The 144,179-nt window shown below is 41.6% G+C and overlaps 1 protein-coding gene and 1 pseudogene across 1 annotated transcript; both read right to left on the reverse strand.

Moving 5' to 3' along the window:
* Window positions 1-58,249: 58,249 nt before the first annotated feature.
* LOC139460228 (glycoprotein-N-acetylgalactosamine 3-beta-galactosyltransferase 1-like) lies at window positions 58,250-90,953 on the reverse strand. The gene is made up of 5 exons (XM_071241737.1): window positions 90,921-90,953; window positions 90,523-90,634; window positions 85,617-85,676; window positions 82,881-83,362; window positions 58,250-58,429 (listed from the first exon to the last, which is right to left on the reverse strand). Exons 1-5 carry the CDS (start codon window positions 90,951-90,953, stop codon window positions 58,250-58,252), a joined length of 867 nt encoding a protein of 288 aa, XP_071097838.1.
* Window positions 90,954-100,673: 9,720 nt separating this feature from the next.
* Window positions 100,674-120,046, reverse strand: LOC139460229 (glycoprotein-N-acetylgalactosamine 3-beta-galactosyltransferase 1-like; annotated as a pseudogene).
* Between the last annotated feature and the right edge of the window lie 24,133 nt (window positions 120,047-144,179).

Consider the following 144,179-nt stretch of genomic DNA (forward strand, 5'->3'; position numbering starts at 1 on the left):
TGGTTACTGTCCGTATGATATCATCTTGACAAACCGAGTGAAAATCTACTTCATTATGTTTCTAGGATGTAGAACCCGATCACATTGTGTGTACTATGTTTGACCAGGTTATATGATATCACCGAAGACTTTGTGTGTACTATGTTTGACCAGGGTATATGACATCACCGAAGACTTTGTGTGTACTATGTTTGACCAGGGTATATGACATCACTGAGCACTGTGTGTGCACTATGTTTGACGAGAGTATATGATATCACCTAACACTTTGTGTGTGCTATGTTTGACCAGGGCACATGATATCACCGAACACTTAGTGTGTACTATTTCCGACCCTAATCATGAAAAAAACATTATCCATGGTTCAAAGAAATATTGAGCAAATACAAAATTATCAACAGCCAAAGACAACCCAAAAATCTTAGAAAGATTTTGACAAGTTCTTAATTTGATTCTGTTGTCATCACTCCACAGGTTTCTAAGTGCGGTGACAAACGTTGCCTAACTTGCAGCAATATAATTGAAGGATGTTCAGTCCAAATTACAATTTACTGTAAAAGAACATATGACTTGTGATACTATAAATTTTAAAAAGAGCAACATTTCATTCATAAATACGCGCCTAAGTTAATGTAAAGGCGTAAGTTATTTGTCCATTGTCACCTTGGTATTGTGACGTCATAGTTTCCTAAATATTATGACGTCACGTAACTATATGTTACTACTTCATGTCCGTTATTCAGTTATGGCCTGATGAGACTCGTAGGTGGTACGAGTTGAAAGCGCTAATCTAAAACTGTGTTCAATCTTACTCCACTTATTTAATTATTACTATGTATATATATAGAGGTTACCACGCGAGTGTGTTTGGGGATGGTAAATATCCTGCATTAGGAATAAACATTGTATTTAGCGAGCCTTGGCGAGCTAAATACATAGTGTTTACCATAGATATTTACCATCCCCAAACACACAAGCGTGATAACCTCTTTATCATATAATGTCATGCTTTAATTCTGTGCTTTAAAATCGCTATCCCTCTCTCACAAACATTACCGAAACATTGCGAGTTTTCCTTGAATGCGCGCATTAATATTTATTACGTCACAGGGTAAGTGATGTGTCAGTCGGACAGTGACAGTAGCCAATATAGTTCCAACTGAAATCTGTTTCTTATACAGTGGCGAAGCAACATATACGCAAAACAACAATTGTTTTTAATTGCCCTTCGCGGCAATCCATCGGTCTGTCCGCTAGTGTAACTGCCCTTTGTCAAAGGGAAGCTACTCTAACCCTAGTCTATGAGACGTCACGACCACGGTCAGACGTTGTTGACAGTCGGTCTGTCCTGTCATAACGTTAAGAAGTGTAGTCAGATGTACACACTGCGACAAAACGAAACAAGGTAACAATTCAAACATATTTCGGCCAAATCCAACTATTTTAATTTGTGGAGAAGGTTTCAAGTCGCAGAGGTCTACAAGCACAGATATTGCTACTGATCCCGCTTGGCTAGGCCTCGCGCCCTCGCAAAATTGTTTCGAAATTTATACCTCCAAAGTAGCCAAAACTTATAAAATGCCTTAGCTACGTCACAGTTAGACACTGATTTTCAGCATATTAGACTGTTCTTTTGATAATGATAGCAATTATCCCTGTTGTTTATCCAGATTCCCGATGGTTAATTTTGACTCGATCACCGAATGACAAACAGTGAAAGTAGTCCTACTTGACCTTTGATATTTGCATCTCTATCCGCATATGACCCCAACGGATATCGTTTTTATCCGGTGGCTTTATCCTGCCGAAAAACCAGCCTTTTATATGATAAATATATATATCAAGTTATATCAGAACATATTTGTTTCTATAACATGTCATCAAGGGTTTGCTTTTTCTGGTCAAATAGCTCATCCAAAATTGCGAGGCGGTAACGACGTTTATCAAACGACAATATTGTAATTGTTTTCCAAAGGATATTGACAGAAAATGACAAAACCAAGGCGCGGATTAAACTTCAAAGCCGCGGGGAATAAAAAGAGAGACATTTCATTCGAAATATTCATATTTGTCTCCATAAGATTGCATTGAAAGTTCATCGAAGATGGTGTTGATACTCGCATTTCTGAAACAATTTATTACACTACATATACAATAATTTTCAATCTCGACAGATATTAACATAATTATTATCAATGGACGCCCATGTTCTTCAAGTTGAACATGTTCGGATCATAGTTGACACAGGCTGCATACGAATCACAATTGATGCCCTGGAAACGTCCGCAATATTGATCTCAAGAAATGTTATTAAGTTCTTTGTCAAGTCTTATTGTTAACAGTAATAGGTTATGTTCTTTCGCAAATACCCCTGTGGCTTTAGCAAAGGCAGGATTAATTGCCTGTCGCGACAAGAGGGCAAATACAATTCTTCAACACAAACGTATATCACAACAGACCAGTGGAATAGAAATGGAATAGAAAGCGCCTTTATATATTGGAGCAGTTGCAAGTTAAATAAATAGTTAAGTATGCTGGGTACAAATGAAGTTGGTGATATATGTGTAGAACACGTTAAAGTAAAACAGTAATAATTCTCAACAGCGTTCAGTGCATGCCTACATTTGTTAAATAAACCAACATTGTCCATGTGTTAGGTATTGTTATACCGGTTGGGATACACTTATTCCCTTTGTAGGGGGCATGGGTGGCCCAGTCGTCTTAAGCGCCGCGATTCGCTGTGCAGAGTTGCGTCCCTTAGGCACGCCAGAAACCTATGATTGTGGGTTCGAATCCCGTTTCGCCCCGATTATATTTATACCATACCCGTGCTTGTGGGTTTCACCGAAATGGTAAACATCTGAGACCTGCATCACTTCGGGCTTTCCCCCCACGTTATATAACTGGAATATTATTCCCTTTGTGGTAACCGGCCACTGTTGGCCATCGTGTTCTGAAGCTGAAGTCACAGAACATGTTGGTTCATTAGAACAGTAAACACGTTCTCTTTGAAAGATTATTTTTGGTGGAATAAGTGACCTTTGGTATCCAACGAAAAATGTCCCTTAATGCAGAAACGTCTGAGTCGGATTCTAGTCTTTTATTACGAAGCCATGCCAGCAGAGACAGACATTTAATAAAACATTTAAATCACGATTTTCGACACGTGTATTTGATGTCTATTTTCAAAATCATCTCTTAAACTCTCTACGTTAAATTCAATATGGTGATAGAAAATGGAGTAAATATGTATATACTCGCATATTCATGCCATGGTACTACTGTATCCTGCAAACTGGACATGAGTCAATACGATCTAATTTGGAATCCTGTGTGGACATCGGCATATACTAAGGGCATATCACAAACCATGTAAAAGTGCTGACGCCTTCATTTCCACTCGAGAAGAAGTGTGTTATGCCGAAAAAATGTTTGTTGTCGTTGGCATTTTCTACTCAGAGCAGGGGGTTGAGCATGTATTTGTGTGGCGGGGGGTTGAGGGGTGAGGGTTGGGGAAAAAGGGGGATTAAGCATGTCCATTCTCATACCTCATTACCTCCAGCCAGCAATGGCCTTGCTTCAAAATATTCACGAAAGACGAAAGGCATATTATTGAATCTAAAGCTCTACTGCCTTCCTAAAGAAAGTATACTCTTCAAGTTAGATCAAACCAAACAAACTACAAACGTCATCAAATCGTTACTAGGCTTAAACAGTCGCCCAAAACACTGCTATCAGTTCTCTTAATGAGGGATTTGCTATCTATAGAATCATAAAAGATCTATCAGGTTTAAAGGGTCGATATATTAGGCCTACTTTATAATACTCCAAAATAGTGTTAAAACATATTTATATTTTCTAAATAGTTTATTGAGAGATAGATTCCGGAGAGAGGAAGGTCCGGGGTTCGAATCGTGCCGCGTCATACAAAAAGACGTTAAAATATTGCAATTGTTGTTACTCTGCGCTCGGCATTCAGTCCTTAAGCAAGGACTGGTCGGCTCAGGGTCAGTAAACTGTGTCTGAGTAGGGTATATATGTTAAACTGCGTGCACGGCGCGATATATGTGCAATCTTCTAACCTCTTTGCAATATACCGTCCCTGAACATGGACATGATTAACATCATGTATGCATGGTGTGCCATCAGAAAGACATTTGGTTAGCTATGGTCCTGATATATTCCATGTGTGCCACCTCGTGGTTAGAGGGATTCCTGAAGAGAAGCGGACATGCAAGACGTCACAGTGGCCTAAACCAAGTGCTGTCAGGAGTAAGATCTTCGTGTTTTATGTCTCAATATCTCATTTGATAAATAAGCACAAACATAGATTTGGAATTGTGAATCATTAGATTTGAGACAAAGAATGAGAACAAAAGATGAGGCAAATATTGAACAAATAAAACTGAAACTACAGAGGGGTTTCAAGTTCAGCTTCATTGTATACTGCGAGCGCCCCTTGCCATGCCATCAGAATGCATGAACACGCCGACTTTTGGGTACATTTGAGTTGTGTCTCCTATGAATTCCTAATATGGTTATAAAGATATTAATAACAATTAGAGTGTAGTTGTTTCGGGGCAGATGTTATTAGCATCTCGTTTTACATAATTCGTGTATGATAGAACACGAATCAATGGATGAAATTCAAAGTACAATACGCGAGCCGGTAACTCTATCGCGTCAGCTTAAGTTTCGTATATTTGATTCAAATAATAGAAAAACCTGACCTTGCTACAATGGACAATTAAAACTGTGTTTTAAAATGTGTTTTACTTTCCTTATGTCAGCACATGAAGAACTCTGCATCCACACTAACACACGTTTGAATATGCAGGAAGAAGTCTTGCTGTCGCTAAAATTAGCCCCAATGTAATAAGTGTAATTTTACAATGCCTTTCCCATAAAATTCCTCTTCGTCTTTTTCTCTTTCAGCAAAATGGATAATATGTGTACGATCGCAGTTGGGTGCCAACCAAAATTAGAGGCTACACAGCAAAGACTGTGACAATGACAGATTGTATGTTGTGCATTGCGGTCGTAAAACTACGCTTTAACATTTTCTTTATTGACATTGTGTGATAAATGGGATAGCATTGCTTTCATTTCGGCTATTTTAACACACTAAATCATTTTCGAGGAGCCGCTCTTCGTTCATGACATTAATACAAACAGCCAACCTTGTACAGGATGCCTATGAGTGATTACAATATGTATTTATTTGTTTTATCTTTCGAGGCATATGTTGAACTGAATGGCAACACAGCAATGTTATTAATACACGAGGATTCCACTCAAACAGTTTATCATGAAATATATTGACCAATTTGTAGCATCTGAATATAGCCTGACTGAATAGCAATTGGTTCATAAACACTGAGTAATGTTTTCTACAGCCCTTTGCCGCTGACTTTTCAAGTTACACAACATTGTATGTGGTGAAAGTATGTGAGTGATAAATACGCCAACTCATCGTATGTGCGGCAAATGTGTGTTTGTGTTTTGCTTAACACAACACTAAGCAACAGTCCAGGTATTTAAAGGCGGTCTATTAACAATACGAACCAGTCACTGATATTAGACGCAAAAACTATTCTGAGGGAGCATGATCAACCGAACCAATGAGTCACTTCGGTAAACAGTGTTTGCAATGAATGCATATTAGTACAAACAAATACAAATAATTGAATCATATCGTCGTAAACATTCCACTGATTCAGGTGAACAATTGGCATGCCTTTGCATGTATTTATGACGTGTACCATCGGTGGGGTAGAATACGCTTACGTTGCCGTGAACACCTGGTATCATCACTTATTGATAGTGATAAACACATGCTGGTGATATAGTCAGAATCGTACATTGGACTCTGCTTTTAGCAGAGATGTCTTATGACAACGGAAATGGTTTTGTCACTTTTATTTAAATTTTGTTTAACACATCGAAGTGCGGAACGTTGACCATTCAAAAGTGGTCCCCCCTGCCTATATTCTGTCCCGGTATCAAAGATGGTCAAATGTAACATAGAGAGCAAGAACGTGAGATTCATTATAATAAAATCGTACTGTCAGTACCTGCCAGTCATCAGTTTCATGCGTTGTTAAGAGCTGTGTGATTTTTACGAGCTGAACTTTCATGTAAAGCTCGCAACCGAAGGAGACTCTTTTTGTACTGTGACATTATTCTCAACTTTTTTTTGTTTCTTTGTTATTTGCAATATTCCAGCTATATGGCGGCGGCCTGTAAAACAATCGAGTCTGGACCAGACAAGCCAGTGATTGATGTCATGAGCATAGATCCACGCAATTGGGTAACGGCGACATGTAGGAATCAAGTCAGCGAGTCTGACCACTCGATCCCGTTTGTCGCCTCTTACGACAAGCATTGGTTGTTGAAGACAGATTCTAACCCGAATCTTCTCAATTGCGGATCGAATTTGCCAGTGTTCTATATTTAATATCACCTTTCTTTCCAAAATGGGTAAGTGATATCATAATGGAAAAAAAAGTATTTTTAAAATTTATTAGTACCAAAACGGAAAATATCTTAAAAGGGAAAACATAGCTTTTTGATATGAATATATCATTTGATACACGATAACTTTATTCATAGTTTTGTCCACCAAATAAAGATATTGTTGTTCAGATTTCATTCTATCCATTACATATGATGATTCAAATCTATCAAAGACTAATTTCATACCTTGAGGAGTATTAATATGTTACTATATTTATCTAAATCTATTGAACGATTTTAGGACAAATTTCTAATCTCCGTATGTTACAAAAAGAGTCATTAACCATATTATAAATTTTGTCAAATAAGATTTTGTATAATAAAGGGTTGTCAGAGTTGTGGCGAAACACAAGGGTGACGGGGCACCTGGTTTCTGAAATAAAATAGCTATCATATTCAATGTAAGTTTTATGTACTTGAGATTCAATCTACTCCATGATCACGTTTCATTATTATCATGTTTCACCAGAAATACAAAAGTAAATGATTATTTTATTGGTATGACAACGACAGAAAAGATGAATATAAACAAATACGTATCCCAAGTTAACCTGAGATTGCGAAGGCAAATTATGTTCTAATGGATTAGTTGTATAATAGCTGTGATAATAAATGCATTTACCCATATACACAAGTACCTATATTAACTAAAACGATTATACTTTAAAACGTTACTGGTACATACTTCATACATGGCTATTAATGCAAGCCCAAATTCATACACATTTAGCTGTATTCAACATGTCAAAAAACTAAAGAAGATATAGTGTAATACATGTCATTTATACGGATGAATATCAGTCAACACAAAATAATGTAGTCATAGTAACACAACTGCAAGAGTACCTCACCTGAACACGTTTTAGCACGCATTGACTTGGAAAAACCCGTAGGTTAACGGGTGTAACTCAAACACTATAAATTATACAACATTTGGCCTCTTAGTAGAACTGATGTAAGTCGGTTTATTCTTAAGAGTCTGGTGAAAGCTCTCTAAAGCTACCAGAGATTCAGGATGATATGCACTAGATATGATCTGAGTTATACCGAACTGGCGCAAAGCCTGTTGGAAAACACCTGACATTAAAGCCCTGATCTGACTGAAGAGTCCATGCAAACCAACCATGGTGACGAACTTTGCCAAAGCCTTGATGATAACCTGACCCATTCCATGAAGGAATAGCCTCTGGAGACCTTGTGGAAGCACACATGATAGTAAGCATGTACTGGTTTCCTGACATAGTTTTAGGCAAAGGAGCAACACTATCAATGACCATTCTGCTGAAAGGTTCTTCAATAGCTGGAATGGGCTTCAAAGGTGAGGCGGGGATTTTCTGATTTGGTTTGACAACCATGTTTTACACAATTTAGAAAATACACCTTACATTCATCCGGGGGTCCTCATTTCCTCATTAAAACGCTATCTTTGACATAATAGCAAAGTGGAGTGTCCTATTGGCAAATTCTTTGTGTTCTGGTAAAACCACATAAACCCTCTAACAAAACCTCAGAGTTCACTGATGACTCCTCAGAAAGTGGCAAAGTTCCATCCACAACCAGAGTTTGAAGAGTCCCAGTGTCCCTCAAAGGGGTTAACATTAGAACAGCCACCTTCCGCTTACACAAAACCTTTACTAGAACGTCAGCCTTAAGAACCTAATAATGAGACCTCCTATGAATAGGTGAGGCCAAATAACCTTGCAGAGCTTTTCCCCTGAACACAGTTTGCAAAAACATGGTCCACTTATTTTGAGGTCATTTCAAACATTTTCAAAATGGAAGAACAACTTCACGTTCTGAGAAGGGTGGAACGAGTCTAATCTGCTTGGTAAGATCACACAAACACACGGTTTATTGAGCAGCAATTGTAACAAATATATAGTAATGTCATTCAAAGAATAGCAATTATGCAATGGGCTTCCGGTGAGTTATAACTGCTTGGGTCAATAGTTCTACCTCTCGTGTCAAGCTTGTTGACAGGATACCATCAGTGAACTGTTATTGGTTCAATTATTTTATTGCCTTGAACTTCCTTGATGACAGTCAGCAGAGTAAACATATAAACAGTGTGATGTTTTAGGAAAACACTGTTTATTGTTTTTACGGAAGTAATAAGCTGTGCTATGTGCCGCTTGATTGGATTAAGGTAAGGGTATGCATCATTCCACTTGGGATGGGGTGGGGGAGTTATATTAATATTGAGTCGCATTTTGGGCTAGGGTTCAGCCGTCGTATTAATTTGGAGACGAATTAATTTCCAGATTTACAGCAAGCATTGTCCAAATGCAATGAGCTTCGATCGGATCTCAACGAAAATGAGTAACAATGAAATACACTACCATACAACAATAGAGATTTCTCTTAAGCAGTGAAGTAAATGAGCAAACAATCTATGTTATCTACTCTCAGAGGGAAACATTATCAACAGTATGTCAACTGTCAACACAGAATCCCACTCTGTTGACGGTTCATTAATGTCGGGGATTAACGTCTTCTGGTCAACCCTGCGCGCGGAGGAATCTGGATCCCTGGCGTCTTTGATCTCCACGAATACCTCAGTTGAAACCACTCTGATCGTTGTCCAGATCTTGTTGTCAGAGTTGCGAATTGATGTAGCTTTCCTACTCAGAGTTTCACGTATTTTCTTTAGCATGGCTTGCAGATCAGATTTCCCTAACAGTTTCCTGGCCCGATAGACAGCTTCCCGATCCGGCATATACATGTAGATGAATGGGGCTACGGGTGAAGAAGGGCGCTTGTGAAAGCAATGTGAAAAACTATTCAACAATTATTGAACACGTTATACCTTAAATTGATTTCACCTCACACTGTTAAATTCAGCTGAAAGTAAAGACCAGAGAAAAACGTGATTTAATTCGGTAAAGGTCGCTCCTCTTCAGCCTGTCGGCATTCGGAGCACAAAAACTACAATATACGCACGGTTCGTTATTCTGAACATTTGTTAATTCAGACAGTTTCAGTGGGAACGATATCGCCTGGATTCACGCGCTTTCACTGTATGTTAAAAATACTTTGCAAAAAGAAAAACAGAAGTGTCTATTTATGTCGAACTTATACAAGGTAGATACATTTTAAATACAAACAACAAATGAGATTAAATACATTTATGACCAAAATATATACATGACTAACAACTAAATGTACATCATGGTCAACTAATCGCAAAGTGATTTTTGATAGACAATGACAAATTTAATAAATACATAACAAATATTTTCATTAAAATAGGTACACATACACAAACTACATAAAGTATTCTAATTAATGATATGCATAGGCATGCATAAAATCTGTCCTCTCGTTGTTGAAATGGCATGGCAACGCAAAACATACCATCTGTGTTTGCTACAATAGGATATTATAACTAACTAACTAAATTAATAATGAATTTGTTTGGAGAAGAATTTGGTTAAAATAAGGTAGAGTAAAGCTACGTAAGAAGGTTGACAAGATGTATACTACTCAAAAGAAGTTAGGGAACACTGATATGTTTGCACTTAAAATAAAAAAGGAACAGAAGACGAAGACTTGTGTAGTAAGTTCTATAATGATCGAGTATACACTAACAAAGAATCATGAACAACCCACTACATTTCATAACGTGAACAAGGGTTGATGTCAATAATGTCACTGGGGTCAAAATTGGAAATCCTCCCGTAGCAGCCACACATGCAACACAACGACGCCTTATGGATGTCACTAATGTCTGTAGTGTGTTCTTTGGGATAGCAGGCCACTCAGCCATTGAGCAAGCTGGCGCAGATCTTGAGGTGGAGGATGGTTCTCCCTAACACGTCTCGTTAACAGATCCCATACGTGTTCAATGGGTGCCATATCAGGAGACTATGCTGGCCATTCCATGCGAGTAACATTGTTTTGTCCCAGAAAGTCAGTGACTTTGCGTGCACGATGAGGTCTAGTATTGTCATCCTGGAAAACCGCCTGTGGGTCTATTCGATGAAGACAAGGAATCACCATTGGTCTCAGAATCTCATCCCTGTAGCGAACAGCATTCAAATTCCCGTTGATGACGTACAGATTGGTTCTGTGATTAAATGAGAAGGCGGCCCACACCATGACACTACCACCACCAAAACGATTGTGCCCACGGACGTTGACGTCAGCAAAATGTTCGCCACGCCGTCTGTAGACAAGAACACGACCGTCATTATGCTGCAGTGAGAACCGATATTCGTCAGAAAAAAGAACTGTTGACCACTGTTGTCTTGTCCACTGTAGGCGTTGGTGGCCCATGTGCCTCTGGCTGCTCTGTGACGCGGAAGAACAAGCGGTCTAACGGCTTGACGTCGGGGCCTGATGTTTCTTTCCCTCATACCCTTTCTTACGGTTTGGTTACTGACATTTGTTCCTGTAGCAGCCCTCAATTGCCTTCGAAGATGGTTTGCTGTGACTGTTCTCTTCCTCAATGCTTCAACAACGACGTACCGGTCTTTTCTTCTTGTTGTCACACGAGGGCGTCCTGACCTTGGTCTATCACGTACTGTCTGTGTTTGTTGGAATCGCTGACGTAATCTGCAAATGACGGATGGACTAACATTTAACCTTCGAGCAGCTTCCTGCTGTGAAACATTCTCATTTAGCCACCCAATAGCTCTGGCTCGTTCTTCAATCGTGAGGTGTCGACATTGTTGTATGTTGAACACAGTGATGCAGTTTCATGGCGACCTGCCTTTATCAACCCAAATTCCGCACAAATATTCCTTGTGGCTCGTGCTTTATGAGAATAAGTGGGCAAATGCACTATCTCCATTTTGACGGCAGCAGTGAGGAGGATATTACAACAAAAATGTTCATGAAAATGAGTGCTGGTCAAAATGAACGTTTACGAGTCCAGTATGATTCAAATTCTTTGTTCTGGTCATGAAGTCACTTGAGTAAGGGTAGTCTCCAATATCAGTACGTTAGCCGCCGATCAGGAGGCCATTTACCAAATGTAATAGGAATCGAATGAACAGTGCTACAAAATATCAGTGTTCCCTAAATTGTTTTGAATATTATATAAGGACATACAAGGAAAACATGTCCTTCATCCACGAAACAATCTGTCTGTGCAATAAACACAATATTTTTTTTTCAAAGGGCACATTCTCGTAGCGACCAGCCTCTACTCTTAAAGGTGCCTCTCCACGTCTAAGTTTGGCTTGAGATTGAAGAAATGTTTTACATCCGGTGCAATGGCATAATTATCTTAGAACAACTTTTATGTCCTAAGTATATTTCCTTCTTCTTTTGTTATCTGCCCATTCCACATAATGATATTATATATCATCTTGTCCTACTGCAGTTACAAACATAAGCTTTTTATTTGTATTTCTAAGTTTGCCAAGTGTCCAAAAGCTGATTTCCGTTGAAAACGTTTTACTCTGAAGATCCGATGTTTCTTCTTGGAGTTATATGCCCATATGCAAATCATAATTGTTCATTCTACTGTTACTCGAGTTAGGTATTCTTGCACAGTACACAGCCACAGACGACCACTTTCCTGTAGAAGGATGTAGCCATTCCACATCTCCATTTATTACTGCTTTTGGGGCATATTATCCGAATCTAGGGACGAAACATTGCTCCATGTTATATTAAACGGCGTTTACAGTTGCAAATTCAACAGTTCCTTAATCTAACAATGGCCAAACCATGGTGTGATGTAGCTTGGTATATACCAATGAATGGCATTCCACCGAGCGCCTTGAATTAGTGTTTAGACACATTTGCAAACCATCTCGTCATTACTTATGTAAATATTATATCACAGTCACTGAACCCCAATAGCCGTCTAAAACAGATAAATTGTCGACTGAGCAGCAGTTTATGAACAACTGTAATAGGATAAGTTGGACATCAGTCTCGCATTTAGTGATGCGAGTAATAAATAAGATGTCAATGCATTAGTCCTAACATGGTTTCTGGTTGTAAGGATAGAAGATCCCCCAACGTTTGTATTTGTAGACTATGATCATTTCTGCGCGCCGAGAAAGGAGAATAGCAGCTGTTAAACATTTTATACTAGTTTGTGCGATCTGTAGCTATAGCTGCGTCCTCGGCACCCTGTTACAGAAGAGAACACCGTCTCATAAAGAATGTAACCAATTCAAGATAACATCACATCCATGTTATTATTACCCTGTCTGTTGATGACGCTGCCAGGTTGACAATAGAAGTACATGGACGTCGAATAGAACATGACGACACTTTTATTTATGATTCAGATATTTAGGAGCATTGGTGGACAAATATGCTACTGTGTCATTTGCAGTATCTGTTTCATAATGTACTGTCAGTACATTTAGACGACTTCACAGATGGTAGGGACTTACGTTTTATATGAAACAGTAGTGTATTTAACTCTACCAATTAGCATGTATCATCACCAAGAAGACAGGCGTACCCAGGCGTATTTAAATCATAAGTTTCGACAATCACATAAACACATTTTGAGAAACTGATATCAAACATACTTTTAAAAGAAGCAGGGGATACTCGAAAATAACTTAAAATGTCCAAAATTGTAAGATATATTAGTTTCTGGAGCTATTTGTATGATAACAATGAACGAATAGGGAGCACATTACAAAGAGTAGTGAAGTATGATAGTAGATTGTATGACTGCCAACGATCTTGAAGGTCGATAGGGGTATTAAAGCTGGATTTTTTTTTAAAAGTCAGTACTGTGTTGGAACGGGGTTGATCGTCATATTTTGGTTTTGTTCGTACATTTTCTCCATAGTCTGCGCCTCACATACTGTGAGATATTGAACCTATTGGCCACTGCACGCTGACTTCTGCCAATAAGCACGGAGACGCCCCGCGCGTTGTAGACGCCATGTTTCTAGTTTAAACACAAACAATGAACGACATCAAGTAAAACGCAACTCAATAAGAGTGAGGGAAATAATGGTCCACAGAGACAACCGACCCTCTTCGAAAGTGTCAAAATCAGCAATGACGCGACTGTGGCGCTACTGCATGCGGCACGTAAGAACTATTGGATGTGTTTTGGTGTTCATAACATGTTTGTCGTCAACACTTATCTTTGTTCTAGTACTTGATATTAACATCTATATTTTCATGATCCCTACTTATTAAATAGTATAAATGAATGCCCACGCTCTTCACGTTTATCAGGTCAGTATTAAACTCGGGAGAGACTGCATATCAATATCCATTGGTGCCCAGGTTACGTCCGCACTATTGATCTCAAGAAATGTTATTACGTTCTTTGGCAAGTCTTACTGCGAACAGTAATTGGTTATTTTTTATCAAATCTCTCCATTTATTTAGTAAAGTCAGGCTGTATTACCTGTCGCACGACAAAAGGGCAAATAAAATTGACACACAACCAAATCATATATCACAACAGATCATTGTAATGGACAGGAGAAAGGAGGCGCCATTTTCTATAAGAGTGATATATAAGTTATGAAGTTATGGAAACAGTGATTGATGTGTGTACACATGTAGTAGCAGGTAGCTGTGTGGAGCATACTGCACTAGTGTAAAACAGCAATTATCAACATTTTCACTGGAAGCCTGTATGTGTTAAAAATAACGTTGGATCATAGCCTCTTTCTCAAACTATTCTAGCTTTACGTGGACACTGCACATGTTTTAGACATTTTGTACACTGAAATACATTTTTTCTCCTTGAGGCAACGCGCAAAAGTTGATACAAATGTAAATCATTTGGGTGTATATAAACTCTCATAAATACATGATTGACCATTATGTGTCAGCTTCATGGAGCCCACAAGTCTGCAGTGGTAGAAGTGGCAAAAACATACACTTGACTAGACTCGACTCGAACATGGATAACATAAACAACATATTATTTTCAGCCCCCAACACTGAAACCATGCTCTCGAAATCGGCGACATATGGTGTGACGAGTGATGATACGTCCAAGCGCACGGAGATGAATGTGTTACGTAGGTGCAAGGTGCGGAGACAGCCGTCATCAGTGGAGGATGTGTTCCACTCTGTGGCCTGTCTGCCATCCTGACAGCCATCCCGTAACGCTGCATCCACTTGGTGATCGTCGTTTTCTTTCAGTGCATGATTCTTGTGACGTGAGCGTAGCTTTCCCGACTGTACCGATCCAATTGCTCTCACTCGATATTCAGTAGTTACTCTTGGCATGCCCTTGGGTATTCCACTGTTGGTTGATAACGTTCATTTGTCATGCTACAGTTTTTATATCCTCATGTGCACGGATATCATGCTTCACGTGCATTAGTTTTCTTCACAACGTCCCTTTACACGTGCAGCATCGTCCAAACGCAGCAACATGTAAAATCCTGGCGAACAAACGTATCAGTATCTGATCATCAATGAATGCAAAGTTAACTAAACTGGTGGCCAAAATAAATGTTATCATTGTTTTATATCAATCTAGTTTTATGTCGGCATGAGAGTTACCGAATTGAGGTGGGGTAGTAAAAACAAGTTGCCAACCTAATGGACAAAGGTGAGGTGAGGTGAGGTGAAATTGGGTTTAACGTCGCATCCAAGATATATGCCGATTTTTTGTGCTAGCTCACTGAGATACCATGCCGCAGTTTAACATGAATACCACAGAATACTGACTCCGAGCCGACCAGTCCTTGGTTTAGCCCCTTAATACCCAGCGTCAGATAGGGTAACAACAAGTACCATCTATTAACGTCTTTTGGTATGACGAGGCCGGGGATCGAACCCCGGACCTTCCGCTCTCCGGGTGGAGGCTCTACCACTAGACCACGGGGGGCGGTAAATTGACAAAGGACACAAACATCTTAAATCGCTCAAACTCAATGACACGTAACTTTAATATGATCACTTCTTGTCGGTTGGCTGGAGGATGTGGACGCTATCCAACACGACGATCCGTGACATCCCAGAGGTGTTCTATGGGGGATATGCACTGCAAAAAAAATCCATCTATACAAGCTTGTATATGCTTTGGAATGATGATATTTCCAAAGCATATACAAGATTGGAATGATGATATATACAAAAATAGACAAGTTTGTATATACGACATATACACAAATATACAAATTTGTATATATGGTGTATCCAAATTTGTTTTCTTTGTATATACTGGTAAAGGGAGATAATTGTTATGTATTTGTGTATACGTATTATATATGTGCAAATTGAAGTGTTTTAAGTTGAACACTGTGACTGTGTTCCTTTGTATATGTTGGTAAAGGAGGATAATTGCTATGTATTGTTCAATAATTGTTTTGTATGTGCAAAATAGTATCAGCAAGTTACAAAAAAATGATATAGTGGCGGGTAAAATTACTGGAATGTTTAATTAGTACTCCACACTGTTAGCGGGAGTACATACTCTCCTTGCAATGATATTGACGGGTAATATGCGATTGAGGCGTCTGGTACTTTTCCTGGCGCGGTGCTTGGTATGTGAGTAGACTTTATGGTCAAATGCACAGAGAGGATAAGCTGTCGGGGGTGATCATATGTCTTGGGAGCCGGCTGACCACAGCCACACGTTGACGTTGTTCGTATGCAAGGAAATTGTGAACGCTTCGGGCTGCGTGGGATCTGATATGCCGCTCGTATCATTTATATACCCTCATTACACATATAGTTCGGCTGCCCACGCGGCACGTTTTTTTCACTTTTCCGCATCACTTTCTGAAAAGCGCATTTGTTGTGTTTGAAACAGGATGTGTTTGAAGTTCTTTTGGACGTTAGTTTATTTATATTTAAAACACATTTAAATTATTTTTAGATTTATATTTAACAGTTTTATATCAATATTTTTTTTTAGAATAATCTATTAGTGGAGTAAACAACGAGATACACATTCACTTAAAAACACATCGTCATTACTTCACCGATCCTCCATTACCCGTTCCTACAAATGGTAGCTTCGTGGTTGTAGTCGCTATTGATAACAAAGCACGATAGCACACGTGGTATCTCCTTTGGCAGGTGACTTTGTTCGAAACATGCATCTGTTCACCTTGCAGTGTACGGATACCCGGTAGGTAGAGAAATAATGTGAGTATTAACCTTACAGGCAGCTTGGGTTGTATATTCCCCAGGGAGATGATACTGAAAATCGAATTTACACTGAACTATTGACCGGAATAATCACTAATGTAGCTCCGTGAACATTCACTGTACGTAATTGGAACATGGCCCTTTTAATGGACTTCTTGTGAGAGGAAAATCAGCGAGTACTCTGAATTATACGGCCTCATTGTCAATTACCATAACCATACTTAACCAATAAAGCAACTTAAGCAATCACTTCAAGGGTCAATAGTGTTGTATCTAATCTTGTACAAAACAAACAAACTTTTTTAATCCATTTATCTCCAGGTATTTCTTGATCACGACATTCAATGTAACTTAATGCGGAGTCGAGTATTAAGACCAGCACACACCAGTACATGCACCTCGATGGGGATATCAAACCACGTCAATGTAATAGTGTTGACGCCTCAATTTCCGTCCCTGCTACATGGGAATAATGATGTAGCCACTCAACACCACAATGAAAGTTGCCGTTTTAAGATGTTGAAACATCGGCATATCAAAATTCTTAATTGCTTTCTTATCATGTACTTAAATATTTACATTTGAGAATCATTTTTGTTCAAATGAAGGACATGGACATAATGCTGGTCACTTTTTCAATTATTTGAACCGGAAGTATGCATATATTATAGCCAATTTCCATATTGCATATGAGGTTGTGATCTCGGTAAGCAGAGTATGTGTTCACAGGCGTGTAAGCTGCTTGTGTCAGATCATGTCCAGAATCTAGCAAGTCAGCCAGTATCCAATAAGATACACTGACTATCACAGCTCACTGTGTCATCTGTGCGACCAGACTCATTTTATCCTTGGAAGGTGGTCATGAGCAATGCTAATAAGATTTGAGTCTCTGTGGGACGAGAACATCCCGCAACCGTACGTAACTACAAGTCACAGAACTGACAGAGCTGGACACTTCATTGGGATCATTGAATACACCAATGGTCATTTTACATTGTTAAAATCTACGTCTTTATAAGATAACGAATGTTATATTTGGGCCTTGTGTTTTCATAGCTTTCGGCCATGGGAGCTGTGTCAATTTACACTTATCAGAGGGATACACAAAAGTACATGATCTAGACTACCATTTATTGGCTGTTCATTTGGAGAAACGTTGGTGGTTGAGTGGGTTAGATCGCTGATTTCGTGTGCTGGCGATTTGGTGCCTCAATCTGAGAGTGTAGGTTCGGATCCCGGAAGAGACTCATCCGAACAAGTAGTAAAATTTGTACGTTAATAAGGAAGTGTTATCATGGGTTTCCTCACTCATACAGTTAACACAACACCGGTATACTTTGAATGAGCAGTTTACACAAACTCACTCTCCTACACACCCACGGATAACTTCTGTATGCAGTTGCCATGTGTTCAAATTCTGCTATGCAGTTAACGCCAGATATAGAACAGACTGCACTGCTCCGTGTAGTGTTTGCAATATTGATCCCAGAAAACTTTCGATGATTCTGCAATGACCTCTGGTATAAGGCAATATTTACGTTTGCCCTTTTCTATCCTCAACAGGCGCCATCACCACTAATCAAGTAAATCAAACCGACATTAAACTCTTAAGTAAGCTACAGAAAAATATTATTCTTATTTAAAGATATTCCATCTTTCAGAGCAGAATATATGAATACTCCCCCGACTCGAGCGTATAATTGAGTTTTGTTTTCTGCATGAATCTTCTTCATTTGAATAGTTTTAATGTTTTTACAAATATATTTATACAATTATGGTGCAATGCATCATATTGTTTCGAAAAGAAACTATTTCCATCTCGTTTTACATAATTCATTATTCAAAGAACTAGAATCAAAGGAGGGAATTTAAAGTAAATTAGTCGAGTCGAGTTTTACTTTTGTGACGGTCTATTTATCGTCGATTTGATGAAGACGATAGGAAATGCTCTGTAGCGAACAGTTGAAGCGACCAATGTGTTACCATTTCTTGGGTCATCACCGAATGTTTTGTATCATTCATATTGAAAGTTAATAGTTGCTATTGCTGAAACTAGATGCAATCAATGGCATTTCAATGGTGTTATTGTTAATGTTTTCAAATGTCATACAATTACTCCTGTTATCTTTCTTCTTTTTAAGCAAGCAGAAGTGATAATTACAGATTATATGTTGAGCATTGAAGTGCTGACACTACCTTTTAACTTTTTCTTAACTGACATTGTAAGACAGACGGATGTCACTGCCTCCATAATACACTTCATCAATTCAAATGATCCTCTCTTCGCCCGTGACACAATTACAAACCGCTTCTCGTTTGGACCGAATATTCTCACAAATCTAGGAAAAGAAAAAAAGAGCGGTCGATGAAGGTTGTATGTCTGTGGACTACATTGAATATTGCTTCACATGAAATAACCGTTTCTTGAATAAGACCCTTGAAGCTGTTTTCCCGAGACAGTGCGCCATATTCACAAGAAAACCAGCAAAGAGAACAGTCAACTCTACAGCGCGATAACAATACTAAGCTGTTTCGATAACATGATTTACTGACATACTTATCAAGTGATAAACGTCTTTCGTATGCACAATTGTGGTTTCAATACACGGACATAGCACCATCGGCGCCGAAATGGATGTAAAATGTATTGTTGAGCAAGTCTTAAAAGATAACAAGAGATTTTAGTGCATGTTTGCGGACTATCAAAAGTTTCTCTGAAAATATTTCTTTGCGAATACAGAAATTGAAATTGTCAAAACTTGATGAATCTTCGTATTGTTGGTACATTTCTTAAGATATGCTGCTCTGTGTATGAGGTTAATTATTGTGTCGTATTGATAAGTAGGTTCGGTCCAATGTTCATCTGTATTACAGGACACAGACAAGAAACCATAGTATAGCAACTTATGTCTTCAGTCGTTATTTAAGACGGTGACAATGTGGTGAACTGGTGCTGTTTTGTTCACCGACTAAAATGTTATGATGAGTGACACCCGAGATGGTTTACAAGGAAGCATGTAACAAGAATCTGCCAATTGTTAATGGTCGGTCAAATGGTTAACGTCGACAAAACGAAGTTTACAAATAAAAATAGTTCAGCCGTTTCGTGAAGAACTGTGCACTTTGTGATAAAAGTTGGAAACTTGGCACAGTTGTATGTAATGACATTCCAAATATTTCAAGATGTGGGGCCAGCGAAAAAAATCTAATATGACCGCCATGGAGGAATGATATTCTGGTATACGTTTGAACATGATCACCTGAAGATATTACGAAAAATGAACATTTTGGAATGTATTCACCGAACACTACATATATAAAGTAAGATTATTTGCATAGATTTAGGTAATCTAAAGTAGTGTAGTCCACAAAGAACAATAGCATATAACTACTGATATTACCCATCCCTACCCAGTTGGTGTTGGAAGGTCTCTTTCGGCCTCCAGACTTCATCGTCCAGATTATAGTCGGTGTTGGTACAAAGCCGCTGATGTAGGAGGAATGGAATCCATTGCTCTGCCTTTCACAGTGAAGTGTCTTTGGGCGCCTCATCAACTCTAGTTCAGATACTGTGCCGGTCATGCATTCAGACCACAAAATGCTTTAATGACTCGCGTCATGTTCATCCACCCTGTTTGGTTGTTACATTACCAATGACATTAAGAGCCTCTGTTGTTTCATCATACAAAACTATTTTTCCCTTTCCCGGGAGAAAGATGTCTTGTCAGTAATTGCAAGAAAGGCTCGAAGTGAACAGGCTTTCTCTGGTCCAAGGTGTCCCACTAGGACATGAACAGCCAAATATCTGAATTGACAGTTCTAAAAACTATCCAGAGTTGAGACACATCCATTCTGTCAAACAAGGCAAAGGTCAGGCCAATGACATCAGTATCAACTGTTAGAATCAAAATCCTATCATGACCCTGTCTGGCAGCAATAGACATGTGCAAAAGAGTCTTGTGACATGCAGATCATTGACAACATCTGACCCTTTGTTACACAAAACCTGTTCGTCGTAAGTGCTCATACTTCATACATTCTAATGAAATTACTTGTTCAGCCAAGAACTTAAACAGTTCTGTTTAGTTCTCGTCAATTCTCAGTAAAGCTTCCCATTTGTGAAGAGTTTTGCTGTTTGTTGAACGAGTGACTCCTTCTCCTGCTTCTTGCTGTTGATTCGAGACTGTACTCAAACTATGTCAAATCTGGACACATAGATATATCTTTTGGAATGACTTGATGTGCAGCTTGTTATATTAATGCAAGAAATGTATAACCATAGCAACTGATTTGAATCTTCTAGAAAACATCCTTTTTCGAAAGGGGAATTCAGGAAAGGCAATTGTGTTGTGAACAAAACACATCAATTCCAATCGATCAAGCACATGAACAACACATATGTTGGATTAACAGAGAATTCCTCCCGGATGGTGGCAGGGCCAAAAATTGCACATGTGGTGTTTGATGTTTTACAAGATTAAGTAAGAAAGAATTATAACTAGATGTGAAGCATCGTGAGCAGAGGAGAAGTGTTCAACAAACATTCAAAAGACAGGTCCAGTCACCTCGTGATGTATTTGAGGAAAGGAGCAACCCTTCTCTGGAGGAAAGCTGTAAGTTATTGGTGTTAGAAGACAAAATTCCAAAGGTAGAGTAATGTTCAACAACTTTGGAGAGAAATATCTCCATCAGAAGACAAGTAGCCTTTCTGAACCAATCTTACAGAACAAAATGTCTCTGTTTTCATGCCAACATCCAAGAGTCACTGCTAAAGCCAAACAGGAAATTGTCCGTCAAGCACGCAGTGGCAAGCTTGAGGACTTTGAACTCATGAAAATTAAACCTGTCCACCATTAACCAACGTTTGGCAAACCACACTCTGGCAATAGATGTGATCTCACAATATGTTTAGAAACACTCTCTACAAATGCAAATACTCGCCCAGAGATTATCCAGTACTCTTAGATGAGGCGGCACAAAAATAGCTTGAGGGTGTGTCCAGATTTAACCTTGTGTGGGATGAGCTCAGACTCAAATCAACAGCAAGAAGTAAACAGGGAAAAGGCGTCTCTCGCCATGTCCTGGGTATCGCATTGTTTGTAGACTAAAAGTGTCTCTCCTCTGAATAGCTGGAACTGGCAAACAATTAAGATATTTGGCTGTTCATGTCCTTGCCACATTCCATGGACCAGGGAAAGCCAGTTCGCTTCGAGCCTTAATGGTTACGGGAAATGGCAAAACAAAATAGAAACCATCGAATACGTATGGTAACAGGTTTCAATCTCATTGGTGATGTACCAACCAAACAGGATGCGATGAACATGACGCCAGTCATTCAGCATTGTGTGGCCTTAATGTATGATTGGACCAGTATCTGTACAATTGGTATGGGACACTTATTCTGAGAAAGGTAGAGCAATTGATTCCATTCCTCCTACATAAGCTGCTTTGTACCATCATGCTGGCCACTGTTGGTGACGTAGTCTGGAGGCCGAAACATACCTTCCCACACCAACTGATAGAGGATGGGTAATAACGGTGGCACAGGGATTTTTTGCTTTATAAATATAGGAATTTCATTCCTTTTGGGGGGAATTTTTTGGGGTGGCCACATATCTGAAAATATGTGGAATATCATTACCTACAACTGTGCCTAGTTTCATACTTTTATCAGAAATTGCACAATTGACCTTATGCCTGTCACGAAACTGCTGAGGGGGCACCAGGGGGCTACAATTCTCTGACAATACATAACTGGATATTACATTTAAAGACACAGTTGAACCAATCAACTCAACTCGAAAGGGTGTACGGGAATCACGCACGTTGAGACGCCCAACGCTAACACCGTATTCGTGCGTGCATTCCCGTGCACCCTTTCGAGTTGAGTTGATTGGTTCAACTGTGTCATATGGCCCTGTGGCACAGGGGTAGCATTATGCAGATGGCTGTTTCAATGAATGCTCGTTCCACCCGTGACGAACAGGTCTGGTTGTTGATGAAATATAGTGATAGCTTAATAGACATATTTTTTATTCATGCACCGATTGTCTTTAAATGTAATATCCAGTTATGTATGACTGTTTAATAATCTCATACCAACTTTGACTGGGGTAGGTCCGATAATTTTTTCAGATATTGTAGTAAACGACGGTACGTTAAATTACCTTCCAGACTATAGTGCAAGATTTTTTTGTAATTCCACCTACCGTAATGACTATGACTCTACATTGTTTCAACCAATAACATAATATGTTTGCCTGTCCCATATGTACAAGGACTCGGTGTTGCGTAACGGAATAACCATAATGTTGTCATAACTTGCCATTTCTCACATATTCTCAACGGATCGATGCCCGAACAAGACCAACAGCAAGGGATGGCCGAAATGTTTTGAAGTTGCACAAAGCATGTCCAGATCTGGTACACCTTTATCAGTCTGCATGCTATATACATGCTGCAGTTGAACCAACTACACAAGCAGGCAGCATAGCTCTGCAGACTTTAAAGTGACCAGGTATTCTATGTTGATGATAATTGAAAATGTTGTGGATCTTAAAGGAATGATGCTCCTTCCTTTGTTACTGGCAACGGAGTTAAAGAGGGGAAGAGGGACAATCGAAGATGACACAAGATAAGTAAGACCTTCATCTGCCACTATTTTCTGTGAATCAAGAGGATTCCTACTTTGACTTTTAATGGCCAAAATGATTCAAATCTACTTAGGCAGCTGCGTGAGAATAATAGGGCTAAACTCATTGGAAATCCTCCGTGTTTACCAGATTTGGTACCATCAGATTTACAACAATTCCCAAACATTCTTGCAAGGGTTGTGCAAATAAAGATGACGTCATTTGTGCTGTGGAGGACGTTTAACACCAACAAGAGCAATCCAGTGACATTCAAATCTCCAGCATCTTTGACAGAAGTGTGTGGACTTAGCAACCAACCCCACCAACGCTGTCCTTCATAGCTTATCAGCCACCCGTCGTTGGCAGCAGTGTGTGGACCTTGCGGGGATCATGTTAACTAATGATTCGCAACCAACACCACCAACGAAGTCCATCCTAGATAGGCTTAGAACTTTTCAGCCACCCCTCGCATGTAACCGACGATTCTGATTACAGTTGAAAATAAATTGAGTTTAAACGACCTACTGTGAAATGGCCGATGTACGTTCAGTAGATCAGAAAACCATTGTAGCGTAATTTATCAAACTTACTTGTCACACTGAGTCGAATACAATCAGCACTGTAAATCACAATGACTGAACAGTCCAACTGAAATTAATTGTAGATTCAGATAGTATTGGAGAGTGAGTGAATGTCGATTTACATTGTAGAGATGGATGTGTGGCTTCTGACTCGGTCTATTTGTCGGAAATCAACAACTGTTACAGTTTCTCTCAATACTGTCCATAATTCCTGTCATTTATTGGTTTGATATTGACAAAGAAAAGAATCGCTGTTGTGGCCTCAAGCAATAATCACTCACTCATTCCCTACAGAGCAACAGACACTTAAATACAGTTATACATTATGATGAAAAGCTCAGAATGATCGTATTAAACCGTACCAGAAATAGTAAGATCCGTGAAGATCCCGGTTAGAACTGGTCTTCAGCAACCCATGCTTCCCGTAAGAGGCGACTAACGGGATCGAGTAGTCAGGCTCGCTGACTTGCTTGATGCATGTCATCGTATCCCAATTGCGTGGATTGATGCTCATGATGTCAATCACTGGATTGTCTGGTCCAGACTCGATTATTTACAGACCACTGTCATATAGTTGTGATATTGCTGTGCATGGCGTTAAAGAAGAAATGAACAGAAATTGTAATTATCATAAGACTGCATCATTTCAACTTAGAATACCTGAAAGTCATGTGAGCTTTTCTCATTCCTGCAGCTGTTTGAACGTCGTGGACGTCAGTAAATTTATTTGTGCCCCTGAAACCACTCATATTGACGAACACATGTCATGTCCAGCACTGGTCATTTTCCTCTTTGCAGGAATGAATGTTCGAATGCGTGAGTCGTTAAAAATGAGGTTCAACATGTACATGTATGTTCCTTTTTGCGGACACATTTTACATTGGAATGACCTTAGCAATTAGATTGGTCATTAAATTCTCGAGGACTGGATCTACGTCCTGAAATATTTTACTCAGGATGACCTATTTGTTTGTTTTTCTGTTGCCATTCAAAACAATATCTATTTATTTATCTATTTTGTGAAAAATTTCCTAATTATAAGATATGTCCTGAGATGCTTTATGTGGATGTTATAAAGACGGCATTTACCGACGAGAAACTGCATCGCAATACAATGACGTCAAAAGCCTTTGATTGATGATGGAATGCATGCTTAAGCCTGCATTTCGAAAACAATTTTCTAAACTATTTCTGCGTCTTTGAAAATAAACAGACATAGCGTAACCTGTATGTGTAACCCCATGGGGATTCAGGTTTAAACAAGATATCGCTCATGATCCGGAATTACCGACTTTCAAAAATTCGTTTCATATGTGGTATTAGTTTGTATGTACTACCATCCTGTGTCGCTGAAAACCTACATTTACATAGCAAGTCGTAAGTCTTCCTTATAGGTCATTTCGACGGCGTCTGTGTCAACACACTTGTCTAGCCTGTGTATCTGCAGTACCGGCGTTAATAGAGAATACAATGACCTCAATGACTGTCCAAATACACGAAAGAGAAAAAATAATATACTAAACATATCGTCATTTTCTACAATCGTAAATCGGTTCCATGGTCAATTTATTGAAAGTCTGCCTGGAGAGCGTAAGACCGCAGGTTCGATCAACGAAAGACGTAAAAACATGGTACTTGTTGGTGGACCGTCTGAGGCTCGGCATGCAAGAGATCTAAGAATACTGTATGAGTGGGGTACCTATATTACACTGTGGCAGGGTATCTCAGTTGCCTAGCACTATAAAACGGACATGAGCTGGAGGTCTCTCTCACACACACACACGCACGCACGCACGCACGCACGCACGCACGTACGCACGCACGCACACACAGAGGCACACACACACACATGAATGCAATGTATCTTTTAACGAGTGTATGGAATGCTCTTTTTTAATACCATGAGACAAGTGTCCACAAAACAAAGAGCTAATATTCTCACAACGTGGTCCCCGAGCTGCAAAACATCTTGCATTATTCAGAACCACTGATTGCCAGCCCTTTTATGCAACCGTCAATATCCATACATTAGACATTTTGACGAAGCCCAGATCTACATGCCACACGTGGTTAACATGTTGAAGAATATCCATATCCGCCATACTCATCTACTCCATATGTATGGGTGGCTAGCAGTGCATTCTCATTACACAGCTCCTGGACGAAAACCTGTGGTATATTGGAAGCATCAACATTAACACAATAGGAATGCTGATGTTAAGTTTCCGACTTTTCTCATCAGTTGCATTACTTGGCAGTTAATCGGCTTCACTGGATAAACCAACACCCTAAGAGCGACGAACTGCTACAACCATGTGTAAGTGAGTTTGGTATAACGGCAGTTGCATCAGTCGGTGTCAGCTTGGTGAGGGAGAATGCCCATAGGGTCACCTATCAACGAGGTTTAGCACTTTTGTCAGACCATGAACATTGGTTGCTGAGAAGCTAAGAATCGTGATCAGGGTCAATCTGGGATTCGAACCCACGGTCATTGGATTCGGACTGAGATATGCGAACCTTGAAAGGACTTGACCTCTCGTGTATCCCTTGCACCATGACGGTTTTAAGATTTAGATTATATGACGTTCTAGATTGTGCAATTTTCATACCAAACGGGATAGAATGAGTCTGGGGTTCAAAAAGAATATATCAAGTGGAAGTGTGTTTTCTGAAAGACCACTTTGACAAATTCATTATTGTTCAATAAAACACCTGTACGCCTTCGTTTTCCAATAAAAAGATAATATCGTTGAGTTTCAATTATAAAAAATATTATAAACAAAACGACGTGATCATGATCACAGTTATTTCTGCTGTGAAGTACATAGCGTTTACTATACTGTTCTTTCTTTACCAATTCAACATCAATTTCCAATCATGGTTTTCAAAGCTCAGAAAAAGGCAAATGCATTTTGAGTGTCTGAGCTGCCAAGGCGGTGATGTTCTTTTTCTTATAAGCTAAGATGGACAACAGTAGACAATTAAATTGACGCTAACATAAACACTGTTTCCACATCAATGTCATAGTACATCAGCAAATCGCTAGAGGATAGCAACGCTGAATGGAATGGCAACAATGTAATTACTACTTTGTGTGGAATAAGACCCTATAATGAATGTGTTGTGTGGAATGGCAACAAATAAAATTAGTGTATTGTGTGGAATATCAACACTGCAATTACTATATTGTGTTGATTGGCAACAATGTAGTTACAATATTGTTTGGAATAGTGTATTGTGTGGAATGGCAACAGTGTAATTAGTGTATTGTGTGGAATGGCAACATTGTAATTAGTGTATTGTGTGAAAAGGCAACAGTTTAATCAGTGTATTGTGTTGAATGGTAACAGTGTAATATGTGTATTGTCTGGAATTGCAACAAAGTAATTAGTGTGATGTGTTGGATGGTAAATCTATGTTACGTGTATTGCGTGGAATGACAACAGTGTAATTACTGTATTGTGTGGAATGGTAACACAGTAATACGTGTATTGTGTGGTATGGCAACAGTGTAATTAGTATATTGTGTGGTATGGCAACAGTGTAATTAGTGTATTGTGTGGTATGGCAATAGTGTGATTAGTGTATTGTGTGGTATGGCAAAATTGTAATTAGTGTATTGTGTGGAATGGCAACAGTATAATTAGTGTATTGTTTGAATGGTGACAGTAGTTTAATCAGTGCATTGTCTGGAATAGCAACAATGTAATACTTGTATTTTGTGGAATGGCAACAGCGTAATTAGTGGATTGTGTAGAATGGTAACACTGTAATTTGTGTATTGTGTAGAATGGTAACACTGTAATACTTGTATTGTGTGGAATGGTAACACTGTAATACTTGTATTGTGTAGAATGGTAACACTGTAATACTTGTATTGTGTGGAATGGCAACAGTGTAATTAGTGCATTGTGTAGAATGGTAACACTGTAATATGTGTATCGTGTAGAATGGTGACACTGTAATACTTGTATTCTGTGGAATGGTAACAGTGTAATTAGTATATTGTGTGGTATGGCAACAGTGCAATTAGTGTAGTATGTGATATGGCAACAGTGTAATTGGTGTATTGTGTGGTATGGCAACAGTGTATTAGTGTATTGTGTGGAATGGTAAAAGTGTAATATGTGTATCGCATGGAATGGCAAAACTGTAATTAGTGTATTGTGTGGTATGGCAACAGCGTAATTAGTGTATTGTGTGGAATGGTAAAAGTGTAATATATGTATTGTCTGGAATGGCAACAAAGTAACTAGTGCAATTAGTGTATCGCATGGAATGGCAACACTGTAATTAGTGTATTGTGTGGTATGGCAACACTGTAATATGTGTATTGTGTGGTATGGCAACAGCGTAATTAGTGTATTGTGTGGTATGGCAACAGTGTAATTAGTGTATTGTGTGGTATTGCAACAGTGTAATTATTGTATTGTGTGGTATGGCAACAGTGTAATTAGTGTATTGTGTGGTATGGCAACATTGTAATTAGTGTATTGTGTGGTATGGCAACAGTGTAATTAGTGTATTGTGTGGTATGGCAACACTGTAATTAGTGTATTGTGTGGTATGGCAACAGCGTAATTAGTGTATTGTGTGGAATGGTAAAAGTGTAATATATGTATTGTCTGGAATGGCAACAAAGTAACTAGTGCAATTAGTGTATCGCATGGAATGGCAACATTGTAATTAGTGTATCGCATGCAATGGCAACACTGTAGTTAGTGTATTGTGTGGTATTGCAATAGTGTGATTAGTGTATTGTGTGGTATGGCAACAGCGTAATTAGTGTATTGTGTGGAATGGCAACAGTGTAATTAGTGTATAGTGTGGTATGGCAACACTGTAATATGTGTATTGTGTGGTATGGCAACAGTGTAATTAGTGTATTGTGTGGTATGGCAACAGTGTAATTAGTGTATTGTGTGGTATGGCAACAGCGTAATTAGTGTATTGTGTGGTATGGCAATAGTGTGATTAGTGTATTGTGTGGTATGGCAACAGTGTAATTATTGTATTGTGTGGAATGGCAACAGTGTAATTAGTGCATTGTGTAGAATGGTAACACTGTAATATGTGTATTGTCTGGAATGGCAACAGTGTAATTAGTGTATTGTCTGGAATGGCAGTCATGCCGTTAGTGCATTGTGTTAAATGACATCACAATATGTAGTGCACTCCGCTCTCCTAGTAGTCTCACAACACCACTGAGGCGGTTTGTCTCGTATAAAATGAAAACGTAATAAGAATGTTGTGTGAAATGACAACAAATTATATAATATCGTGTCATGCGTGAAATGGGAAAAGTGTTTTTCTTGTATTGTGTAAAATTGTAACAGTGTGTCTCTTGTATGTAGTGCTGGGCAACATATTGCTATTTAATATCGAGATACTAACTATTATGAAATAACAGTACATAACATGATCCAAATCAAATAACGATGACGAAATCTGAGACGTTGTCAAGCTTGAACCAGTAACATGAGACCATGCAGTATCAAAACAACGTGGGAACTATTGGGGGGTAAAATCGCGTGCTAACGTCTTGGTTCCAAATATACTTTGCTGCCTTCTGTGTCTTTTGTATGTGCAAGTGATTCAGAGTGATAGAGTTATTAAGCCACACAACCATGAACTGTATTTCGGTTTTGATGTGGCGTGTCAGCTTAATATCGATAAACAACAAAGTAACTGTGACCACAAACACATACAAATTTCATGAGACCCACTGTAACTGACATGGTGCTCACAGACAAAGGATCCTAGTCTGAATAATGCTTACAGACCAAGGATCCTAGTCTGAATAATGCTTACAGACAAAGGATCCTAGTCTGAATAATGCTGACAGACAAAGTATCATAGTCTGAATAATGCTTACAGACCAAGGATCCTAGTCTGAATAATGCTTACAGACAAAGAATCCTAGTCTGAATAATGTTTACAGACCAAGGATCCTAGTCTGATAAATGCTGACAGACAAAGGATCCAAGTCTGAATAATGCTTACAGACCAAGGATCCAAGTCTGAAAAATGCTGACAGACAAAGGATCCTAGTCTGAAAAATGCTGACAGACAAAGGATCCTAGTCTGTATAATGCTGCCAGACAAAGGATCATAATCTGAATAATGCTGCCAGACAAAGGATCCTAGTCTGAATAATGCTGACAGACAAAGGATCCTAGTTTGTATAATGCTGACAGACAAAGGATCATAATCTGCATAATGCTGACAGACAAAGGAGCCTTGTCTGAATAATGCTGGCAGACAAAGGATCCTAGTCTGTATAATGCTGACAGACAAAGGATCTTAGTCTGAATAATGCTGGCAGACAAAGGATCCTAGTCTGCATAATGCTGACAGACAAAGGATCCTAGTCTGAATAATGCTGACAAACTAGGATCCTTTGTCTGTATAATGCTGACAGACAAAGGATCATAATCTGAATAATGCTGACAGACAAAGGATCATAGTCTGTATAATGCTGACAGACAAAGGATCCTAGTCTGAATAATGCTGACAGACCAAGGATCCTAGTCTGTATAATGCTGACAAACAAAGGATCATAATCTGCATAATGCTGATAGACAAAGGATCCTAGTCTGAATAATGCTTACAGACAAAGGATCCTAGTCTGTATAATGCTGACAGACAAAGGATCCTAATCTGAATATTGATGATAAACAAAGGATCCTAGTCTGAATAATGCTTACAGACAAGGGATCCTAGTCTGTATAATGCTGACATACAAAGGATCATAATCTGAATAATGCTGACAGACTTAGGGTCCTAGTATGAATAATGCTGACAGACAAAGGATCATAATCTGAATAATGCTGATAGACAAACGATCATAATCTGAATAATGCTGACACACAAAGGATCTTAGTCTGAATAATGCTAACAGACAAAGGATCCTAATATGTATAATGCTGACAGACAAAGGATCATAATCTGAATACTGCTGACAGACAAAGGATCCTAGTCTGAATAATGCTGACAGACAAAGGATCCTAGTCTGAATATCTAAAGAATATCTATAAAGAATATCAAAGGATCCTAACCTGAGTGAATCAGGGATTCAAATTCAGTCCCGATGTTCCTGGGTCTGGAACATAACACTGCATTGCATGTCCGACACATACAATCACAGGTTAAATCCCTTGTAATGCTAAAGTGGATTTAACTAATGGCACCACTGATATACGAAGTGGTGTTTACCTCAGGCGACGTGACTGTAAGTACATTGATCAAACATATCCTATAGATCAATCAGGTCTACAGCCGAGAGTCAGAACACCATCTACGAGAGAAGGAGTAGTCCAGGGTTTCTATAGAACATGGACACGGGATCAATAGAGGCATAACATATCAGGAATGTCCTCCCACTCCAACTGCAGGATCTGCACTGCACATGTGGTATGTGTTTAGTGATTTGGATGCTGAATGTGATGGTTCTCGTGTTTGTGTTTGTGTCTGTTCATAACCAGCGACAACTGTAGTCAAGTTAATTAAATATGAACCGAATAGAACAGTTTACAGTGAAGAAAGTAAGAATAGCCTTATATCCTTTTTGGGGAATGTTTGTCAGCATTTTCATCGATCGGTCGTATATTCTTATAAATGCCGGCTTCAGTCGTGATACAAGATAGAACATGTTTCGACAGTTACTTTGATCATTACATACTTTACATTACATGGTATAATCGTAGTTTTAGAGATGCTTGAATCCCGTTACTTAAGTAGGTCCAGATGTGCAGGTGATATACACTACTCAATAGTGTTTGAGTGAGTGAGTTGGGTTTGACGCCGCTTTTAACAGTATTCCAGTTATATCACGGCGTGTCAGCTTAATGTGGGAGGAAAGCCCGAAGTGATACAGGTCAAAGACGTTTACCACTTCGGTGAAAACCATGAGCACGGGTATGGTGCTGACAAACCTAGAAACATAATCGTGGCTAACAGGGATTCGAACCCACAATCATAGGTTTCTGGCGTTCCCAAGGGACGCAACTCTGCACAGCGAATCGCTGCGCCTTAGACTACAGGGCCACCCGTACGCGTGCACCCACTACTTAATAGAACACCATATGTTACATATGACTACAGTTAAATCTGTCATGTCATATTATTTGTTTGTTGTTTGACGCCGCACTCAGAAATATTCAAGCAATATGACGGCCGTCATAATCGATCAGACAATACAGGTATTGACATAATGCACATCGATCTACACAATTGGGATACGATGACATGCATCAAAAATCATATGACAAGACAGGGTGTTCGTAAAAGTCTTTTGAGTAATATACTAAATTTAGGATCGGTTATAAAATGTGTGACCTGGCTGATTGTGTACCATCGTCCCTCTGGTCCATTCATGCTGCCCACCACTGCTTTGCCATTCAGATTATTTACAGGCCGTTAATGGGCTTGAATATTTCTGGCGTCGGCGATAAACAATATTCGCTCACAAACTCCTGCGTTACATGGAATTTCTCATTATATCACATGAGTCAGTAAAGTCAACATAATTACATGTGTACGGAAATTACCAATTACTCGCAACTCTCTCAAAATAACATAAGCACATCATCTGAGTGATATCCGTTGTCATTATGACCAATTGAAGAGCTCGTGGCCTCCAACAATAACCATCTTAACAAAAACCTTTGTTCAGTCATTTATACTTCAGAGAACCAATAATAAAGTCGAATAAAGCATGTTAGTTTTTGGTCTTTTTTCTCTAATTAGCTCCTGTTTACATTAATTATGATATCAAAGGACAGCCAGTAATCAGTTTCTTAATGTCAACCGGCCATTGCAGTTCTGCATGTTTTGATGACATTTCCTAAAACGTGCATGTAAAGCTCTGGGGCTTCTTGTGAAAGGATAGGCTTGTGGTCATAATCAATGTCTTCCAATAATATGATCCCATCTTTGGAAGTAAATCAGACACGGTGCTAAGATTGTGCTATCTGTAATATCCGGAATGGCAAAGGCAAGAGATAGATTCAGTTGTTTATGAAGGTGTCATTCGGTCCTTATTTATCATTATATATGTTTGTCTTTATTTACTTTCTTAGACCTCCTTGATTGGACCGTGTTGGTATAATATTTCTGATTGCGGAAACGTTGTCTTTCTAACTTTATAAATTACAATAGCAAATCCTTCATGTATCATTGGACAATATTTTCGAAGCAAGGAACCAATCCGATAAACTTGGTATCATGATGCGATCACTAAATGAGGCTCTCAAACAGCAACGACTTTGAAGTTCATACATCGATTCAATGTTAGCTCAGAAAACTACTGACTAACATCCCCAATTTGTTTAGAAAGGGATTTTCCAATGTGTGGGTGGTTATGTAGGCAAACATGGGGCGTGGGATCGTGTATGTTGTTATTTGAAAGGAATTGATTATTATTTATTTGTGTTATTTAGAAATTATTAACTATTACGGGGAGTTATTGTATAAACTGAGGAAACGTATTGGATTAGATTGGGTATAAAATAGTCATTAAATCATTTCCGATTGAGAATAATATATTTCCATAAATATTTGCAGAGATGTTTCAACTTCGTCTGGTGTTGTCTCAAATATCGCATTATGTTAATTTTCCCAAAGTTACTATCTTTGTAAATGTTAGAACATATATAAATACCCTGTCATATTAATATGGGTTGAAACATGTCATCGATCCCAATTACATGGATCGATGCTCATGCTCTCAATCACTGGATTATCTGGTCCAGACTCGATTATTTTACAGACCGCCGTCATATAGCTGGAATATTGCTGAGTGCGGCGTTAATCAACAAACAAACAAAAAAACTTATATGGAAAATATTAATGTTATTTTTTTAAATTAAATTGTATCTATAATCACGATTTTAATTAAATCTCCCATAGTGTTAACACTTCTATTACTAAGTGGAAGATCAATTCATAATCATATTCAACATTCATGCTTGCAACATGGGAACTATTTATTTTTTTTGGCAATATATATTTTTCATTTATTTGTTTATTTTTTACATCAGATTTTAGAAACTTTGCAAATTTATGCTATTTTGCATTTACATTGCAGAAAGGCAAAGTTACTGCTTTTGAATAATTACAGTTGATTTCTGTTGGCTGATAAAACTGTTTGCCAAAACTAACACCACTCACATCATACTGGTTTATTTGAGAATGTGATGCTTTGAGGTTTCTATTTTTCTTTCAGGTGGAGTTTACAGTATTGTGGAAGCATATTTGTTTAAAGTACATGTACATCATAGACAGAAAGGTATGCATAATGCAATGATATATACAAACATCTTCAATAATAAAAAATAGACGATTCTTATTTAATTATATGCCCCAAACTAAAAGGGCGGGTTGATAAAGTTTATCCGTCCGTCCTTCCTTTCCAAAGACATTTGTTGTGTGAGTGCAGTGCAAAGTTGATATGTATATTTTCTGAAAAGAATTATGATTCTTTAAATGTTTTTTAACTTCGAATTATTTCTTTTCACTTAAATACTACTTCATGGATACTTTTTCAATTAGGGGTACAGTTTATATACCCATATTAGAGGTGCACTGCCAAGTTTGGTTTTGATGAGTGTATTTTCTAAGAAAATATAGCTTTTTTCTTGTTTTGAACTTTGAATATTTTTTCTTCAACATTTGTGCTACCTATAACTTGAGAACTACAACATGGATTCTATCCAAATTTAAGGAACACTTTTTATATTAATTGGAGATATGCACGGCAAAGGATGATTTTGATATGGGTAGTTTATGAAACAATATGACTTTTTACATCTTTTGAACTTAGAATCATTTTCTTCAACATTTGTGTGACCTATAACTTGAAAACAAATACATGGATTCTTTTCCAATTTGGAGTAGTTTCTATACCAATAGGAGAAGTGCAGTGCAAAGTTGGATTTTGATAATTATGTGTTTTCCATGTTTTGAACTTTGAAAAATGAATGAGTCATTACCCTTGTTCATTTCAGTGTTTATAGCTTTTCTGCCTATATACGATCCAAGAGCATTATGGTGTTACTGTCTATGCTACCATGCCAGTTTTAGCAGTTTTTAACAGTTTTATGACTTGGAGGGGTGGAGGTAGAACTGCTGAAACTTTTTTTCAGACGTCAAATTATTATTTGGGGGAAGGCAAACATTTTTTTTATGTCAAAAATATGTCCCTTGCCTTGTCATTTTTATTATATTTGTGTCAAGCTGAATAACAGTTAGCAAGGCACAAGGTAGGCTCCTCAACCACTCAGCCCAAGTTCTGACCGAAACCAGAATTCTATTCTCATTTTATTGCTGTATCATATTTCGTAATGGATCAAGGATATGGATCATGGGACATCCGATGCATGGACTATTTTGCTTGTCTCAGCGTTGCTCCTCAATGCTGAATGTATGGGGTAAGGCAAAGAAATATTAAATGTTTTAATTTGTGCCAGGCTTATTGTCTGATGTTTGTAATTTGCAAACTCTTGGAAAAATGATATATTTTTAATAGTGTTGAAACATTTGTGAACAATGTTTTGGAAAGTAAATATTATATCACCAAATTGTACATGTAATTTAAAACTTTTTGAATTTTTTCTTGGTCGTATTTCAAACTATGCATGCCGAGGTACCCTGCCAGAAGAGAGCGCATTTCATTGGCATGCTCTTTCATGGAAAGTGTTCAGAAGGAATTTAGCTTGCAGAATGTATTGCTTGTTACCTGATGTCTTAACAAGATTGGTACACACATTTCAGGCTGCCTGGGAGATAGTGAGGAATAAAGCAGGCGTAATCTGGTAAAGAAACGTTGCGCCAACGATGTTCAGCCAACGTTGGGCTGCCGGTCAAAATGACTTTGGCCCAACGTCTGACTGCTATCTGTGTATGTTCAAATTGTGACTGTTTCAGACACAGCATAAAATTAGGATTTATTAATAAAGTATATCTAAACACCATCCTTGACCGGTTCAATGTTTCAATGTTTCTTAAGTGATCTTCTGTGAAATACTTCTTGAATTAACCCCCCGTGCAAGCAGAGGTACAAGCAGAGAAAGAGATTGAGATACGAATAGGAATCTCCTTAATTTTAATATGTTTTGTCTTCATGAGTGATTTGTTAGGCTAAAATATTGTTAGTAGACGGTCGAACTAAAGCGCCGCGAAACACGCAGCAGTTTATAGCTGCTGTAGTGTGAACATATAATGAGAGTGCTTTAAACATGACGGCGTGAGTTTATTCCACGCATTAAGAATTATTCAGTTCGGTAAACACCTCGGAGAGATTTCTTGTGATTATGGAATACTTATGACTCTTAAATTCGTTTGGCATGCAAGAGAGTGTTTTATTTCAGTAACAAACCAGTGCGTCCACAACGACTGCCATACATGTTTCATACTAAAACAAAATGTTTCCCACGCGTATCAAGGGATTTTATAGGGATGAATTGCATCCTCATCTTTGGACCATTTACCCGTTACTGCGGCCACAGGGGCCTCTTCCGGATCCGTACAATGTGTGCCTGGGGATGACATGTACTGAAGGCGTCGTCACACCATGTTGACTCACATGATCTGATCACAGACGATGCAAACAGATGATGTCGTACAAAACAGATCACGCAAACTACATGTATTTTCTGTAAAAAAGGAAATAATTTTTCAACATTCACACAGGATACCATAACATCTATCACTTCCCCTCGCTATTAATATCACACAGCTGGTTTAGCCCTAGGGTGGCGAGCCTAACAACCGTAATGAATTGATTGCGAATCACTGGCGCACATGATCTCCCACACAGCCATTGATTCACACGAGGTCACCCCGTGGATGCAACTTAATCATTTCTCCAAACCCCTAACACGACTCGGATGTGGCTTGACTATAAAACCATCAAGAGCCAAATTTGATCATTTCTGAGATAAGCTGAGTTGGTACGATTTCATTGTAACTGAAAATATGGTGGGTATGTGATAAATCATTACAGCTAATGCCTATACTCTAGCGTTGTGTCCCTTCAGACAAAGCTGCAGGGGAAGCTCTGTATTAATCCTGACAGGACTAAGCGGGCATGTTGTGCACTCATCTTCTTGGCCCTAAATCCAACAGAAAAAAATAATTATCAAATTTGCGTATAACAAAGTCTTTATTGTTGTGATATGTACAGGGTTCTTTTCAGTTGAATTGTTATCATAATTACGATTATTTTCCGTAACAGATGTAGTAGTAGTGGTACCAGTAGGTGTGTTTGCTTGTTTGTTTGTTTAACGCCGCACTCAGCAATCTTCTAGCTATATGACGGTAATCTGTAATTAATCGAGTCTGGACCAGACAATCCAGTGATTGACATGATGAGCATCGACCTATGAGCTTGGGATACGATTACATGCATCAACCAAGTCAGCGAGCCTGACCACCCGTTTGTCGCCTCTTACGTTAAGCAAAGTCGCCTTTTAGGGCATTAGCTGCTGAAGACATATTCTATCTTAAAATATCTTAAACATGTATTATCTCTTTAATGGAGCGTATTCTGCTCACGTCAAAAGTAGAAAAGTTGTCATTCAGACATAGAAATATAATATCGGAATTAAGACTTGCCCCTAAACATCTAATGGTTATTTACTGATTGCCCAGGGCATTTATACTTGACCTGCCAATAATACGTCGCCCCTTTATGTGCTCAGGTTGAGTGGGACTAATCTGAATACACGACATTGCCCCCAGCCACGGACAGCGAGCCGCCCCGAGCCTTCCATCGAGCTGCTTATTAAACACTTCCCCTTAACACTGTCGATGCTGTCTCCTTGCAGTGACAAGGGAAGAATGAGAGGAAGCACGACATCTTTTATCCGTAATAGCTAGCATGGTCCGATCATAGAGCCATCACCATAGAATTCCCTAACAGGCACCATGGTACTGATGTAGTGGACACGGCACCAATTGATCTCAGTCATATACATGCATTAACCGTTACACTTAATGATCTTGATAAGCCTATGCATATTTAACTGATAGGGAGGAGCGATGTACGACATATATATGGGCATGTGCTCCCACATGTTTCAATATTTGTTGTGTTTCAATTATGGTAGATGGTGTCGCTAAATTCTATTTTGTTTCATCCATTGATTTATTGTGATAGAGAAAGGCGCGTGACTAATACAGCATTTTTTATTCCATAAACTATTTTAGGAGAGATTCATATATGTTCAGTAATATAACTTTTTATTACAATAGTTTCGTAAAAGACTGCAATGACAATAGAATATTAAAACCATTGAATGATCAATAAGTATCGGACCAGGAACCATTGAGTAAACGATGGCGGTATTTGGATGAAACACTTCATTTAGGAAATCACGTTGGTTCTCAGAATCTCCAAATCAGTCTGTACTTCGCTGCCTTAATTCCACCAGGAAATCAACTTGCATATAAACAAATAATCACAAATTGGGCTAGCGGTCTGCTGTAGCGCAGTAATACGTCTAAAGATTGATTCCAATAGTATATCCTTATCCTTGCTCGCTGACTTGGTTGATACATGTCATCAATCCCAATTGCGTGGATCGATGCTCATGATGTCAATCACTGGACTGTCTGGTCAAGACTCGATTACTTACAGACCTCCGTCATGTAGCTGGAATATTGCTGAGTGTGGCGTTAAACAACAAATAATCAACAATCAAACGACGTATTTTCATAGATGACTAAACCCCAAAAGGGATGCTTTTGAAACCTTTACAATTCTCTGATATCCAATGCTGGTAGTATATAAAGGTTTCATTGATTCTCATCAACTAAAGCACGCACATTTTGCATTTGGACGTTGAAACAAAGGGCGAACGTATAATGATTGACAGTATTTGAACATACAGAGCTCTGGAATCAAATGGAACACCAGTTGCAATTCGCAGATACTTCGTAGCAAAAACACCAGTATCCAGTATCATGATCATATTTCTGTGTACATTTCGTACTAACGTAAGCTTTTTGGCTTCCCGGCCTTCATCCGGCACAGTCTTTTGTTTTAGCACTACATTACTAGAGATGCTTGTTCCTCTTGTGCTGTAAAAGAGTTAAGCTATGGCGTCATTGCTAAATATGACGCCATAGACTTTGTCCAGTGTGACGTCATGAATAGTATGACGTCTACGTGCAAATACAGATCATGTAGGAACACTGATTTATGTTGTTTATTGAACACAACAAGACTGTGTGTCTCCATGTCCCGATAACCTGGCGTTGATCGTGCCAACACTAACGTTCACGCCACATTCACACTCATACCACACTGACTCTCCCTCCCAGTCCCAAACTCACGCTACAAGTCATGTTAATCAAGGGTGGCAGATGTTCTATTACAGCATTTGAATATAAGGAAGTTCATTGAATCCATGTCTAAATGTGCAACAGGTCCTTCAAAGTACGTAGAGAATATAACAACGCTGCTCGACCAAGAAGCCAGACAAAGATAGTACAGATAGAACGTCGCAACGCGTCATCTGTAGACGTTCTTCTGTCAGAATCTCTAACTCTACATATTATCGGATGTCACTTACACGTTCTGAGAAAGGTAGGATTACTTCAAGAAAGGTCAGGCAATTGTGCACCAGTCATGTGATACACCTAACACAGGTAATAGGAATTGAACGTCTGTGTTAGATTAGTCTTTAACACAATTCCTATGCCAATTTGACATTTCCAGAATAATAGGTCAACAGAAGATGTCTGGTATCTGCGAAAAGAAAGTCTATCTGAGAAAGTTCATTTTCTTTCATTTAAGTATCACGCAGTTCAGCAGACCAAATAAAGTATAGCCATAAGATGAAGACTGGCGTATCGACCATTTAATCATCCTTTCAACTATTTCCTCGAACATAGCACTGTGAATTCAGATCATATTAAAAAAATAGAGGTGTGAATGATTTAAATATTATTTTATTGTTTTTTTATTGTTGTTGATAGGTCCCAACAAATGCAGGTGACTATGCTTGTCGTAACAGGCGACTAAAGGGATCGGGTGGTCAGGCAACTTGGTTGTTGCATGTCATCATATCCCAATTTCATGGATCGATGCTTATGATGTAAATCACTGGATTGTCTGGTCCAGACTAGATTATTTACACACGGCCGCCATATAGCTAGAATATTGCTGAGCGCGCCGTTAAACAACAAACAAACACAAGTCTAGCAAATGCATACCTTCGTCCAGATTTCTGTAATTTGCGGAAATGTGAGTAAGTGAGTGAGTGTGGTTTTACGCCGCTTTTAGCAATATTCCAGCAATATCTCGGCGGAGGACACCAGAAATGGGCTTCACACATTGTACCCATGTCCGGAATCGAACCCGGGTCTTCGGTGTGACGAGCGAACGCTTTAAACCATTAGGCTACCCTACCGCCCCTGCGGAAATGAGATATGTTTAAAAACATAAGTCGATTTCGATAGGTTTATGAGTAAGTAAATGAGTGATTTGGTTACCTTCCACTCATGAAAATATGAAAGGTCCTCGAGTGACACCCACAGCCAGAAGCAAAAGTAACATGAAATCTTAGTAAGTCACCTTTTCTGGAAAAGACACAAGTTTTATAAAAAACAGTCTTGTACCGCCATCCAGTGACGCTGCTAGTAATGTATATCAATGTCGCGCCACATCTATAACCTACATGTAGTATGTTAAAAGCGCTAAAATGGAACGACAAAACACAATCAAATGTCTACCAGTGCAATGAGCTTGCCTTACAATAATGATGTCACTCATCTTCAGACTGCATGAACCCCTTCGAGAAGAGGTATATTTTCCGTTTCGTGGGAAATATGTATATAGATCCTTTTTAAAGTAAAGTGTGCAGTAATATAGATCCGGGTTCAATTTGTCATGGGTACAACGCATGGCATGAAATCCATTCTCTGTGTCCACTTACGTGAAGTGGACGAGACAGTTATTTGTTTTTCGAGTTATTTTGTTTTTTTCATCAACGAACTTCTACTCTATTATGTTTCTGCAAAACAATCTGGACCGTTATGTAATACTGTATAGGTATAATTCTATTTTCAATCAGGATAACAGTGTCAATAATGTATCTACTTGGTACACAAAGAGAGTATGTAAGTACGTCTCTGCCAGATACGGATAATATACAGCACTGTCTGAACATCGCAGCTAATTTCCTTCAAGCCTGCAACTGATGTTTGCATTGACGGGCCTGTCGGAAACTGTTAGCGACACATTTCCCTTGCTGACACACTGTCATTTCCCAGAGCACACACAGACTCTCGTCTACTGCACTCACGCGTTTGGCAGCAATCCACTTTGCTAATCCAGTCACACTTCTTATTCAGGATTTAGTGGAGATAAAACATTCTCCTTGAAGCCCTGTCTTGGTGTTCGCTGCCCCGTTAAGGATGGACGTGCTATTGCTATATGTGGATTACAACACAACTCACTACTGCTTTCTCAAAATATTTATTTTGAGACCAAGATTTAACTCGTAACAAAAAATATCAAGCTTTTTTCTTTTATCAATATTAAGTGAAACCTCGTGAAACCGAAATCCACCGTACCACGGAATTTATGTTGAATTGTCGTTTTGACGAGATTGACGATTTTAGACAACAGTGCCTATCAAAAGTGTGCCGGTGTTATTGAAGCCAAAGCCCTTTCTGTCACTGTATCCTAAAATGACTATTCCATGACAATGTCCGCCTTTACATCATAGTCCTAGTCGCAGTATAGCAGATGTCCCGAGTAGGACATTATTAGTCAGGGACAACTTGTCCTCCGGACTGCAGGTACACCTACATCAAACTTGCCCTACTATCATGATTCCCAGACGTGCCCCCTTCTTTAAAACTGCTGCAAGTTTGAGGGGAGCGGGAGCAGCGATGTTGCAAGGAGTCATGGCCTGACCTGTTAGGCCTGAGCGGGCGTAGTGATGCTGTTGCTAGAAGTCAGGGCCTGATCTGATGATCGTTAGGCTTAACTTGTTCTGCGAAGACGTCATGGAGGATGCCATCTTGGAAAATAATCTCTTCAATTTGATCAAACGAGTGGAAAGATCGTGTTTTGCGATAGATTTACTTTGCCAATTCAAATATCTTTGAAGTCTGCATGGAATCAGTTAGTCGATGACTTACTTCAAACATAAGGAGTATACACATACCACGTCTAGTTGTTACTCGGCGATGCAAATGCTTGATAAATGGAATCAATCGTGATATATTTAAAGGTATGCTATGCAGTGTCCAATTACTTGAGGTTTTTTTAGCGAATGGGTGAATAACTGAGTGACTGAATTTGGTTTATCGCCATTTTCAACATTATTCCAGTTATAACGCGAGGTGTCAACTTGTGGGAGGAAATCCCGAAGATATGCACGTCCCAGATGTTTACTACTTACGTGAAATACACGCGCAAGGGTATGGTACTGATCCATAATCGGGCGAACCGGGATTCGAACTCACAATCATAAGTGTCTGGTGTACCCAAGGGACGCAACTCTGCACATCAAATTTGGGAAGTCTGGGCCACCCGTGTCTCCTGATTCAACAAATGAATGCTAATATTGATAGATTTGTTCAGTGTCGATTTCACTTATGGAAACATGATGTGTTCAATAGGTGTGTTGTGAATTGATAAGTAGAAAAAAAGATCGTATTGGCTTAGAAAACGTACAAGTTCTATGCCCATATCACATTGGGGAAATGAACGTGAAAGTTTGAGGGCTGTAGTCGCATGGAGCGCCATACAAATATGCATTTCCCGTGAAGAGACAGAATATTCCATGTGTCGAGCGAGTGAAATATCATGTTCCTCTCCTCGAGTGACGGGGGGAAAGGAGATATTTTCACGAGACACATGCCAATAACCTATTTATTATATATTTTTTGTGTAGTTGTCTTCCGGAAAATTGAATTAGTTTATAACAAATGTAAAACCGTGAAACGTAAATTATCTCTACCTGACACACCGGGACGTTTCACCACCATTTCTAAGTGCGAGTTAAAAAGTAGATCCATGTTTTTAATAAAAATATTCTTGAAATATATGAGATCGTCGTTTGGAGCAACAAAATATTCGCCGTCAAGTCACAAAACAGGTGCTTTGCGAAATGAACAGTCTCGATTGACGAGTTTACTATAAATGAAAAAGTTGACAGTTTATAACGAAACATTTTCATGAGAATAACAAACGGCAATTTAATAAGCGATATCAAATCCATAAAAGACGAAGCTGTCATTATTTTACCATTTCAATGTGGAACTAACGTAAAGAGGCAGTCAACAGTTTGTGTACTGGCTAGACACTAACGATAAAGGGAGTTGATTGGCGGAGAGGTAATTCTGTGAAAGACAATAGTTCTGTCAAAGGTGTTATGTTCACCGCACTGAAATATCAAGCGTTATGGTCACTGCAGTAAAATACCAAGTATTATGTTCGCTGCTTTGAAACTATCACCTTCAATTTCTACAATTCATAAAAATAAGTCTTTCACACTAAAATATAATCAAACATCCTTACTAAAAGTAACAACCCTAATATGCTCGGATATGTAATTGAAGGAAGATGAAAGCATGTTTTATAAAGGATGTCATTAATAACTGCTGGCTCAATTATCTTTTAAGAAGTTTTCTTACGGATGCCCCAGTGGCTCTAGTGCATATTGAACGGTTATCAAAAATTATATTCTTTGCCGTGTGACGTGTGACGTGTGACGTGGAGCGATTTTGTCCGGAAGCCATACTTCGATGTTTGTCTGACGTTACAACACAATTGTGACGTCACACTGTTGTTTAAATATGCCGATATTGTTCACGAATGGAAAATTTGGTTGTCAGTTCTTTATACTCACACTATCTTGAACCCAAATTTCACGTAATTAGAGATATGATTGTTCAGGGCTCTAGATCTTAATTTCCTGAGAATGTTCTCCAAACGTGCAGGTGATTGATGAAACACCTGTTTAGAAGACTAATGAAGATCTGGGTAGCGAATAGATCTCCGGCCAACCAAGCGTTGGGTGGGAAGGCTCGCTAACATGGTTGATGTATGCGATGTGTCCAAACTACGTAGATCGATGATCATGATATCAATCACTTGATTTCTTGTCCAGACTCGAGTATTTACAGACATATGCCATATAGCTGGAATATTACTGAGTGTGGAGTTAAACAACAAATAAACAAACCTGTTTAGGACTCCACGAAATTGTAAAGATCTTTGTTCAATGTATTGTGAATGAAGATCAACCAGCGACGGAGCTTGGCTCACGTGCATTAGCGGCAGAGTACCTGTTCCACTGGCATCAGGTAAAGACGACACACAGAGTATAAATCCCGGCTACAAAATGTTATGGCTCATTTTTCAAATATATTCCACAAAATAATTATTTGTCTGTGTTAAGCAAACAAACAAGCAAACAAAAACATGGCATATGGAAATAAAAAGTCCAATATTTGTTATCGTTACATCACTGACTTGTCCGCGTGTTGGTTTGCGCGTCGGGCAGATGACTTTTCAATAATTTCAGGCCCGTGAAGACCGGGGTAGAATAGGTCTTCAGCAACCCATGTTTGTCGTAAAAGGCGACTATGCTTGTCGTAAGAGGCGACTAACGGGATCGCGTGGTCAGGCTCGCTGACTTGGTTGGTGCATGTCATCGATCCCAATTACGTGGATCGATGTTCATGTTCTCATTCACTTGATCGTCTGGTACAGGCTCGATTATGGACAGACCGCCGTCATATAGCTGGAATATTGCTAAGTGTGGCGTAAAACAACAAACAAACAAACAAACAATAATTTCAAAGTGCATAATCCATATTTGGACGACCGCAGTCCGCTTAATTCCAGCTATGTTATACATACTGACAACCTGTTGATGAAAACGTGTTGCCGCTTGTCCAATTTTAGTTACTACGAATAACATATGCAGGAGATGTATTCTAACCTAGGTCGCAAAGGGAATTTCTTTAGCCAACACATGTTGCTTTTCACGATGGTCATAGAAGTACTCCCTTATATAAGGTGCAAGGGAATGGTTTAACTGTTGACAGTATTTGACTAGTTGACTAGATTATAGTCGTCCTCTGAACCTAATGCACCCTTAATTTAATATTTCTCAGTTGGTGTTTCACACATATTTCTTCCAAAAGACAATACGTATCAGAGCCGTTCAGCGTTTGTTAACTGCCAGACAGCTCACCATTATATGGTTTTCTTGAAACAGTTGTCAGTTGTCAGTTAACACAATTAGTTTATCTACTTAGGGTAATGGTAGAACCAAGGACATCTTTCAGTAAATGCCAGATGTTGCCTGTCTTTCTTAACTCGCTTCTGTACTTCAAATCGATCTGTAATGGTCAATTTTTCTATTAAATATAGATACGGTCATTGCTTTAAGAAGGAGAAATATAGATTAGTGAGTTTGATTTCTTCTTTCATCCCTTAAACTCACGATGTAGGTGTTGCAGTAGGAGTTGAATATGAAGCTTTTATGGAAACATTTGATTCCAACGTCTGGTGATAACGTTTGAACGTAATGTTTCATCCTCACGTTTGTCCTTCATGTTTGGTAGCAATATAAATTCCTTGAGTCGCAGAAAGGAGCCCCACATCTTGCCTGAGGGGTCCACGTGCTCCAAGAATCGAACCGGAGGCCAGACCACACACAGGGGACGTATCAAGAGGACAAGAGGAAAATGCTGACTGTTTGGAACTGATACAAGAGATAGAGGTGTCAGGTGGTGGTAAGTTGACCCAGACAGACTATGGAGTTCCTTCCCCACCCAGGCAGAAGGTGTCCTTTAGACTGAGAGGATGGGGGGGGGGGGGGGTGTGTGCTGCGTCTGAAGGAGAAGTTGTGCACTGGGCAGAAGACCCCTCTTGGATATTAGGATGCAGATGGACATTTGCTAAAGCAAGAATATCTCGTATGATGAGCAATCACACGAACTGTGATTCATATAGAGTGATATCTTGTTGGAACTATCACCAGTCTGTCACAATATTCCAATATACCATACTTTGCTTAAATTTGTCACCAATATAAATATATAATAAACATACCATTCATGTACCTCAGTTTGGTTCTCTGTTATCTGTAGTGGACAACGGGTAACACTTACTAGTGCATTCAATCTTACCTCGCCTGACATTTGGGAGGTTACCTGCAGATCAATTATCGTGATGTTGTTTGTTTAGTACTCTGTGATGGATTTTATATGTGATGAGTTTTATATATGAATTTGGTCAAACAGGCTCCTGTGGTTGAACGCTGCTGGCGTGTTCTTTGCAAGTTCAGACATGTTGGCTACTGGGTAGATATAAGCGACAATTGTTTAACGAGCGATCGGGTAGCCTAGTGGTTAAAGCGTTCGCTCGCCACGCCGAAGACCCGGGTTCGATTCCCGACTTGGGTACAATGTGTGAAGCCATTTCTGGTGTACCCCGCCGTGATATTGCTGGAACATTGATAAAAGCGGCGTTAAATCAAACTTACTCACTCACTCACACAATTCTTTAACGCCGCATGAGCACTGGTGCAGCTATTCGCGACAAAGTTTTACTGCTGAATATATACCTGGACGGAGCTTATTCAGTTCCATGTTTTGTGATTAATCACACGCTCTAATTAATGAGCGAGTGACTTTGGCTTAATCCCGCTTTAACAATACTTTTACACCACGCAGCGTCTGCCACAGGAGGAACGTCTTAGATGTTTATCGCGCTGGTGAAAACCACGAGCAGCGGTATAGTGCTGGCACACCTAGAAACAAACAGGGCGACTCTGGCATTCGAACCCACGAGCACAGGTATACTGCTGGCACACCTAGAAACAAACAGGGCGACTATGGCATTCGAACCCACGAGCAGCGGTATAGTGCTGGCAAACCTAGAAACAAACAGGGCGAGTCTGGCATTCGAACCCACGAGCACCGGTATAGTGCTGGCACATCTAGAAACAAACAGGGCGAATCTGGCATTCGACCCACGAGCAGCGGTATAGTGCTGGCACGCCTAGAAACAAACATGGCGACTCTGGCATTCGAACCCACGAGCACCTGTATAGTGCTCGCACGCCTAGAAACAAACAGGGCGACTCTGGCATTCGAACCCACGAGCACCGGTATAGTGCTGGCAAACCTAGAAACAAACAGGGCGAGTCTGGCATTCGAACCCACGAGCAGCGGTTTAGTGCTGCCACACCTAGAAACAAACAGGGCGAGTCTGGCATTCGAACCCACGAGCAGCTGTATAGTGCTGGCACGCCTAGAAACAAACAGGGCGAGTCTGGCATTCGAACCCACGAGCACCGGTATAGTGCTGGCACGCCTAGAAACAAACAGGGCGACTCTGGCATTCGAACCCAAGACCACAGGTATAGTGCTGGCACACCTAGAAACAAACAGGGCGACTATGGCATTCGAACCCACGAGCACAGGTTTAGTGCTCGCACGCCTAGAAACAAACAGGGCGACTCTGGCATTCGAACCCACGAGCACAGGTATAGTGCTGGCAAACCTAGAAACAAACAGGGCGACTATGGCATTCGAACCCACGAGCAGCGGTATAGTGCTGCCACACCTAGAAACAAACAGGGCGACTCTGGCATTCGAACCCACGAGCAGCGGTATAGTGCTGGCACGCCTAGAAACAAACATGGCGACTCTGGCATTCGAACCCACGAGCACCGGTATAGTGCTGGCACACCTAGAAACAAACAGGGCGACTCTGGCATTCGAACCCACGAGCACCGGTATAGTGCTGGCACACCTAGAAACAAACAGGGTGAGTCTGGCATTCGAACCCACGAGCACCTGTATAGTGCTCGCACGCCTAGAAACAAACAGGGCGACTATGGCATTCGAACCCACGAGCAGCGGTATAGTGTTGCCACACCTAGAAACAAACAGGGCAACTATGGCATTCGAACCCACGAGCACCGGTATAGTGCTGGCAAACCTAGAAACAAACAGGGCGAGTCTGGCATTCGAACCCATGAGCAGCGGTATAGTGCTGCCACACCTAGAAACAAACAGGGCGAGTCTGGCATTCGAACCCACGAGCAGCGGTATAGTGCTGCCACACCTAGAAACAAACAGGGCGAGTCTGGCATTCGAACCCACGAGCAGCGGTATAGTGCTGGCACGCCTAGAAACAAACAGGGCGACTCTGGCATTCGAACCCACGAGCACAGGTATAGTGCTGGCACGCCTAGAAACAAACAGGGCGACTCTGACATTCGAACCCACGAGCACAGGTATAGTGCTCGCACGCCTAGAAACAAACAGGGCGACTCTGGCATTCGAACCCACGAGCACCTGTATAGTGCTCGCACGCCTAGAAACAAACAGGGCGACTCTGGCATTCGAACCCACGAGCACAGGTATAGTGCTGGCACGCCTAGAAACAAACAGGGCGACTCTGGCATTCGAACCCATGAGCACAGGTATAGTGCTGGCACACCTAGAAACAAACAGGGCGACTCTGGCATTCGAACACACGAGCGTAGGATTCTGCCACGCCTGTGGGACTCCGAATGCGACTCCTTCAATGATGTGGTCATCCATGCCCCGAACATGTATGCAGGAGAATGATTACTCTGTTACCATAGAGACATTATTCCAGTTTCACACACGGAACTAGTGAGACTTCCAGCACCAGATATGGAACATTGTCGACCCGTAAACTGGTATTCGTCATTCCAAAAGAACAGGCACTTGATGTCCATTCTACCTTGTTTTGCAACTTTTTTGGCATGTTTACTAGTTTGTTTTTCTGCACCTGGTTTGAGAGTAGTCGTAGTCGGTGGGGGTAGTGACGGCACGACACCTATTTGGAAGAAGTTGTGAAAAAGTCGTGGTTCGGATTTTCTCCCATAGACACTAATACTATATAACAGAAACTCCGGCGTCCTCATTTGCTTAGGATCCACGTAGTGAAAACTTATTGTCAGCTGGCTGCAACATTCCTTGCCCTGCAAGTAGAGCAAGACAGTGTTTAGATGAGTTCCACGACGGGAGAAGCGGGAGGTAGCACTGCCAATATTCTAGGGGTTCAATTCCACGGTAATGTGAAAGTTTGATGACCAGCGTTAATTGCTACGGTAGTATAATCAGCGACATCACAGTTAACTCTCAATATGACCACCGTCTAGTAGTATAATCAGCGGCGTCACAGTTTACTCTCAATATGACCACCGTCTTTTGGTATAATCAGCGACGTCACAGTTAACTCTCAGTATGACCACCGTCTATTGGTATAATCAGCGACGTCACAGTTAACTCTCAGTAGAACCACCGTCTATTGGTATAATCAGCGACGTCACAGTTAACTCTCAGTATGACCACCGTCTTTTGGTATATTCAGCGACGTCACAATTAACTCTCAGTATGACCACCGTCTAGTAGTATAATTAGCGACGTCACAGTTAACTCTCAATATAACCACCGTCTATTGGTATATTCAGCGACGTCAAAGTTAACTCTCAGTATGACCACCGTCTAGTAGTATAATCAGCGACGTCACAGTTAACTCTCAATATGACCACCGTCTAGTAGTATAATCAGCGACGTCACAGTTAACTCTCAATATGACCACCGTCTAGTAGTATAATCAGCGACGTCACAGTTTACTCTCAATATAACCACCGTCTATTGGTATATTCAGCGACGTCACAGTTAACTCTCAGTATGGCCACCGTCTATTGGTATAATCAGCGACGTCACAGTTAACTCTCAGTATAACCACCGTCTATTGGTATAATCAGCGACGTCACAGTTAACTCTCAGTATGACCACCGTCTTTTGGTATATTCAGCGACGTCACAATTAACTCTCAGTATGACCACCGTCTAGTAGTATAATTAGCGACGTCACAGTTAACTCTCAGTATGACCACCGTCTATTGGTTTAATCAGCGACGTCACACTTAACTCACAGTATGACCACCGTCTAGTAGTATAATCAGCGACGTCACAGTTCACTCTCAATATAACCACCGTCTATTGGTATATTCAGCGACGTCACAGTTAACTCTCAGTATGACCACCGTCTAGTAGTATAATCAGCGACGTCACAGTTAACTCTCAATATGACCACCGTCTATTAGTATAATCAGCGACGTCACACTTAACTCACAGTATGACCAACGTCTAGTAGTATAATCAGCTACGTCACAGTTAACTCTCAGTATGACCATCGTCTATTAGTATAATCAGCGACGTCACAGTTAACTCTCAATATGACCACCGTCTATTGGTATAATCAACGACGTCACAGTTAACTCTCAATATGACCTATATTGAACTACCCTCTTTGAAATATACCATGGGATCGCCAACCACTGTTAATCTAACGCTATATACCGATTCTCGATTATTTGACAAAACAACGGCTATTTGTATCGACACACCCTGTGGGGACTCCGCCTCAGAATGAGGCCCCACGTACCTCATGCTTGTTAAAAAAGTCGTCTAAATTAGGCATCGGGTGGTCAGGCTTTGTGATTTCTGATTATGTATCTTCATGTTGATCATGCTATCAACCCATGGTTTCTATTGCCAGGCTGGATTTTGCGCAGGTTGTCTATTGCTGCGGCGGCAAAGAAACAAGTAAACAAATCGCGGCGAGGCGATGACTGGGGGACTGAATCCATTCTAGCTGTGTCTAGGGTGTTTACTGAGAGTCAGACTATCCATTACAGCATTGATAACGTTGATAAAAGCTGATAAACACTATCTGGGCCCCCTGGTCAACACACGCGTGTTAAACCTTGCCATTTAATTCTTGTAGTTGTGTGGTTTGGGAGTTGTTTTGTAATGTGGTGTGGTGGCTGGAGGGTCTGGTGTTGCGTGGGTGTGGCATGGTGTGTTGACTGGGTGGTGTGGTATGACGTGGGTGTGACATGGTGTGTTGATTAGATGGTCTGGTGTTGCGTGGGTGTGGCATGGTGTGTTAACTGGATGGTGTGCTGTTGCGTGGGTGTGGCATTGTGTGTTGACTGGATTGTGTGTTAACTGGATGGTGTGGTGTTGCATGGGTGTTACATGGTGTGGTGGCTGGATGGTGTGGTGTTGCGTGGGTGTGACATGGTGTGGTGGCTGAATGGTCTGGTTTCGCGAGGGTGTGAGAGGGTGAGGTGGCTGGGTGGTGTGTTGACTGGATGGTGTGTTGACTGGATGGTGTGGTGTTGCATGGGTGTTACATGGTGTGGTGGCTGGATGGTGTGGTGTTGCGTGGGTGTGACATGGTGTGGTGGCTGAATGGTCTGGTGTTGCGTGGGTGTGAGAGGGTGAGGTGGCTGGATGGTGTGTTGACTGGGTGGTGTGTTGACTGGATGGTGTGGTGTTGTGTGGGTGTGACATGGTGAGGTGGCCTGGTGGTGTGTTGACTGGATGGTGTGGTGTTGCATGGGTGTTACATGGTGTGGTGGCTGAATGGTGTGGTGTTGCGTGGGTGTGACATGGTGTGGTGGCTGAATGGTCTGGTGTTGCGTGGGTGTGAGAGGGTGAGGTGGCTGGATGGTGTGTTGACTGGGTGGTGTGTTGACTGGATGGTGTGGTGTTGCATGGGTGTTACATGGTGTGGTGGCTGGATGGTGTGGTGTTGCGTGGGTGTGACATGGTGTGGTGGCTGAATGGTCTGGTGTTACGTGGGTGTGAGAGGGTGAGCTGGCTGGATGGTGTGTTGACTGGGTGGTGTGTTGACTGGATGGTGTGGTGTTGCATGGGTGTTACATGGTGTGGTGGCTGGATGGTGTGGTGTTGCGTGGGTGTGACATGGTGTGGTGGCTGAATGGTCTGGTTTTGCGAGGGTGTGAGAGGGTGAGGTGGCTGGGTGGTGTGTTGACTGGATGGTGTGTTGACTGAATGGTGTGGTGTTGCATGGGTGTTACATGGTGAGGTGGCTGGATGGTGTGGTGTTGCATGGGTGTGGCATGGTATGGTGGCTGGATGGTGTGGTGTTGCGTGGGTGTGACATGGTGAGGTGGCTGGGTGATGTGTTGACTGGATGGTGTGTTGACTGGATAGTGTGGTGTTGCGTGAGTGTTGCATGGTGTGTTGACTGGATGGTGTGGTGTGACGTGGGTGTGGCATGGTGTGTTGACTGGATTGTGTGGTGTTGCGTGGGTGTGGCATGGTATGTTGACTGGATTGTGTGGTGTTGTGTGTGTGTGGCATGGTGTGTTGACTGGATAGTGTGGTGATGCTTTGTTGTGGCATTGTGTTTGACTGAATGGTGTGGTGTTGCATGGGTGTGACATGGTGACGTGGCTGGGTGGTGTGTTGACTTGATAGTGTGGTGTGGCGTGTGTGTGGCATGGTGAGCTGACTGGATGGTGTGGTGTTGTGTGGGTGTGACATGGTGAGGTGGCCTGGTGGTGTGTTGACTGGATGGTGTGTTAACTGGATAGTGTGGTGTTGCGTGGGTGTGGCATGGTGTGTTGACTGGATGGTGTGGTATGACGTGGGTGTGACATGGTGTGTTGACTGGATGGTGTGGTGTTGCGCAGGTGTGGAATGTTGTGTTGACTGGATGGTCTGGTGTTGCATTGGTGTGGCATGGTGTGTTAACTGGATGGTGTGCTGTTGCGTGGGTGTGGCTTGGTGTGTTGACTGGATGGTGAGGTGACTGAATGGTGTGGTGTTGCGTTGGTGTGGCATGGTGTGTTGACTGGATGGTGTGGTGTTTTGTGGATGTGACATGGTGAGCTGGCTGGAATGTGTGATGTTGCGTGGTGTGACATGGTGAGGTGCCTGGATGGTGTGGTGATGCGTTTGTGTGGCATTGTGTTCTGGCTGGATGGTGTGGTGTTGCGTGGGTGTGACATGGTGTGGTGGCTGAATGGTCTGGTTTCGCGAGGGTGTGACATGGTGAGGTGGCTGGGTGGTGTGTTGTCTGGATTGTGTGTTGACTGGATAGTGTGGTATTGCGTGGGTGTGACATGGTGTGTTGACTGGATGGTGTGGTATGACGTGGATGTGACATGTTGTGTTGACTGGATGGTGTGGTGATGCGTACGCGTTGCATGGTGTGTTGACTGGATGGTGTGGTGCTGCGTGGGTGTGGCATGGTGTGTTGACTGGATGGTGTGGTGTTGCGTTGGTGTGGCATGGTGTGTAAACTGAATGGTGTGGTGTTTCGTGGGTGTGACATGGTGTGGCGGCTGCATGGTCTGGTGTTGTGTGGTTGTGACATGGTGAGGTGGCCGGGTGGTGTGGTGTTGCATGGGTGTGACATGTTGAGGCTGCTGGGTGGTGTGGTGATGCGTAGGTGTGGCATGGTGTGTTGACAGGATGGTGTGGTGTTGCATGGGTGTGACATGGTGAGGTGGCTGGGTGGTGTGGTGTGAATAAGCTGGATGTTGTGCTGTTCTGTTAGTGTTTTTGGTATGTTTGTGGAGTGGATTTGAGATGTGTTTGTTCGTGGGTGGTATTCACAATTTCGTTTCTTATTATTTTTGCAAAACAAGCATATTATTTCTAAAAAATGATAAAAGGCGATGACACCAAGTACCTTGCCCCAATTTGGAAAGTTATATATATCGTTAAATTTTCGAGTGATGTCCTAATTGGGTTTTTTTCAATATGTTCATAGATGAAGCTGGACAATTGGGTATTTTGACAACAATCTCCGAAGGTGTCGGTCTGTTTAGGGAACCCACGGGACGTGGAAATTGACGAGGACTATATTTTTTAATATAATAAAATCCAGGACATATAGCGTTTTAACCCCCGAAAAAAAAACTGAAAACAAACATGCATTAAAGAGATTTCAAGCACCACCATCCTGATGGATATCAAGTGTTTGGTTACAAACAGGGAACATACGTTTTTTATTGTACCCTTGTTCCACCAGAAGTCGTAGAGCCTGTCTGCTGATCACGTAGCCAGCGCCTCCGCTCATGTACCCCCACTTGGTGTATTTCTTGAACAGGTGACCCACATACACCCCCTCAGTCGGGTCATAGTCCAGATTAACTTAGAGTTGACCACAAGCCCCAGGTGTTGTTATAAAGCTGTTTTTCTACACGTGTACCGTCATAAAACCATTTTCCATCTGACCTTAAGGGACCACCATTCTAAACAGAATCATCTTAGTTATATTCAAATTTCCTTTCATGCCAGTACGTTTACAAAACATTTCTAGTACAGTTATCTTCCTCTGCAGATGTGAACATGTGTCGGACATTGCTGAGACATCATCAACAAACACGAGGGAGCACAAATCATCAATAGAAGAGGTAGCAGTAATACCGTGACCCTCTCTTTCCATAAGGGTACAATACATATTTGGGGCATTAAAACACATCCTTTAAGTAACCAAAAAAAGTACAGATGTCAAATATTCTTTAACATTTTAACAGTTCACTTGACTTGGGTGAAAAATCATAACGAAGATATCTGCAGAATTTCTGTTGTACATTACGCATATGTAATTTAAAAAAAAAAAAAAAAAACATCAATGAAAATATTGAACGTATTTACACGCATAAACCTATACACTATTCACCTGACATTCATTTGACATTACAACAGGGAGCGACGATCGTAAGACGTGCTTCAAGGAAACACGCGAGTGCTGCTGCTAAATGACAAGTCTCCGTGAAAATGAATTCCTCATACCTTCATGTCAGAATGATGAGATCCGCCTCGGAGGTAAAAAAATTCTCAGTGGGGGAATAAATCTCTTATACCCCGCCACGAGCAATACAGGCTGCACGTGGATTTCTCAGAGGCAGGATAAACCCCTTATACCCAAGTGTGCTATGTCAATGGAACAGCTGTTTTCTATCAGTTTTGACTTTGTGTTAATGCTTTTACATTGTCACATTAAAACATGTCCATAAGATGAATTCGCTGTAGCAGGATCACTCGGGGAACATGGGATTTTATGAAACCTAACGCGGGACGCCTAAAACCAAGTGTTGCCATAGTGATCCTGCTACAACTTAGTGTGTGCGCCGCGAAGTTGTAACTATGTCTTCCCGTTACGTCCTACCTGAACTGTCTAGGGTGTCACGCATGACTGTGTCCACTCTTGTCGGTGAGCTCTCCACCGCTACAACAGATAACAGACCACTTAATGGAGTGACTCAGCCCTCTCTTTTTTAAATCGTTCGGTTAACGCAATTAGCGACAACAAAGACGATTAACAAAAGGTGCATTGATATTTCAAACTTTTCTGCATAGGTCTTCATACAACATTTAAATGCTTAAGATTTGGACAAATTTGATGTCATCATAAAGAAAAACAATCATGCCAAACTTCAGCTTCCACCGTGACAATTTCAGATAATATTTACTGAGCCCAAAATGCATTTTGAGAAAAAAACAGAGCATGGTAAAAACAAGCGCCAAGTTTACTATTATGCCAAAACTGGAACATATGTCACTAGCCTAAGCAGATACCAAATTTCGTTGTTGAAATTTGGTGAGTATTGGCCACATATAGGCTTTTCAATTAGAAAAGTGTTCGCATGTACTTGCAAAAACAAAAGTAGCCCCCAAACTGTTGCATAACACCACGCATTTTACAGTGAAATTGGCAGTAGTCCTGTAGCCAAACTGCCCAATTATAGTTAAGGTATCCTGAAGACGACTAGAAAATAGCGCTTTTTAAGAGTTTTGATACATGTCATCATTATACAGACTAGTGGGCATGCCTTCGACAACCTCGTATCAGATTAAATGACCTTGCAACCAGCTAACATAATAAAAACCCTTAACGCATTTCCACTGTAACAAAACATTGTCTATCATACAGACCCTAAAACAAATACATCTGATAAGTCAAAGTAAGCCATTAGTAGGGGGCAAGTCTAGATTATTGCACTTTCTGAAAATGAAGATAATCTCTGGGCTCCTATTTATTATATTTTATTAAGATTATTTAACCCTTTTTTCTGTAACATATCATTTCAGACACCAGGCGTCACTCTATGCAGAAAATAAGGTGATCACATTTCCCGGCATGCCCCGGAGGTCGTGTGTGTTGTAACACAGGAATCTCTGGACAGCTGTTTCCTATCAAGCGGCATACGGCTGGCTGCCTGAGGGAGCAGGTAGTTCGCTACAAACTTAGGAAAATGTATTGCTGTCGTTTCAAATTGTGTCAAACAATTACCGTCTAGTGAATCAGTATCACACAACCGTCTAGTGAATCAGTGTCACACAACCGTCTAGTGAATCAGTGTAACACAACTGTATTGTGAATCAGTGTCACACGACTGTCCAGTGAATCAGTGTCACACAACTGTCCAGTGAATCAGTGTCACGCAACTGTCTAGTGAATCAGTGTCACACAACTGTATTGTGAATCAGCTTCACACGACTTCCGTCTAGTGAATCAGTGTCAAACAACTTTCCAGTGAATCAGTGTCACACAACTGTCTAGTGAATCAGTGTCACACAACTGTGTTGTGAATCAGCGTCACACGACTTCCGTCTAGTAAATCAGTGCCACACAAGTACCATCTAGTGAATCAGCATCACACGACTTAGGTCTATAAATCAGTGTCACACAACTGTCTAGTAAATCAGTGCCACACAAGTGTCTAGTAAATCAGTGCCACACAACTGTCTAGTAAATCAGTGCCACACAAGTACCATCTAGTAAATCAGTGCCACACAAGTACCATCTAGTAAATTAGTGCCACACAAGTACCATCTAGTAAATCAGTGCCACACAAGTACTATCTATTGAATCAGTGCCACACAAGTACCATCTAGTGAATCAGTGTCACAGACGTACCATCTAGTAATTCAGTGCCACACAGGTACCATCTAGGGAATCAGTGTCACGCAAGTACCATCTAGTTAATCAGTGTCACACAGGTACCATCTAGTGAATCAGTGTCACACAAGTGCCATCTAGTGAATCAGTGTCACACAAGTACCATCTAGTAAATCAGTGCCACATAACTGTCAAGTAAATCAGTGCCACACAACTGTGAAGTAAATCAGTGCCACACAAGTACCATCTAGTAAATCAGTGCCACACAAGTACCATCTAGTGAATCAGTGCCACACAAGTACCATCTAGTGAATCAGTGTCACACAAGTACCATCTAGTAAATCAGTGCCACATAACTGTCGAGTAAATCAGGGCCACACAACTGTGTAGTAAATCAGTGCCACACAAGTACCATCTAGTAAATCAGTGCCACACAAGTACCATCTAGTGAATCAGTGTCACACAAGTACCATCTAGTAAATCAGTGTCACACAAGTACCATCTAGTGAATCAGTGCCACACAAGTACCATCTAGTAAATCAGTGCCACGCGAGTACCATCTAGTGAATCAGTGCCACACAAGTACCTTCTAGTGAATCAGTGCCACACAAGTACCATCTAGTGAATCAGTGTCACACAACTACCATCTAGTAAATCATTGCCACACTAGTACCATCTAGTGAATCAGTGCCACACAAGTACCATCTAGTGAATCATTGTCACACAAGTACCATCTAGTAAATCAGTGTCACACAAGTACCATCTAGTAAATCAGTGTCACAGACGTACCATCTAGTAATTCAGTGCCACACAGGTACCATCTAAGGAATCAGTGTCCCGCAAGTACCATCTAGTTAATCAGTGTCACACAAGTACCATCTAGTGAATCAGTGTCACACAAGTACCATCTAGTTAATCAGTCTCAGACAAGTACCATCTAGTAAATCAGTGCCACACAAGTACCATCTAGTAAATCAGTGCCACACAAGTACCATCTAGTAAATCAGTGCCACACAGGTACCATCTATGGAATCAGTGTCACACAAGTACCATCTAGTGAATCAGTGTCACACAAGTACCATCTAGTGAATCAGTGTCACACAAGTATCATGTAGTGAATCAGTGTCACACAAGAACCATCTAGTGAATCAGTGTCACGCAAGTACCATCTAGTGAATCAGTGTCACACAAGTGTCATCTACGGAATCAGTGTCACGCAAGTACCATCTAGTGAATCAGTGTCACACTAGTACCATCTAGTGAACCAGTGTCACACAAGTATCATCTAGTGAATCAGTGTCACACAAGTACCATCTAGTGAATCCATGTCACACAAGTACCATCTAGTGAACCAGTGTCACACAAGTATCATGTAGTGAATCAGTGTCACACAAGTACCATCTAGTGAACCAGTGTCACACAAGTATCATGTAGTGAATCAGTGTCACACAAGTACCATCAATCAAACAATGGAACCAGACATGTAACTCTTTAAAAAAACATTTGTTTTAACTTTACAGACTCCAAGTAAGGATAAGAATTTAAGGATAAACAACTCCTTTATTACAATTACAATTTATTACAATTAAGAGCGATGTTTCGGTGTAGGTTGATAACGGTGTTAGAACCTACTCCTAATTGTAATAAAGAAGTTGTTTATCCATAAATTCTTATCCTTAGGTAGTGCTCCAACTTCTAAATGCCTATCAAAGAAGTTTACCGACTCCAGTCTCCTCCAATTGCCCAAGCCAACACCACAAAACACAAAACAAGATCTCCGTCACCTTGGGAACGAGTGTCGGTGTACGTGGCACCCATCCACAGAATAAAGGGCAGCCTAGCACCAGGAAACAGTATCCTCTGTACATCCTTCCAGGGACGTCCTGTTGACGGATCCTGCAACAACAAACACACACTGCTGACTGGCGGCTAGGTGCAGTGAGAGAAGGTTGACCCATCCCGGACCTGGCTTCTACCAGCAGGCCACTGACGAGATAGGACACGGTGGAATGTGGTAAAGTGAGACCAGTTCAAACTTTACCTGGGGCACATTGTTCTCAAATCATGGTTATTATAATGTCAGTTTAACTCGTAATCCGAAAGTTAGTAAATGAGCTGTTATAATTTTGTCGCAGGGTCAATACATCACCATAATGTAGGAAACCATTCTATAATTGGTTACTTGGTTACTTCCAAGTGATGGTACTTCCGTCATTGTGACGTCATATAATTGTGGTGTAATTTTCCTAACAGATAATAATATTATTTTTCTTTTGAACTTTAAGTGGATATTTTCAATCATATTTCAGTTTTCAAATATCCACATTTTACTGATCCGTAGGTTAAGACTGGCGTTACTGTAGCGTCGAATAACTTCATAACTTGAGCGGGCAGTTAATGGACAAATTATAATACCTAGGTCTTCACTCTTCTATCATCACCACAGAGCAAAGCGAATAACTTCACGTAGATATTTATGTGGTCTTCTTCGAATACAATCCCATCACAGTTATTGAACTTCTTTGAGAGGCATTTAGAAGTTGAATGAGTGAGTTGGGGTTAACGCCGCTTTTAACAGTATTCCAGTTATATCACGGCGTGTCAGCTTTATGTGGGAGGAAAGCCCGAAGTGATGCAGGCCTCATACGTTTACCACTTCGGTGAAACCGGGATTCGAACCCTCAATCATAGGTTTCTGGCCTGCCCAAGGGACACAACTCTGCATTCCTTCAGTAGCTAATGTGTCCCTATCAGATCTATACCAGTAACTATTCATACAGTAGCTAGAGTGTTACTATCCGACCTATATCAGTAACTATGCATTCAGTAGCTAGTGAGTGACTATCAGTTTGTTGTTTAACGCCGCACTCAGCAATATTCCAGCTTTATGACGGCGGTGTCTGAGTAAAGTCGCCTTTTACAGCAAGCATGGGTTAATGCAGACCTATTCTAATCCGGATCTTCATGGGTCAAAAATTGGACCAAACTGTTCGCACACCCAAAGCCCAAGTCCAGCAAAGGTTCTGATGTGATATTGAACATCTTATGAGGGAGTGATTATTGCTCCGGAAGTGAAACCAACCTTTTCGCAAGATAAGAGACCCTTGTCAGCCTTGGAGTGAGTGAGTGAGTTTGGTTTTACGCCGCTTTTAGCAATATTCCAGCAATATCACGGCGGGGGACACCAGAAATGGGTGTCAACCTTGGAAACCAAATAGAAATAAGTATACTACTGAAAGTAAAAGGAACTTTCAACACTTTACTAGTGTGTACACACAGTTTACATGTCACGATCTGGGAAAATCCAGCCCAGTTATCTAAGTATCTATCTCGAGACATCTAGGTACATGTATCAAGCTTGGTTATGCAATCAGCATTCATAACGAGTTTCTGTAGGGTCAGTTGCTGGTCCAGTTTACCCACATTATTTTCCCTTCCGCCCAGCCTTTTCTGTCACGCAAAAAGCCCAAAACAAAACAAGTCTAGATTTTCCTCATCTCACTTTTCAACTTTAATGGAGTTATTTGTCTATCAAATGTATATATTTTCAGAGACAAAGCGTCAGTCACGTGTCTGCTCATCCAGTCTCAAGCTTGGCCTTGCTTAGATGTACAGTTCTTAAGTTGTCCATGGCTTGGCGGACACGTACCCTGAAACTACCTCCTCGTGTAAGATGCAGCTTCTCACTGCACCACAGCATCACTGCACAAACTTTAGTATGTTTATGTGTAGGAGAAACCAGTCTCCGAGGGATTACTAGAGATTGTAAACACTCACATGAGAGACGTTCCCGAATGTGAGGGTTTACAATCTCTAGTAATGTCAAGGAGACATGGTTTGTTCAACTTATAAACCGACTCATCGCATAGACAACGTTTTTAATGAAATAACTGTAATAAAAACTCGCAAATGTATAACCTGTATCAGAGATGAAATATCGCTTGCAGTCGTGAACTCGGTTCAATGAAACCGGTGACCTCAGCACGTGGGTTTCGCAGTGGCACGAAATCTGCACGTGCGTCTCGTAGGCTGAGACTATTACACGTTTTCCTTTGACTGACGCTCATTCATTGTACAGCCTGTTGCTGGCGTACGGATCTTTAAAAGGACATCGTAAATAGAAGTGCAGCTTATCAACCCATCTGTAGCCTTGTGGTACACTCACTGGGCTACAGATATGAAGTTTGCGAATTCGATCCTCGGGAATACAAAGAAAACATTTGTCATTTGATTTTACATTTCATTACATGTTGCAATCTGAACGGAAGCACTCCTGCGAGGTGTTACAATCGTTATAATACCTCCTACTAGGTGTTATCACAATTTCAAAAACTCCATATCGAGTTACACAAACAGCCAGTAGGTTTATCAATGCAGTTACACCAGTGTGTGCATAGGATTATATAGGCTTATTCAGTCACATTTGTTTCTAAAATATTTAAAGTGTAAAGCGTAGGAAAGTTGTTATTTCTTAGTCTTTCGTCAATCAATTGTTAATACGTATTATAATATTACAAAATTTCCCCCAAAGCCAGTGTATACCTGAATTCCCATGTTCCACCGTTGTTATAATAGATGGTGTCATCTCGGGGACAGATTAACATTCATTCCCTTATTCAAGAGGAAACTTGTCCTGATATAATATGTATTCACAATCGTGCTAATTTACTAATTTATGCGAGATCTGATCATTGATATGTGGATGTTTTTATATTAATATCTGCACTTTTTAAAGGGTTTTGGTTTGTATGTATTGCAATTGGTCAATGAAGTTTGGAGTGGAAACGTCGCTATCGAAAACAAGATTCACGACACTTAATCCTTCGTCAAATAATATGTACACAATTTGTTTTCCGTAAAAGAGTAAGTCACAATAATTGAATAACGAGGACAATGGCTCCTGAAAATGGCTCCAGCATTTCCGTGAGTTGAACACACGAACCAATACACACTCGCATGGCCGTGATCTATGTGCTTCGTGCATGAGGAGAACGTACGTGTCAATTTTATCTTCTGTTTGACAGCCGAGGCTGCCAGGGTGACAACCATTTGTATCAGTCCTTGCAATATGATATCCTTCATTGTGTTTATATACATACCCAGCAGTTTTAATCACTTCCCTTAAGAAAGATTGCATTGCAGCTTTAAGTGCATGAAATCTCAGAGCATGAACGAAATCACCTTTTTTATTTTAACAAATCTATGTAGGTAGGTGTCTTTTTAATATGTGCACAGGTTTTCTGATATTGAACATTAGGAGGTGAATATTTTCGCATGTTTGTACATCTACGTTTACAAATGTCCAAATATCAGAAAACGTATGCCATTGTTAAAAAGAAACGTACTTCATAGATTTGTTGAGTTATTGGGCGAGTTGACTTCTCCTGATCAAATGATTATCCAGTGTGTTGTATCTCAATTCAGTTACTATAAATAGCCTCGACCCTTTCCCCCGCACAATTTCGGAAGTGACGTAAACATCTCAATTTCTCAGATTAGGTTGAGATGAAGATGTGAGCAGTGTTGTTGACATGCACAACAGCGTGGGGTATCTTGCGGTTGGATTAAACTGCGAATTATTGCGGATAAACAATCAAAATGGTTTCACAACTGATTTTCAAGGATAATATATACGTCAATTTATGGTTTTATCAGTAGCATTAAAAGTTTATTACATTAAAATACAAACTCCGGATTTCTTAAGGAAACTCACTTTCCATGTAGCCCGATGAGAAATCAATCGGAACACACATTAGGCAACTTGCGTATCTCGCAATACTATTTTTGAGCTAAAATGAGCCGAGTTTTATCTGAATGCATTGGGTACACGGAACTCGGTTCGTTTGTGTCGTCGAGTGAAAGCGCTTCAGTCCGTGAAACTTGGGACATATATTCAGGGTCTGTATGAATGAATGCGAGTGAGAAATTCGTTGTCAACTGATCACTAGGGGCATATGGTGTGATGTACCCGTGTGTGAGCCTCTGTACGACTTGGGGTACATACGCTCACACACATGGTACATAACACCTGACGACTCGGGGTACATAGGCTCACACACAGGGTACATCACACCTGACGACTCGGGGTACATACGCTCACACAGGGTACATAACACCTGACGGCTCGGGGTACATACGCTCACACACAGGGTACATCACACCTGACGACTTGGGGTACATACGCTCACACACAGGGTACATCACACCTGACGACTCGGGGTACATACGCTCACACAGGGTACATCACACCTGACGACACGGGGTACATAGGCTCACACACAGGGTACATCATATATTAATAAAAATATATACAAAAAGAACAAATCCAAGTAATGGACGAGAAATTGACTGAAACAAATAAAAACAGCACCCCTCTTCCGATGATTCTGTGATGAAAAAAGAAAAACATGCTTCTATCGTTATGCTAAATACACTTGCTGAAAGGAAACTCATTATTTAACACGTGCAAAGAACAAACCAAAGCCATGCATTGAACAAAGAAAACATGCAATCACAGAAATCAAACGATTGTTACCAACATCATAAACTGCAATATATTCAAGTATATATCACTATTATAATATAATATACATCAATAATTAAATGGCATTGCTTAGTTTAGACATTTACATCAGAGACCATAAAATTTACTATATGGTCTCTGTTTACATTAACATATTTAAATGCAAGGTTCAGTCACGTTTCAGCCAGGACGTTGTGCTACTTTAGCCACCCCGAGGGATGTTCACCCCCATGCCACGTTGAGGCACGCACAGCCGATTTCGATGGGAGGAATTTATAGAAGGTCTCCTGCCTCGACACTGCCCGGCCCTAAGTCTATGCTAACCAGCCCGGCACGGCCTTACATAACCTACCCTATTCCTGCGCCCGGGACCCCCCCTCTAGTCATGATGGCTAAGCCATCAACACAAAGCAGTGAATCAAGGTTTTTACAGGAGCCTTAATTAAACAAAAAGCGGTCCAAAATCTCCAGTCAATGGGAGTAAAATAAATAATCAGGGGGTCGGGGAGTACCATCTGCCGCACTGGTGCCTCGCAGTCGCCCCAAATTTTAAATTTGAAGGACCAGCTAGCCAATGACAATAAGAATTTAGCAAAAGTGTGAAGTCAATTGGTTCATCCAATGTCGCTCCTTCGTCATGCTCGCCCTACCCAACGCAGTCTCTAAATCCTAGTTGTGCCATTTAACCCGCACCTCGAGCAGACTCCGCCCAGCGCACATTGTCACCAGTTGCAGAAACCTTCACTTACTGCCGCACTAAAGAAGACTAGCTAATGGCTAGCTTGCTCGTACGACCCTACTTCGCGTGCCCTACTGAGAAAACGGTCGCAGCGGACAGGAAAAATTGCTCCCAAGTACTGAATCTGTCCATTCCAGTTTCACAACGAGAGAAAACCAAAAAAATACAACAACCTGCGTGACACACACCCTATCATACCCCCACCGCACCCCCGCTACCATAACCCCCCGCACCCCCGCACCCCCGCCGACGCACATCTGCAAAGCAGTACTGGCCGCCCCTAATCTATTTGATCTACTTGTCACAACCAAACAAGAATTACGTCCAACAGACAACTTGCAGTGACCCAGGACATTGATATCCTTAAGCCTGCCAACACCAGGTAAGAACATCTCATGGCGTGTGTCTGAAGGATTTTTAGTTGTACGTCTCCAGTTAACTCACGTGCAATTCCTTCCCAAGACGCCATCATACAAGAAAGGTATTCCCTTGCTAAGTTAGGTTTTCCGAGCCTACTAAAGACATTTGACCTCGTTTTCACATTTATACCACAAGACAAGGCGATAAATTCATGCTTTTCTCGTTCTTCACGTGTTGAAAACTCGTCAATGCTTTTTCATAACAACGGGGCGGTATACAAAGTCTACTTTTAAGACACATTCTCTCCCAGGGCAAATGTTTATAATCAAAACATACTGAGACGGTCCCTTTTCAGTGCAAAGGCGCGAACTCGCGTCGTCCAAAATATGCTCGAGCTTCACGTAGTTATATAAGACACGTGGTACATTTGTACAAGCAAGTTACTGCACATTAAATAAGGAAGGAGTCGTTGCATGGTTTGTTTGATGGTCAAACATATTTTACTTCTCGGAGAGAAAAAAACACTATCACGAGCTTTGATATATAGTTTTGATTTTAAAAATAAATAGAATATATTATGAGATTTATACCCCGCATCCTATTCCTAGTTTGTGAGTTTTGAATTTCATAGAGAAAAACTCGAGGAAAAGTGCTTTATTCAAATTATAAACCATCTTTTACACTTTAAAATACTTTAAAAAGATTGATTTGATTGATTGATTAGTAAAATATTTTATAGGTGTTCGGGCAACCAGGCCCATTTACACCTTGTCCATAATAAAGGTTTGCGAAGTACCTGGATATTTTATAAAGTATCAAAACTGCCACACGCTTTAATATAAGCGAGAATGACATTCTGAACATCATGGTGAACAAATTTAAAAAGATGAATATCTATGTACATATTTTGGTAAACGAAAACGGTCGCTCGAATACAATTCACGAAAAAGCATGCGAGCACAGGACACAATTGGAACCTACTCAATTCCGCACGTGCAACACGACTCTCTCGTGATAAAACACGCGCTCAGCTGTTGCTCTATTGAATGTAAAAGGCAAAGCGTATCATTTTTAACCATTTAGATGATGAATTAGTGAGTATGGTTTTACGCCGCTTTCAGTAATATTCTAGCAATATCACGACAGGGGGACTCCAGAAATGGGCTTCACACATTGTACCCATGTCGAGAATCGAACCTGGGTGTTTGACGTGACGAGCGAACGCTTTAACCACTAGGCTACCCGACCATCCCACATTCAGATGTTATTTCACATATTAATGTTTGATAATTTAGAACTGGCCAAAGTGATTTGTTTGTTTGTTTGTTTGTTGTTAAACCCCGCACTGTAAATCTGTAAATAATCGAGTCTGGACCAGACAATCTGGTGCCAAAGTAAGAGCTAGAATCTCGGGGGAAAAGTATCTCGTCTTCATATACAATTCCATCCGCGAAGATCCGTTTCAGAATAATCCTTCAGCACCCATGTTTGTCGTAAGAGGCAACTGACGGGGTCGGGTGGCCAGGCTCGCTGCTTTGGTTGATGTTTGACATCGATCCCACATTGCGAGGATCGATACTCATGATATCAGTCACTAGATTGTCTGGTCCAGACTCGATTATTTATAGACCGCCGTCATATAGCTGGAATATTTCTGAGTGCGGCGTAAAACAACAAACTAACGTTACACTGAACTTCACGTCGCGGAATACAGTGACTGAAGTGGTAGTAAAACGTCTTCGACGATGAACAACACAGTGTAGATGAACTTTCAACGAAACGCTAATTCCACCTGAAAATGAATATAGGATCAACTGCACTGACCACTCGAAGTTGTGCGACAAATAGGTAAGGTGCGACTAGTATCACTGCCTAGCCTTACCTACTTAATTAATGAGCATCTCCCAACTGTGAGCTCATGTGGGTGAGACAGATGAACCAGATTATGACTGTGTTAAAAGGTGGTGTTTGATCTGTTTCCGGTTGCATGTGAGTGAGTGAGTTGGGTTTAACGCCGCATTTAAAAGGTGTTATATCACGGCGTGTCAGCTTAATGTGGGAGGAAAGCCCGAAGTGATGCAGGTCACAGACGTTTACCACTTCGGTGAAACCCACGAGCACGGGTATGGTGCTGACAAACCTAGAAACATAATCGGGGTGAACCGGGATTCGAACCCACAATCACAGGTTTCTGGCGTGCCCAAGGGACGCAACTCTGCACAGCCAATCGCGACGCCTTAGACGACTGGGCTACCCGTGTCCCCCGGTTGCATGTAGTTGTTTTCTGATGATATAGTTGTGAGACTCAGTGTATTTTAATAAAATCGTTTGACCTAAGAGTTTATTTAGCATCTTATCAAATTTATTAAATGTTACTAAGAAGAACACATTCACAATATTAACAATCCCACATGTGGTATATAACATGAAATGAAAGTCGGACGAATTTATTGAGTCGCAGAAAGGAGCCCCACATCTTGCCTGAGGGGTTCACGTGCTCCAAGAATCGAACCGGAGGCCAGACCACACACAGGGGACGTATCAAGAGGACAAGAGGAAAATGTTGACTGTTTGGAACTGATACAAGAGATAGAGGTGTCAGGTGGTGGTAAGCTGACCCAGACAGACTATGGTGTTCCTTCCCCACCCAGGCAGAAGGTGTCCATTAGACTGAGTGGGTGTGTGTGCTGCGTCTGAAGGAGAAGTTGTGCACTGGGCAGAAGACCCCTCTTGGATATTAGGATGCAGATGGACATTTGCTAAAGCAGACTTGAGCAAGAATATCTCGTATGATGAGCAATCACACGAACTGTGATTCATATAGAGTGATATCTTGTTGGAACTATCACCAGTCTGTCACAATATTCAAATATACCATACTTTGCTTAAATTTGTCATCAATATAAATATATAATAAACATACCATTCATGTACCTCATTTTGGTTCTCTGTTATCTGTAGTGGACAACGGGTAACACTTACTAGTGCATTCAATCTTACCTCGCCTGACATTTGGGAGGTTACCTGCAGATCAATTATCGTGATGTTGTTTGTTTAGTACTCTGTGATGGATGCTATATGTGATTTGGTCAAACAGGCTCCTGTTGTTGAACGCTGCTGGCGTGTTCTCTGCAAGTTCACACATGTTGGCTACTGGGTAGATATAAGCGACAATTGTTTAACGGGCGGTCGGGTAGCCTAGTGGTTAAAGCGTTCGCTCGCCACGCCGAAGACCCGGGTTGGATTCCCGACATGGGTACAATGTGTGAAGTCATTTCTGGTGTACGCCGCCGTGATACTGCTGGAACATTGCTAAAAGCGGCGTTAAATCTAACTTACTCACTCACTCACACAATTCTTTAACGCCGCATGAGCACTGGTGCAGCTATTCGCGACAAAGTTTTACTGCTGAATATATACCTGGACGGAGCTTATTCAGTTCCATGTTTTGTGATTAATCACACGCTCTAATTAATGAGCGAGTGACTTTGGCTTTATCCCGCTTTGACAGTACTCAAGTTACACCACGGAGCGTCTGTCACAGGAGGAACGTCTTAGATGTTTACCGCGCTGGTGAAAACCACGAGCAGCGGTATAGTGCTGGCACCCCTAGAAACAAACAGGGCGAATCTGGCATTCGAACCCACGAGCACAGGTATAATGCTGGCAAACCTAGAAACAACAGGGCGACTCTGGCATTCGAACCCACGAGCACCGGTATAGTGCTGGCACACCTAGAAACAAACAGGGCGAGTCTGGCATTCGAACCCACGAGCACCGGTATAGTGCTGGCACACCTAGAAACAAACAGGGCGAGTCTCGCATTCGAACCCACGAGCACCGGTATAGTGCTGGCACACCTAGAAACAAACAGGGCGAGTCTCGCATTCGAACCCACGAGCACCGGTATAGTGGTCGCACACCTAGAAACAAACAGGGCGACTCTGGCATTCGAACCCACGAGCACCGGTTTAGTGCTCGTACACCTAGAAACAAACAGGGCGACTCTGGCATTCGAACCCACGAGCGTAGGTTTCTGCCACGCCTGTGGGACTCCGAATGCGACTCCTTCAATGATGTGGCCATCCATGCCCCGAACATGTATGCAGGAGAATGATTACTCTGTTACCATAGAGACACTATTCCAGTTTCACACACGGAACTAATGAGACTTCCAGCACCAGATATGGAACATTGTCGACCCGTAAACTGGTATTCGTCATTCCAAAAAGAACAGGCACTTGATGTCCATTCACCTTTGTTTTGCAACTTTTTTGGCATGTTTACTAGTTTGTTTTTCTGCACCTGGTTTGCGAGTAGTCGTAGTCGGCGGGGGTAGTGACGGCACGACACCTATTTGGAAGAAGTTGTGAAAAAGTCGTGGTTCGGATTTTCTCCCCTAGACACTAATCCTATATAACGGAAACTCCAGCGTCCTCATTTGCTTAGGATCCACGTAGTGAAAACTTATTGTCAGCTGGCTGCAACATTCCTTGCCCTGCAAGTAGAGCGAGACAGTGTTTAGATTAGTTCCACGACGGGAGAAGCGGGAGGTAGCACTGCCAATATTCTAGGGGTTCAATTCCACGGTAATGTGGAAGTTTGATGACCAGCGTTAATTGCTACGGTAGTATAATCAGCGACGTCACAGTTAACTCTCAGTATAACCACCGTCTATTGGTATAATCAGCGACGTCACAGTTTACTCTCAATATGACCACCGTCTATTGGTATAATCAGCGACGTCACAGTTAACTCTCAGTATAACCACCGTCTAGTAGTATAATCAGCGACGTCACAGTTAACTCTCAATATGACCACCGTCTAGTAGTATAATCAGCGACGTCACAGTTTACTCTCAATATGACCACCGTCTATTGGTATAATCAGCGACGTCACAGTTAACTCTCAGTATGACCACCGTCTATTGGTATAATCAGCGACGTCACAGTTAACTCTCAGTATGACCACCGTCTATTGGTATAATCAGCGACGTCACAGTTAACTCTCAGTATAACCACCGTCTATTGGTATAATCAGCGACGTCACAGTTAACTCTCAGTATGACCACCGTCTATTGGTATAATCAGCGACGTCACAGTTAACTCTCAGTATGACCACCGTCTATTGGTATAATCAGCGACGTCACAGTTAACTCTCAGTATGACCACCGTCTAGTAGTATAATCAGCGACGTCACAGTCAACTCTCAGTATGACCACCGTCTAGTAGTATAATCAGCGACGTCACAGTTAACTCTCAGTATGACCACCCTCTAGTAGTATAATCAGCGACGTCACAGTTAACTCTCAGTATAACCACCGTCTATTGGTATATTCAGCGACGTCACAGTTAACTCTCAATATGACCACCGTCTATTGAACTACCCTCTTTGAAATATACCATGAGATCGCCAACCACTGTTAATCTAACGCTAAGGCTGTCAAAGCCAGAGTATACCGATTCTCGATTATTCGACAAAACAACGGCTATTTGTATCGACACACCCTGTGGGGACTCCGCCTCAGAATGAGGCCCCACGTACCTCATGCTTGTTAAAAAAGTCGTCTAAATTAGTCATCGGGTGGTCAGGCTTTGTGCACTGGACAAAATATCATCCATTCCAAAAAATCCAAAACTTGGAAATACCACCATTCCAATTGGAAATATGACCATTCCAATATTTGGAAAGGTCATATTTCCAAGCTTGGATTTGTTTGGATTTGTTTGGAAATGTTTGGAAATGTTTGGATACAACATGTCATAATCATATCTGTTAAAAGTTGTACAACTTTTGACCTTATGTGAGATTAGTAATGACATGAAAGTAAATAATTAAGAGTTTTTTGGCACTATGTACCACGAAAAGACCAAATCATGAGCAAATTTAACTAAAAGAAATTCTGTCATTTAAAGTGGCTACTCTTTATATTTTATTTCTTATCTTCCTTGTCTATAATCATATGACATTGACTTTGAACTTTGATCAATTAAACAAATATTTTGTTTTCCCATACCGACTTACGGTTGTCGTAGAACAAAGACCGTTTCGAAGATTATAGAGGGCCTCATTATTATAATTTGAACTAATATACATATGTACATAATAGTACTAGGTATAAATGAATTTTGATAAGTGTTCGTACAAGAATATGAACTTCTAATTATCTCGGAATTATGCGCAACACATAGGGCTGAAAATTTTATAATTGTTCTGGAACTATCTGACGGTAATTCAAAACAGGGAACAAGATTTCGTCAAATGAATCATTGAGCCAGGAATGCAACGATTTAAATGCTGACAAAATGAATAAACATATCTGGAACAGAGTAGACTGTTCATGTGGACAATTATATACTACGGCTATTGCCAATGAAGTTTATCACCCCATGTTATAGCAGTGGTTTCATATAAAAGATAGAAACCAAATAAATGGTACAATTAGTTGTTATGAATTAGCTTTACCTCTGTGACATATCACACAACTAAATGTGAATATGTTTATCAAATAATCAATTACAGTAATTAACCTAGTGCACTTATTTATACACAATTTAATTACGTATTAGGGTACAATATATAATACACATATACACGGAATGATTTCTTATTTTGTCAATTTAATCATAACCCAAATCATACAAATCAAAGTGTGAAAGTAGTGACTAACTTTATGATCAAGAGTATAAATACTCAATTGTATCTATTAATCCGAATAGTATAACAATAAACCCTGTATATATACTGAGCATATTTAGATAGATCCGGATCTACGACCACAGCCATATAATCAACAAGGAAAGTATATTAGATTGAATTACAAATGTGCTATCACTTAAACAAAATTTTCCGTTATCCACGTAAGCTTACTTACTTACTTACGTTTGGAGATTTAACGTGCGCTTTCCGACTGGAGCGTATTTCGCACACGGGCCCGGTCGGGCCATTTAGCGTGGTTTTGAAGGGAAAATAAAGGTGTTGCAACCAGAGGGGGGTTTTAGTGGTTGCTTATATAAGTTTTGGAGATTTTGAAATTTGGAATGCATGCCTAGGGGTGTGGTAGTGTACTAAGGGAGTGTGTTGGTGTGTGTTTGTTTGTTTATGTGTTGTGGTTGAGTGTTTTTAGATGCGGATCATTAGATTGGTTTTAGTTAAGTATACGCCTAGTGCTTTAAATTTTTCTATATTGTTATGTGGATTTAGGATTGATTCTAGGGTTATGGCTTTATCTAGTTTTAGATTTGTTTGGAGTGTTGCTCGGTGGGTTTGGTAGTGCGTGCAGTGTATGAGTGCATGTTCTATTGTTTCCAGGTGTGGGCAGTGTGGGCATTTTCCGGTTGCGTGTTTTTTTTATTTTTAGGAGTTGACTGTTTAGTTTAGTGTGACCTGTTTGGAGTTTGGTGATTATTCTATCAATTTTCTTGGATGGATGGAGGATTTTAGGTTTGGTTAGAGGTTTTTTGAGGATTTTGATTATCTGTGTGTTTGTTTTTAGGTATGTCTTATGCCATTTTTGGGTGATTTTACGTTTGTTAATGCTTTTGATCTCTGCTTTAGATATTGGTAGATTAAGGCTTATTTCAGGAATTTTGAGGGATTTTTTGGCGGCTTGATCGGCGTTTTCGTTTCCATATATTCCTACGTGGGCTGGGATCCAGATAAATGCTATTTGTTTGCCTGCCTCTGTTAAGTCATTTGCGCTTTTGAGTATTTGGTTAATGAGTTTAGGGCGGTTTTTGGTGTTTTTATTTTGGAGGGCCTGTAGTCCACTTAGTGAGTCTGTGAGTATTAGGATTTTTTTATGTTTTTTAGCATGTTGGTTATGGAGGGCGGATGCTATGCCCATTAACTCTGCAGTGAAGATGGATTGGTTGTTTGGGAGTCGATAAGATTGAGTGTTCCTATTTGGTTGTGCTATGTGGACTCCGAAACCAGTGCGATTTGTGATCGGATCGGAAGATCCGTCTGTGTAGATGTGGCACCAATTTGGCCAGTTTTCGTGTATGTAAGCTAGTGTGGTGGATTTAGCTATGTTTGGATCGGTTTGTTTGTTTATTGAGTTTGCCAGAGATGTGTCTATTTGGGGTATTTTTAGTTTTGGGGTAAATATATTTGATGGTTTGCAGTTTTGTTGGAGGTCATCTATTTGGTTTTCGTTTAGGTAGTTGAAAATTCGTTGAGATATTGGAGTAAGTAAAGGGTGCTTCCTAGTTAGAGCCTGGTTACGAGGGCGGATATTTTCGTTTATGAGGTTTTGGATGAGAGGGTTTGATTGGGACGAGGCCCAGAAATTAAGGGTTAAGTGTTGCCTACGTAGGTTTAGTGGCATTTCTCCTGTTAAGGCCTGAAGTGAAGTGAGAGAGGTGCCATGTTGGGAACGTGTGACTATTTTAAGAGCTTGGTATTGGATTGAGTCTAGTTTTTTGGTTTGGTTATTGCTAAGCGTATCATAGATCGCACATCCGTAATCTAATTTAGACCTAATTAGTGATGTGTAGAGAGAGAGTAGAGTATCTTTGGAGGCCCCCCAGTTGGAGCCGGTGAGGCATCTTAGTGCGTTTAGATCTTTGCTGCATTTAGTTGTTAAGTTTTTAACGTGGGCCTCCCATGTTAGGTGTTGATCGAAGATTAGCCCTAGGAATTTGGTTTGTTTTTGGAACTTAATTGGTTTATTGTTTAATTTAAGATTTGGGGTGGTGTGTTTCATTTTTCGGTGTTTGAAGACTATTCCTGTAGTTTTTTCGGAGTTTAGGGAGAAGCCCCACTTGTCTGCCCATTGCTGTATTTTATTTAGGGATTTTTGGAGTAGATTTTGGGAAGTTGACATACTTTTTGTGCGGATCCAGAGGGCTCCGTCATCTGCGAATTTGGATGTTTTAATTTTAGGGGATAGGCCCTCGAAGAGGTCATTGATCATTATGTTAAAGAGTGTTGGGCTAAGAATGCTGCCCTGGGGAGTGCCGTTTTCTAGGGGACACTGGTCCGATAGAACCTGGTCTATACCCACTGTGATTTTTCGGTTATTTAGGAAGTCCTGGATGTAGTTAACGATTTGTCCTTTTAGTCCTATTTTTTTAAGTTTTTGAATTAGCCCGTTGTGCCAAACCATGTCGAATGCTTTTGAGAAGTCCAAGAAGATGCCTGTAGTATATTGTTTGTTGAGTTGTCCTGTTTTGATCTCCTGTTCTAACCGGGCGAGATTGTCTAGAGTTGAGCGGCCAGGAGTGAACCCGCTTTGGTCTGTATTTATGGTGTTGTTTAGAGTTAGGTAGTGTTGTAATCTATTTTTGGTCATAGATTCCATTACTTTACATAAGTTTGAGGTCAGAGATATTGGCCTGTAAGAGTTAGCTTGGTTTGTAGGTTTGTCGGGTTTAGGGATAGGGATAACTAGAGCCTGTTTCCAAGAGGTTGGTACCTGGCTGTTTAGGTAGATTAGATTATAGAGTTTGAGTAGTGACAGGAGTAGCTTGGGAGGGAGTTTTTTGATTATTTGGTAGGATGTTAGGTCTAGTCCTGGGGCTGTTCCCTTTTTCCTGTTTTGGAGTACATAGTTTAGTTCTTCTATTGTGAAGGGTTGGTTTATTTCTAGGTTATCGTTTAATTCTTTGGTAGGTTTGGATTCTGTTTTGAGTTTTGTTTGGAATTTATCACTGAAGTTTTTGTTACTGCTGATGGTCGAAAAGTGTTTAGCTAGGTTATTTGCTTTTTCGCTGGGGTTGGTTGAGTTATTTATATTAGGAGTTTTTTTGTGTCTTTTTAGGCCTCTAATGGCATGAATTTTGCGCCAGACCGTCCTGGCATCTGTGCGGTTATTTAATCCCTCGCAAAAATTTTTTCCAGTCCCTGGTTTTGGCTATTTTGACTAGGTTTTGGACCTCATGGTTTAGTTTGTGGGCTATAGGTATGTAGTTATGGTCGCGTTTGGCTTTATTGAAGGCTTTTTTACGTTTTTGTCTGGTTTGTTCTATTTCCTCGTTCCACCAGGGTACTGAGGGTTTGCCTGATTTGTTTGCTTTTCTAAAGGGTATTGAATTTTTAGCTGAGGTGATTATGTATTCTGTTAGGTTTTTGCAGAAGGTTTCTGGGTCATTATGTTCTATCTCGTTTAGATTGGCTTGTTTGCAGATATTTTGGAATTTATCCCAGTTAGCCTGGTTATAGTTAAATTTGGGTTCTGAGTTTTCGGGTTTGTCGGGGACGTTGGTATTTCGTAAGCCTAAACCTGGGAGAAATAAAGTTCTGTTCTGTTCTGAAGACACCGTCATGATTAGTTGGCGCCAGTCTAGACTGTCCAATCAACGTGAATATACAAACCGTGATGTTACTTGACCAGTTGATGACACCTGTCAAACTCAAAGTGCCCCTGGTCCTCCACCCACCATGTGTAATACTTTAGCGCACTTGATTGTTTAATTTGCAGTTATATCACTGTTAGGCTGAGTGATGAGAGAATACATTTTGTTGTTTTTGTTAACGATCGTTTCCATTTTCAACGTGGTAACCTTATAAGTGACTAACTTTTTTATCATGATGAAATGAAACATATTAAAATAATCAGAGGGACTGACGATCGCATTTTTCGCATAAATGTCAAGCTCGCATTAATTTCATGATTTACTGAAGATAGATTTGAACATTTCTGAGCAACGATCATGTTTGGGTAAGGGAAGTAATCTTGTCTCCGCTTGCAGTTGGATTCAGTTCCGAGATCGCAGCTTGACTGTTCGGTACGGCCGAAAGGCGGCATCCATGTTGTTCACGCTCCGCTGATCACTGTATTCTGCATATGAGCCGGGATGCGCATGAAACACGGGTGTCAAAACAAATATATTTACCAATTATACGGACGGTCAATTAGCCAGTCCAAGAGACAATACCCTGGTTCTACCACCTTTAGGTGTAATTACGTCGCGTGCCCCTGATTCACGGTTCGTCTGATCTCCCGTCATTAAACCACGATGTTTATTTACCTTGAGCCTCCGACAGCGCCGACTTCCTGTGTACATGTACGTACATGGCAATAAATGGTTTGACAGTTGTTTGACGGAATCAATCAATAATTATTGACACGGTGATGTAATTAAAATTTGTCACTATTCACAACTCCTATTTTTATTTTTCTATTGTTCAGCTGTATTTTCGACCAGTGTTATATGTATAAAAAATCTTCTCTTGTATTTATAAACCAAACCTAAAAACGTTATATAAGAACACTTGTGTTTTTAAACCGTAAGTTTTCTATTAAAACAACCATGCAAGTAAGATTTCAGCCGTAATATTACTTTAGTCACTCCACAGATTACACATCTTATATGCTGCAAACGCAGCGAATGTAATGCTACTACGTCACAGCTGCCTCGATAATTAAGGGCTGGAATGTTTTTGTGAAGGCAGTTAGAGCAGACGAATTTTCCCCCTCGGTGTATAATGACGGTCGCTAACCATATATGTGTATTTTTACTGTTTGGGGCTTGATTTGATTGTCCTTTGGTGAAAACAAATGCTCAGTTGTGAAAGCGAACCCTTTTCCCCTGAACGTTAAAAGACAGCTGACTTAGCTTTTGTCTGAAGTATCAACGTTTAGAGACGTTTATATATATATAATATGGACAATGTCAAAATTCATTATCACAGTTTAAGTGCTATTCACAAATGTATGTAAATCTACTTCGTGAAGCATGGCAATAAATGTATGCATCTGATTCTTCATTTGTTCTTTATTCTTTGACGAGAATGAGTTTCGTTAATGATGATCACTCTCACGGATTTTTTTATAAGAGGATAGGACTTTAACTGGAGAATAGTTATGAAATATATATATATAAGTATAGGCGGTCTTTGCACATGTGGTGAAGCTGATACCTCATTGATTTGCTAATCGGGACAGAAATCATAGTCTGTCATGAAATTGATTTTAAAATATATGGTTTTGACTGTAGTACGTCCTGACATCATAATATTATGTTGTAAACAACTTATCTTATCTTATGTTAAGTAAAACAATTATTGATAACTTCCTGAATTCCAATTGTTCAATGAACAGAATTATTCACAGCTCTGGCGTGAGACAACAATAAATTAGATGTTACCAAAGATTGTCGGCGCACTTACATGTGAGCCGTCTAGACGACTGTCTGTTTTGTAATTAAATGGCAGCTGCCATCCAGCCGAATACTTAATCTTGAGACCTATTAGTTGTCTCATAATTAACCAAAACATTAGCCCAAGAAACCAAACTCTAGCTCGCAAACACCCCTTACTCACCCCAATATCCCAAAGAATAACTAACTACCTCAATGAACACCAAACTCAAAATCTTAAACAAAACTGCAAAAAATATAATATCTTCACCCCTAAACTCAAAATACCCAAAATAGATACAACGCTAGCTAACCAAATAAATAAACAAACCGACCCAAACATAGCTAAAACCACCACACTTGCATACATACAGGGAAAATTGGCCAAATTGGTGTCACATATACACTGACGTATCTTCAGACCCGATCTCCAACCACCCAGGCTTCGGAGTCCATACCACACAACCAGTTATATCCACACAATCTTACCGACTCCCTAACAACCAATCTATATTCACGGCCGAACTTATGGGCATGGCCTCAGCCCTGCATAACCAACAATCTAAAAACAACAATAAACTTCTAATTCTCACCGACTCCCTTAGTGGACTACAAGCCCTCCAAAACTAAAATACCCCAAAACGACCTAAATTAATAAACCAAATACTTAAAAGCTCCAACGACCTAACAAAAGCAGGCAAACAAATAACCTTCTTGTGGATCCCCGCCCACGTAGGAATTTACGGCAACGAAAGCGCCGATAAAGCAGCTAAATTATCTCTTAAAATACCAGAAATAAGCCTAAACCTACCCATCTCAAAATCAGAAATTAAAAGTGTAAACAAACAAAAAATAACCAAAAAATGGCGTAATCAATATCAAAACTCAAATAGCCAAATAAAAAAAGTGCTCAGAAAACCACTAGCCAAACCTAAAATCCTACACCCCTCTAAAAAAATTGACAGATTAATTACAAAACTCCAAACAGGACACACGAACCTAAATAACCACCTAAATAAACCTCAAAAATAAAAACACTAAAAACCACCCCAAACTAATAAATCAAATACTCAATAGCTCAAACAACTTAACTAGGGCAGATAAACAAATAGAGTTCATTTGGACCCCCGCCCACGTAGGTATCTCTGGAAATGAAAAGGCAGATAAAACAGCAAAAATATCCCTTTAACTCCCAGAAATAAGCTTAAACTTACCCAGCTCAAAATCAGAAATCAAAAGTCTCACTAAACAAAAAATCAACAAAAAATGGCAAAATATATACCAAAACTTAAATAGCCAAATCAGTAAAGTAATAAAAAAACACCTAAATAAACCAAAAATACTACACCCATCCAAAAAAATCGACAGAATAATTACTAAACTACAAACAGGCCACACCAAACTAAATAATCACCGTAAAATAGCTAAACTACACACAACAGGAAACTGCCCACATTGCAAACAACAAGAAACACCAGAACACGTACTCATTCACTGCACACACTACCAAACACACCGAACAACACTACAGACCACCCTAAATCTTAAAACCGGAATTACACTAGAATCAATCCTAAATCCACAAAATAAATTAGAAAAATTCAAAGCCTTAGGTTTATACCTAATTAAAACAGGACTAATTAGTCGCATTTAAACCCCAAATAAAATCATAAAACCAAAACTACCTTATCTAACAACCACCCAACACACAGCTCCCTTAGTTCGTCCCCTACCCACTCTTGGCATTCTTTCCAAATCTCAAAATTTCAAAATTACTATATAAGCAACCCCTAAAGCCCCTAACTCATAGTCTTTTTATTGTTCGAATTACTGATAAAACATATTTTAACTTGTTCCTTCTAACCATATTTCCAAACAATTCCAAACCATTCCAAACCATTCCAAGTCATTCCAAACATTTCCAATGTTGGAAATATGTTTGGAAATGTTGCCATTCCAATTTTGGATTTTTTGGAAAGATCGATCTTTCCAAGCTTTGGAAAGTTTGGAATGATCGATCTTTCCAAAGCATTCCAACGTTCATTCCAAATTGGAATGGACGCTATTTGGTCTTGTGGTGATTTCTGATTATGTACCTTCATGTTGATCATGCTATCAACGTTAACCCATGGTTTCCATTGCCAGGCTGGATTTTGCGCAGGTTGTCTATTGCTGCGCCGCAAAGAAACAAGTAAACAAATCGCGGCGAGGTGATGACTGGGGAACTGAATCCAGTCTAGCTGTGTCTAGGGTGTTTACTGAGAGTCAGGCTATCCATGTCAGCGTTGATAACGTTGATAACAGCTGATAAACACTATCTGGGCCCCCTGGTCAACACACTCGTGTTAAACCTTGCCATTTAATTCTTGTAGTTGTGTGTTTTGTTTTGTAATGTGGTGTAGATAGGTGTTGCGTGGGTGTGACAAGGTGTGGTGGCTGAATTGTCTGGTGTCGCAAGAGTGTGACATGGTGTGGTGCCTGATGTCGCAAGGGTGTGACATGGTGTGGTGCCTGATGGTGTGGTGTTGCGTGGGTGTGGCATGGTGTGGTGCCTGAATGGTCTGGTGTTGCGTGGGTGTGGCATGGTGTGGTGGCTGGATGGTGTTGTGTTGCGTGGGCATGGCATGGTGTGGTGGCTGGATGGTGTGGTGTTCCGTGGGTGTGACATGGTGAGGTGGCTGGGTGTTGTGTTGACTGGATGGTGTGTTTACTGGATGGTGTGGTGTTGCATGGGTGTGACATGGTGAGTTGGCTGGGTGGTGTGTTGACTGGATATGTGGTGTTGCGTGGGTGTGGCATGGTGAGCTGACTGGATATGTGGTGTTTCGTGGGTGTGGCATGGTGTGTTAACTGGATGGTGTGGTATAACGTGGGTATGACATGCAGTGTTGACTGGATGGTCTGGTGTTGCGCAGGTGTGGCATGTTGTGTTGACTGGATATGTGGTGTTTTGTGGGTGTGGCATGGTGTGTTAACTGGATGGTGTGGTATAACGTGGGTATGACATGCAGTGTTGACTGGATGGTCTGGTGTTGCGCAGGTGTGGCATGTTGTGTTGACTGGATATGTGGTGTTTCGTGGGTGTGGCATGGTGTGTTAACTGGATAGTGTGATGATGCGTAGGTGTTGCATCGTGTGTTGACCGGATGGTGTGGTGAAGCGTGGGCATTGCATGGTGTGGTGGCTGGATGGTGTGATGTTGCGTGGGTGTGGTATGGTGTGGTGACTGGATGGCGTGGTGTTGTGTGGGTATGGCATGGTGTGGTGGCTGGATGGTGTGGTGTTACGTGGGTGTGACATGGTGTGGTGGCTGGATGGTGTAGTGTTGCGTGGGTGTGACATCGTGTGGTGGCTGAATGGTCTGGTGTCGCGAGGGTGTGACATGGTGAGGTTGCTGGGTGGTGTGTTGACTGGATGGTGTGTTGACTGGATGGTGTGGTGTTGCATGGGTGTGGCATGGGGTGTTGACTGGATGGTGTGGTGTTGCGTGGGTGTGACATGGTGTGGTGGCTGGGTGTTGTGTTGACTGGATGGTGTGTTGACTGGATGGTGTGGGTTAGCATGAGTGTAACATAGTGAGTTGGCTGGGTGGTCTTTTGACTGGATAGTGTGGTGTTGCGTGGTTGTGGTATGGTGTGGTGACTGGATGGTGTAGTGTTGCGTGGGTATGGCATGGTGCGGTGACTGGACGGTGTGGTGTTACGTGGGTGTGACATGGTGTGGTGGCTGGATGGTGTGGTGTTGCGTGGGTGTGACATGGTGTGGTGGCTGAATGGTCTGGTGTCGCGAGGGTGTGACATGGTGAGGTGGCTTGGTGGTGTGTTTACTGGATGGTGTATTGACTGGATGGTGTGGTATGACATGGGTGTGACCTGGTGTGTTGACTGGATGGTCTGATGTTGCCTAGGTGTGGCATGTTGTGTTGACTGGATGGTCTGGTGTTGCGTTGGTGTGGCATGGTGTGTTAACTGGATCGTGTGGTGTTTCGTGGGTGTGGCATGGTGTGTTGACTGGATGGTGAGGTGACTGGATGGTGTTGTGTTTCGTGGGTGTGACATGGTGTGGCGGCTGAATGGTCTGGTGTTGCGTGGGTGTGACATGGTGAGGTGGCTGGATGGTTTGGTGTTGCGTGGGTATGGCATGGTGTGGTGGCTGGATGGTGTGGTGTTGCGTGGGTGTGACATTTTGTGTTGGCTGGATGGTTTGGTGTTGCGTGGGTGTGGCATGGTGTGGTGGCTGAATGGTCTGGTGTCGCGAGGGTGTGACATGGTGAGGTGGCTTGGTGGTGTGTTTACTGCATGGTGTATTGACTGGATGGTGTGGTATGACGTGGGTGTGACATGGTGTGTTGACTGGATGGTCTGATGTTGCCTAGGTGTGGCATGTTGTGTTGACTGGATGGTCTGGTGTTGCGTTGGTGTGGCATGGTGTGTTAACTGGATCGTGTGGTGTTTCGTGGGTGTGGCATGGTTTGTTGACTGGATGGTGAGGTGACTGGATGTTGTTGTGTTTCGCGGGTGTGACAAGGTGTGGCGGCTGAATGGTCTGGTGTTGCGTGGGTGTGACATGGTGATGTGGCTGGATGGTTTGGTGTTGCGTGGGTGTGGCATGGTGTGGTGGCTGAATGGTTTGGTTCCGCAACGGTGTGACATGGTGAGGTGGTTGGGTGTTGTGTTGACTGGATGGTGTGTTCACTGGATGATGTTGTGTTGCGTGGGTGTGGCATGGTGAGTTGACTGGATGGTGTGGTGTTCCGTGGGTGTGACATGGTGAGGTGGCCGGGTGTTGTGTTGACTGGATGGTGTATTGACTGGATAGTGTGGTGTTGCGTGGGTGTGGCATGGCGGGTTGACTGGATGGTGTGGTATGACGTGGGTGGGACATGGTGTGTTGACTGGATGGTCTGGTGTTGCGTAGGTGTGGCATGGTGAGATGGCTGGGTGGTGTGGTGTTGCATGGTTGTGACATGGTGAGGTGGCTGGATGGTGTGGTGTTGTGTGGGTGTGACATGGTGTGGTGGCTGCATGGTGTGGTGATGCGTAGGTGTGCCATGGTGTGTTGACTGGATGGTGTGGTGTTGTTTCGGCATGGCATGGTGTGGTGGCTGGATGGTGTGGTGTTGCATGGGTGTGGCATGGTGTGGTGACTGGATGTAGTGGTGTTGCATGGGTATGGTTTTGTGTGGTGGCTGGATGGTGTGGTGTTACGTGGGTGTGACATGGTGTGGTGGCTGGCTAGTGTGGTGTTGCGTGGGTGTGACATGGTGGTGTGGCTGAATGGTCTGGTGTCGCGAGGGTGTGACATGGTGAGGTGGCTGGGTGTTGTGTTGACTGGATGGTGTGTTGACTGGATATTGTGGTGTTGCATGGGTGTGGCATGGTGAGTTGACTGGATGTTCTGGTGTTGCGTGGGTGTGACAAGGTGAGGTGGCAGGGTGTTGTGTTGACTGGTTTGTGTGTTGACTGGATGGTGTGGTGTTGCATGGGTGTGACATGGTGAGGTGGCTGGGTGGTGTGTTGACTGGATAGTGTGGTGTTGCGTGGGTGTGGCATGGTGAGCTAACTGAATGGTGTCGTGTTGTGTGGGTGTGACATGGTGAGGTTGCTGTGTGGTGTGTTGACTGGATGGTGTGTTAACTGGATAGTGTGGTTTTGCGTGGGTGTGGCATGGTGTGTTGACTGGATGGTGTGGTATGACGTGGGTTTGGCATGTTGTGTTGACTGGATGGTCTGGTGTTGCGTGGGTGTGGCATGGTGTGTTGACTGGATGGTGTGGTATGACGTGGGTGTGGCATGGTGTGTTGACTGGATGGTGTGGTGTTTCGTGGGTGTGACATGGTGTGGCGTCTAAATGGTCTGGTGTTGCGTGGTTGTGACATGGTGAGGTGGCTGGGTGGTGAGGTTTTGCTTGGGTGTGACATGGTGAGGTGGCTGGGTGTTGTGTTGACTGGATGGTGTGTTGACTGGATGGTGTGTTGTTGCTTGGGTGTGACATGGTGAGATGGCTGGGAGGTGTGTTGACTGGATAGTGTGGTGTTGCGTGGGTGTGGCATGGTGTGTTGACTGGATGGTCTGGTGTTGCATGGGTGTGACATGGTGTGGTGGCTAAATTGTCTGGTGTTACGTGGGTGTGACATGGTGTGGTGGCTGAATGGTGTGGTGTGAAAAAGCTGGATGTTGTGCTGTTCTGTTAGTGTTTGTTGTATGTTTGTGGAGTGGATTTGAGATGTGTTTGTTCGTGGGTGGTATTCACAATTTCGTTTCTTATTATTTTTGCAAAACAAGCATATTATTTCTAAAAAATGATAAAAGGCGATGACACTAAGTACCTTGCCCCGATTTGGAAAGTTATATATATCGTTAGATTTTCGAGTGATGTCCTAATTGGTTTTTTTTCAATATGTTCATAGATAAAGCTGGACAATTGGGTATTTTGACAACAATCTCCGAAGGTGTCGGTCTGTTTAGGGAACCCACGGGACGTGGAAATTGACGAGGACTATATTTTTTAATATAATAAAAGCCAGGACATATAGCGTTTTAACCCCCGAAAAAGAAACTGAAAACAAACATGCATTAAAGAGATTTCAAGCACCACCATCCTGATGGATATCAAGTGTTTGGTTACAAACAGGGAACATACGTTTTTATTGTACCCTTGTTCCACCAGAAGTCGTAGAGCCGGTCTGCTGATCACGTAGCCAGCGCCTCCGCTCATGTACCCCCACTTGGTGTATTTCTTGAACAGGTGACCCACATACACCCCCTCAGTCGGGTCATAGTGCGACAACAGAAACTTCAAGTTCTCCATCACGACGAACGTATCGTCGTCCGCTTTCAGAAACCAGTCATACTTGTCTAGATGATGTTTGTAAATATGCTTTAAAGACGCTATCGACTTTTCCGTCAAGTGCTGGCGGCCATCTTTGATATTCAGGTTTAATATGTCCATTCCAGTATTAGGTTTATTGGTTGTCATGACAAACATTCTGTGATCGCAACGTTTCACCCAAGTCTCGTTCACTGCCGGGATTTTCTTGTTGACTTCTGTTTCCTTTGTTGTTATCCAACAGAAGATCTTCAGTTTTGATAAGGTATCCATGGCAACGGAATCATCTATTAATACTGAAAATGGAACATACTTATTTCACATACTATAATACACTGTTCAATATAACACGATTTCAATAGTATTCCAGCGTTTCAGCTTGAGGTGGGAGGAAAGACTAACGTGACGGACAGCAATTAATGATCGCTGTGTGCCGCCGACCTGCACAGCAGGATGCGACGTCTTAGACCCTTGTTGGGATGTCATAATTGTCACAGACAGACACTTTTATTCAGTAGAAGACCTCCGGCCCAAAATACGTACAATAGCATGACCATGCCTGTGCATTTAATATCATATTTACAATTAGGTGTTTCTTTTTATATTTGCATGATATAGGAATTGACTGACAATTCTGATAACATCAATGCTCTTACTCTGCAAGATATAAATATAACTGGTATGTGCAAGATATTTACAAATATATTTTAAAATGAACTTGTTTCTCATATATAGAAAATTCATCTTCTACAGCAAAGTAACATTTAAGCTTGCAGGACATAAAGTTTCTTTCATCATCAATTATATTTTCATATCTGCCGGTCTCAACAGCAAGCTTGAAACTGCAACATCTAATTCTAGAATAGGATGTTCTAAAATATTGAGGAAGATCACCTATGCCTAAATACTTTTCAATGTTTAAAAGTTATTTAAACTTGTTATAGTAAAACACTCGTGATAACGGAAAGTGCTCAATAAAGCTCATGCTCATGAAATCTTTGCTTAAAACGTGCAATGAAGTCTGCCTGGTTTCCTATTTCCTGACTAATCCAGGCAAAGCCACGCCCAAATGTAAACAGAATGTTTCTTATGTGTGATGCCCATGTATCACGGCCTACATGATACAAATATTTCAACATAATATAACATTGTTTTGGTAGCCTATTGTTTCCTAGATGCGATATTCTGCTCCAATACTTAGTTGCCTTTGTAATATATACCTACTGCAAAGCGTCGTCCACATTCCACAAGAACCGTGTTCGATTGATTGATAATAGATTTACCAACCTTTAAACTATATTTACAAAATTTAATAAGTACAGATTCAATAGTTTAACAACATGTGGTACCCCTCATATATTACATATTTCAGAAATATAACATAGAATATGTGTTGTCCTACAATCAAATACCTTTTCAGATCTAGACAACTGATGTTACTGAGTTTTCTTTGGTAATTATTTACTGAACATACTGCCTTATTTGCTTGGGGATAAAAGCCAGGCCTGACCTGCTCCAGACTAACTTAGAGGTGACCACAAGCCCAAGGTGTTGTTATAAAGCTGTTTTTCTACACGTGTACCGTCATAAAACCATTTTCCATCTGACCTTAAGGGACCACCATTCTAAACATAATCATCTTAGTTATACTCAAATTTCCTTTCATGCCAGTACGTTAACAAAACATTTCTAGTACAGTTATCTTCCTCTGCAGATGTGAACATGTGTCGGACATTGCTGAGACATCATCAACAAACACGAGGAAGCACAAATCATCAATAGAAGAGGTAGCAGTAATACCGTGACCCTCTCTTTCCATAAGGGTACAACACATATTTGGGGCATTAAAACACATCCTTTTAGTAACCAACAAAAGTACAGATGTCAAATATTCTTTAACATTTTAACAGTTCACTTGACTTGGGTGAAAAATCATAACAAAGATATCTGCAGAATTTCTGTTGTACATTACGCATATGTAATTTAAAAAACAAAAAAAAAAAACATCAATGAAAATATTGAACGTATTTACACGCATAAATCTATACACAATTCACCTGACATTCATTTGACATTACAACAGGGAGCGACGAACGTTAGACGTGCTTCAAGGAAACACGCGAGTGCTGCTGCTAAATGACAAGTCTCCGTGAAAATGAATTCCTCATACCTTCATGTCAGAATGATGAGATCCGCCTCGGAGGTAAAAAAATTCTCAGCGGGGGAATAAATCTCTGATACCCCGCCACGGGCTATACAGGCTGCACGTGGATTTCTCAGAGGCAGAATAAACCCCTTATACCCAAGTGTGCTATGTCAATGGAACAGCTGTTTTCTATCAGTTTTGACTTTGTGTTAATGTTTTTACAATGTCACATTAAAACATGTCCATAAGATGAATTCGCTGTAGCAGGATCACTTGGGGAACATGGAATTTTATAAAACCTAACGCGGGACGCCTAAAACCCAGTGTTGCCATGCAGAGTGATCCTGCTACAGCTTAGTGTGTGTGCGGCGAAGTTGTAACTATGTCTTCCCGTCACGTCCTACCTGAACTGTCTAGGGTGTCACGCATGACTGTGTCCACTCTTGTCGGTGAGCTCTCCACCGCTACAACAGATAACAGACCACTTAATGCAGTGACTCAGCCCTCTCTTTTTTAAATCGTTCGGTTAACGCAATTAGCGACAACAAAGACGATTAACAAAAGGTGCATTGATATTTCAAACTTTTCTGCATAGGTCTTCATACAACATTTAAATGCTTAAGATTTGGACAAATTTGATGTCATCATAAAGAAAAACAATAATGCCAAACTTCAGCTTCCACCGTGACAATTTCAGATAATATTTACTGAGCCCAAAATGCATTTTGAGAAAAAAACGGAGCATGGTAAAAACAAGCGCCAAGTTTACTATTATGCCAAACCTGGAACATATGTCACAGGCCTAAGCAGATACCAAATTTCATTGTTGAAATTTGGTGAGTATTGGCCACATATAGGCTTTTCAATTAGAAAAGTGTTCGCATGTACTTGCAAAAACAAAAGTAGCCCCCAAACTGTTACATAACACCACGCATTTTACAGTGAAATTGGCAGTAGTCCTGTAGCCAAACTGCCCAATTATAGTTAAGGTATCCTGAGGACGACTAGAAAATAGCGCTTTTTAAGAGTTTTGCTACATGTTATCATTATGCAGACTAGTGGGCATGCCTTCGACAACCTCGTATCAGATTAAATGACCTTGCAACCAGCTAACATAATAAAAACCCTTAACGCATTTCCACTGTAACAATACATTGTCTATCATACAGACCCTAAAACAAATACATCTGATAAGTCAAAGTACAATGTAAGCCATTAGTAGGGGGCAAGTCTAGATTATTGCACTTTCTGAAAATGAAGATAATCTCTGGGCTCCTATTTATTATATTTTATTAAGATTATTTAACCCTTTTTTCTGTAACATATCATTTCAGACACCAGGCGTCACTCTATGCAGAAAATAAGGTGATCACATTTCCCGGCATGCCCCGGAGGTCGTGTGTGTTGTAACACAGGAATCTCTAGACAGCTGTTTCCTATCAAGCGGCATACGGCTGGCTGCCTGAGGGAGCAGGTAGTTCGCTACAAACTTAGGAAAATGTATTGCTGTCGTTTCAAATTGTGTCAAACAATTACCGTCCAGTGAATCAGCGTCACACAACCGTCTAGTGAATCAGTGTCACACAACCGTCTAGTGAATCAGTGTAACACAACTGTATTGTGAATCAGTGTCACACGACTGTCCAGTGAATCAGTGTCACACAAATGTCCAGTGAATCAGTGTCACGCAACTGTCTAGTGAATCAGCGTAACACAACTTCCGTCCAGTGAATCAGTGTCACTCAACTTTCCAGTGAATCAGTGTCACACAACTGTCTAGTGAATCAGTGTCACACAACTGTATTGTGAATCAGCGTCACACGACTTCCGTCTAGTGAATCAGTGCCACACAAGTACCATCTAGTGAATCAGCATCACACGACTTAGGTCCATAAATCAGTGTCACACAACTGTCTAGTAAATCAGTGCCACACAACTGTCTAGAAAATCAGTGCCACACAACTGTCTAGTAAATCAGTGCCACACAAGTACCATCTAGTAAATCAGTGCCACACAAGTACCATCTAGTAAATCAGTGTCAAACAAGTACCATCTAGTAAATCAGTGCCACACAAGTACCATCTAGTGAATCAGTGCCACACAAGTACCATCTAGTAAATCAGTGCCACACAAGTACCATCTAGTAAATCAGTGCCACACAAGTACCATCTAGTGAATCAGTGCCACACAAGTACCATCTAGTGAATCAGTGTCACACAAGTACCATCTAGTAAATCAGTGCCACACAGGTACCATCTAGTGAATCAGTGCCACACAAGTACCATCTAGTAAATCAGTGCCACGCTAGTACCATCTAGTGAATCAGTGCCACACAAGTACCTTCTATTGAATCAGTGCCACACAAGTACCATCTAGTGAATCATTGTCACACAAGTACCATCTAGTAAATCAGTGTCACACAAGTACCATCTAGTAAATTAGTGCCACAGAAGTACCTTGTAGTGAATCAGTGCCACACAAGTACCATCTAGTGAATCATTGTCACACAAGTGCCATCTAGTAAATCAGTGTCAAACAAGTACTATCTAGTAAATCAGGGCCACACAGGTACCATGTAGTTAATCAGTGTCACAGACGTACCATCTAGTAAATCAGTGTCACATAACTGTCTAGTAAATCAGTGCCAAAGAACTGTCTAGTAAATCAGTGCCACACAAGTACCATGTAGTAAATCAGTGTCACAGACGTAAGATCTAGTCAATCAGTGTCACACAAGTACCATCTAGTAAATCAGTGCCACATAACAGTCTAGTAAATCAGTGCCACACAACTGTCTAGTAAATCAGTGCCACACAAGTACCATCTAGTAAATCAGTGCCACACAAGTACCATCTAGTAAATCAGTGCCACACAAGTACCATCTAGTGAATCAGTGCCACACAAGTACCATCTAGTGAATCAGTGTCACACAAGTACCATCTAGTAAATCAGTGTCACACAGGTACCATCTAGTGAATCAGTGCCACACAAGTACCATCTAGTAAATCAGTGCCACACGAGTACCATCTAGTGAATCAGTGCCACACAAGTACCTTCTAGTGAATCAGTGCCACACAAGTACCATCTAGTGAATCATTGTCACACAAGTACCATCTAGTAAATTAGTGCCACAAAAGTACCTTCTAGTGAATCAATGCCACACAAGTACCATCTAGTGAATCATTGTCACACAAGTACCAACTAGTAAATCAGTGTCAAACAAGTACCATCTAGTAAATCAGGGCCACACAAGTACCATCTAGTGAATCAGTGTCACACAAGTACTTTCTAGGAAAATCAGTGTCACACAAGTACCATCTAGTAAATCAGTGCCACACAAGTACCATCTAGTGAATCAGTTCACAGAAGTACCATCTAGTGAATCAGTGTCACACAAGTACCATCTATTGAATCAGTGTCACACAAGTACCATCTAGTGAATCAGTGCCACACAAGTACCATCTAGTAAATCAGTGCCACGCGAGTACCATCTAGTGAATCAGTGCCACACAAGTACCTTCTATTGAATCAGTGCCACACAAGTACCATCTAGTGAATCATTGTCACACAAGTACCATCTAGTAAATCAGTGTCAAACAAGTACCATCTAGTAAATCAGGGCCACACAAGTACCATGTAGTGAATCAGTGTCACAGACGTACCATCTAGTAATTCAGTGCCACACAGGTACCATCTAGTGAATCAGTGTCACGCAAGTACCATCTATTTAATCAGTGTCACACAAGTACCATCTAGTGAATCAGTGTCACACAAGTACCATCTAGTGAATCAGTGTCACATAACTGTCTAGTAAATCAGTGCCACACAACTGTATAGTAAATCAGTGCCTAACAAGTACCATCTAGTAAATCAGTGTCACACCAGTACCATCTAGTGAATCAGTGTCACACAAGTACCATCTAGTAAATCAGTGCCACATAACTGTCTAGTAAATCAGTGCCACACAACTGTCTAGTAAATCAGTGACACACAAGTACCATCTAGTAAATCAGTGCCACACAAGTACCATCTAGTGAATCAGTTTCACAGAAGTACCATCTAGTGAATCAGTGTCACACAAGTACCATCTAGTGAATCAGTGTCACAAAAGTACCATCTAGTGAATCAGTGTCACACAAGTACCATCTAGTGAATCAGTGTCAAACAAGTACCATCTAGTAAATCAGGGCCACACAAGTACCATCTAGTGAATCAGTGTCACAGACGTACTATCTAGTAATTCAGTGCCACACCGGTACCATCTAGGGAATCAATGTCACTCAAGTACAATCTAGTTAATCAGTGTCACACAAGTACCATCTAGTGAATCAGTGTCACACAAGTATTATCTAGTTAATCAGTTTCAGACAAGTACCATCTAGTAAATCAGTGCCACACAAGTACCATCTAGTAAATCAGTGCCACACAAGTACCATCTATGGAATCAGTGTCACACAAGTACCATCTAGTGAATCAGTGTCACAAAAGTACCATCTAGTGAATCAGTATCACACAAGTACCATCTAGTGAATCAGTCTCACACAAGTACCATCTAGTGAATCATTGTCACACAAGTACCATCTAGTAAATCAGTGTCACAGACGTACCATCTAGTAATTCGGTGCCACACAGGTACCATCTAGGGTATCAGTGTCATGCAAGTACCATCTAGTTAATCAGTGTCACACAAGTACCATCTAGTGAATCAGTGTCACACAAGTATCATCTAGGGAATCAGTGTCACACAAGTACCATCTAGTGAATCAGTGTCACACTAGTACCATCTAGTGAATCAGTGTCACACACGTACCATCTAGTGAATCAGTGTCACACAAGTACGATCCAGTGAATCAGTGTCACACTAGTACCATCTAGTGAACCAGTGTCACACAAGTATCATGTAGTGAATCAGTTTCACACTAGTACCATCTAGTAAATCAGTGCTACACAAGTATCATGTAGTGAATCAGTGTCACACAAGTACCATCAATCAAGCAATGGAACCAGACATGTAACTCTTAAAAAAACCCATTTGTTTTAACTTTACAGACTCCAAGTAAGGATAAGAATTTAAGGATAAACAACTCCTTTATTACAATTAAGAGCGATGTTTCGGTGTAGGTTGATAACGGTGTTAGAACCTACACCGAAACGCCGCTCTTAATTGTAATAAAGAAGTTGTTTATCCATAAATTCTTATCCTTAGTTAGTACTCCAACTTCTAAATGCCTATCAAAGAAGTTTACCGACTCCAATCTCCTCCCATTGCCCAAGCCAACACCACAAAACACAAAACAAGATTTCCGTCACCTTGGGAACGAGTGTCGGTGTACGTGGCACCCATCCACAGAATAAAGGGCAGCCTAGCACCAGGAAACAGTATCCTCTGTACATCCTTCCAGGGACGTCCTGTAGACGGATCCTGCAACAACAAACACACACTGCTGACTGGCGGCTAGATGCAGTGAGAGAAGGTTGGCCCATCCCGGACCTGGCTTCTACCAGCAGGCCACGGACGAGATAGGACACGGTGGAATGTGGTAAAGTGAGACCAGTTCAAACTTTACCTGGGGCACATTGTTCTCAAATCATGGTTATTATAACGTCAGTTTAACTCGTAATCCGAAAGTTAGTAAATGAGCTGTTATAATTTTGTCGCAGGGTCAATACATCACCATAATGTAGGAAACCATTCTATAATTGGTTACTTGGTTACTTCCAAGTGATGGTACTTCCGTCATTGTGACGTCATATAATTGTGGTGTAACAGATAATACTATTATTTTTCTTTTGAACTTTAAGTGGATATTTTCAATCCTATTTCAGTTTTCAAATATCCACATTTTACTGATCCGTAGGTTAAGACTGGCCTTACTGTAGCGTCGAATAACTTCATAACTTGAGCGGGCAGTTAATGGACAAATTATAATACCTAGGTCTTCACTCTTCTATCATCACCACAGAGCAAAGCGAATAACTTCACGTAGATATTTATGTGGTCTTCTTCGAATACAATCCCATCACAGTGATTGAACTTCTTTGAGAGGCATTTAGAAGTTGAATGAGTGAGTTGGGGTTAACGCTGCTTTTAACAGTATTCCAGTTATATCACGGCGTTTCAGCTTTATGTGGGAGGAAAGCCCGAAGTGATGCAGGCCTCATACGTTTACCACCTCGGTGTAACCGGGATTCGAACCCTCAATCATAGGTTTCTGGCCTGCCCAAGGGACACAACTCTGAATTCCTTCAGTAGCTAATGTGTCCCTATCAGATCTATACCAGTAACTATTCATACAGTAGCTAGAGTGTTACTATCGGACCTATATCAGTAACTATGCATTCAGTAGCTAGTGAGTGACTATCAGTTTGTTGTTTAACGCCGCACTCAGCAATATTCCAGCTTTATGACGGCGGTGTCTGAGTAATCCAGTGATTGACACCATGAGCATCGATCTACGCAAATTTGGATACGATGACATGCATCAACCAAGTCAGCGAGTCTGACCACCCGATCCCTATAGTCGCCTCTTACGACAAGCAAAGTCGCCTTTTACAGCAAGCATGGGTTAATGCAGACCTATTCTAATCCGGATCTTCATGGGTCAAAAATTGGACCAAACTGTTCGCACACCCAAAGCCCAAGTTCAGCAAAGGTTCTGATGTGATATTGAACATCTTATGAGGGAGTGATTATTGCTCCGGAAGTGAAACCAACCTTTTCGCAAGATAAGAGACCCTTGTCAGCCTTGGAATGAGTGAGTGAGTTTGGTTTTACGCCGCTTTTAGCAATATTCCAGCAATATCACGGCGGGGGACACCGGAAATGGGTGTCAACCTTGGAAACCAAATAGAAATAAGTATACTACTGAAAGTAAAAGGAACTTTCAACACTTTACTAGTGTGTACACACAGTTTACATGTCACGATCTGGGAAAATCCAGCCCATTTATGTAAGTATCTTTCTCGAGACATCTAGGTACATGTATCAAGCTTGGTTATGCAATCAGCATTCATAACGAGTTTCTGTAGGGTCAGTTGCTGGTCCAGTTTACATATAGTATTTTCCCTTCCGCCCAGCCTTTTCTGTCACGCAAAAAGCCCAAAACAAAACAAGTCTAGATTTTCCTCATCTCACTTTTCAACTTTAATGGAGTTATTTGTCTATCAAATGTATATATTTTCAGAGACAAAGCGTCAGTCACGTGCCTGCTCATCCAGTCTCAAGCTTGGCCTTGCTTAGATGTACAGTTCTTAAGTTGTCCATGGCTTGGCGGACACGTACCCTGAAACTACCTCCTCGTGTAAGATGCAGCTTCTCACTGCACCACAGCATCACTGCACAAACTTTAGTATGTTTATGTGTAGGAGAAACCAGTCTCCGAGGGATTACTAGAGATTGTAAACACTCACATGAGAGACGTTCCAGAATGTGAGGGTTTACAATCTCTAGTAATGTCAAGGAGACATGGTTTGTTCAACTTATAAACCGACTCATCGCATAGACAACGTTTTTAATGAAATAACTGTAATAAAAACTCGCAAATGTATAACCTGTATCAGAGATGAAATATCGCTTGCAGTCGTGAACTCGGTTCAATGAAACCGGTGACCTCAGCACGTGGGTTTCGCAGTGGCACGAAATCTGCACGTGCGTCTCGTAGGCTGAGACTATTACACGTTTTCCTTTGACTGACGCTCATTCATTGTACAGCCTGTTGCTGGCGTACGGATCTTTAAAAGGACATCGTAAATAGAAGTGCAGCTTATCAACCCATCTGTAGCCTTGTGGTACACTCACTGGGCTACAGATATGAAGTTTGCGAATTCGATCCTCGGGAATACAAAGAAAACATTTGTCATTTGATTTTACATTTCATTACATGTTGCAATCTGAACGGAAGCACTCCTGCGAGGTGTTACAATCGTTATAATACCTCCTACTAGGTGTTATCACAATTTCAAAAACTCCATATCGAGTTACACAAACAGCCAGTAGGTTTATCAATGCAGTTACACCAGTGTGTGCATAGGATTATATAGGCTTATTCAGTCACATTTGTTTCTAAAATATTTAAAGTGTAAAGCGTAGGAAAGTTGTTATTTCTTAGTCTTTCGTCAATCAATTGTTAATACGTATTATAATATTACAAAATTTCCCCCAAAGCCAGTGTATACCTGAATTCCCATGTTCCACCGTTGTTATAATAGATGGTGTCATCTCGGGGACAGATTAACATTCATTCCCTTATTCAAGAGGAAACTTGTCCTGATATAATATGTATTCACAATCGTGCTAATTTACTAATTTATGCGAGATCTGATCATTGATATGTGGATGTTTTTATATTAATATCTGCACTTTTTAAAGGGTTTTGGTTTGTATGTATTGCAATTGGTCAATGAAGTTTGGAGTGGAAACGTCGCTATCGAAAACAAGATTTACGACACTTAATCCTTCGTCAAATAACATGTACACAATTTGTTTTCCGTAAAAGAGTAAGTCACAATAATTGAATAACGAGGACAATGGCTCCTGAAAATGGCTCAAGCATTTCCGTGAGTTGAACACACGAACCAATACAGACTCGCATGGCCGTGATCTATGTGCTTCGTGCATGAGGAGAACGTACGTGTCAATTTTATCTTCTGTTTGACAGCCGAGGCTGCCAGGGTGACAACCATTTGTATCAGTCCTTGCAATATGATATCCTTCATTGTGTTTATATACATACCCAGCAGTTTTAATCACTTCCCTTAAGAAAGATTGCATTGCAGCTTTAAGTGCATGAAATCTCAGAGCATGAACGAAATCACCTTTTTTATTTTAACAAATCTATGTAGGTAGGTGTCTTTTTAATATGTGCACAGGTTTTCTGATATTGAACATTAGGAGGTGAATATTTTCGCATGTTTGTACATCTACGTTTACAAATGTCCAAATATCAGAAAACGTATGCCATTGTTAAAAAGAAACGTACTTCATAGATTTGTTGAGTTATTGGGCGAGTTGACTTCTCCTGATCAAATGATTATCCAGTGTGTTGTATCTCAATTCAGTTACTATAAATAGCCTCGACCCTTTCCCCCGCACAATTTCGGAAGTGACGTAAACATCTCAATTTCTCAGATTAGGTTGAGATGAAGATGTGAGCAGTGTTGTTGACATGCACAACAGCGTGGGGTATCTTGCGGTTGGATTAAACTGCGAATTATTGCGGATAAACAATCAAAATGGTTTCACAACTGATTTTCAAGGATAATATATACGTCAATTTATGGTTTTATCAGTAGCATTAAAAGTTTATTACATTAAAATACAAACTCCGGATTTCTTAAGGAAACTCACTTTCCATGTAGCCCGATGAGAAATCAATCGGAACACACATTAGGCAACTTGCGTATCTCGCAATACTATTTTTGAGCTAAAATGAGCCGAGTTTTATCTGAATGCATTGGGTACACGGAACTCGGTTCGTTTGTGTCGTCGAGTCAAAGCGCTTCAGTCCGTGAAACTTGGGACATATATTCAGGGTCTGTATGAATGAATGCGAGTGAGAAATTCGTTGTCAACTGATCACTAGGGGCATATGGTGTGATGTACCCGTGTGTGAGCCTCTGTACGACTTGGGGTACATACGCTCACACACATGGTACATAACACCTGACGACTCGGGGTACATACGCTCACACAGGGTACATCACACCTGACGACTCGGGGTACATAGGCTCACACACAGGGTACATCACACCTGACGACTCGGGGTACATACGCTCACACAGGGTACATAACACCTGACGGCTCGGGGTACATACGCTCACACACAGGGTACATCACACCTGACGACTTGGGGTACATACGCTCACACACAGGGTACATCACACCTCACGACTTGGGGTACATACGCTCACACAGGGTACATCAGACCTGACGACTCGGGGTACATAGGCTCACACACAGGGTACATCATATATTAATAAAAATATATACAAAAAGAACAAATCCAAGTAATGGACGAGAAATTGACTGAAACAAATAAAAACAGCACCCCTCTTCCGATGATTCTGTGATGAAAAAAAGAAAAACATGCTTCTATCGTTATGCTAAATACACTTGCTGAAAGGAAACTCATTATTTAACACGTGCAAAGAACAAACCCAAGCCATGCATTGAACAAAGAAAACATGCAATCACAGAAATCAAACGATTGTTACCAACATCATAAACTGCAATATATTCAAGTATATATCACTATTATAATATAATATACATCAATAATTAAATGGCATTGCTTAGTTTAGACATTTACATCAGAGACCATAAAATTTACTATATGGTCTCTGTTTACATTAACATATTTAAATGCAAGGTTCAGTCACGTTTCAGCCAGGACGTTGTGCTACTTTAGCCACCCCGAGGGATGTTCACCCCCATGCCACGTTGAGGCACGCACAGCCGATTTCGATGGGAGGAATTTATAGAAGGTCTCCTGCCTCGACACTGCCCGGCCCTAAGTCTATGCTAACCAGCCCGGCACGGCCTTACATAACCTACCCTATTCCTGCGCCCGGGACCCCCCCTCTAGTCATGATGGCTAAGCCATCAACACAAAGCAGTGAATCAAGGTTTTTACAGGAGCCTTAATTAAACAAAAAGCGGTCCAAAATCTCCAGTCAATGGGAGTAAAATAAATAATCAGGGGGTCGGGGAGTACCATCTGCCGCACTGGTGCCTCGCAGTCGCCCCAAATTTTAAATTTGAAGGACCAGCTAGCCAATGACAATAAGAATTTAGCAAAAGTGTGAAGTCAATTGGTTCATCCAATGTCGCTCCTTCGTCATGCTCGCCCTACCCAACGCAGTCTCTAAATCCTAGTTGTGCCATTTAACCCGCACCTCGAGCAGACTCCGCCCAGCGCACATTGTCACCAGTTGCAGAAACCTTCACTTACTGCCGCACTAAAGAAGACTAGCTAATGGCTAGCTTGCTCGTACGACCCTACTTCGCGTGCCCTACTGAGAAAACGGTCGCAGCGGACAGGAAAAATTGCTCCCAAGTACTGAATCTGTCCATTCCAGTTTCACAACGAGAGAAAACCAAAAAAATACAACAACCTGCGTGACACACACCCTATCATACCCCCACCGCACCCCCGCTACCATAACCCCCCGCACCCCCGCCGACGCACATCTGCAAAGCAGTACTGGCCGCCCCTAATCTATTTGATCTACTTGTCACAACCAAACAAGAATTACGTCCAACAGACAACTTGCAGTGACCCAGGACATTGATATCCTTAAGCCTGCCAACACCAGGTAAGAACATCTCATGGCGTGTGTCTGAAGGATTTTTAGTTGTACGTCTCCAGTTAACTCACGTGCAATTCCTTCCCAAGACGCCATCATACAAGAAAGGTATTCCCTTGCTAAGTTAGGTTTTCCGAGCCTACTAAAGACATTTGACCTCGTTTTCACATTTATACCACAAGACAAGGCGATAAATTCATGCTTTTCTCGTTCTTCACGTGTTGAAAACTCGTCAATGCTTTTTCATAACAACGGGGCGGTATACAAAGTCTACTTTTAAGACACATTCTCTCCCAGGGCAAATGTTTATAATCAAAACATACTGAGACGGTCCCTTTTCAGTGCAAAGGCACGAACTCGCGTCGTCCAAAATATGCTCGAGCTTCACGTAGTTATATAAGACACGTGGTACATTTGTACAAGCAAGTTACTGCACATTAAATAAGGAAGGAGTCGTTGCATGGTTTGTTTGATGGTCAAACATATTTTACTTCTCGGAGAGAAAAAAACACTATCACGAGCTTTGATATATAGTTTTGATTTTAAAAATAAATAGAATATATTATGAGATTTATACCCCGCATCCTATTCCTAGTTTGTGAGTTTTGAATTTCATAGAGAAAAACTCGAGGAAAAGTGCTTTATTCAAATTATAAACCATCTTTTACACTTTAAAATACTTTAAAAAGATTGATTTGATTGATTGATTAGTAAAATATTTTATAGGTGTTCGGGCAACCAGGCCCATTTACACCTTGCCCATAATAAAGGTTTGCGAAGTACCTGGATATTTTATAAAGTATCAAAACTGCCACACGCTTTAATATAAGCGAGAATGACATTCTGAACATCATGGTGAACAAATTTAAAAAGATGAATATCTATGTACATATTTTGGTAAACGAAAACGGTCGCTCGAATACAATTCACGAAAAAGCATGCGAGCACAGGACACAATTGGAACCTACTCAATTCCGCACGTGCAACACGACTCTCTCGTGATAAAACACGCGCTCAGCTGTTGCTCTATTGAATGTAAAAGGCAAAGCGTATCATTTTTAACCATTTAGATGATGAATTAGTGAGTATGGTTTTACGCCGCTTTCAGTAATATTCTAGCAATATCACGACAGGGGGACTCCAGAAATGGGCTTCACACATTGTACCCATGTCGAGAATCGAACCTGGGTCTTTGACGTGACGAGCGAACGCTTTAACCACTAGGCTTCCCGACCATCCCACATTCAGATGTTATTTCACATATTAATGTTTGATAATTTAGAACTGGCCAAAGTGATTTGTTTGTTTGTTTGTTTGTTGTTAAACCCCGCACTGTAAATCTGTAAATAATCGAGTCTGGACCAGACAATCTGGTGCCAAAGTAAGAGCTAGAATCTCGGGGGAAAAGTTCTCGTCTTCATATACAATTCCATCCGCGAAGATCCGTTTCAGAATAATCCTTCAGCACCCATGTTTGTCGTAAGAGGCAACTGACGGGGTCGGGTGGCCAGGCTCGCTGCTTTGGTTGATGTTTGACATCGATCCCACATTGCGAGGATCGATACTCATGATATCAATCACTAGATTGTCTGGTCCAGACACGATTATTTATAGACCGCCGTCATATAGCTGGAATATTTCTGAGTGCGGCGTAAAACAACAAACTAACGTTACACTGAACTTCACGTCGCGGAATACAGTGACTGAAGTGGTAGTAAAACTTCTTCGACATGGTGCCTGAAACATGTTCATCGATGAACAACACAGTGTAGATGAACTTTCAACGAAACGCTAATTCCACCTGAAAATGAATATAGGATCAACTGCACTGACCACTCGAAGTTGTGAGCCAAGTAGGTAAGGTGCGACTAGTATCACTGCCTAGCCTTACCTACTTAATTAACGAGCATCTCCCAACTGTGAGCTCATGTGGGTGAGACAGATGAACCAGATTATGACTGTGTTAAAAGGTGGTATTTGATCTGTTCCCGGTTGCATGTGAGTGAGTGAGTTGGGTTTAACGCCGCCTTTAAAAGGTGTTATATCACGGCGTGTCAGCTTAATGTGGGAGGAAAGCCCGAAGTGATGCAGGTCACAGACGTTTACCACTTCGGTGAAACCCACGAGCACGGGTATGGTGCTGACAAACCTAGAAACATAATCGGGGTGAACCGGGATTCGAACCCACAATCACAGGTTTCTGGCGTGCCCAAGGGACGCAACTCTGCACAGCGAATCGCGGCGCCTTACACGACTGGGCCACCCGTGTCCCCCGGTTGCATGTAGTTGTTTTCTGATGATATAGTTGTGAGACTCAGTGTATTTTAATAAAATCGTTTGACCTAAGAGTTTATTTAGCATCTTATCAAATTTATTAAATGTTACTAAGAAGAACACATTCACAATATTAACAATCCCACATGTGGAATATAACATGAAATGAAAGTCGGACGAATTTATTGAGTCGCAGAAAGGAGCCCCACATCTTGCCTGAGGGGTTCACGTGCTCCAAGAATCGAACCGGAGGCCAGACCACACACAGGGGACGTATCAAGAGGACAAGAGGAAAATGTTGACTGTTTGGAACTGATACAAGAGATAGAGGTGTCAGGTGGTGGTAAGCTGACCCAGACAGACTATGGAGTTCCTTCCCCACCCAGGCAGAAGGTGTCCATTAGACTGAGGGGGTGTATGTGCTGCGTCTGAAGGAGAAGTTGTGCACTGGGCAGAAGACCCCTCTTGGATATTAGGATGCAGATGGACATTGGCTAAAGCAGACTTGAGCAAGAATATCTCGTATGATGAGCAATCACACGAACTGTGATTCATATAGAGTGATATCTTGTTGGAACTATCACCAGTCTGTCACAATATTCAAATATACCATACTTTGCTTAAATTTGTCATCAATATAAATATATAATAAACATACCATTCATGTACCTCAGTTTGGTTCTCTGTTATCTGTAGTGGACAACGGGTAACACTTACTAGTGCATTCAATCTTACCTTGCCTGACATTTGAGAGGTTACCTGCAGATCAATTATCGTGATGTTGTTTGTTTAGTACTCTGTGATGGATGCTATATGTGATTTGGTCAAACAGGCTCCTGTTGTTGAACGCTGCTGGCGTGTTCTTTGCAAGTTCACACATGTTGGCTACTGGGTAGATATAAGCGACAATTGTTTAACGGGCGGTCGGGTAGCCTAGTGGTTAAAGCGTTCGCTCGCCACGCCGAAGACCCGGGTTGGATTCCCGACATGGGTACAATGTGTGAAGCCATTTCTGGTGTACGCCGCCGTGATATTGCTGGAACATTGCTAAAAGCGGCGTTAAATCTAACTTACTCACTCACTCACACAATTCTTTAACGCCGCATGAGTACTGGTGCAGCTATTCGCGACAAAGTTTTACTGCTGAATATATACCTGGACGGAGCTTATTCAGTTCCATGTTTTGTGATTAATCACACGCTCTAATTAATGAGCGAGTGACTTTGGCTTTATCCCGCTTTGACAGTACTCAAGTTACACCACGGAGCGTCTGTCACAGGAGGAACGTCTTAGATGTTTACCGCGCTGGTGAAAACCACGAGCAGCGGTATAGTGCTGGCACCCCTAGAAACAAACAGGGCGAATCTGGCATTCGAACCCACGAGCACCTGTATAGTGCTGGCACACCTAGAAACAAACAGGGCGAGTCTGGCATTCGAACCCACGAGCACCGGTATAGTGCTGGCACACCTAGAAACAAACAGGGCGACTCTGGCATTCGAACCCACGAGCGTAGGTTTCTGCCACGCCTGTGGGACTCCGAATGCGACTCCTTCAATGAAGTGGCCATCCGTGTCCCGAACATGAATGCAGGAGAATGATTACTCTGTTACCATAGAGACATTATTCCAGTTTCCCACACGGAACTAATGAGACTTCCAGCACCAGATATGGAACATTGTCGACCGGTAAACTGGTATTCGTCATTCCAAAAAGAACAGGCACTTGATGTCCATTCACCCTTGTTTTGCAACTTTTTTGGCATGTTTACTAGTTTGTTTTTCTGCACCTGGTTTGCGAGTAGTCGTAGTCGGCGGGGGTAGTGACGGCACGACACCTATTTGGAAGAAGTTGTGAAAAAGTCGTGGTTCGGATTTTCTCCCCTAGACACTAATCCTATATAACGGAAACTCCAGCGTCCTCATTTGCTTAGGATCCACGTAGTGAAAACTTATTGTCAGCTGGCTGCAACATTCCTTGCCCTGCAAGTAGAGCGAGACAGTGTTTAGATTAGTTCCACGACGGGAGAAGCGGGAGGTAGCACTGCCAATATTCTAGGGGTTCAATTCCACGGTAATGTGGAAGTTTGATGACCAGCGTTAATTGCCACGGTAGTATAATCAGCGACGTCACAGTTAACTCTCAATATGACCGCCGTCTATTGGTATAATCAGCGACGTCACAGTTAACTCTCAGTATGACCACCGTCTATTGGTATAATCAGCGACGTCACAGTTAACTCTCAGTATAACCACCGTCTATTGGTATAATCAGCGACGTCACAGTTAACTCTCAGTATGACCACCGTCTATTGGTATAATCAGCGACGTCACAGTTAACTCTCAGTATGACCACCGTCTATTGGTATAATCAGCGACGTCACAGTTAACTCTCAGTATGACCACCGTCTAGTAGTATAATCAGCGACATCACAGTTTACTCACAGTATGACCACCGTCTAGTAGTATAATCAGCGACGTCACAGTTAACTCTCAGTATGACCACCGTCTAGTAGTATAATCAGCGACGTCACAGTTAACTCTCAGTATGACCACCCTCTAGTAGTATAATCAGCGACGTCACAGTTAACTCTCAGTATGACCACCGTCTAGTAGTATAATCAGCGACGTCACAGTTAACTCTCAGTATGACCACCCTCTAGTAGTATAATCAGCGACGTCACAGTTAACTCTCAGTATAACCACCGTCTATTGGTATAATCAGCGACGTCACAGTTAACTCTCAGTATGACCACCGTCTTGTAGTATAATCAGCGACGTCACAGTCAACTCTCAGTATGACCACCGTCTATTGGTATAATCAGCGACGTCACAGTTAACTCTCAGTATGACCACCGTCTAGTGGCATAATCAGCGACGTCACAGTTAACTCTCAGTATGACCACCGCCTAGTAGTATAATCAGCGACGTCACAGTTAACTTTCAATATGACCACCGTCTATTGGTATATTCAGCGACGTCACAGTTAACTCTCAATATGACCACCGTCTATTGAACTACCCTCTTTGAAATATACCATGAGATCGCCAACCACTGTTAATCTAACGCTAAGGCTGTCAAAGCCAGAGTATACCGATTCTCGATTATTCGACAAAACAACGGCTATTTGTATCGACACACCCTGTGGGGACTCCGCCTCAGAATGAGGCCCCACGTACCTCATGCTTGTTGAAAAAGTCGTCTAAATTAGGCATCGGGTGGTCAGGCTTTGTGATTTCTGATTATGTACCTTCATGTTGATCATGCTATCAACGTTAACCCATGGTTTCTATTGCCAGGCTGGATTTTGCGCAGGTTGTCTATTGCTGCGGCGGCAAAGAAACAAGTAAACAAATGGCGGCGAGGTGATGACTGGGGAACTGAATCCAGTCTAGCTGTGTCTAGGGTGTTTACTGAGAGTCAGGCTATCCATGTCAGCGTTGATAACGTTGATAACAGCTGATAAACACTATCTGGGCCCCCTGGTCAACACACGCGTGTTAAACCTTGCCATTTAATTCTTGTAGTTGTGTGTTTTGTTTTGTAATGTGGTGTAGATAGGTGTTGCGTGGGTGTGACAAGGTGTGGTGGCTGGATGGTCTGGTGTCGCAAGGGTGTGACATGGTGTGGTGCCTGATGGTGTGGTGTTGCGTGGGTGTGGCATGGTGTGGTGCCTGAATGGTCTGGTGTTGCGTGGGTGTGGCATGGTGTGGTGGCTGGATGGTGTTGTGTTGCGTGGGCATGGCATGGTGTGGTGGCTGGATGGTGTGGTGTTCCGTGGGTGTGACATGGTGTGGTGGCTGGGTGTTGTGTTGACTGGATGGTGTGTTTACTGGATGGTGTGGTGTTGCATGGGTGTGACATGGTGAGTTGGCTGGGTGGTGTGTTGACTGGATATGTGGTGTTGCGTGGGTGTGGCATGGTGAGCTGACTGGATATGTGGTGTTTCGTGGGTGTGGCATGGTGTGTTAACTGGATGGTGTGGTATAACGTGGGTATGACATGCAGTGTTGACTGGATGGTCTGGTGTTGCGCAGGTGTGGCATGTTGTGTTGACTGGATATGTGGTGTTTCGTGGGTGTGGCATGGTGTGTTAACTGGATAGTGTGATGATGCGTAGGTGTTGCATCGTGTGTTGACCGGATGGTGTGGTGAAGCGTGGGCATTGCATGGTGTGGTGGCTGGATGGTGTGATGTTGCGTGGGTGTGGTATGGTGTGGTGACTGGATGGCGTGGAGTTGCGTGGGTATGGCATGGTGTGGTGGCTGGATGGTGTGGTGTTGCGTGGGTGTGACATCGTGTGGTGGCTGAATGGTCTGGTGTCGCGAGGGTGTGACATGGTGAGGTGGCTTGGTGGTGTGTTGACTGGATGGTGTGTTGACTGGATGGTGTGGTGTTGCATGGGTGTGGCATGGGGAGTTGACTGGATGGTGTGGTGTTGCGTGGGTGTGACATGGTGTGGTGGCTGGGTGTTGTGTTGACTGGATGGTGTGTTGACTGGATGGTGTGGGTTAGCATGGGTGTAACATGGTGAGTTGGCTGGGAGGTCTTTTGACTGGATAGTGTGGTGTTGCGTGGTTGTGGTATGGTGTGGTGACTGGATGGTGTGGTGTTGCCTGGGTATGGCATGGTGCGGTGTCTGGACGGTGTGGTGTTACGTGGGTGTGACATGGTGTGGTGGCTGGATGGTGTGTTGACTGGATGGTGTGGGTTAGCATGGGTGTAACATGGTGAGTTGGCTGGATGGTCTTTTGAGTGGATAGTGTGGTGTTGCGTGGGTGTGACATGGTGTGGTGGCTGAATGGTCTGGTGTCGCGAGGGTGTGACATGGTGAGGTGGCTTGGTGGTGTGTTTACTGCATGGTGTATTGACTGGATGGTGTGGTATGACGTGGGTGTGACATGGTGTGTTGACTGGATGGTTTGGTTTTGCGTGGGTGTGGCATGGTGTGGTGGCTGAATGGTCTGGTGTCGCGAGGGTGTGACATGGTGAGGTGGCTTGGTGGTGTGTTTACTGCATGGTGTATTGACTGGATGGTGTGGTATGACGTGGGTGTGACATGGTGTGTTGACTGGATGGTCTGATGTTGCCTAGGTGTTTCATGTTGTGTTGACTGGATGGTCTGGTGTTGCGTTGGTGTGGCATGGTGTGTTAACTGGATCGTGTGGTGTTTCGTGGGTGTGGCATGGTGTGTTGACTGGATGGTGAGGTGACTGGATGGTGTTGTGTTTCGCGGGTGTGACAAGGTGTGGCGGCTGAATGGTCTGGTGTTGCGTGGGTGTGACATGGTGAGGTGGCTGGATGGTTTGTTGTTGCGTGGGTGTGACATGTTGTGTTGGCTGGATGGTTTGGTGTTGCGTGGGTGTGGCATGGTGTGGTGGCTGAATTGTGAGGTGACTGGATGGTGTTGTGTTTCGTGGGTGTGACATGGTGTGGCGGCTGAAAGGTCTGGTGTCGCGAGGATGTGACATGGTGAGGTGGCTGGGTGTTGTGTTGACTGGATGGTGTGTTTACTGGATGGTGTGGTGTTGCATGGGTGTGACATGGTGAGGTGGCTGGATGGTTTGTTGTTGCGTGGGTGTGACATGTTGTGTTGGCTGGATGGTTTGGTGTTGCGTGGGTGTGGCATGGTGTGGTGGCTGAATTGTGAGGTGACTGGATGGTGTTGTGTTTCGTGGGTGTGACATGGTGTGGCGGCTGAAAGGTCTGGTGTCGCGAGGATGTGACATGGTGAGGTGGCTGGGTGTTGTGTTGACTGGATGGTGTGTTTACTGGATGGTGTGGTGTTGCATGGGTGTGACATGGTGAGGTGGCTGGGTGGTGTGTTGACTGGGTATGTGGTGTTGCGTGGGTGTGGCATGGTGAGCTGACTGGATATGTGGTGTTTCGTGGGTGTGGCATGGTGTGTTAACTGGATGGTGTGGTATAACGTGGGTATGACATGCAGTGTTGACTGGATGGTCTGGTGTTGCGCAGGTGTGGCATGTTGTGTTGACTGGATATGTGGTGTTTCGTGGGTGTGGCATGGTGTGTTAACTGGATAGTGTGATGATGCGTAGGTGTTGCATCGTGTGTTGACCGGATGGTGTGGTGAAGCGTGGGCATTGCATGGTGTGGTGGCTGGATGGTGTGATGTTGCGTGGGTATGGCATGGTGTGGTGGCTGGATGGTGTGGTGTTACGTGGGTTTGACATGGTGTGGTGGCTGGATGGTGTGGTGTTGCGTGGGTGTGACAACTTGTGGTGGCTGAATGGTCTGGTGTCGCGAGGGTGTGACATGGTGAGGTTGCTGGGTGGTGTGTTGACTGGATGGTGTGTTGACTGGATGGTGTGGTGTTGCATGGGTGTGGCATGGGGTGTTGACTAAATGGTGTGGTGTTGCGTGGGTGTGACATGGTGTGGTGGCTGGGTGTTGTGTTGACTGGATGGTGTGTTGACTGGATGGTGTGGGTTAGCATGGGTGTAACATGGTGAGTTGGCTGGGTGGTCTTTTGACTGGATAGCGTGGTGTTGCGTGGTTGTGGTATGGTGTGGTGACTGGATGGTGTGGTGTTGCGTGGGTATGGCATGGTGCGGTGGCTGGACGGTGTTGTGTTACGTGGGTGTGACATGGTGTGGTGGCTGGATGGTGTGGTGTTGCGTGGGTGTGACATGGTGTGGTGGCTGAATGGTCTGGTGTCGCGAGGGTGTGACATGGTGAGGTGGCTTGGTGGTGTGTTTACTGGATGGTGTATTGACTGGATTGTGTGGTATGACGTGGGTGTGACATGGTGTGTTGACTGGATGGTCTGATGTTGCCTAGGTGTGGCATGTTGTGTTGACTGGATGGTCTGGTGTTGCGTTGGTGTGGCATGGTGTGTTAACTGGATCGTGTGATGTTTCGTGGGTACGGCATGGTGTGTTGACTGGATGGTGAGGTGACTGGATGGTGTTGTGTTTCGTGGGTGTGACATGGTGTGGCGACTGAATGGTCTGGTGTTGCGTGGGTGTGATATGGTGAGGTGGCTGGATGGTTTGGTGTTGCGTGGGTATGGCATGGTGTGGTGGCTGGATGGTGTGATGTTGCATGGATGTGACATTTTGTGTTGGCTGGATGGTTTGGTGTTGCGTGGTTGTGGCATGGTGTGGTGGCTGAATGGTTTGGTTCCGCAACGGTGTGACATGGTGAGGTGGCTGGGTGTTGTGTTGACTGGATGGTGTGTTCACTGGATGGTGTTGTGTTGCGTGGGTGTGGCATGGTGAGTTGACTGGATGGTGTGGTGTTCCGTGGGTGTGACATGGTGAGGTGGCTGGGTGTTGTGTTGACTGGATGGTGTATTGACTGGATAGTGTGGTGTTGCGTGGGTGTGGCATGGCGGGTTGACTGGATGGTGTGGTATGACGTGGGTGGGACATGGTGTGTTGACTGGATGGTCTGGTGTTGCGTAGGTGTGGCATGGTGAGATGGCTGGGTGGTGTGGTGTTGCATGGTTGTGACATGGTGAGGTGGCTGGATGGTGTGGTGTTGTGTGGGTGTGACATGGTGTGGTGGCTGCATGGTTTGGTGATGCGTAGGTGTGCCATGGTGTTTTGACTGGATGGTGTGGTGTTGTTTCGGCATGGCATGGTGTGGTGGCTGGATGCTGTGGTGTTGCATGGGTGTGGCATGGTGTGGTGACTGGATGTAGTGGTGTTGCATGGGTATGGTATTGTGTGGTGGCTGGATGGTGTGGTGCTACGTGGGTGTGACATGGTGTGGTGGCTGGCTGGTGTGGTGTTGCGTGGGTGTGACATGGTGGTGTGGCTGAATGGTCTGGTGTCGCGAGGGTGTGAAATGGTGAGGTGGCTGGGTGTTGTGTTGACTGGATGGTGTGTTGACTGGATATTGTGGTGTTGCATGGGTGTGGCATGGTGAGTTTACTGGATGTTCTGGTGTTGCGTGGGTGTGACAAGGTGAGGTGGCTGGGTGTTGTGTTGACTGGTTTGTGTGTTGACTGGATGGTGTGGTGTTGCATGGGTGTGACATGGTGAGGTGGCTGGGTGGTGTGTTGACTGGATAGTGTGGTGTTGCGTGGGTGTGGCATGGTGAGCTAACTGAATGGTGTCGTGTTGTGTGGGTGTGACATGGTGAGGTTGCTGTGTGGTGTGTTGACTGGATGGTGTGTTAACTGGATAGTGTGGTTTTGCGTGGGTGTGGCATGGTGTGTTGACTGGATGGTGTGGTATGACGTGGGTTTGGCATGTTGTGTTGACTGGATGGTCTGGTGTTGCGTGGGTGTGGCATGGTGTGTTGACTGGATGGTGTGGTATGACGTGGGTGTGGCATGTTGTGTTGACTGGATGGTGAGTTGACTGGATGGTGTGGTGTTGCGTTGGTGTGGCATGGTGTGTTGACTGGATGGTGTGGTGTTTCGTGGGTGTGACATGGTGTGGCGTCTAAATGGTCTGGTGTTGCGTGTTTGTGACATTGGTGAGGTGGCTGGGTGGTGAGGTGTTGCGTTGGTGTGACATGGTGAGGTGGCTGGGTGTTGTGTTGACTGGATGGTGTGTTTACTGGATGGTGTGTTGTTGCATGGGTGTGACATGGTGAGATGGCTGGGAGGTGTGTTGACTGGATATTGTGGTGTTCTGTGGGTGTGGCATGGTGTGTTGACTGGATGGTCTGGTGTTGCATGGGTGTGACATGGTGTGGTGGCTAAATGGTCTGGTGTTACGTGGGTGTGACATGGTGTGGTGGCTGAATGGTGTGGTGTGAATAAGCTGGATGTTGTGCTGTTCTGTTAGTGTTTGTTGTATGTTTGTGGAGTGGATTTGAGATGTGTTTGTTCGTGGGTGGTATTCACAATTTCGTTTCTTATTATTTTTGCAAAACAAGCATGTTATTTCTAAAAAATGATAAAAGGCGATGACACTAAGTACCTTGCCCCGATTTGGAAAGTTATATATATCGTTAAATTTTCGAGTGATGTCCTAATTGGGGTTTTTTCAATATGTTCATAGATAAAGCTGGACAATTGGGTATTTTGACAACAATCTTCGAAGGTGTCGGTCTGTTTAGGGAACCCACGGGACGTGGAAATTGACGAGGACTATATTTTTTAATATAATAAAAGCCAGGACATATAGCGTTTTAACCCCCGAAAAAGAAACTGAAAACAAACATGCATTAAAGAGATTTCAAGCACCACCATCCTGATGGATATCAAGTGTTTGGTTACAAACAGGGAACATACGTTTTTATTGTACCCTTGTTCCACCAGAAGTCGTAGAGCCTGTCTGCTGATCACGTAGCCAGCGCCTCCGCTCATGTACCCCCACTTGGTGTATTTCTTGAACAGGTGACCCACATACACCCCCTCAGTCGGGTCATAGTGCGACAACACAAACTTCAAGTTCTCCATCACGACGAACGTATCGTCGTCCGCTTTCAGAAACCAGTCATACTTGTCTACATGATGTTTGTAAATATGCTTTAAAGACGCTATCGACTTTTCCGTCAAGTGCTGGCGGCCATCTTTGATATTCAGGTTTGATATGTCCATTCCAGTATTAGGTTTATTGGTTGTCATGACAAACATTCTGTGATCGCAACGTTTCGCCCAAGTCTCGTTCACTGCCGGGATTTTCTTGTTGACTTCTGTTTCCTTTGTTGTTATCCAACAGAAGATCTTCAGTTTTGATAAGGTATCCATGGCAACGGAATCATCTATTAATACTGAAAATGGAACATACTTATTTCACATACTATAATACGCTGTTCAATATAACACGATTTCAATAGTATTCCAGCGTTTCAGCTTGAGGTGGGAGGAAAGACTAACGTGACGGACAGCCATTAATGATCGCTGTGTGCCGCCGACCTGCACAGCAGGATGCGACGTCTTAGACCCTTGTTGGGATGTCATAATTGTCACAGACAGACACTTTTATTCAGTAGAAGGCCTCCGGCCCAAAATACGTACAATAGCATGACCATGCCTGTGCATTTAATATCATATTTACAATTAGGTGTTTCTTTTTATATTTGCATGATATAGGAATAGACTGACAATTCTGATAACATCAATGCTCTTACTCTGCATGATAGAAATATAACTGGTATGTGCAAGATATTTACAAATATATTTTAAAATGAACTTGTTTCTCATATATAGAAAATTCATCTTCTACAGCAAAGTAACATTTAAGCTGGAAGGACATAAAGTTTCTTTCATCATCAATTATATTTTCATATCTGCCGGTCTCAACAGCAAGCTTGAAACTACAACATCTAATTCTAGAATAGGATGTTCTAAAATATTGAGGAAGATCACCTATGCCTAAACACTTTTCAATGTTTAAAAGTTATTTAAACTTGTTATAGTAAAACACTCGTGATAACGGAAAGTGCTCAATAAAGCTCATGCTCATGAAATCTTTGCTTAAAACGTGCAATGAAGTCTGCCTGGTTTCCTATTTCCTGACTAATCCAGGCAAAGCCACGCCCAAATGTAAACAGAATGTTTCTTATGTGTGATGCCCATGTATCACGGCCTACATGATACAAATATTTCAACATAATATAACATTGTTTTGGTAGCCTATTGTTTCCTAGATGCGATATTCTGCTCCAATACTTAGTTGCCTTTGTAATATATACCTACTGCAAAGCGTCGTCCACATTCCACAAGAACCGTGTTCGATTGATTGATAATAGATTTACCAACCTTTAAACTATATTTACAAAAATTACTAAGTACAGATTCAATAGTTTAACAACATGTGGTACCCCTCATATATGACATATTTCAGAAATATAACATAGAATATGTGTTGTCCTACAATCAAATACCTTTTCAGATCTAGACAACTGATGTTACTGAGTTTTCTTTGGTAATTATTTACTGAACATACTGCCTTATTTGCTTGGTGATAAAAAAGCCAGGCCTGACCTGCCCCAGACTAACTTAGAGGTGACCACAAGCCCCAGGTGTTGTTATAAAGCTGTTTTTCTACACGTGTACCGTCATAAAACCATTTTCCATCTGACCTTAAGGGACCACCATTCTAAACATAATCATCTTAGTTATATTCAAATTTCCTTTCATGCCAGTACGTTTACAAAACATTTCTAGTACAGTTATCTTCCTCTGCAGATGTGAACATGTGTCGGACATTGCTGAGACATCATCAACAAACACGAGGGAGCACAAACCATCAATAGAAGAGGTAGCAGTAATACCGTGACCCTCTCTTTCCATAAGGGTACAATACATATTTGGGGCATTAAAACACATCCTTTTAGTAACCAAAAAAAGTACAGATGTCAAATATTCTTTAACATTTTAACAGTTCACTTGACATGGGTGAAAAATCATAACTAAGATATCTGTAGAGTTTCTGTTGTACATTACGCATATGTAATTTAAAAAAATAAAATAAAACATCAATGAAAATATTGAACGTGTTTACACGCATAAATCTATACACTATTCAGCTGACATTCATTTGACATTACAACAGGGAGCGACGATCGTTAGACGTGCTTCAAGGAAACACGCGAGTGCTGCTGCTAAATGACAAGTCTCCGTGAAAATGAATTCCTCATACCTTCATGTCAGAATGATGAGATCCGCCTCGGAGGTAAAAAAATCTCAGCGGTGGAATAAATCTCTTATACCCCGCCACGAGCAATACAGGCTGCACGTGGATTTCTCAGAGGCAGAATAAACCCCTTATACCCAAGTGTGCTATGTCAATGGAACAGCTGTTTTCTATCAGTTTTGACTTTGTGTTAATGCTTTTACATTGTCACATTAAAACATGTCCATAAGATGAATTCGCTGTAGCAGGATCACTCGGGGAACATGGAATTTTATAAAACCTAACGCGGGACGCCTAAAACCCAGTGTTGCCATAGTGATCCTGCTACAACTTAGTGTGTGCGCCGCGAAGTTGTAACTATGTCTTCCCGTCACGTCCTACCTGAACTGTCTAGGGTGTCACGCATGACTGTGTCCACTCTTGTCGGTGAGCTCTCCACCGCTACAACAGATAACAGACCACTTAATGCAGTGATTCAGCCCTCTCTTTTTTAAATCGTTCGGTTAACGCAATTAGCGACAACAAAGACGATTAACAAAAGGTGCATTGATATTTCAAACTTTTCTGCATAGGTCTTCATACAACATTTAAATGCTTAAGATTTGGACAAATTTGATGTCATCATAAAGAAAAACAATCATGCCAAACTTCAGCTTCCACCGTGACAATTTCAGATAATATTTACTGAGCCCAAAATGCATTTTGAGAAAAAAACAGAGCATGGTAAAAACAAGCGCCAAGTTTACTATTATGCCAAAACTGGATCATATGTCACTGGCCTAAGCAGATACCAAATTTCGTTGTTGAAATTTGGTGAGTATTGGCCACATATAGGCTTTTCAATTAGAAAAGTGTTCGCATGTACTTGCAAAAACAAAAGTAGCCCCCAAACTGTTGCATAACACCACGCATTTTACAGTGAAATTGGCAGTAGTCCTGTAGCCAAACAGCCCAATTATAGTTAAGGTATCCTGAGGACGACTAGAAAATAGCGCTTTTTAAGAGTTTTGCTACATGTTATCATTATACAGACTAGTGGGCATGCCTTCGACAACCTCGTATCAGATTAAATGACCTTGCAACCAGCTAACATAATAAAAACCTTTAACGCATTTCCACTGTAACAAAACATTATCTATCATACAGACCCTAAAACAAATACATCTGATAAGTCAAAGTAAGCCATTTGTAGGGGGCAAGTCTAGATTATTGCACTTTCTGAAAATGAAGATAATCTCTGGGCTCCTATTTATTATATTTTATTAAGATTATTTAACCCTTTTTTCTGTAACATATCATTTCAGACACCAGGCGTCACTCTATGCAGAAAATAAGGTGATCACATTTCCCGGCATGCCCCGGAGGTCGTGTGTGTTGTAACACAGGAATCTCTGGACAGCTGTTTCCTATCAAGCGGCATACGGCTGGCTGCCTGAGGGAGCAGGAAGTTCGCTACAAACTTAGGAAAATGTATTGCTGTCGTTTCAAATTGTGTCAAACAATTACCGTCCAGTGAATCAGTGTCACACAACCGTCTAGTGAATCAGTGTCACACAACCGTCCAGTGAATCAGTGTAACACAACTGTATTGTGAATCAGCGTCAAACGACTGTCCAGTGAATCAGTGTCACACAACTGTCCAGTGAATCAGTGTCACGCAACTGTCTAGTGAATCAGTGTCACAAAACTGTATTGTGAATCAGCGTCACACAACTTCCGTCTAGTGAATCAGTGTCACAAAAATTTCCAGTTAATCAGTGTCACACAACTGTCTAGTGAATCACTGTCACACAATTGTATTGTGAATCAGCGTCACACGACTTCCGTCTAGTAAATCAGTGCCACACAAGTACCATCTAGTGAATCAGCATCACACGACTTAGGTCCATAAATCAGTGTCACACAACTGTCTAGTAAATCAGTGCCACACAACTGTCTAGTAAATCAGTGCCACACAACTGTCTAGTAAATCAGTGCCACACAAGTACCATCTAGTAAATCAGTGCCACACAAGTACCATCTAGTAAATCAGTGCCACACAAGTACCATCTAGTAAATCAGTGCCACACAAGTACCATCTAGTGAATCAGTGCCACACAAGTACCATCTAGTGATTCAGTGTCACACAAGTACCATCTAGTAAATCAGTGTCACACAGGTACCATCTAGTGAATCAGTGCCACACAAGTACCATCTAGTAAATCAGTGCCACGCGAGTACCATCTAGTGAATCAGTGCCACACAAGTACCATCTAGTGAATCAGTGCCACACAAGTACCATCTAGTGAATCATTGTCACACAAGTACCATCTAGTAAATCAGGGCCACACAAGTACCATCTAGTGAATCAGTGTCACAGACGTACCATCTAGTAATTCAGTGCCACGCAGGTACCATCTAGGGAATCAGTGTCACACAAGTACCAGCTAGTTAATCAGTGTCACACAAGTACCATCTAGTGAATCAGTGTCACACAAGTACCATCTAGTGAATCAGTGTCACATAACTGTCTAGTAAATCAGTGCCACACAACTGTCTAGTAAATCAGTGCCACACAAGTACCATCTAGTAAATCAGTGCCACACAAGTACCATCTAGTAAATCAGTGCCACACAAGTACCATCTAGTGAATCAGTGCCACACAAGTACCATTTAGTGAATCAGTGTCACACAAGTACCATCTAGTAAATCAGTGTCACACAAGTACCATCTAGTGAATCAGTGCCACACAAGTACCATCTAGTAAATCAGTGCCACGAGAGTGCCATCTAGTGAATCAGTGCCACACAAGTACCTTCTAGTGAATCAGTGCCACACAAGTTCCATCTAGTGAATCAGTGTCACACAAGTACCATCTAGTAAATTAGTGCCACACAAGTACCTTCTAGTGAATCAGTGCCACACAAGTACCATCTAGTGAATCATTGTCACACAAGTACAATCTAGTAAATCAGTGTCAAACAAGTACCATCTAGTGAATCAGTGTCACAAAATATCATCTAGTGAATCGGTGTCACAAAAGTACCCTCTAGTGAATCAGTGTCACTCAAGTACCATCTAGTGAATCAGTGTCACTCAAGTACCATCTATTGAATCAGTGTCACAGAAGTACCATCTAGTAAATCAGTGCCACACAAGTACCATCTAGTGAATCATTGTCACACAAGTAATATCTAGTAAATCAGTGTCAAACAAGTACCATCTGGTAAATCAGGGCCACACAAGCACCATCTAGTGAATCAGTGTCACAGACGTACCATCTAGTAATTCAGTGCCACACAGGTACCATCTAGGGAATCAGTGTCACACAAGTACCATCTAGTGAATCAGTGTCACAAAAGTAACATCTAGTGAATCAATGTCACTCAAGTACCATCTAGTGAATCAGTGTCACACAAGTACAATCTAGTGAATCAGTGTCACAAAATATCATCTAGTGAATCGGTGTCACAAAAGTACCGTCTAGTGAATCAGTGTCACTCAAGTACCATCTAGTGAATCAATGTCACTCAAGTACCATCTATTGAATCAGTGTCACAGAAGTACCATCTAGTAAATCAGTGCCACACAAGTACCATCTAGTGAATCATTGTCACACAAGTACCATCTAGTAAATCAGTGTCAGACAAGTACCATCTGGTAAATAAGGGCCACACAAGCACCATCTAGTGAATCAGTGTCACAGACGTACCATCTAGTGAATCAGTGCCACACAGGTACCATCTAGGGAATCAGTGTCACGCAAGTACCATCTAGTGAATCAGTGCCACACAAGTACCTTCTAGTGAATCAGTGCCACACAAGTTCCATCTAGTGAATCAGTGTCACACAAGTACCATCTAGTAAATTAGTGCCACACAAGTACCTTCTAGTGAATCAGTGCCACACAAGTACCATCTAGTGAATCATTGTCACACAAGTACCATCTAGTAAATCAGTGTCAAACAAGTACCATCTAGTGAATCAGTGTCACAAAATATCATCTAGTGAATCGGTGTCACAAAAGTACCCTCTAGTGAATCAGTGTCACTCAAGTACCATCTAGTGAATCAGTGTCACTCAAGTACCATCTATTGAATCAGTGTCACAGAAGTACCATCTAGTAAATCAGTGCCACACAAGTACCATCTAGTGAATCATTGTCACACAAGTAATATCTAGTAAATCAGTGTCAAACAAGTACCATCTGGTAAATCAGGGCCACACAAGCACCATCTAGTGAATCAGTGTCACAGACGTACCATCTAGTAATTCAGTGCCACACAGGTACCATCTAGGGAATCAGTGTCACACAAGTACCATCTAGTTAATCAGTGTCACAAAAGTAACATCTAGTGAATCAATGTCACTCAAGTACCATCTAGTGAATCAGTGTCACACAAGTACAATCTAGTGAATCAGTGTCACAAAATATCATCTAGTGAATCGGTGTCACAAAAGTACCGTCTAGTGAATCAGTGTCACTCAAGTACCATCTAGTGAATCAGTGTCACTCAAGTACCATCTATTGAATCAGTGTCACAGAAGTACCATCTAGTAAATCAGTGCCACACAAGTACCATCTAGTGAATCATTGTCACACAAGTACCATCTAGTAAATCAGTGTCAGACAAGTACCATCTGGTAAATCAGGGCCACACAAGCACCATCTAGTGAATCAGTGTCACAGACGTACCATCTAGTGAATCAGTGCCACACAGGTACCATCTAGGGAATCAGTGTCACGCAAGTACCATCTAGTTAATCAGTGTCACACAAGTACCATCTAGTGAATCAGTGTCACACAAGTACCATCTAGTTAAAAAGTGTCAGGCAAGTACCATCTAGTAAATCAGTGCCACACAAGTACCATCTAGTAAATCAGTGTCACATAACTGTCTATTAAATCAGTGCCACACAACTGTCTAGTAAATCAGTGCCACACAAGTACCATCTAGTAAATCAGTGTCACAGACGTACGATCTAGTGAATCAGTGTCAAACAAGTACCATCTAGTAAATCAGTGCCACATAACTGTCTAGTAAATCAGTGCCACACAACTGTCTAGTAAATCAGTGCCACACAAGTACCATCTAGTAAATCAGTGCCACACAAGTACCATTTAGTGAATCAGTGCAACACAAGTACCATCTAGTGAATCAGTGTCACACAAGTACCATCTAGTAAATCAGTGTCACACAGGTACCATCTAGTGAATCAGTGCCACACAAGTACCATCTAGTAAATCAGTGCCACGCGAGTACCATCTAGTGAATCAGGGCCACACAGGTACCATCTAGTGAATCAGTGCCACACAAGTACTATCTAGTAAATCAGTGCCACGCGAGTACCATCTAGTGAATCAGGGCCACACAAGTACCATCTAGTAAATCAGTGCCACACAAGTACCATCTAGTAAATCAGTGCCACACAAGTACCATCTAGTGAATCAGTGCCACACAAGTACCATCTAGTGAATCAGTGTCACACAAGTACCATCTAGTAAATCAGTGTCACACAGGTACCATCTAGTAATTTAGTGCCACACAAGTACCTTCTAGTGAATCAGGGCCACACAAGTACCATCTAGTGAATCATTGTCACGCAAGTACCATCTACTAAATCAGTGTCAAACAAGTACCATCTAGTAAATCAGAGCCACACAAGTACCATCTAGTGAATCAGTGTCACAGACGTACCATCTAGTAATTCAGTGCCAGACAGGTAACATCTAGTGAATCAGTGTCACACAAGTACCATCTAGTGAATCAGTGTCACTCAAGTACCATCTAGTGAATCAGTGTCACACAAGTACAATCTAGTGAATCAGTGTCACAAAATATCATCTAGTGAATCGGTGTCACAAAAGTACCGTCTAGTGAATCAGTGTCACTCAAGTACCATCTATTGAATCAGTGTCACAGAAATACCATCTAGTAAATCAGTGCCACAGAAGTACCATCTAGTGAATCAGTGTCACAAAAGTTCCATCTAGTGAATCAGTGTCTCACAAGTACCATCTAGTGAATCAGTGTCACACAAGTATCATCTAGTGAATCAGTGTCACAAAAATACCATCTAGTGAATCAGTGTCACACAAGTACCATCTATTGAATCAGTGTCACACAAGTACCATCTAGTGAATCAGTGTCACACAAGTACCTTCTAGGAAAATCAGTGCCGAACAAGCACCATCTAGTAAATCAGTGCCACGCGAGTACCATCCAGTGAATCAGTGTCACACAAGTACCTTCTAGTGAATCAGTGGCACACAAGTACCATCTAGTGAATCATTGTAACTCAAGTACCATCTAGTAAATCAGTGTCAAACAAGTACCATCTAGTAAATCAGGGCCACAGAAGTACCATCTAGTGAATCAGTGTCACAGACATATTATCTAGTAATTCAGTGCCACACAGGTACCATCTAGTGAATCATTGTCACACAAGTACCATCTAGTTAATCAGTGTCAGACAAGTACCATCTAGTAAATCAGTGCCACACAAGTACCATCTAGTAAATCAGTGTCACATAACTGTCTAGTAAATCAGTGCAACACAACTGTCTAGTAAATCAGAGCCACACAAGTACCATCTAGTAAATCAGTGTCACACAAGTGTCATCTAGTGAATCAGTGTCACACAAGTACCATCTAGTAAATCAGTGCCACATAACTGTCTAGTAAATCAGTGCCACACAACTGTCTAGTAAATCAGTGCCACACAAGTACCATCTAGTAAATCAGTGTCACACAAGTACCATCTAGTGAATCAGTGTCACTCAAGTACCATCTAGTGAATGAGTGTCACACAAGTACCATCTAGTGAATCAGTGTCACAAAATATCATCTAGTGAATCGGTGTCACAAAAGTACCATCTAGTGAATCAGTGTCACTCAAGTACCATCTAGTGAATCAGTGTCACTCAAGTACCATCTATTGAATCAGTGTCACACAAGTACCATCTAGTAAATCAGTGCCACACAAGTACCATGTAGTGAATCAGTGTCACAAAGGTACCGTCTAGTGAATCAGTGTCTCACAAGTACCATCTAGTGAATAAGTGTCACACAAGTACCATCTAGTGAATCAGTGTCACAAAAATACCATCTAGTGAATCAGTGTCACACAAGTACCATCTATTGAATCAGTGTCACACAAGTACCATCTAGTGAATCAGTGTCAGACAAGTACCTTCTTGGAAAATCAGTGCCATACAAGTACCATCTAGTATATCAGTGTCACACAAGTACCATCTAGTGAATCAGTGTCACACAAGTACCATCTAGTGATTCAGTGTCACACAAGTACCATCTAGTGAATCAGTTTCACAAAAGTACCATCTAGTGAATCAGTTTCACACAAGTACCATCTAGTGAATCAGTGTCAAACAAGTACCATCTAGTAAATCAGTGCCACACAAGTACCATCTAGTGAATCAGTGCCACACAAGTACCATCTAGTGAATCAGTGTCACACAAGTACCATCTAGTAAATCAGTGTCACACAGGTACCATCTAGTGAATCAGTGCCACACAAGTACCATCTAGTAAATCAGTGCCACGCGAGTACCATCCAGTGAATCAGTGTCACACAAGTACCTTCTAGTGAATCAGTGGCACACAAGTACCATCTAGTGAATCATTGTCACTCAAGTACCATCTAGTAAATCAGTGTCAAACAAGTACCATCTAGTAAATCAGGGCCACACAAGTACCATCTAGTGAATCAGTGTCACAGACATACCATCTAGTAATTCAGTGCCACACAGGTACCATCTAGTGAATCATTGTCACACAAGTACCATCTAGTTAATCAGTGTCAGACAAGTACCATCTAGTGAATCAGTGCCACACAAGTACCATCTAGTGAATCAGTGTCACACAAGTACCATCTAGTAAATCAGTGTCACATAACTGTCTAGTAAATCAGTGCCACACAACTGTCTAGTAAATCAGTGCCACACAAGTACCATCTAGTAAATCAGTGCCACACAAGTACCATCTAGTAAATCAGTGCCACACAAGTACCATCTAGTGAATCAGTGCCACACAAGTACCATCTAGTGAATCAGTGTCACACAAGTACCATCTAGTAAATCAGTGTCACACAGGTACCATCTAGTGAATCAGTGCCACACAAGTACCTTCTAGTGAATCAGTGCCACACAAGTACCATCTAGTGAATCAGTGTCACACAAGTACCATCTAGTAAATTAGTGCCACACAAGTACCTTCTAGTGAATCAGTGCCACATAAGGACCATCTAGTGAATCATTGTCACACAAGTACCATCTAGTAAATCAGTGTCAAACAAGTACCATCTAGTAAACCAGGGCCACACAAGTACCATCTAGTGAATCAGTGTCACAGACGTACCATCTAGTAATTCAGTGCCACACAGGTACCATCTAGGGAATCAGTGCCACACAAGTACCATCTAGTAAATCAGTTCCACACAAGTACCGTCTATGGAATCAGTGTCACACAAGTACCATCTAGTGAATCAGTGTCACAAACGTACCATCTAGTGAATCAGTGTCACACAAGTACCATCTAGTGAATCAGTGTCACACAAGTACCATCTAGTGAATCAGTGTCACAAAAGTACCATCTAGTGAATCAGTGTCACACAAGTACCATCTAGTTAATCAATGTCAGACAAGTACCTTCTAGGGAATCAGTGTCACACAAGTACCATGTAGTGAATCAGTTTCACAGAAGTACCATCTAGTAGATCAGTGTCACACAAGTAACATCTATTGAATCAGTGTCACACAAGTACCATCTAGTGAATCAGTGTCACAAAAGTACCATCTAGTGAATCAGTGCCACACAAGTACCATCTAGTGAATCAGTGTCACACAAGTACCATCTAGTGAATCAGTGTCACAAAAGTACCATCTAGTGAATCAGTGTCACACAAATACCATCTATTGAATCAGTGTCACAGAAGTACCATCTAGTGAATCAGTTTGACACAAGTACCATCTAGTGAATCAGTGTCACACAAGTACCATCTAGTGAATCAGTGTCACACAAGTACCATCTAGTGAATCAGTGTCACACAAGTATCATCTAGTGAATCATTGTGACACAAGTACCATCTAGTGAATCAGTGTCACACAAGTACCATCCAGTGAATCAGTGTCACACTAGTACCATCTAGTGAACCAGTGTCACACAAGTATCATGTAGTGAATCAGTGTCACACAAGTACCATCAATCAAACAATGGAACCAGACATGTAACTCTTTTAAAAAAAAATTGTTTTAACTTTACAGACTCCAAGTAAGGGTAAGAATTTAAGGATAAACAACTCCTTTATAACAATTAAGAGCGATATTTCGGTGTAGGTTGATAACGGTGTTAGAACCTACACCGAAACGCCGCTCTTAATTGTAATAAAGAAGTTATTTATCCATAAATTCTTATCCTTAGTTAGTACTCTAACTTCTAAATGCCTATCAAAGAAGTTTACCGACTCCACCTCCTCCCATTGCCCAAGCCAACACCACAAAACACAAAACAAGATCTCCGTCACCTTGGGAACGAGTGTCGGTGTACGTGGCACCCATCCACAGAATAAAGGGCAGCCTAGCACCAGGAAACAGTATCCTCTGTACATCCTTCCAGGGACGTCCTGTTGACGGATCCTGCAACAACAAACACACACTGCTGACTGGTGGCTAGGTGCAGTGAGAGAAGGTTGGCCCATCCCGGACCTGGCTTCTACCAGCAGGCCACTGACGAGATAGGACACGGTGGAATGTGGTAAAGTGAGACCAGTTCAAACTTTACCTGGGGCACATTGTTCTCAAATCATGGTTATTATAACGTCAGTTTAACTCGTAATCCGAAAGTTAGTAAATGAGCTGTTATAATTTTGTCGCAGGGTCAATACATCACCATAATGTAGGAAACCATTCTATAATTGGTTACTTGGTTACTTCCAAGTGATGGTACTTCCGTCATTGTGACGTCATATAATTGTGGTGTTATTTTCCTAACAGATAATAATATTATTTTTCTTTTGAACTTTAAGTGGATATTTTCAATCATATTTCAGTTTTCAAATATCCACATTTTACTGATCCGTAGGTTAAGACTGGCGTTACTGTAGCGTCGAATAACTTCATAACTTGAACGGGCAGTTAATGGACAAATTATAATACCTAGGTCTTCACAAGATTCATGGCTTTTGTACCATTTTCACACAAAGATTTTCTTGTAGAAATAAAAGTACGTTTCTTATTGAATACAACACCAAAGTATTTCTATTCATTTACATTCTGTTAGCAAAAGTCTGATAATTCAGACACATAAATATAATCTCGTTTGCTACCATTAGATATGAGGATATTGTTCAGTATTAATGTTTCTATTGATGACAATACTCGCTCAATACATCCAGTTCTTTCTGCAGATCATCCTTAGAAGAGGATGAGATCATGGTATCATCACCACAGAGCAAAGCGAATAACTTCACCTAGATATTTATGTGGTCTTCTTCGAGTACAATCCCATCACAGTTATTGAACTTCTTTGAGAGGCATTTAGAAGTTGAATGAGTGAGTTGGGGTTAACGCTGCTTTTAACAGTATTCCAGTTATATCACGGCGTTTCAGCTTTATGTGGGAGGAAAGCCCGAAGTGATGCAGGCCTCATACGTTTACCACTTCGGTGAAACCGGGATTCGAACCCTCAATCATAGGTTTCTGGCTGCCCAAGGGACACAACTCTGCATTCCTTCAGTAGCTAATGTGTCCCTATCAGATCTATACCAGTATCTATTCATACAGTAGCTAGAGTGTTACTATCGGACCTATATCAGTAACTATGCATTCAGTAGCTAGTGAGTGACTATCAGTTTGTTGTTTAACGCCGCACTCAGAATATTCCAGCTTTATGACGGCGGTGTCTGAGTAATCGAGTCTGGACCAGACAATCCAGTGATTGACACCATGAGCATCGATCTACGCAAATTTGGATACGATGACATGCATCAACCAAGTCAGCGAGTCTGACCACCCGATCCCTATAGTCGCCTCTTACGACAAGCAAAGTCGGCTTTTACAACAAGCATGGGTTAATGCAGACCTATTCTAATCCGGATCTTCATGGGTCAGGGATTGGACCAAACTGTTCGCACACCCAAAGCCCAAGTTCAGCAAAGGTTCTGATGTGATATTGAACATCTTATGAGGGAGTGATTATTGCTCCGGAAGTGAAACCAACCTTTTTCAACATGAGAGACCCTTGTCAGCCTTGGAGTGAGTGAGTGAGTGAGTTTGGTTTTACGCTGCGTTTAGCAATATTCCAGCAATATCACGGCGGGGGACACCAGAAATGGGTGTCAACCTTGGAAACCAAATAGAAATAAGTCTACTACTGAAAGTAAAATGAACTTTCAACACTTTACTAGTGTGTACACACAGTTTACATGTCACGATCTGGGAAAATCCAGCCCAGTTATCTAAGTATCTTTCTCGAGACATCTAGGTACATGTATCAAGCTTGGTTATGCAATCAGCATTCATAACGAGTTTCTGTAGGGTCAGTTGCTGGTCCAGTTTACACATAGTATTTTCCCTTCCGCCCAGCCTTTTCTGTCACGCAAAAAGCCCAAAACAAAACATATCTAGATTTTCCTCATCTCACTTTTCAACTTTAATAGAGTTATTTGTTTCTATCAAATGTATATATTTTCAGAGACAAAGCGTCAGTCACGTGTCTGCTCATCCAGTCTCAAGCTTGGCCTTGCTTAGATGTACAGTTCTTAAGTTGTCCATGGCTTGGCGGACACGTACCCTGAAACTACCTCCTCGTGTAAGATGCAGCTTCTCACTGCACCACAGCATCACTGCACAAACTTTGAGTATGTTTATGTGTAGGAGAAACCACGTCTCCGAGGGATTACTAGAGATTGTAAACACTCACATGAGGGACGTTCCCGAATGTGAGAGTTTACAATCTCTAGTAATGTCAAGGAGACATGGTTTGTTCAACTTATAAACCGACTCATGCATAGACAACGTTTTTAATGAAATAACTGTAATAAAAACTCGCAAATGTATAACCTGTATCAGAGATGAAATATCGCCTGCAGTCGTGAACTCGGTTCAATGAAACCGGTGACCTCAGCACGTGGGTTTCGCAGTGGCACGAAATCTGCACGTGCGTCTCGTAGGCTGAGACTATTACACGTTTTCCTTTGACTGACGCTCATTCATTGTACAGCCTGTTGCTGGCGTACGGATCTTGAAAAGGACATCGTAAATAGAAGTGCAGCTTATCAACCCACCTGTAGCCTTGTGGTACACTCACTGGGCTACAGATATGAAGTTTGCGAATTCGATCCTCGGGAATACAAAGAAAACATTTGTCATTTGATTTTACATTTCATTACATGTTGCAATCTGAACGGAAGCACTCCTGCGAGGTGTTACAATCGTTATAATACCTCCTACGAGGTGTTATCACAATTTCAAAAACTCCATATCGAGTTACACAAACAGCCAGTAGGTTTATCAATGCAGTTACACCAGTGTGTGCATAGGATTATATAGGCTTATTCAATCACATTTGTTTCTAAAATATTTAAAGTGTAAAGCGTAGGAAAGTTGTTATTTCTTAGTCTTTCATCAATCAATTGTTAATACGTATTATAATATTATAAAATTTCCCCCAAAGCCAGTGTATTACCTGAATTCCCATGTTCCACCGTTGTTATAATAGATGGTGTCATCTCGGGGACAGATTAACATTCATTCCCTTATTCAAGAGGAAACTTGTCCTGATATAATATGTATTCACAATCGTGCTAATTTACGCAAGATCTGATCATTGATATGTGGATGTTTTATATTAATATCTGCACTTTTTAAAGGGTTTTAGTTTGTATGTATTGCAATTGGTTAATGAAGTTTGGAGTGGAAACGTCGCTATCGAAAACAAGATTCACGACACTTAATCCTTCGTCAAATAATATGTACACAATTTGTTTTCCGTAAAAGAGTAAGTCACAATAATTGAATAACGAGGACAATGGCTCCTGAAAATGGCTCAAGCATTTCCGTGAGTTGAACACACGAACCAATACAGACTCGCATGGCCGTGATCTATGTGCTTCGTGCATGAGGAGAACGTACGGATCAATTTCATCTTCTGTTTGACAGCCGAGGCTGCCAGGGTGACAACCATTTGTATCAGTCCTTGCAATATGATATCCTTCATTGTGTTTATATACAAACCCAGCAGTTTTAAATCACTTCCCTTTAGAAAGATTGCATTGCAGCTTTAAGTGCATGAAATCTCAGAGCATGAACGAAATCACCTTTTTTATTTTAACAAATCTATGTAGGTAGGTGTCTTTTTAATATGTGCACAGGTTTTCTGATATTGAACATTAGGAGGTGAATATTTCCGCATGTTTGTACATCTACGTTTACAAATGTCCAAATATCAGAAAACGTATGCCATTGTTAAAAAGAAACGTACTTCATAGATTTGTTGAGTTATTGGGCGAGTTGACTTCTCCTGATCAAATGATTATCCAGTGTGTTCTATCTCAATTCAGTTACTATAAATAGCCTCGACCCTTTCCCCCGCCCCGTTTCGGAAGTGACGTCAACATCTCAATTTCTCAGATTAGGTTGAGATGAAGATGTGAGCAGTGTTGTTGACATGCACAACAGCGTGGGGTATCTTGCGGTTGGATTAAACTGCGAATTATTGCGGATAAACAATCAAAATGGTTTCACAACTGATTTTCAAGGATAATATATACGTCAATTTATGGTTTTATCAGTAGCATTAAAAGTTTATTACATTAAAATACAAACTCCTGATTTCTTAAGGAAACTCACTTTCCATGTAGCCCGATGAGAAATCAATCGGAACACACATTAGGCAACTTGCGTATCTCGCAATACTATTTTTGAGCTGAAACGAGCCGAGTTTTATCTGAATGCATTGGGTACACGGAACTCGGTTCGTTTGTGTCGTCGAGTCAAAGCGCTTTACTCCGTGAAACTTGGGACATATATTCCGGGTCTGTATGAATGAATGCGAGTAAGAAATTCGTTGTCAACCGATCACTCGGGGCATATGGTGTGATGTACCCGTGTGTGAGCCTCTGTACGACTTGGGGTACATAGGCTCACACACAGGGTACATCACACCTGATGACTCGGGGTACATAGGCTCACACACAGGGTACATCACACCTGACGGCTCGGGGTACATACGCTCACACACAGGGTACATCACACCTGACGACTCGGGGTACATAGGCTCACACACAGGGTACATCACACCTGACGGCTCGGGGTACATACGCTCACACACAGGGTACATCACACCTGACGGCTCGGGGTACATACGCTCACACACAGGGTACATCACACCTGACGACTCGGGGTACATAGGCTCACACACAGGGTACATCATATATTAATAAGAATATATACAAAAAAAACAAATCCAAGTAATGGACGAGAAACTGACTGAAACAAATAAAAACAGCACCCCTCTTCCGATGATTCTGTGATGAAAAAAGAAAAACATGCTTCTATCGTTATGCTAAATACACTTGCTGAAAGGAAACTCATTATTTAACACGTGCAAAGAACAAACCCAAGCCATGCATTGAACAAAGAAAACATGCAATCACAGAAATCAAACGATTGTTACCAACATCATAAACTGCAATATATTCAAGTATATATCACTATTATAATATAATATACATCAATAATTAAATGGCATTGCTTAGTTTAGACATTTACATCAGAGACCATAAAATTTACTATATGGTCTCTGTTTACATTAACATATTTAAATGCAAGGTTCAGTCACGTTTCAGCCAGGACGTTGTGCTACTTTAGCCACCCCGAAGGATGTTCACCCCCATGCCACGTTGAGGCACGCACAGCCGATTTCGATGGGAGGAATTTATAGAAGGTCTCCTGCCTCGACACTGCCCGGCCCTAAGTCTATGCTAACCAGCCCGGCACGGCCTTACATAACCTACCCTATTCCTGCGCCCGGGACCCCCCCTCTAGTCATGATGGCTAAGCCATCAACACAAAGCAGTGAATCAAGGTTTTTACAGGAGCCTTAATTAAACAAAAAGCGGTCCAAAATCTCCAGTCAATGGGAGTAAAATAAATAATCAGGGGGTCGGGGAGTACCATCTGCCGCACTGGTGCCTCGCAGTCGCCCCAAATTTTAAATTTGAAGGACCAGCTAGCCAATGACAATAAGAATTTAGCAAAAGTGTGAAGTCAAGTGGTTCACCCAATGTCGCTCCATCGTCATGCTCGCCCTACCCAACGCAGTCTCTAAATCCTAGTTGTGCCATTTAACCCGCACCTCGAGCAGACTCCGCCCAGCGCACATTGTCACCAGTTGCAGAAACCTTCACTTACTGCCGCACTAAAGAAGACTAGCTAATGGCTAGCTTGCTCGTACGACCCTACTTCGCGTGCCCTACTGAGAAAACGGTCGCAGCGGACAGGAAAAATTGCTCCCAAGTACCGAATCTGTCCATTCCAGTTTCACAACGAGAGAAAACCAAAAAAATACAACAACCTGCGTGACACACACCCTATCATACCCCCACCGCACCCCCGCTACCATAACCCCCCGCACCCCGCCGACGCACATCTGCAAAGCAGTACTGGCCGCCCCTAATCTATTTGATCTACTTGTCACAACCAAACAAGAATTACGTCCAACAGACAACTTGCAGTGACCCAGGACATTGATATCCTTAAGCCTGCCAACACCAGGTAAGAACATCTCATGGCGTGTGTCTGAAGGATTTTTAGTTGTACGTCTCCAGTTAACTCACGTGCAATTCCTTCCCAAGACGCCATCATACAAGAAAGGTATTCCCTTGCTAAGTTAGGTTTTCCGAGCCTACTAAAGACATTTGACCTCGTTTTCACATTTATACCACAAGACAAGGCGATAAATTCATGCTTTTCTCGTTCTTCACGTGTTGAAAACTCGTCAATGCTTTTTCATAACAACGGGGCGGTATACAAAGTCTACATTTAAGACGCATTCTCTCCCAGGGCAAATGTTTATAATCAAAACATACTGAGACGGTCCCTTTTCAGTGCAAAGGCGCGAACTCACGTCGTCCAAAATATGCTCGAGCTTCACGTGGTTACATAAGACACGTGGTACATTTGTACAAGCAAGTTACTGCACACTAAATAAGGAAGGAGTCGTTGCATGGTTTGTTTGATGGTCAAACATATTTTACTTCTCGGAGAGAAAAAACACTATCACGAGCTTTGATATATAGTTTTGATTTTAAAAATAGATAGAATATATTATGAGATTTATACCCCGCATCCTATTCCTAGTTTGTGAGTTTTGAATCTCATAGAGAACAACTCGAGGAAAGGTGCTTTATTTAAATTATAAACCATCTTTTACACTTTAAAATACTTTAAAAAGATGAATATCTATGTACATATTTTGGTAAACGAAAACGGTCGCTCGAATACAATTCACGAAAAAGCATGCGAGCACAGGACACAATTGGAACCTACTCAATTCCGCACGTGCAACACGACTCTCTCGTGATAAAACACGCGCTCAGCTGTTGCTCTATTGAATGTAAAAGGCAATGCGTATCATTTTTAACCATTTAGATGATGAGTTAGTGTGTATGGTTTTACGCCGCTTTCAGTAATATTCTAGCAATATCACGACAGGGGGACTCCAGAAATGGGCCTCACACATTGTACCCATGTCGAGAATCGAACCTGGGTCTTTGACGTGACGAGCGAACGCTTTAACCACTAGGCTACCCGACCATCCCACATTCAGATGTTATTTCACATATTAATGTTTGATAATTTAGAACTGGCCAAAGTGATTTGTTTGTTTGTTTGTTTGTTGTTAAACCCCGCACTGTAAAACTGTAAATAATCGAGTCTGGACCAGACAATCTGGTGCCAAAGTAACAGCTAGAATCTCGGGGGAAAAGTATCTCGTCTTCATATACAATTCCATCCGCGAAGATCCGTTTCAGAATAATCCTTCAGCACCCATGTTTGTCGTAAGAGGCAACTGACGGGGTCGGGTGGCCAGGCTCGCTGCTTTGGTTGATGTTTGACATCGATCCCACATTGCGAGGATCGATACTCATGATATCAGTCACTAGATTGTCTGGTCCAGACTCGATTATTTATAGACCGCCGTCATATAGCTGGAATATTTCTGAGTGCGGCGTAAAACAACAAACTAACGTTACACTGAACTTCACGTCGCGGAATACAGTGACTGAAGTGGTAGTAAAACTTCTTCGACATGGTGCCTGAAACATGTTCATCGATGAACAACACAGTGTAGATGAACTTTCAACGAAACGCTAATTCCACCTGAAAATGAATATAGGATCAACTGCACTGACCACTCAAAGTTGTGAGACAAATAGGTAAGGTGCGACTCGTATCACTGCCTAGCCTTACCTACTTACATGTAATTAACGAGCATCTCCCAACTGTGAGCTCATGTGGGTGAGACAGATGAACCAGATTATGACTGTGTTAAAAGGTGGTGTCTGATCTGTTTCCGGTTGCATGTGAGTGAATGAGTTGGGTTTAACGCCGCCTTTAAAAGGTGTTATATCACGGCGTGTCAGCTTAATGTGGGAGGAAAGCCCGAAGTGATGCAGGTCACAGACGTTTACCACTTCGGTGAAACCCACGAGCATGGGTATGGTGCTGACAAACCTAGAAACATAATCGGGGTGAACCGGGATTCGAACCCACAATCATAGGTTTCTGGCGTGCCCAAGGGACGCAACTCTGCACTGCGAATCGCGGCGCCTTACACGACTGGGCCACCCGTGTCCCCCGGTTGCACGTAGTTGTTTTCTGATGATATAGTTGTGAGACTCAGAGTATTTTAATAAAATCGTTTGACCTAAGAGTTTATTTAGCATCTTATCAAATTTATTAAATGTTACTAAGAAGAACAAATTCACAATATTAACAATCCCACATGTGGTATATAACATGAAATGAAAGTCGGACGAATATTAATGTTTGGTAGTAATAACGTGTGATAGCAATTAATAGTTCTAACATTTGAAGGTCACATATATACTTTGACAGTAGGGTTTGAGAATAACGTTTCATAAATGATTCATACTGACGCTAAGTAGTAACGTTTAATATCGGAGTCGTGTAGTAACGTTTCATAGTAGAGTTAGACAGTAATCTTTGATAGTAACATTTAATTTAACGTGTCATAAAACGTTTGATAGCGACGTATTACAGCAACTTTCCATACATGTTTGATAGTGATTTTTGATAGGGACATTTCATTGTAACGTTTAGTTTGGGCGCTTATTAGTAACATGTAATAGTTTTATAGTACCGTGTGACATTAACGGTTCGTTAAGGCTTAATAGCAGTGTTTCAAACAGGTTTGAGAGTGACGTTTGATAGAAACGATTTGTAGTAACGTTAGAACGAAATGTCGTACAGCATTTCTTAACACGATATTAACATTTTCTTCAAGAGTCATGTAACTTCATCATTATGTCACCTTCACTGACAGAAACGTTACACTTGAGTTCAGTAATGTGAATGATGTTTCACGCCGAACACGACACAGTTCCATGTTTTTCACTTCGCCCGGTAAGTTATGAAGTTTGGGCAAGGCAACCAGTGATTAACACCATGGACAACGTAACCCACGCCGTCAAGGTCAGTCACATGAGGGGTGGTCGCTCAATGAAACCACTTTATCAGTATTTGTCGGCTAACTTCTGGGTAGTAGGGGCCTCTTGTAAAACATACAGGAAGAGCCAAGGTGACAGATATACGTCTGCAAATAGATGACCATTATGAAAAAAGATCACATAGAACTGCGTCGACCAGGTATTTCGTTTCGCTGTCCTTCCTTTCTACAGCAGAACCTAAACACGAACCTATTCCAACAAGAAAACGCCAGACCACTCACGGCAATAAATTTCGACCATGTTTACTGTCAGCATGTCAATAACGTCAGCGTCTTGCCATGACGTGCAATATCGCCCGACATGACCCCTTCTGTAGGACAACCAAGTACCAAACAGAGGCATTGTTTCGGGATCAGCGTCGGTGTCCAGAAGCCCTCATCACATTTCTGACATTATCAGTTTCATAGCATGTTTTCGTGCCAATGGAGAACATATGCGTTATTGATGCACCTCTATGATCCCTGCTCTACAAGGTGTCCTTATTGTGTATGATTTGTTTGTTTGTTGTTTAAGGCCGCACTCAGCAATATTCCAGCTGTATGACGGCGGTCTGTAAAGAATATTTTAAGGCAAGCATTACTTGCTGAAGATCTATTCCTCCCCGGATCTTGACAGGTCTACTTGCTCGAATGATGAACCCTTGACCCAACCTTCATACTTTTGCCCGTGACGTCATTAGCTCTGATATGTGTTTGTTACAAATGAGTGAGTGAGTATGGATTTACGCCGCTTTTAGTAATATTCCAGCAATACCACGGCGGGGGAAACCAGAAATGGGCTTCACACATTGTATCCATGTCGGGATTCGAACTCGGGTCTTGGACGTGACGAGCGAACGCTTTAACCACTAGGTTACCCGACCGCCCCTTTATGTACAAATGACACGTGACAATGTGCCTTTAAAATTAAATTGCTTTAATTTGAATATCATATATCTTTTCGGAAAAGCCGTTTTTGTCTTTCGTCTGTCAGTTTAAAATATAACTGACTTCATAATGTGGGATGTATATCATCAATAACTTCCTGTTTTCCTGAACATCGAATCGGATGATGCAATCATCAAAACAATCTGCTTTCCCTTTTTTTGATCTGGTGTTTCTGGCGAAAACTGAAAATTTCATAAAAAAATGTTATATTTATTGAAGACACATGTAAACTTGTTCGGTGGAAGTTGAATGACGGTCTGTTGAAAAACGACGCTGGCATTCGGTTCAATAAACACCCACTCATGCTGCCAAACGATATTTATTATCTATCTCAGTTCAAATGACATTTTAATTGAATACCAATACGTTTCCAAGTCGACTGCACCATGCACGTCTCGCTCAGAGACAAATGTTGTAAAACACAGCTAAAGGATTCGTAATAGATTTGCTTACGTCCATCGCCATTCAATCGTTCTCTAAAGCATTTGTAATGCTTCGTCGTTCGGGAGTAAAGGCATAATTGAGCCAGTATGCCCTGGGTTAAACAGGATAGTTACATCGAACATGGAACAGCCTGATCAACAGTTAACAGTAATACGCCTAACTCTCTTTACTTGATTAATCTTCATTAAGAATAAAATTCGTATTATATTATTTACATGAAATGCCATTTTAACACTGATTTAGTCTCAACTTTTCGATTCATGCAGTGTGACGTTTCGACACAGAAGATAGTACCTTACTCAAGCTTGTTTGCTACGACAGCTTCCAAAATGACACTTGAAGATATCAAATTAGTCCTTAAATGGTTAAAAACTTTGCTGGGGCGACGATGTATAATTAACTGTAAATGACAGCTAAAGAAACATTGTAGAATAAATCACTTTTCTTTAGGATTGGCTTCAATGCAGTTACAAAAAGGAACTTTCTTAAAGAATTATCAGTTCTTGCGGATTATATTGATCGCTCATTTCTTTAGATAATGCTGAGAGATGAATCACGTCACTGTCACTGTCACTGTGAATATCTGTCAATTACATGATTTTTAATATCTTCTGTAGAGCCCCATTGGCAAGGTAAATGAGACTGAAACGTTGGAAGGCTACGCCCAACGCCCCCAACAGCAACGTTCTTAGAGCTAACAAGAACGTTTAATAACACAATAAGTATATTGATCTGAAGCACAATCAGCGATAAAGTACGTGATTGCTTCTTGCTATTAGTAAGCATGGCAGGTGTTGCTAATTCCTTCAATAACACTTAGGACAGCATCAGCCAAATTGTGGGAGTGTGTTGAACCGTTCGGTTGTGTGTCATTGTCAAGGACGTGTCACACATGAAGCTGGGAACCCATTTCTTTGCTTAACGTTATCACCGTTTTGCCTTCTACGCATCGTTAGTTGCCAAAGCTGGGGTGTTATTGAATCAGCGATCGTGACATTCTTGTCTAATTACACGGACGAACATTAAAGGCATGCTAAATGAGAAAGGAGAATGTCTATTTGCTCCGTCTCACGAAGACATTACCGCTGAACAGGGAAACAACATCCATAACGACATTCCACAACTTCAAGAGCCGTGCACAACAAAATATAACTCGGTTGGCCGATTTATTCCAGAGCAACTAGGGGTCAGAATGAATTTTCTACCCTCAGTCATCGTCTTTTCCCGTCCATTGAAGCCCCTCTGTATCTGAAACAGGTCATTGCCGTCATATTCAGTGACATAAACATGTCTTCATTTTCTCTTACTGCCTGCTCAGTAGTAGTGTGCCCGGGGAGCCCTGGTTCAATCCCCAGCCGCGCTATCCGAAAAGATGTTAAAAGATGGCATTTGTTGTTACCCTGCCTGGCGCTCGGCATTAAAGGGCTAAAACAAGGACAGGTAGCCTCGGAGTAAGCATTCTGTGTCTGAGGGGAGTATTAAAGATAAACTGCGGTATGGTATATTAGTGGGCTAGCGCGCGCACGCACACACACACACAAACACACACACACACACACACACACACACACACACACACTTACACATGCAGTATACGTTATTCCCCATTTCACCTCCACTTACTGGCTATTCAACAACGCCATGACTGTAATTAATGATATCACTGGGCCTTATTGATGTCAGGTCATTGTTGAATGTTGGATCATTAGTGTCTGAGTGCTGAATGTTGTGTCACAGCCAATTTTTTGTCATAATTGTGTGTTTGGTTATTATTCGTTACTGATCACAATTGACAACGACGTTCCTGCTGATGTTATTATCCTTGCCTTTAACCGATTCTACCGACCTATCATTTTAAATAACACACACACTAGCAATATGATATTCGACCATGTAAATATAACTGTATCATAAGGCATTGATTATTGCATGTATACATACATAGGTTCCGGTGGCGGACCTATCGCCAATGTCAATGTAGTCTCCATTTTAATGATGGATTCTTATTGGGCGTGACTTGGAGTCAATATTGGACACAGTATTTACTTCTCTGCTAGATTGTCAACCTTACTTGATTTTACGTAAGAACATGGCTGAAAATGCTCCCACTGAAATGTTATTATTTAATATATTCACCTGTTGTTATAGTTTGAGGTCATTGCATGATTTGGACTGTTACTGTATTCCATGTAAAGCTGGATTTGAGTATTTACTGGATATAGCACGTCATTATAAAGGTGTAGGCCAGTTCTGTGTCTGTGATCTTCAAGCCAATCCTGGATATGATTTCACCCTCTGGACTAACGATATTAGACCATATTTCATCACGTTTTGTATGAAACTGGAATTGTTAACTACACAAATAGGTATTTCAACGCCACAACTAGATTTGTAGGTATAGTTAGATTCTGCTATAAATGAATTTAATCATTCAACTATATATCCTAGTTTAAATAAAATATATACTCTTCAAAAAAAGAAACGCAAAATGGATATTTTTGGCCAAAAAAAAAAGCAAAAATTAGCCGACTAAATGGTGCAAAAGTAAGATGTTTAATGTGTTATAGTAACAGTGACAAATTGTCCGGATCAAATTGACCACAGCAAGGACATGCAAACCATTAGTCGGGAAACACGTACGATTCGGAAAAACGCACCCAGTGCATACACAACAGGGCAATGTGGCTGCATGTACTGCACGTGCAGCAGCACTATGAACGGTATTAAAGTGCAGGGCTTTTGATTGCCTGGCATCTGCGTCAAAAGAACAGTGACAGTGCAACAACATGCCAAGATTAACAGAAGTGCAAAGAGAGCACGTCATCGGTCGCTTGCAGGCATGAGAATCCCGATCAGCTGTCGCGAGGGGTCTCAATATAGAGCCCAGTAACATCACAAGGCTATGGGGTCGATTTCAACAGCATGGGTCATCACGTGATCGGCGAAGGTCGGGCCGACCACGAGTAACCACCCCTGCCCAAGATCGCTACTTCCGACAGCACCACCACAACCGCATTCGACTGCGCAGAATCACCGACCAGATCGTACGAAACCGTTTAAGAGCAGTATGTCTACGAGCAAGACGTCCTGTTCGACGCGTCATATTGAGTCGACAACATCGTCAACAGCGACTGCATTGGTGATGACATCAACTGCGATGGAGAGATGTCTTGTTCAGCGATGAATCAAGATTTCTCCTCCGTCGAGGGGATGACAGAGCACGGGTCTACAGACGTCGGGGAGAACGTTACTCGGGATACTGCGTACAGGAAGTGGACAGGTTTGGTGGGGGTAGCGTTATGATGTAGGCGGCTATCGCTCATCTTGGCAGGACCGGTTTGGTCCATATCCAGGGCAGGCTTACGGCGCAACGATACATCAACGAAATTCTCCTACCACATGTGCCCCCATTTGCAGCCGACGGCAACGGTGTATTTCAGCAGGACAACGCTCGATCGGATGCATCACGGATCACAAGAGCCATTCTACACAACATCAACGTTGATGTTCTCCCCTGGCCCTCCAGATCCCCGGGTTTGAACCCTATAGAGCACCTGTTGGATGAATTGGATAGACGGCTACGCTGACGTCAACAACAACCCCAGACGTTGCAGGAGTTGGCTTTTGCGTTGCTGACCAAGTGGGCTATAATTCCCCGAGATGGGATTCGCATACTCGTTTCTTCCATCGGCAGGAGATGTCAGACCGCTATCAATTCCAACGGGGGACGTACGCGTTACTGATGGTAGCTGAGTGAGTGAGTGAATTGGGTTTAACGCCACTTTTAACAGTATTCCAGTTATATCACGGCGTGTCAGCTTAATGTGGGAGGATAACCCGAAGTGATGCAGGTCTCAGACGTTTACCACTTCGGTGAAACCCACGAGCACGGGTATGGTGCTGACAAACCTAGAAACACAATCGGGGCGAACCAGGATTCGAACCCACAATCATAGGTTTCTGGCGTGCCCAAGGGACGCAACTCTGCACAGCGAATGGCGGCGCCTTAGACGACTGGGCCACCCGTGCCCCTGAAGGTAGCTGACCTTCACCTTGGACTTTTTCTATGTACCGATAACTGAAAGGACTTGAATCACCAAGTGTTCTCTCCACAACATTTTGGCTCAATACCTGGTACGGTTTCTCGAAATATGTATTTTCCTACATCACACAAATCTAGCTATGGGTGTCTTTTTTAAAGAGTATGAATAAAACCTAGTTATAACTAAAAATCCAGATTGAATGTACATGCTGTTGAATGCTGTTATCCAGTCACCTGACAAAAATAACTTTCACGTACGTATCACCTGTCTGAATGAAGTACGTCTGTAAAACATGACGTACCTCTGTTACATTGATACTATACTCTTCACATACATATGGACCGCCTCCGTGGTCTAGAGGTAGAGCGTCCGCCCGGAGAGCGGAAGGTCCGGGGTTCGATCCCCGGCCGCGTCATACCAAAAGACGTTAAAAGATGGTACTTGTTGTTACCCTGTCTGGCGCTCGGCATTAAGGGGCTAAAACAAGGACTGGTCGGCTCGGAGTCAGTATATTGTGTCTCAGTGGGGTATTCATGTTAAACTGCGGCATGGTATCTCAGTGGGCTAGCACTATAAATCGGCATGAGTCCGGACTAGAACAAGCAGCAACACTAACACACACACGTACATGCACGTCGCTAAATAAGTGCAATAATCTTGGACGCGACGTTAAACCCCATTCCACCACCACCACCACATAAATATGAATGATAAGACCAAGTATTAGAACAACGGTAAGTGCTGACGACAAAACATCCTTTGCCAGAACGTTTATGTCTGTAAAACTAAACACCAAAACACATCGCATTACTGATAAAGAAAACGTCAAATTTAAAATTTCCCAATTACCCCTATCGTTCTTCAAGATTGTTGACGGTCAAAAACATTTGCTGTTCATTCTCGCCCGGATGTAATATGTTCCCAAATCGTTCATTATTATCATACAATTATTACAAGAAACTAATATATATTTCAATTTTGTAAATTTTAAGATATTTCCGAGTGTCTCCGACTTTTTAAGGTATATTTGGAAAGAGTGCTAACTTAGCGACAAAGCGAACAATACGCTTCCAAACGTAAAAGAAATATGTACACAACATCTCTACCGCAAAAGGCATGCCCCGGTAACCTTCTTGTAACATTTCCATCAATACTACATCTCGACGCAGAGCTACGGTTCTCTTTGAGGCTAAGGATCTTTGGACGAATCTGGCATCACATGAAATCCAATCTAAAGAAGACTAAATTGGAGAAAATATGATCACATCTCCCTAAGTTGACAGACTTGAAATTAAACGTCAAAGTAAATGCTACGAAAACATCGCAATAGTACTTGAAATAAGACAGTGGGATCCCAGACCCTTCAGTCAGAGTCGATCAATGTGCACAATCTTTCCATTGATCACGACCAAGACAAGAAAGTGATGGATAACGTTTTTACCAAAGGAGTCTATTTAGCTCTAAGCGCCATAGCGCTATCAGTGAAATCTTCAATATCTTAATTTGACAATGAAATTGCCTCGCGCGCCGTGTGCGCATATTACCTCTGTATGAATTGAATCATGGGACATTGAAATGATCGCACCAATCCTCGGAACGAGAGTTACAATTTTCAGTACAATATAACAAGATAGAGTGGATATTGCATTTAGTAGTAACATTTGTGATAAGTACTCGAAATAACTGACTAGAAGAGGTTATAAAGATGTGATGTATTTAAATGTAAAGAAAATACTAAAGCAAATATTTAATTATTGACAATGATGTGTGTGCGTTCATGTGTGTGTGTGTTTGTGTGTGTGTGTGCGCGTGCGTTCATGTGTGTGTGTGTGTGTGTGTGTGTGTGTGTGTGTGTGTGTGTGTGTGTGTGTGTGTGTGTGTGTGTGTGTGTGTGTGTGTGTGTGTGTGTGTGTGTGTGTGTACATGTGTGTACATGTGTGTACATGTGTGTGTTGTTTTACGCTGCAATTCGCAATATTCCAGGTATATGACGGCCTGAAAACAGACAATCCAGTGAGTGATATTACGAGTTACGAACTAAGGTTCTTGGCAAAATATGGTGTTGTTAATGTCTTCACCCACAGCATGTTATTTGTCACTGGTGCCTGTAAAACATCACAACGGGTATCTCAAGGTCACCACGTTATGTGTGTAACATTCTCTGAGTGTTGGGTATCAACGTCTCATTAAAAAGCGTCCAACAAGAAGATATAAGTTCACAAAACGCACGACCAACGGTATAATTACAACGATGACAACAGGGCCGATGTCAGCCAACAAACAGGAGCGACATATGTACAGAAAATCACGACTCCTGGCAACGTACAATTATGACAGCAGGAATGGAAACAGATGTGCATATTCTTCCATATGTGAAATTGCCCTATCGGGTGATCATGAAGGTCGAAGCCAATGCTGAATGGGAAAACCAAGGCACCAGTAAAAGTACCGGAGGGTGGTGACATTCGTGTCGGGCAACACTTACTTCATTGTGTTCACCTCAATGCCAGTTTATATCTTGGGCACCATTGATCACGATCTGCATCAATATTGAAAATGGGTCCACTGGTTGAAGTATGTCACATGCCTATCGCATCACTCGATATGATCTGGTCGTGACCATTACACGCCCTTAAAATGTGCATGTGGCCATGGTAATAATTATAAAATTAATCTACAAAAGTAAATTTCGTGTATGTAAGGTATTCCATGATGCAGTGCTGTATGAAAAAATATGGTAAACGGGCTTGTTAACTGACAAAGTGTCAGAGTAGATATCGACGATCTTACCAAGATTTTCTTTATTCCTTTTATTGGACATGGGTTTCTTGGACAATTTTAAGATTCATAACGTTTTTACAATTTGGAATCATCCCGTTACCGAAGTGAATTTTGAAAATCGCTATGCCAATGATTATGCTAGAAATTACGCTAGGCTAGTCAAACATCAGCGTCAGGACATTTGAACGTTGTCCAAAGAACAACTCCCCCTCTGGGCCCGATATCGTCACTATTGGACCACCTGATTCCCACATCAGCCCAGAATAGATACATCTAATTTTTCCCCTTCGACACTTGTCACTCCCTGCAGAGTACACTGCGATACAAAGACTATTCACAGGTCTATTCGACCCGTGAAGATCCGGGATAGAATAGGTCTTCAGCAACCCATGCTTGCCGTAGAAGACGACTATGCGTGTCGTAAGATGCGACTAATGGGGATCGGGTGTCAGGATCGCTGACTTGGTTGGTGCATGCCATCGATCCCAATTGCATGGCTCGATGCTCATGTTGTCAATGTCTGGTCTAGACTCGATTATTTACAGACTGCCGTCATATAGCTGTAGTATTACTAAGTGCAGGGTTAAACAACAAACAAACACAGTTCCATTCAGACCCGTTGACAACTCACTATACTAGGATGTACCACTCCTGGCTTATAGATGGTGACGTAATCGGCACTTCAGGGTCTGTATTTGATTAAGAGCGAATTCGAGCAACACGACTACTCCGTTGCTACCTGAGGTATTATGTTAGCAACGGAATAAGCCCAGGAGACCTGAGCGTGTCATCCTTTGTTGGTCAGTGCAGTGATGACGGTGGGACGGGTCATTGTCTCTAAACAGGCCTATCTGCATAGATGTGGTCACGGACAGAGCCTCAACAAATAAAAGCATACTTCCTACTGGACCGAGGATATTTTTCTGGTAGGTATGGGTCGGTGCCAACTCCGAAACTGGTATGTGTACCCATCAACTGTCATAACCATCAACTACCGGTGGTAATTTTCAACCTACATACATGTCCCCAAATAAACTGCTATATATTGTTTTATATTTCCAGGCAATAATTTTAGAAAGGTAAGTTTAGTTGGAATATCTGCATTCACAATGAATGTTTAAACATATTTATGGGAGGTCAGAGAAAATATCCCCTGGATCAAAATAACATCGATTTCCCTGTTGTAATGAATTGATAACCCCAAGGTCTGCAGATACTGCGGGTATGTGTACAAAGAAAATGTCCTGACATATCAGATCATGTGATGTAAATGAACAAGGGCCCTTCGTATGAGTTGAAGCAGGCTGAAAGAAGGCAGCTCGAGGTTTGGTTTGAAGCTAAACTGTACTCGGCAAAATTGCAGCTCTCATTATGCAGAAGTTGCAAATATTACAGTCACCTATAATAACTGTAATCAACTCTCCACAGTCACAGCTGACATAATTATCTACTTGTCAACGTAACAGATTCATTATTCATGAGAATAACGAGTTACGAGGTATCAAAGGTGAACTGATAGATCCCTAGTGAGGATAAGATAAGCCGTACTTCCTTGTTTCGAGTTGGATATTCTCTGTCTTAACCCGTTATCAAATTTACGGGCTATGGATCACATCCCTGGCCACCTTCAAATCGGTTAGAGGCTTTAACTCAAACAAGTTCATTCCTACGCAGCAGTAAACAAGCGACCTTTTCACGGCACTGCGGGTTGTGTAAAATAGCTAGCCATCACCATTCAAGTTTAGTATATTTGTAACATTTACACTTATACAAAAGCAACATGCAAAATAGAAAAGACGTGTTGTTGCATTTAATACACTGACTTTTACAAATGCAAATGCGAGTGCGAGAATGTCAGTTGAAATAGGTCTCACGTGTTGACAGTGGCCCAGTAATCAGTTTTCGGAAATAAAAATTTTGATGCTGGATGGATGCTGGATGGATGCTGGATGGATGGATCTGGAATATTGGTCAAGTTGCAGTTATCTTTTCGGAATGAGAATTTAGAATCATGTGACGTCTCATTCCATACGGACGATTGACAAGTAGTTACGGCGAAAGATGCAAAACCGAGCTCTTGTAGTAAAGCTGTAATTACAAAGATAACTACTTGCTTCCATAGTGGGCAAGAAAATAACGTATTCTTCTGTGTTTATTCTACTCGATTCTCATTCAGTAGATCGTTGACAAACAGGTTTCTGAATAGTACTATTATTGTAGAAATTAGATTCTTATTGTGATTTGAAATATCGGATTGAAACAGTGGTGATACAAATTGCAGGTGTAATTATAACTTCAGTGTTAAGGCTGTCATCAATAGGAAGAGATTCAGCTAAAATTCCGACTTAATAACGATGTAAGAATCTACATCGAAACGTCGCGACATGCAATAAATCAGAAGTTGCTGTCCATAAAGGTGTACCTTTTATCTTTTACTCACTTTTTTACTCACTCACTCAACTTTTTATTAGTGTGAAGATGATTGCAAGAATCTGCTGTTTGTTACGTCAAATAGAGCTTTTTGCAATATAGATAAAATTAATGTTAATATATTACGTTTAAGCCTAATGCTCCCTATTTTCCCTGATATTGTGGCTTACATGAGCATGTTTCACCGATCAGCCAATCACACAAAGCTCCATGTTCGAATCCACACTCTGGATATTTCATCAATGTGGAGTATCATCAATAAAGTCGATTGATTAGAGCAAACGCATAAGAACTAGGAACAGGGGTAGATTATTTTAAGTCGTAAACTGTATGACCACAGCAGCACCCGGACGGTATATCACTACTCCGACGTCATGATGAAAACCAGGTATCGCCCCTGCCTGGAATACGCCTGTGATTCAGACGCCCTCAGGTCGCGGACACTTCATCATGGTTACATTTCTGTTAAGCAAATACTGCCGTTGATTATACAGATTTCAATTCAATCAATCTCAGGTGAAATCTTCATCGATTTTACGGTTATTTCATCACGCTTCATAATCGTGAGAGAGGAGGATGTCCATTTCACGTTAACGTCAATCTGCTACGAACACCCTATGGGCAGACTTCATTAACTTTTGAGAGATTCGCAGAGGGAAAAAACATAAGTTCTGAGAACTTGTATTTGGCATTAGGGCTAATCCAGGCGATGTTCTCCTGTAATGCATAAGTGAGTTTGGTTGTTTTACATGCAAATACACTATTGTAACTTTATAATTTATGACAGGTGACTGGTGGCGATTTGGTCAAAGGAACAGTGCTAGTTGCTAGTACTCGCTTACGTTGTTGATTCCAAGACTTGGCGTTGGTACGATACCCGAGTCTTGGAGTTTCATCAATATTGTAATGGTCTCATCTTTTCAACATTTACGGCAGTTATCCATAATATTCTAACCTTTCAGAATAACAGTTAAACATTTCAGGATTCCAACATTTTCGCTTTCCAACATTTCTACATTCTGTCATTCAAATATTCCAACATTTCAGCATTCCAACACACACACACACACACACACACACACACACACACACACACACACACACACACACACACACACACACACACACACACACACACACACACACACACACACACACACACTCCAATATTTCAATATTAAACAATTCATTTTTCCAGCATTCAACTAATTGTTAGTCCAAGCTAATACGTAGACGTAGCCAGGATGACGCGTGCGAGGGATAAACGATGTTACATAAAATATGTATGTTTATAAGTTGGTTTGAAATTAACGCGCGATTAAGCATGAAATCACGTAACATTTCGTAGTTCGATTGACACTATTCCATGACAAAAACAACAGGTCGTGTCCAACTGCCACTGACGTAAGGTGACTAAACACACTGGCAATGCAATATCCGTGCATTGTCAACAACTATTCAGTGTAGTGAAAGTGTCAGTGCTCCTGAAGTGTGAGTTTCAGGGCAACAGGTGGAAAAACGGTCATTTTTCGCAAACCATTAGGCACGCAATTCAATATTGCTTTTTATGTGTGAACATTTCAATTGCATTTTACTTTTTAGATGGCTTTAAACCTGCCTTAGTGCCGGAAATTGAGCAATTGTATTTGAAAAGTTGAGCACAATTACTAATCCTTTGGCTAAATAATGTTAATTTACAACATAGTCGGTGAAACGTAAATGAAATTAAACATGTTAAATTAAACATTTAATCGATACTTTTTAAGCTGACGAAACTTTCAAAATAGATCTCTGTCTTAACCTTGGTCGAAATCTGTCTGTTTATATTGCAATGAATCAACGTGTGTATCTGTTGAATTCAAATATAAATTAAATCTTTAAAAATGTAATGTTTTCTCCAGGGATTTTTCTTCAAATTGCCAGTGCATCATTTAATGTGGGAAGTAACTTTTAGATTGTTCAACCTTTAATCAAACTGAACCGCTTCGTCGTCATTTAAAAGAAAAAAGGAAATTGCTTTGGAAACAATTTCCATGTAAATGAAATAACATGTAGCTATCAGGTTATTTTTCCGAGAGACATTCACTGCGTTTTTCGTTTTGCAGGGTCGACAGAAAATATAGACTACAGACTGCACACTGCAAACTGCGCGAATAATGCAACTATCTGTGTATGAAGTTACAAGTTAGGGCGTCTGTGAGATTGTGTGCTGCAGTCGTGGACGTATTTACCACATTGATGTCACTACTTTGGGGATGCAGTCTGTGTATGGTTCTGTCCTTTCTTAATTTGCACCCATTATTCAATGTCTCTCTCCGCGTACCTTTCTCTCCTCTCTATATTTGTCTCTACAGCTAACTTTCAATGTCTCTCTCAGCGTACCTTTCTCTCCTCCCTATATTTGCCTCTAAAGCTATCTTTCAATGTCTCTCTCAGCGTACCTTTCTCTCCTCTCTATATTTGTCTCTTCAGCTATCTTTCAGTGTCTCTCTCCGCGTACCTTTCTCTCCTCTATATATTTGCCTCTACACCCACCATTCAATGTCTCTCTCAGCGTACCTTTCTCTCCTCTATATATTTGTCTCTACACCCATCGTTCAATGTCTCTCTCAGCGTACCTTTCTCTCCTCTCTATATTTGTCTCTACAGCTATCTTTCAATGTCTCTCTCCGCGTACCTTTCTCCCCTCTCTATATTTGTCTCTACAGCTATCTTTCAATGTCTCTCTCCGCGTACCTTTCTCTCCTCTCTATATTTGCCTCTACAGCTATCGTTCAATGTCTCTCTCCGCGTACCTTTCTCTCCTCTCTATATTTGCCTCTACACCCATTATTCAATGTCTCTCTCCGCGTACATTTCTCTCCTCTCTATATTTTTCTCTACATATATCTTGCAATGTCTCTCTCCGCGTACCTTTCTCTTCTCTCTATATTTGCCTCTACATCTATCTTGCAATCATTCTCCGCGTACCTTTCTCTCCTCTCTATATTTGCCTCTACACCCATCAGTCAATGTCTCTCTCCGCGTACCTTTCTCTCCTCTCTATATTTATCTCTACAGCTATCTTTCAGTGTATCTCTCAGCGTACCTTTCTCTCCTCTCTATATTTGCCTCTACAGCTATCTTTCAATGTCTCTCTCCGCTTATCTCTTTCTCCATCTCTGCATGTGCACCTGCATCTATCTTTTCATGTATCTCTGTGTGTTCCTTCTCTCCGTCTCTAAATGTGCCTCCACATCCATCTTTCAGTCTTTCTCCTTCCGTGTTACCCTTCTCTCCGTGTCTACATTTGCCCTTGCATTAACGTTGTGTATGTCCCTTGCCGTTTATCCTCCTCTCCGTCTCTACATCCTAACCCCTCACTCAACATTGGACTGAATATCTACAGTGTATCTAACTTTCTGCCTCTCGCCGTGTATTCTCCTCTCCGTCTCTACATATCTATACCTATCTTCGTTGTCTCTCTCCGTGTATCCATCTCTTGAACACACACACTCTCTCCCCCTTCTCTCGCCATGTATATTGTTCTAGATATATGTGTCTCCATTTTAGTCTCTCACCCTTTGTGTTTCTTTCTCCGTCATTCTATCTTTCTCTCCAACTATCTGTATTTATATGTTTATCTCAGACCCTCTATCTATCTTTTCCTCTCTATTCATAACGCCATCATTCGCATATTTCCAACCAAATGTTAACCCGTTTATAATTAGCATTTAGCTTCAGATACATTTTCCAAGTTGCGCTTCCTCTGTTACAGTGTGGGCCAGGTTCAGGAGCAACCCAACAAGATTACTCAACGTGAAGATGCTAATACTGCTCTCATATCGAACTCTGTAATATGCCCTGATAGTCCTATGAAAAACTGGTTTCTTGCAAATAAATACGCAGCTTGTCGGAAACGTCAGAAACTATTATTGATCGCATGAGATGAACAAAGGATGCTCGGGCCTCCATGCTGATTTCATTTGTGATACATCATACTGCCACTGATCGGGTATCAAATCCGAGATTAGAAAACGATTGGTTACTGCCCTTCAGATATTAATACATTGATATTCTAGGTGAAATATCATTGTCTTAACCCAAGACTAATTGGAAATAAACTGCGAAATATCCACATTTTCACTGCTCAATTTGACGATCGACGGAATGTCCGACACAGTCATATGAGCGTTATGAATCTCAATATCAAGAACATGACCAGGTGATTTTGTCTGAGGGCTGAAGAAATTCAGTTAATGTTAGATAAAAATAAATTAAACTTTTTATTCACTTTGTAGTCACATACAATTTTTTGTATAAATCACCTCACTGTGGGCTTCAGTAATATTTATATACAAAAAAGTTAGGGCCGATGAATAATTTGGGGGATATATTTTTGTAGTGAATATTGAGAACATAACCTCATAACAAAATCCCTCCAAATGGTCACGATCAACGAAATCAACTTGAAAG

This window comes from Haliotis cracherodii, unplaced genomic scaffold, assembly GCF_022045235.1.
Source record: "Haliotis cracherodii isolate W230 unplaced genomic scaffold, xgHalCrac1.p SCAF_14, whole genome shotgun sequence".
Taxonomy (NCBI): Eukaryota; Metazoa; Mollusca; class Gastropoda; order Lepetellida; family Haliotidae; genus Haliotis; species Haliotis cracherodii.

Coding starts and splice junctions, on each gene's coding strand:
- LOC139460228 (XM_071241737.1), bottom strand. CDS start 90,953: ATGACGGAAGTACCATCACTTGGAAGTAACCAA. Junction 90,635..90,920: donor CATCACTTGGAAGTAACCAA/GTAACCAATTAT, acceptor TTGTTGTTGCAG/GATCCGTCTACAGGACGTCC. Junction 85,677..90,522: donor CACCGACACTCGTTCCCAAG/GTGACGGAAATC, acceptor TATCTGTTGTAG/CGGTGGAGAGCTCACCGACA.